Raw genomic sequence first — 144,179 nt, 5'->3', positions numbered from 1 at the left:
TGATCAGGCAGTCTGTTGCCCTCCCGAAGGCTGTATAGGCGTGTATATTAGGCATCTGGAGTATGGGCTCCGTTTTCCTCTTAATGAACGCGTCTCAGCCATAATCAAAGCCATGAATGTCGCCGTGGCACAACTGCACCCGTTGGCCATTAGGACGATTATTGGCTTCGTATGGTTTTGTCTCTTTAAGGGGGTGGCCCCAACGGTGAACCTTTTCCGCCGCTCCACCATCTTCTACTGTCTCTACCCAAGGCGTCATGGGGTGGTACAACGTGCGACACCGAGCCGGGTTACGTGACCGTCTCAAGCCGACATCCCGCAAAGACTGGAAGGGGCGGTGGGTATATGTCGAGATTCCGGAGGACTATCTATCGCCCGGTCCTTCCAGCGCCACGTCAATTTGCTTGTTTGTGAGAGTCAGGGGGAGCATGAAAGATATGTCTCCCGTAATACGATTAAGATGGACGCCAAGAAGGTTTATCTTAATGACGGCGAAGTGCGGCCAATGAGCATGTTCGAGGCTGAGAAGGATGGCACGCCGAAGGGATGGATGCCTCCGACGCAGATCGTCCTTCAAGATGAGCCGCTTTGCCACGTCAGCCTCATACCGGCCCTCAGCCAGGGTGAGTGGGGTCGGTATGAGGCCCTCCTTTGCTTTTATGCTTCGATATTTGAGCCTCGGTTTACTTCTTTCGCTTAAATCCTGCTTTGTTTCTTGCAGATCGATTCGGCCGGGATCTCTCTGTCTCCATCCTAAGCAAGTTGGGACTTGACCAGGACAGGGGAGTTGTTGAACTGCACCCTAAGGCCGCGCCGCGTGATCGCAAGCAAGCCCCACACGAACTCATGGAGCAGACGTTGAAAGCAATGGACGTGGGGGCGACTCAAGCAGAGATTGACGGTAACGTGCCACGCCGGAGACCAAAAACAACGTCTTCGGCGGCTACGACGTCAACTCCAACTCGATCTCCAATCCCCATAGTCCAAAAAGATAAGAAGGTCGTCAATGTTGACGAGGACCTCATCGTTCTGGAGGGTCCTCCTCCCTCTGGTAAGAGGAAAGAAACAACGCCTGCTGCTGCTGTTACCGAGGCAGGGAAAGAGATGGGGTCAGCCGGCCCTCAATCCAAGAAGGCTAGGACTGGTACGGATCTAACCCATGGCTCGGATTTAGCAGGTTCCTTATGCATTCCTGATGACAGGCTTTCTGATATGTCGATGAATGTTGACATGGACGCTTTGTCTGGGTTTTTTATAGATCAGCCGTCGCCAGCTGTTGTTCTCACCGAACGGCAATTGGAGAAGCAGCCTGTGCAGACGGGCGACAAAAATGTCGTCGCCGACTCCTCGTCCGAGAAGGCTTCCTTCGTTCAGCTCAGGGCGGACGGCATAAGGTTGGCCAAAAGGCTGGTGAAGTGGACTGAAGTTGCCGGCACTCATCTTATCGAGCAAGAAAAGCTCGTCGCTCAAACTGCCCCTACGCTCGAACGGCTTAGGCTTGAGCTTGCCGCTTCTAGGGAGGAGGCCGAGAAGACGAAGCAGGACTTCCTGGCCACCACGAAGGACTTCCTCACTGAGCGAAAGTTTAAGGAGGACGCTGAGAAGGTGGTCCTGGCCGAGAGAGCTAAGGTTGAGTCCGCGTTGGCTGATGCCGCTAAGCTGCGGGAGGAGAGAAACACGCTTGAGGGTGGTTATAAGGCCATGGTTGAGCAGAGGGAAAGATGGAAAACTCTGCATTTGGCCGAGGCGAAGGAACATAAGGGCACAAAGGCTATCCTTGCTCAGAGGGAGAAGGATATTGAGATGCTGAAAACCGTCATCATCCCTAAAATGTGTGCCCGGTACCGGGACCAAGCTGAAGATGCTACAAGGGATGCGATTAAGGCCCTCCTTCCTGAAGGAACTTTTCCGTGGCAAGATTTTGACAAACTTCTAGATGAGAAGGCGGCTGCTGAGGAGGCCAAGGCCGCGGCAGAGGCGAAGGCGGCGAAGGCTGCTCAGGAAGCAGCGGCCAAGGCGGCCCATGATGTTAAGGTGAAGGAGGCTAGAGAGGAGGCTGAGAGGGCAAGGGCACGCGAAGCTGCCTAGTCGTCCTCTGGGCTGCCCACCGACGGTGATGCTGCTGCTGCTGCCGGTGGCGAGCGGCGACAAGCATAGGGAGACAGGCGGTCGTCACCAAATTCACCTGGCCCTTCGGATAGCTTCAGCTGTTCGGGGGCCAACTTTTGAGCCTTTCCTCCCTGCCATCCTTTTGGCGCTTCATGTCTTAATGTTGTAATTTTTGTTGTTCCTTCTTTTTTGTTAAACTTTTGTAGGTTGAGCTTAGGCTATCCCTATGGGGACGGCCGTCGACTTTATTTTGTCTCACCTGTAAACATTTTCAATGAAGTTTGTTTATTTGCTTTCGGCTTGGCCGAGGCTTTGATCTCATCCTCTATTCAGTTGTCTTCTTACGTTTTTAAACATATTGAGCGCTTTTTCGTTTTACCTTCGGCTTGGCCGAGGCAATTAGATTGCGTATCTCAACTGTACTTAAACGTTTTTAGCATATTGGTCGTGTCCTCTGCTGCACCTGAACAAGCCGAGGTAGCAAGATTCACGTTTTCCAATTTTCTCAGCAACATGTCGACATGTCGGTCGCTTCCTCCTCCACTCTCGGTCATGCCGAGGCGGTCAGATTTGCGCTTCCCAACTTCTGTTGTAAACATGTTAGCATATCGGTCGTTTCCCCGTCACTCCCGGCTTTGGCCGAGGCAATCGAGGTTACGGCTCGACTGCATTCGTATCTATAGACATATTGATCGCTTCCTCTGCCACTCCCGGATTGGCCGGGCGATCAGATTGCGTTCTCAACTGTACTTATACGTTCTTAAGCATGTTGGTCGCTTTCGCGAGTATCAACTGCATTTGTAGTGACAGCCCGGCTTTGGCCGTGGCGTCTACTTTGGTACGACTACGGAGGGGACAAGCATTTCGATGGAAAACTTGGATCACTCTTCATAAGATATAATCACGCGTTGGGGTGCCCACAACGGTCTCGGACACCTCCGCCGCTATACGAAATACTTCCTAAGGTTGTCTGTGTTCCAATGGCTCATTAGAGGCACACCCTCCATGTCTGTCAGCCGGTATGTCCCCGGCCTCATTTCTTCAACCACCCTGTAGGGTCCTTCCCAGTTAGCCGTCATCTTACCATGGATATTTCCTTTGTTGGTTGCGGCCGACTTTCTCAGGACTAGATCTCCTACTCTCAAGTCCCTTTTGTGGACCCTACGGTTATAGGCTCTTCTCATTCGGTTTTGATATACTGCCAAGTTGAGTCGTGCCGTATCTCGACTTTCTTCGACCAGGTCTAGGGAGGCTCTCAGGCCTTCCTCATTTTCGACTGGGTTAAAGGTTTGCGTTCTGAATGTCGGCACCGCTGCTTCAATTGGCAGGACGGCCTCAGACCCATAGACTAGGTGGAATGGACTGTACCTTGTTGCTTCTTTCTCCGTGGTTCGAAGGGACCACAGGACGCCGGGTAGCTCATCAGCTCATCTTCCCTTTAGATCTTCAACCTTCTTCTTCAACCCGTTCAGTATTGTTTTATTAGCTGCCTCCGCCTGCCCGTTGCTCTGAGGGTGGCAGACGGAGAAGTATGCAAATTTGATATCGAGCTCTTCCAACCAATTAATCACCATGTCGCTGCAAAACTCTCGGCCGTGGTCAAATACAATGACTTGGGGCAACCCAAAACGAGTTATGATGTTCTCCCAAATCACCTTTCTTACGGCCGCCGTGGTCTTGGCAGGTACCGCGACAGCCTCGACCCATTTGGTGAAGTAGTCAACGGCGACAATCAGGTACTTCCTTCCTCCGGAGGCTGTCGGAAATGGTCCTAATAAATCCATCCCCCACTGTGCAAATGGTAGGGGATTAAGTACTGGTTGCAGGTCTCGGGAAGGTGCGTGTATTACCGGAGCATGCATCTGACAATTCTTGCACTTCTTGGTTTTTGCCCTGAAATCTTTCAGCATGGTAGGCCAGAAGTAGTCGGCTCGGAGAGCTTTGTGGGCTAGCGTTCTCGCCCCCATGTGATGTCCGTAGATGCCTTCGTGAATCTCAGTCAGTATAAGCTCCGCGTCGGCTGGGCCGACACATATCAAGAGTGGTCTTATTACGGACCTTCTGTACAATTCTCCTTCGAACACTAAGTACCTTGCAGCGATCCTTCTTATCTTCTGAGACAGACTGCGGTCCTCCCCAAACTCTTTTGTCAGCTTGTATTTCATTATCGGAGTCATCCACGTCGTCTCGGCTTCGATGTCGCCCACCATGCCGACGGTCTCAGTGATGCTTTTAGCATTTCTGATATCCACCAGCACGGTTCGACTGACATTTTTGATGCTTGAACTGGCAAGTTTTGAGAGAGTGTCGGCTCGGTTGTTCTCAGACCTGGGGATGCACTGTATTTGGAAAGATTTCAATTTTGAGGTGTCAGCTTTTACTCTCTCCAGGTACCTTACCATCCCATCGTCTTGAGTCTCATACTCTCCTCGGATTTGATTAGTCACTAAGAGCGAGTCTATTTTCAACACAATATGCTCCGCCCCGGCAGCTCTAGCTAACTCGACTCCAGTTATCACCGCCTCATATTCGGATTCGTTATTTAAGGCCGAGAAGGTAAACTTCAAGGCGTACTCAAACTCGTCTCCGTTAGGGCTGATGATAAGGATGTCGGCTCCTGAGCTGTTCGCCGTGGAGGATCCGCCGGTATACACTTCCCACACGCCGGGATGTGATTCTTCTTGATACGTGCACTCGGCCAGGAAGTCTGCAAGCGCTTGCCCCTTTATCGAAGGCCTCGGCTTGTATTAAATGCCAAAGCCGGAGAGCTCCACTGCCCATTTGATAAGTCTGCCGGATTTTTCGAATTTTTCTAATGCTTTCTCCAATGGCTGGTCGGTTAAGACCGTCACGGGATGTGCGTCGAAGTAGGGTTTCAGCTTCCTTGCGGCAACGACGACGGCGAGGGCTGCCTTTTCGATTAGTGGGTAATTTCTTTCAGCGGCCAGCAGTGTATGGCTGATAAAGTAAATTGGGTATTGCTGCTTATTTTCTTCCCTGACGATAACGGCACTGACCGTGGCCGAGGTAACTGCTAAGTATAGATATAGCGTCTCCCCCAGCGTCGGCCTGGACAGGGTCGGTAGTGTTAGAAGGTGGGCTTTCAGTTGCTTGAAAGCCGTGCTCTGCTCCTCCCCCCAGCTAAAGTTTTTATTCCCCTTCAGCACTTTGAAGAACGGAGTGCTCTTGTCGGCCGACCGAGAGATGAAGCGGGCGAGAGCCGCCATCCTTCCGGTCAGTGTCATAACCTCTTTTCGATTTTTCGGCTCTGGTAGGTCTAGTATTGCTTTGACTTTCTTCGGATTGGCATCAATTCCCCTGGCGCTGACAAGCACGCCGAGGAACTTGCCGGCCCGGACACCGAAGTTAAATTTCTTTGGGTTAAGCTTCATCTTATAATTCCTTAGTGAACAAAATGTCTCGCCCAAATCGGCCAAGTGCTCGCTGTCAGACTTGCTTTTTACAATAGCGTCGTCGACGTAAGCCTCGATGTTTCGCCCTTTTTGATTTTGGAACACTTTGTCCACCAACCTAGTGTAAGTTGCGCCAGCGTTCTTCAAACCGAACGGCATCATTTTATACATGAATGTGCCGTGACTGGTGATGAATGCGCATTTAGGCATATCTTCCTCGGCCATAAATACCTGATGATACCCTGAGAAGGCGTCTAGCAGGCTTAGCATAGTGTAGCCTGCCGTGGCGTCAATTAAACTATCTATTCAAGGCAAGGGATAGCAATCTTTAGGGCACGCTTTATTAAGATTGGTAAAATCAACACACATCCTCCACTCCCATGACAATTTCCTCACCATTACAACATTTGCTAGCCACTCAAGGTAAGTACAAGGCATGATAAAGTCCGCCGCTAATAATTTGTCTACTTCAGCTTTGATGGCCTCATCCTTCTCGGCCGAGGAGTTCCTCATCTTCTGCTTGACCGGCCGAAAGGTGGAGAGTACGTTCAGCTTGTGAACGATCACCTCCCGGCTCACGCCTGACATCTCGGCAGCTGAGTATGCGAAGACATCTTTGTTCTTCCTCAGCAGGTCTAGGAGATCAGCTCTGAATTTTGGCTCCAGGTCGACACCGACAGTTACGATGCGCTCTGGGTCAATTTCCACTTCCTCGGTCTCGACTCCTTCGACCATGCCGACATTAGTATTCATCGGTTCGCCCTCCTGCTGCAAGGATGGGCTCTTCCCTTTCTCCGATTTCTTCGCCACTTTGAGGGATTGTATGTTGCACCCCCTGACAGACACTTGGATATTGACTATTTCATCTCTCTCGTCCTTTGAGACGAGCTTTTGTGCTTCCCCCCGATCCGAGACGTACATCAATGTCAGGGCCCGAATGGACATCACTGCATCGGCCTCGCTCAAAGTGACCCGGCCTATGAGAACATTGTAGGCAGACGAACCATCGATAACCACGAACTCAGATAAAACATTTTTAGCCGCATCCGCTTGGCCGAACATTACCGGCGATCCCGATTGACCCCGGGGTACCAGTAGCCGCCCCGAGAAGTCTGTATAGTGGGTTAATGCAGGGGCTCAGGTCTCCAATTTTCAGACCGAGATTAAGAAAGCACTCCCGTGTAGGCGCCTGTGTCAATCAGGCACCTTTTGACCAGGTGGTTGGCTATATCCAGGTGGACTACAAGCGGGTCGCTGTGCGGGGCGACGACTCCCTCGTAGTCCTTCCTTTCAATGGTTATATCGGGGATGGTGGAAGCGGGGATCGCTGTTTTAGGCACAAAGTTGATTGCTTGGTATAACTCATTTAGGTGCCGTTTGTGCCCATTAGCTGACCCACCGTTCTCGTTTCCCCCGATGACAACCTGGATTACTCCCATCCGTTGGAAAACTGATTTTCTATTCGCCCCGTCGGCGCTTGTTCCTGGGCCTCCAGCTACATACTTGCTGAGGCTCCCCTTTCGGATTAGCTCTTCGATGGCGTTCCTTAGATGTCGACAGTTGTCAGTTTTGTGGCCGGTGTGGCCGTGGTACTCGCAAAACGGGCTTGTGTCACCGTCCCCCCTCGCCTTGGGGGGTCTTGCCCACTTCTGTCCATCATTCTTGCTTAGGGTAAAGACCTCGGTTGGAGAGGCGACCAGGGGGGTGAGACTACTGTACCGCTTCTGGTAGTATGGTCCCGAACTCCCCCCGACGCCCGCCGAGTGCTGTTTCCTATTAGGTCTCTCAGGCCGTGATCTATTCCCGTCACGGCGACCTTCATCTATGTTGTCCCGGCGGCTCTTCCTCTCTGGATGCCCAGCTTCACTGTGGCCTACCCAGGTTTTGTGATAGTCTTCCACCTTTACGGATCGGTCGGCCATCTTTCTGGCGGAGTCTAAGTTGAGGTCTTCGCACTTGATCAGCTTGTTTTTGAACTCGCCTTTCGGGAGGCCTTTCATCAGCGCGAAGGCCGCCAGTTCGGTGTTCAGATCACGGATCTGCTGAACCTTAGCGTCGAATCTCTTCACGTAGCTTCGGAGGGACTCGTCCTCCCCCTGTCAGATAGTTAGGAGATCTGATGTTTCCACGGCCCTTCTCTTGTTGCAAGCATACTGGGCTATGAAATTGTCTCTCACGTCGGCATAACAGTATACCGAGCCATTAGGTAGCCCCTTGTACCAACTCTGAGCCATCCTATGCAGGGTTGTTGGGAAGACTCGGCACCATACCTCATCAGGCTGCTCCCATACCGACATGTACGACTCGAAAGCCTCGGCATGGTCGGTTGGGTCGCTATCCCCTTTGTATGATAAGGGCGGCAGCTTCAGCTTAGTCGGCACAGGGATCTCGAGGACATAGGTACTGAGGGGCTGTCTGACCACGTGTCGAATGACACGCGGCGATCGGTAACTCGCAACCTTAGTCCGGCTTCTCCCCCTCTGGCGGGAAGGGCTTGTTGTCCGACTTTGGTGAGTCGGACTTCTTTCATTCCTTCGGGGCTGGCCTCGTTGTTGCCGCGGCGACGCCGTCCCTCCCGCGAGTGGGGAAGGACTCGGTGTGCCCACCGGCACCATGGGCTCTGCTGGCGTTTTAGCACGCCCAGCTCCTTATATCGCTCCGGACAAGTTGTTCGAAGTCACTCTATGGGCCCTGGTCACCTGTGGATGCGCTGCCGTCCCCGTCGTCGTGACAGGGGTAATCGGCGTACTACCCATCAGGTCCAGGAATAGCTTTAATTTGGCCGCATCGACCACATGTCCCATGACAGTGACTTGGTCGGTAGGCAGCGGTGTTTCTGGCTCTTTTGGCATCCCATACGCCGTGTCGGTGACTCGGCGGTGGGGATCGCCGATCTCGAATGCGGAACGTGTCATCCTGGAAGAATGCAGTTCCTTCACTCACAGTTTCTTGTTGCTTTGACATCTCCTTAGCTCGCTGAATGGGTTTTTTTTTTTGTAATGTAGGTGACTAGCTTTTAGTACGTATTTCCCACAGACGGCGCCAATTGTTCCGGGTGTAATTCCGGAGCAGGGTTGTGACCACTTGAGCTTGTAGAATGATGTCGTTGCTTGTCTCTTCCTTTCACTCTTTCCTGTAAAGATGAACAAACTGAGGGCTCGGCTTGGGGCCGAGCGTACTCACTCCGACGCTCAAGTCAGTAAACTTAGAGAGATAAGTTGTATGTTTAACTTGGCAAAGTATATTGTAGAGAGATAAGGGAGTTTATATCAGATTATCCAGTTGGTTTCTTAATGAGAGATGTGGAGTATTTATAGACTTTCATCTTTTGTCACGTAGTGGCCAAGTGGCCAAGTGGCGTAGCAGGTGGAAAGACTGTCTTACCCTCGGCCGAGGGACCCATGACAGGCCGGCAGGCCTAGTTGACTCCATGCCGAGGGGACTGGATGTGAGTACACGGATATGCCTCTCGGCCGGCTAGTTGCCGAGCCGAGACCCAAGTGACAGGCCGACAGGCTTTGTCGGTTAGGCTGTTAATATGTTGATTTGCTGCCTTTTAGCTTTGACCTTGGTCAATATGTTGACTTGGTCAGCGGGTGCAGAATATGCCCCATCAACAAGTTTTCATCTGGACCGTTTATAGAGAATGGAGCTCCATTTTTTTTAGGAAATGGAGAGAATCCGGACCATTGAATCACATAGGGTCTTAAGATACACAAATTTTCATTTAAGACGTGTATATCCATCTTAAATTTAAGGCGAGTCAAATATCATAGAATTATACCATTTGCATATATAAGACGAAAACAAAATACCTAAATTTTAGCAAATGACTTGTCTAATCAATGCAAGTTGTAGGATATATTCATCTTAAGAGAGAATAATTTTTCAAAATAAGGCTGACATATTGCCACTGGGCATCCTTAGACCTTAATTATTGCCAGAAAAGCACTAAGACAATAAGCAAATCCCAAAATTCATAATTAGAGCATCTTCAATGGTGACGGTAATTCACTACTAGCTTGATGAGACCCACCTTAACACGTTTTTCTATTTATTTATTGAATTCTTAATTTCTAAATAAAAAATAAAAACTTTATAAATGAGACAACTATTTTTCTATTGGTTATGTTATTCTTGTGGGTCAATTTAAGTAGGTAGTTTCATGGAACTACTAGCTTAAAATTATTTGAACAAAGCTAATCTATATGTACAACTTTAATGGTTAAGCTACTAGCTTACAATTTCTTAAAGTTGCAAGCAGGTCCTTTTGTCCAACCATTGAAGATGCTCCTAATAGTTTTGTGGCATTAGTGAACTAGGTAGTGGTTTTATCATTCTCCTTAAAATAGAAGAGCGGATATTTGGCTCTATTTTTCGTTTTTCATTTTGTAACCCATTATCTTTATATTTTGATAGATTATATTTTTGAGAGGTTAACATAAACCTTTTTAAATGATTTAATGTTTATGCGACGAATAAAGTACAAATTAATTAGATATAAAATGAGACAAAAAAATAGGACCAAGGATCCAGAATTCCAGACTCTTTCGGTGTATTAGGTAAGAAAAGTAGTTTACAGATTATCCACTTTATTGCCATTCAATTGGACAATTTGCCATGTTAGTAGTTCTTAACAGGTCTGGTTGTCTAGTTGTGCAGGGGTGGCGGCGGTGGGGGATAGGTGGTGGTTTGTTGGACGGAGTTGAATTGATTAATTTGTAACGATTAAAAATGACAAGGGTATAATGGTCATTCATCTCCACGATTGAGTAAATGATGTCCATGAATGAGCATAACCCTTTTTGTGAGTTTACTCTATGTCATTACTTATTTGTCCCCGTTAAAATTTTTCATCCTCTAACTGTAAATCCGGACTCCATCAACGGACAATTCAACTATATGATTAGTCTATCCAACCTGCTAAACGTTGTCGACAAATTATTAAATATCGTCGACAATTTGTAATGACTTTCCTAATCTACCCCTCACTCTAAATCTCCCATATATTAACATCTTTTTTTCAAGTACGACATTTCCGCCACCAAATTCAAAGAATTGACAACTCAAGTAATCTAAATTAGTTTAATTTTTTTTAAAAAAATTAATTAGTTAGTAGATTTAGGTGGTTTAGAATAGAATCGTTATTGTTAGAACGGATTAGCGATTATCGATTACCGCGCCAAAATTTAATCTAAGTCGGAACAAGAATTTTTTTCAAAAAAAAAAAAAACTCCGGACGAAATATTTTTCGTCCAGACGAAAAAATTCTTCGTCCAGACCTAGGTCCAGATGAAAAATATTCGTCCGGGATTTTTATTTTTTTTTCTCCCGGACGAAATTTTTTTTCGTCTTGACGAAGAAATTTTCCGTCTGGACGAAAAATTTCTTCATCCAGACCCTTTTTCGACATATTTTTTTTTAAAAAAAATATTAATTTCCGTCGTAAATTAGTTTCGGGCGCGGGGATCAATAATCGCTAATCCGTTCGTCAAATCATAAACTTTAAACGTAAATATATCTCTTGAATATCGTTACTAACTTGATCGTTGTTACCTTCAGTAGTCGATTTTAAAACCGTTTTAATCGAAAATTTCGTAAATTAAATTACGCTTTTTTTCCCGAAAAACCGTCTTTTTTTTTGTTTTAGAAAGATTTGAGAGAGAGATAGGGGGGGAGTTAATGAGGGGCAATATTGAAAAGATGTGTTAATAGTCGACGATAATTAGTAAAAGTGTCGACGATATTTAATACGACCTGTACAGAGACTATAACCAATACAAATGGGCCTAAACTTATAATCACCATGTGTGCAGTTCTAACTGTTGGGTTTAACGGAGTATATGATGTAACCTTTTCCATTTTTCTCACACGGGCTCAATTCCTAGCAGACTTATTTTGGTTCGATATAAGAGGTCGATATACAACTTGGGTTTGCATATTAACTAGTTTTAGTCCCGTGCAAAAAATGCACGGTTATACTATCAAAATTTTAGACAGACGATATAATTACAGAGAGTTGAATAGAGAGTCGTATTTTTAATGACTTGATAAATGAATTAATTTCTATGTTATTATGATAATCTAAGCCCATGTAAATTTGCATAGTATGATGTTTAAAACATTAGCTGTAACTAAAAGTATACAAAAAATGATTATATTATGTGTCAAGTCATATATAACATTTTAAATTTGAAATATAAATTACGTACTGTTCCGGGTGTAATTCCAGAGCAGATATTCGTTACCACTCGTAGCTTGTAGAATGTCGTCTTTGGTTGAATCCTTCTTTCCTTAATTGTTCCTCTCGGCCTCTCCTGCAACAATGAACGAACTGAGGGCTTGGCTTTGTGCCAAGCGTACTCACTCCGACGCTCAAGTCGAAAACTTAAGGGATAAGTTGTTACTTGGTTTGAATGTATATTGTAGAGAGATAAGGAAGATTATACCGGATGAATAGTATCTTTTAGGTTCGATTCGGATCCTTTCCTCAATGAAGGTTGAGGAGTATTTATAGACCTTCACCTTTTGTCACGTAGTGGCCAAGTGGCCAAGTGGCTAGCGGTGGAAAGATCGATCTACCCCTCGGTGAGGGACCTATGGCAGGCGGCGGCGGCCCCGTTGACTCACCGCCGAGGGATCTTGGATATGAGTACGCGGTATGTGCCCCGGTGCAAGTTGCCATGCCGAGACCAGTGACAGCCGATGGGTCGCATCGGCTAGGGTCGTCTAAGCCGTTGACTTGTTTGTGGATATCTTTGACCTTGCTCAATATGTTGACTTGGTCGTGGTGCGAGAATATGCCCCATCAATTTGCCCCCAGTGTAGTCTATGCCGTGGTATGGGCTCCGATGTACGTTTGAGCGTATATTCTGCGCAAGTAATTTGTAAAAAATTTTCTGCATCGGCTTCTTCTGCGGCGGCTTCTTTTACCTCGGCCTGGTCTTTCTTAGGCCGTACCATATCCCCCCTCCACATGGATGTGTAAAGGGCATCCGATGTGGAAAAGAAAGTGACGCTGGCCGAGACCAGGGTTGAGTGTGCCGGTTGTTTTTGATTGCCCTCGGCCGGCGCTACCTAGCTTGGTTGATCGAGTGGCCGGCGGAGAACAGATGCTTGGGAATTTGTTGAGGAAGGTGAATAGGCGGAGAGATATGAATGGGCGTGTTGAAGACGCTTGGTCACTGTTGCATTGATTGACGTCCAACTGTTGCAACGATTGACATCCCTTGGTTGCATGTCCGACACGTGTCCGCACGCCGATTGGTTGACGCTTCATGGGCATTCGTTTCGCGATTGGTCCTTCTTTATGGGCTTTTCCCTATAAATAGGGCAGTTATTCCGTGAAATTGGCCACCAATTTCATTCTCCAAAATTTTTCTTCTCTCTAAACTTTCAAGGGCTTCTTTGTCTTCTAATTTTTAGAGTTGTTACTCCGGCGAGTGTTTTTCTTCAAGGTAAACAAACAAATTTCTTCACTTTTTATTTTGTTAAATAATTATTGCTATTATGTCTTCTCGCCGACGGGACTAGCACTTCTCGCCGGGGGTTCCCCGTCGCGTCTTGATGGGGAGGGGATACTAGACGCCATCCCGATAAGGTTTGGGGGCCCTAGGTCTCCTTCTCCCGTAGTCGATCCACCAATTTTGGAGGAGTGGGAGGATGAGGATGACGATACTGATGAGGAAGAGAAGACTCCTTCTGATGATGAGAGGCTGTCTATCCCGGATCATGGCGAGGCCTGCACGACTGGTCTTGACCGTGCTTGGTCCCATAAGTTCGCCAGTTGTTCCGGCGAGACATTTTTCGGAGGCCATTTCTCCTTCGGTGAGGGGTACAAGATCGTTATCCCTAAGGAGGGTCAGGGCGGTCTGTTGCCCTCCACCGGTCACACCGGCGTGTACATCGTGCACCGGAGTATGGGCTGCGGTTTCCTCTGAATAAATACGTCATGGCCATCATCAAAGCTATGAACGTCGCCGTGGCCCAACCGCATCCGCCGCCATGAGGACGATAGTTGGCTTTGTGTGGCTCTGTCTTTTTAGGGGGGAGATCCCGACGGTCAACTTATTCCGCCGCCTTCATCATCTACTACGCCGTCAATCGCCGGTAAAGTGGGTTGGTATAGCGTGCGGGCGGAGCCGGCTTCGTCTCCGTGTCCAAACTTACTTCTTGCAAAGACGCAACGACGATGGGTGTATGTTCAAGTCTTGGGAGGACTACCCACTGCCTCGGTCTTTCCAGAGCCCTGTTTACTTGCGGTGTGAGAACCGGGAAGAGTATGAGGAGTGTATCTCCCGGGGTAAAGTTAAAATGGACGCTTCGATGGTCCCTCTTGCGAGGATGAGAAGCGGGCGTCTGTTGTTTGATGCTTTGAGAAGGGATGGCTGCCCCAGACTCGGATTATTCTTCGGATGAGTCTCTGCCATGTCGGCCTCATACCGGCCCTCGGCCCGGGGTGAGTGGGGTCGGTGTGAGGCCCATCTTTGCCTCATGCTTTTGTTTGAGCTTTGTTTTACTCCTTTTATGTGACCTTTGTTTGATTTCTTGCACCGGTTTGGCCAGGATCATGCGAGAGGACCTTGCGGAGGTTAGGGCTTGACAAGGACAGAAGGTCGTTGAACAAAGATCCTACGGGCCGACTTGCGTGATCGTAGACCGTCTCCCAACGAACTCATGGATAAGCAAATGAAGTCACCGGATCCGGCGGCGCCTGCAAGGGTTCTCGGAGGCGTGCCAAAGAGAACAAAGAAGGCGCGTCCGAGGTTGGCGGCGGCGTCCGTGCCGCCTCCCTCTTCGACCCCAGTGGTTCGGAGCTGTGGAGGTCATCGAAATCACTGATGGGGCGGTGACCGTTGCTAAGGCTCTTTCTCCTCCGAAGAAGAGAAAAGAGCCTCCGTCTCGCTTCCATCGTTGCGGTGAGAAGATCGACTCGGCCGCCCTCGAACGAAGAGGGTCCAGACTGGTACGGATCTAACTTGTGGTTCGGATTTAGCTGGTTCGTTGGACATCCCAGATGACCGGCTTTCTGATGTGTCAATGCATGGTGACATGGATGCTCTGTGTAAATTTTTTGTAGATCCTCCTTCGGCAGCCGCCGTTCTCACTGAACGGCAATTAGGGAAGCATCCTGAGAAGGCTATTGAGAAGGTGGGTGACAGAAATGTCATCGTTGACTCCTCAGCTCAGAAGATTCCTCCCTCCGAGCTTGTGGCAGAGGGTGTAAAATTATATAAGAGGCTGGCCAAGTGGACCCAACAAGCCGGCTCCCACATCCTGGAGCAGGAGAAGACCATGGCCCAAGCTGCGCCGCTGATCGCAAAGCTTAAACTTGATCTCTCTGCCGCAAAGGGGGAAGCCGGGAAGGCTAAACTGGATCTCTTTGCTGCCAAGAAGCGCGTGGAGGAAACTGAGAAGCTGCTAGGGGCCGAGAGGGCCAAAGTTGAGGAAGCTGATGCCGCCACTGCCAAGATGATGGAGGAGCGGGACAGGTACAAGGGCGCTTATGACGCCGTGGTGGCCAAGTGGGAAGAGTGGAAGGTTCTGTTCCACAACCAGGCGGAGGCGCTCAGGGACGCGCAGGCTACCCTTGCTCAAAAGGAGAAGGATATTGAAATGCTTCAAGATGATCTTCTCCCTAAAATGTGCGCCCAATTCCGGGACCAGGCCGAGGAGGCGACCAGGGAGGCAATCAAAAAGCTCGTTCCCGAGGGCTCCTTCCCGTGGGATAAATTTGACCAGCTTCTGGACGAGATGGCTGATGCTGCGGAGGCAGCGGCTGCGGAGAAGACGGAGGCGGCGAAGGCGGCTCAGATAGCTGAGGCCAAGGCGGCCTATGATGCAAAGGTGAAGGAGGCTGAGGGGCTAGAGGCACTTGAAAACGTCGAGCCCTCTTCTGAGCCGGCCATCGAAGATGTTCTTGCCATCGATGGAGGGCGGCAAGAATAGGCATAGGAGACGGGCGGTCGTCACCAGACTCACCCGGCGTCTCGGATAGCTTCAGCTGTTCGGGGGCCAATTATTGAGCCTTCTCTCCCTGCCATCTTTTGGCGCTTCAAATCACAAGTCTGTAACCTTTTATTTTTTTGTTTCCTCGCTTTTTGTAAAGCTTTGGTAGGTAGAGTTTAGGCTATCCTTATGGGGACGGCCGTCGTCTGTACTCTCCTTGCAATTATTTTCAATAAAGTTTTATTATCGGTCCTCGGCTTTGGCCGGGGCTTTGATCATCATTCTTCACTTGTCTTTTTGCGTCATTTAATTGAGTGCCTTCGTTTTTACCGTCGGCATGGCCGAGGCAGTTGGAATGCATATCTCAACTGTGTTTAACGTCTTTTTGATCATGACATATTGGTCGTCTCCTCTTTTACTCTCGGTCATTGTGTCCCCGTCGCTCTCGGCTAAGGCCGAGGTAATCGGGGTTATGGCTTGATAGCAATTCTTCTAGCGTATCGGTCATTGTGTCCCCGTCGCTCTCGGCTAAGGCCGAGGTAATCGGGGTTATGGCTCGATAGCAGTTCTTCTAGCGTATCGGTCATTGTGTTCCCGTCGCTCTCGGCTAAGGCCGAGGTAATCGGGGTTATGGCTCGATAGCAATTCTTCTAGCGTATCGGTCATTGTGTCCCCGTCGCTCTCGGCTAAGGCCGAGGTAATCGGGGTTATGGCTCGATAGCAATTCTTCTAGCGTATCGGTCATTGTGTCCCCGTCGCTCTCGGCTAAGGCCGAGGTAATCGGGGTTATGGCTCGATAGCAATTCTTCTAGCGTATCGGTCATTGTGTCCCCGTCGCTCTCGGCTAAGGCCAAGGTAATCGGGGTTATGGCTCGATAGCAATTCTTCTAGCGTATCGGTCATTGTGTCCCCGTCGCTCTCGGCTAAGGCCGAGGTAATCGGGGTTATGGCTCGATAGCAATTCTTCTAGCGTATCGGTCATTGTGTCCCCGTCGCTCTCGGCTAAGGCCGAGGTAATCGGGGTTATGGCTCGATAGCAATTCTTCTAGCGTATCGGTCATTGTGTCCCCGTCGCTCTCGGCTAAGGCCGAGGTAATCGGGGTTATGGCTCGATAGCAATTCTTCTCTTTGAGTGCCCGCTTTGGTGGCAATTGTGGAGGGGACACTTCGATGGAAAACTTGGGTGATTCATTTGTTTGTTATGATCGTGCGTTGGGGTGTCCACAATGGGTTTGGACACCTCATTTTATACAAAGTATTTTCTTAAGTTATCGGTGTTCCAATGGTTCATCAAAGGCACACCTCCCATGTCTGTCGGCCCGTATGTACCCGGCCTCATCTCTTCGACCACTTTGTAGGGACCCTCCCGATTGGCCGTCGATTTACCATGAATATTTCCTTTGTTGGTGGCGGCCGACTTCCTTAGGACTAGGTCTCCCACTTTTAAGTCCCTTTTGTGGACTCTTCTTGATTGTAGGCTCTTTTCATCCGGTTTTGATATACGGCTAAGTTGAGGCGTGTCTTTGTATCTCGGCTTTCTTCGACCAGTCTAGGGAGGCTTTCGGGCCTTCCTCGTTTTCAACCGTGTGTTAAAGGTAGCCGTTACGAATGTTGGCACCGTTGCTTCAATTGGTAGGACTCGCCGGAACCGTAGACTAGGTGGAAGGGGGTGTACCCCGTTGCTTCTTTCTCCGTGGTCCGAAGGGACCACAGGGACGCCGGTAGTTCATCGGCCCACCTTCCCTTAAGGTCTTCAACTATCTTCTTCAAACCGTTGAGGATTGTTTTGTTGGCCGCCTCCTCACTTTGCCGCCTGCTCGTGGGTGGCGGGGCGGAGGAGTACGCAAACTTAATGCCAAGCTCTTCTAACCATTCATTATCGGTGGCTCAAAAACTCTCGGCCGTGGTCAAATACCATAACTTGGGGTAATCCGGCGAGTTATAACATTTTCCCAGATTACCTTTCGACGACGGCCGCCGTGGTCTTCGCCAGTCTTGCTACGACTTCAAACCATTTGGTGAAGTAATCAACGGCGACGATCAAGAACTTCCTTCCTCCGGAGGCCGTTGGGAACGGCCCTAGCATGTCCATCCCCCACTGTGCGAAAGGAAGGGGACTAAGCACCGGTTGTAGGTCCCTGGAGGGAGCGTGTATCACCGGGCATGCATCGGACGGTTCGTGCACTTCTTGGTCTTTGTTCGGAATCTTGAAGCATGGTGGGCCGAGAAGTAGCCGGCTCGGAGAGCTTTGTGGGCTAGTGTTCTTGCCCCGTGTGGTGTCCACGATGCCTTCGTGAATCTCTGTCGATGCTCGATTCTGCGTCGGACCGGACCGACACACTTCAAGAGTGGTCTTATTACGGATCTTCCGTACGTTCCCCTCGAACACCAAGTACCTGGCGGCGATTCTCTTTATTTTGGCCGAGGGATTGCGGTCCTCCCAGGCAATTCACCCGTAAGTTTGTATTTTATTATCGGAGTCATCCATGTTGTCTCGGCCTCTATGTTGCCCACCATGCCGACGGTCTCGGTGATGCTCTTCGCATTCCTGATATCTACCAAAGACGGTTCGGTGACATTCTTGATGGTTGAGTGGCAAGTTTGGAGAGAGCTTCGGCCGGTTGTTCTCGGATGCGGGAACGCATTGGATTTGGAAAGATTTTAATTTCGCTATGTCGGCCTTTACTCTCTCTAGGTACCTTACCATTCCGTCGTCCCGAGCCTCAAACTCCCCTCCGATTTGGTTAGTAACCAACGGTGAGTCCGTCTTCAACACAATGTGTTCTGCTCCGTGACCCTAGCTAGCTCAACTCCGGTTATCACCGCCTCGTATTCGGATTCGTTGTTCGAGGCCGAGAAGGTGAATTTCAAGGCGTACTCAAACTCGTCCCCGTTTGGGCGATGATAAGGATGCCGGCTCTGAGCCGTTTGTCGTGGAGGAGCCGTCGGTGTAAACCTCCCATACGCCTGGGTTTGGCTCTTCTTGATATGTGCATTCGGCCAAGAAATCTGCAAGTGCTTGCCCCTTTATCGAAGGCCTTGGTTTGTCTTGAATGCCGAAGCCGGAGAGTTCCACCGCCCATTTGATGAGCTCGCGATTGTTCGAATTTTTCCAAAGCTTTCTCCAATGGTTGATCGGTTAGGACCGTCACGGGGTGTGCGTCGAAGTAGGGTTTTAACTTCCTCGTGGCAACGACGACGGCGAAGGCTGCTTTTTCAATAGTGGGTAATTTCTCTCGGCGGGCAACAGCGTATGGGTGACAAAGTAGATTGGGTGTTCTTTGTTTGTCTTCTTCCCTCGATGATCACGGCACGACCGACGCGCGAGGTAATCGCTTCTATGTATAGGTATAGCGTCTCCCCCCAAGATCGTCCCCGGACGAGTTGGGAGAGTCCGAAGATGAGCTTTCGATTGCTTGAAAGCCGTGCTCTGTTCCTCCCCCCAGCTGAAGTCTTTATTCCCTTTCAACACTTTGAAGAATGGGGTGCTCTTGTCGGTGACCGAGAGATGAAACGGGCGAGAGCCGCCATTCTCTGGTCAAGATCATAACCTCTTTTCGATTCCTTGGTTCCGGCAGGTCTAGGATTGCTTGGATTTTGTCCGGATTTGCATCGATGCCTCGGCACCGACAAGTACACCGAGGAATTTACCTGCCGACACCGTTGCATTTCATTGGGTTGAGCTTCATCTTGTATTTCCTTAGTGAACAAAATGTTTCGTGTAAATCGGCCAGGTGCTCGCTGTCGGACTTGCTTTTCACAATAGCATCGTCGACGTAGGCCTCAATGTTTCGCCCTTTTTGATTTTGTAACACTTTGTCCACCAGCCTTGTATACGTTGCGCCGGCGTTTTTCAAACCAAACGACATCATTTTGTACATGTATGTGCCGTTAGCGGTGATGAATGCGCATTTAGGCATGTCTTCCTCAGCCATGAATACCTGGTGATACCCCGAGAAGGCGTCTAGCAGGCTCAGCATGGTGTAGCCTGCCGTTGCGTCGATTAAGCTATCTATCCGAGGCAAAGGGTAACAATCTTTGGGGCATGCTTTATTAAGGTTGGTAAAGTCTACGCACATTCTCCATGCCCCCGATGATTTCCTCACCATCACAACATTGGCTAACCACTCAGGATAAGTGCAAGGCGAAATAAAGCCCGCCGTAAGTAGTTTATCTACCTCGGCCTTGATGGCCTCATCTTTCTCGGCGAGGAGTTCCTCATCCTCCGCTTGACAGGCGGCGGTGGGGAGTACGTTCAGCTTGTGAACAATCACCTCCCTGCTCACGCCTGGCATCTCGGCTGCTGAGTAGGCGAAGACATCTTTATTCTTCCTCAGCAGGTCCAGGAGGTCGGCTCTGAATTTTGGTTCCAGGTTGACACCGACAGTTATGGTGCGGCCCGGATCAATCTCTACCTCCTCGGTCTCTGCTTCTTCGACCATGCCGACGGTCCGGTCGTTTCCGGATCTGGGGGTGTACCGTATCTGGAAGGATTTTAATTTTGAAGCGCCAGCCCTCACCCTCTCTAGATACTTTATCGTCTCGTAGTCCCGAGCTTCGTACTCTCCTCTGATCTGGTTGGTTACTAAGAGTGAATCTGTTTTCACCACGACATGCTCCGCCCCGGCGGTTCTGGCTAGCTTGACTCCGGTTACCACTGCCTCGTACTTGGATTCGTTGTTTGAGGCCAAGGAGGTAAGCTTCAGGGTGTGCTCAAACACGTCTCCGTTCGGGCTAAAAATAACGATGCTGGCCTTCGAGCTATCCGCCGTGGAAGGGCCGTTAGTGTGTATCTCCCATACGCCGGGATCCTTCTCGTTCTTCGAGACGAGCTTATGTGTCTCCCCCTGGTCCGAGACGTATATCAATATCAGGGCCCGGATGGATATTACAGCGTCGACTTCGCTCAAAGTGACCCGACCTATGAGAACGTTGTAGGCAGACGTGCCGTCGATGACTACGAATTCAGACATAACACTCTTGGCTGCGCCTCCCTCGCCGAACCTCACCGGCAATCTGACTGACCCCAGGGGTACCAGACCGGCTCCAGAAAAGCTGTACAACGGGTTGGTGCAGGGGCTCAAGTCTTCAATCCTCAGACCGAGGCTGAGAAAGCATTCTCTGTACATAATGTTCGTGTAGGCGCCTGTGTCAATCAGGCACACTGTTTACCAAGTCGTTGGCTATGTCCGGGTGGATATAAGTGGGTCGTGAAGGGCGATGACTCCTCGTAGTCCTCCTTCCCAATGGTCATATCGGGGATGTTGGGAGCAGGGGTGGCTGTGTTGGGCACAAAGTTGATGGCCTGATATGGTTCATTCAAGTGCCGTTTGTGCCCATGAGCGGACCCACCGTTCTCGTTGCCCCGATGACAACATGGATTACTCCTATCCGTTCAAAGACGGACTTGCTATTTGACCCGCCGGCATCTGGTTTTTGGCCTCCGGCAACATATTTGCTGAGGCTCCCCTTCCGGATCGGCTCTTCAATGGCATTCTTCGGATGCTGCGGTCGTTGGTTAAGTGGCCGGTGTGGCCGTGGTACTCACGATCGGCTCGTGTCACCGTCACTCCTCGGCCTAGGGGTCTTTCCCACTTCTGACCCTCGTTCTTGCTCAAAGCGAAAACCTCGGCGACCGATACGACTAGGGGTGTGATCATCGTACCGTTTTCGTAGTACATTCCCGAGCTCCCCGCATCCGCCGAGTTCATTTCTGGCGGACTTGTCCGACCGTGACCTATTATTCTCACGGCGTCTTTCATCGGACCGTGACCCGTTGTTGTCACGGCGTCTTTCATCCGGGTTGTCCTCCCGGCGCTCTTCTTTTCTCGAGTGCTCGGCCTCGCTGGGCCTACCCGAGTCTTGTGATTGTCCTCTACCTTGATGGTCCAGTCGGCCATCTTCCCCGGCGGCATCCAAGCCCAGGCCTCCGCACTTGATGAGCTCATTTTTAAGTCTCCCCTTGGGAGGCCCTTCATCGTCGCAAGGCTGCCGGTTCGGGATTAATTTCTCGAATCTGCTGGACCTTTCCGTCGAACCTCTTCACATAGCTTCGTAGAGACTCGCCCCCCTCCTGCTTGATAGTTAGGAGGTCCGACGTCTCCACGGCCCTCCTCTTATTGCAAGAGTACTGGGCTAGAAAGGCGTCCCTTAGGTCGGCGTAATAGTATACCGAGCCGTCGGGAAGCCCCTTGTACCAACTTTGAGCCATCCCATGTAGAGTTGTTGGGAAAACTCGACCGGGACCTCATCGGGCTGCTCCCATACCGACATGTAAGACTCGAAAGCCTCAGCGTGGTCGGTTGGATCACTTTCCCCTTTGTATGATATGGGTGGCAACTTGAGCTTAGTTGGCACCTGGACTTCTAGGACGTGGCGCCGAGGGGTGTCGACCACGTGTCGAACGACACGCGGCGATCGGCTCCTCGCATTCCTAATCCGGCTCCTCTCCTCGTAGCGGGAAGGACTCCTTCTTCGACTTGGACTTCTTCTCCAACTCTGCTGAGTCGGACTCCTCTCCTCCTTTGGGGTAAGCCTCGTTCGTGCTGCGGGGACGCTGTCCTCCCATGAGTACGGGAAGGACTTAGGTCTACCACGCCCACTTTGGGCTCCCCCGACTTAACTTGGTCGGCTTCTCCTAGTGCTCCGTTCAAATTTCTCGAGTCACATTTCGGCCCTGGTCTCCCGGACGGTTTCCGCCGCTCTTGTCGGCGTGACAGTGTGAGCAGGCGTATTACTAATTAGGTCCAGGAGCATTTTCAGTTTTGCTACGTCAACCCCATGTCCCATGATGGTGACCTGGTTGGCTGGCAGCGGCGTGTCTGGTATTATTGGTATCCCGAACTCCGGTTGGATTACTCCGCCGGTGGAGGGCTGCACGACTCCAGAATTGTTGAAGGTATCATCTTGGTAGAGTGCGGTTTCGTCGGTCACGACTGCGTCTTGTTGTTTCGACATCTTCTTAGCTTTTTGGGTGGGTTTTTGTTGTTTTTTTTTTTTGTTTGGGAATGAATGTGACTAGCTTCTAGTAGCGATTTCCCCACGAGGCGCGCCAATTGTTCGGGTGTAATTCCGAGCGAGATATTCGTTACCACTCGTAGCTTGTAGAATGTCGTCTTTGGTTGAATCCTTCTTTCCTTAATTGTTCCTCTCGGCCTCTCCTGCAACAATGAACGAACTGAGGGCTTGGCTTTGTACCAAGCGTACTCACTCCGACGCTCAAGTCAGTAAACTTAAGGGATAAGTTGTTACTTGGCTGAATGTATATTGTAGAGAGATAAGGAAGATTATACCAGATGAATAGTGTCTTTTAGGTTCAGTTCTGGATCCTTTCCTCAATGAAGGTTGAGGAGTATTTATAGACCTTCACCTTTTGTCACGTAGTGGCCAAGTGGCTAGCGGTGGAAAGATTGATCTACCCCTCGGTGAGGACCTATGGCGGGCCGGCGGGCCCTGTTGACTCACCGCCGAGGGATCTTGGATATGAGTACGCGGGTATGTGCCCCCGCCGGCAAGTTGTCATCCGAGACCAGTGACAGCCGACCGATAGATGGGCTGCATCGGCTAGGCTGTCTAAGTCGTTGACTTGCTGTGGATATCTTTGACCTTGCTCAATATGTTGACTTGGTCAGCGGTGCAGAATATGCCCCATCACGTACATTAGATATTAATTAAGATATTGTACATATGCTGAACCCGCGACATTTCACATAACCTACATTTTAATATAATAAAGTGTAGATTAGCATTTCATTTTTTTTAGCCTCTATGTACGTTTTTTAGTCTTTAAGCTTCTTTTACGTTTTATATTTTTCCTTAAAAGATACTTTAATCTGTCAAAAAAGAAAAAATTGTATTGAGAGAAAATTAAATAAATCCAATGCAAGTTTGTGGTAGGGCCCACCTATAGAAAATGCAATTGTTTACCCTGATTTTAAGAAACCAATGAGAAGGCTAGAAATAACCTAACTTTTATACTAGATAGATATTTCGGTTGTACAACTTACTTTATAGGGTATATTTCTTTTACATGAAATCGTATTATTCTCCGTGAGGACCGTGACTCAACAGATTGTTTACATTTAATTAAAATATTTCTCATAAAATAGTAAAAGTACAAGCTTTAGTTAAGTCGGAGGGAGTACAAAATAAAACACAGTAAAAGCACCATAAATCCATGTAAAACAGCCAATGTAATTATATAAATATAAAATATACTGTACTTGATTTACGTAGCTATCGAGTTTTACACAAATTGTTCTATAAGACCTATATTTAGGTAAGACTAACCCAATAGCATAAGGTCCAACAAAATTACTTAATAAAAATATGAAATAATACTTTTATTTTAATAACCTAATATTTTAAATTAATATACTTATACATTTAAATATACTAGTTTTAAAGTTATCAAAATAAAATCAAAAACTTAATATCTCAATGTTTTTGTTTAGGCTTTTCTCTTATTGGGCCAGTCATATGCTATAAGACGGTCATATAAAAGAGTTGCTCATCGAATTACAAATTGATTTTTAACCTTTTTTATATAAACATTCAATCAAATCTTGATTAGTACTCAATCTTTCACTTGCCTATATCAATCTTATAGATGACATAACCGATACCGTATATTTACGATATTTCAGATATAACAATTTCAATTTTTTCCGCTTTTGGAAGGCAATTTTATCATTTCAAGGTGCTTACCTATACAAAAAACATGACTACTCACCCGTAGCACATTTTCATTATAAAAAGAAATTAAAGATTGTTACAAAAATGAAACGAGATTCATGCATTATTTAGTCAAAAACTGAAATTCTATAACCATATTCCCTCCCATTAAATAGCACTTGTACTCTAACAAGTTGTTTAACATAGTTGACAATTCTCCACTTGTCCATTCAACTAACATATTCTTACCCATTAAGCCATTAATATTAATATCCCTCAATAATACTCTTATTACCTATGTTACCCAAACTTGTTTAGAAGTATCCGATATAGATACGTGTTCAATTGTCGGACTCAGCTCTTTCTTTAAAAAATATGCATATTTTGGTCTAAAATTAAGTGTCCAATAATTGTCATACCTATATTCGAGTGTCGAATGTCAGACATGAGTACGCGAGAAAATTAGAAAAGTCAGAGTAATGTAGCTTATTAGGCTATGTTTGACAAGACATTTCAGGTACCTGATTTGACCAAGCAACCTAATTTGACTAATATTTCAGGTAGTTGTTTTATCTAGTGCTGTTTGGTAAAGTAATTTCAGGTACCTGAAATGAAAAGCTATTCCAGGTAGCTTTTTAAAGTTTCAGGTAGTTGAAATGTTCTAGTTTACACATTTACCCTTTATTTAAATTAATTTATTATAATTATTAATTTTCTTTTATGTCATTTTACAAAAAATCAGTTACATTTTCAGTTAGTTTTACCAAACACTTTACAATTAATCAACTGCCTTATCAGTTTCCAATTTTCAGCTAGCTTTTCAGGTACCTTTTTAATTTCAGTCATCTTATGAGGTTTCAGGTACCTTTTCAGGTTTCAGATACATTTTCAGTCAATTTTACCAAACAGAGCCTTAGTCCATTAATTATTAATCTTCTCTATATTAAACAAACTATCAAAACAAAATCATGTGTCTAACCATTCCCATCATTTCCCCATCATACATCACAAAATAACTCTACATTTCCTAAGTATATATCCTCATACATCCGACACGCAAATTCTTGTGTAAGACGGTCTGTCAATAAAATTAATTATTCTTATTTTTCTCAACATTAATTATTCTTATTTTTCTCAACATGGAACACTCTTTTTAATACAATGCCACAAGTATTCTTATTTTTTCTTCAATTTCAAACCACATGTTTGAAAACTTAAGGTGACCCAAATTACATACCTTCAAGATTTGGTATAGTCTTCTTATACACTTCATATTGATCTAACTATATGTTTGTGTCATTGAATCATGTTTTAATTAATTTTTTGATGGACAGAAATAAGAATTTGAAGATGATGAAAATAAGGAGGAATATTTCAATGGTATGGTTAAGTCTCTTAATAATCTTGGGTGGTGCAACAATGGCTTCAACACATCCACATCGTATATTAGTCGATACCGATGTCGATACAGACGATTTCTTTGCTTTGTTATACCTCTTGAAGCTCAACACATCCGAGTTTGACTTAAAGGTTTGACCATTTTTCATGCTTTAATTTACTTTTTTTTTTTTGTTTTTTTTTTTTTTTTTGAGTAAAGAGAGAGTACTTATAGATTTTTACAATATTTGGTTTTGTCCCATTTCGTGTCAAGTAGAAATGTAGGATGGTAAGACGACAGAGCTTAATCTCCCGAGTTTTAAAACATTGTTTTAACTCTGATTTGTTCGGACTCCATAATTTTTGTTGCAACATTAAGCTCGTATGTTATTATCATAATTTCATAACTGATTCATACATTATACGGAGTATATTGGGTTTAAGAATCCTACTTAATACTTATTATACTCACTCTATCCCAATCATTTATATGCTTAAAATTAAAATACTTCTCATAAAAAATAAAAAATAAAGATAAATAAATGATTGAGATGAATAAAATATATTTTTTTTATATAAATTTGTGAGGGGGAAAAATAGGTGACATTTCTCGTAGAATATATCAAAGGTCACCATGCACAAACAAACTATCACGTATTTTTTTAATAAAATTAGTGGTTAATAGAACCAAATTAAAACTTGCGGTCATAGCTAGATAAAGACGTGAATATAATATTCTGGGGCAAAAGTTATCTAGAATACAAAAATTATATTGCATCGTCGGCAAATTTAGTGTTGCATGAGTTAATGTACGGTCTGTTTAAAGTTCTGTTTCATTTTTTATGCGAAAAGTTACGTAAAATGATGTTAGTATGTTACAACTATTGAGATGAAAAGTTCAACGAAAACTAATAAAAGGAGGAAAAACATAAAATAAAAAAGATCGATACCTACAATATACTATACTCCGTAGATGAAAAGTTTTAACTTTTAACTGTCAAGAAACATAAAGTGTCACATTGTGAGGATTGTCCCACATCAATAAAAGAGGAGAAGAATTATCACTTTATAAGACAATGGCTATTAACTATTTCTTCTATCGCCAATTGATTTTAGTGTGGAACTCTTTTAGGTCTGAATTATGGACTCTTTCTCCTTCATTCGGGTGTGGCCCAGACCTTTTGTTGAATTTAACAGATAAACTTAGTGTGATAGGCCCTTCTCTAATCGGTTTTATACTCTAATAAATAAATACCTCATCAATTGTTCATTATATCTTTAAATTCATAACTAGTATAGTTCCCGTGCTATAGCACGGTATTTTTTAGATTTGTTTTATAAAGAAATTTTCTTATTAAATTAATTGTATAAATTAACTATACTTGGAGTTTAATGTTATAATGTACGAAGTACTAAATATAATCTTAGTAAGAGGTAGAAAACAAAAGTTTTAAGTTATTTTTGTCTGAAACTGTTTTTACTTTACTGTTAAAAATAACACTATAATGTTATATCGTTATAGGATATGACATAAAATAAAATTAAGTGATGTAAGATCTAATTAAAATGCGTATTACCTTATAACGAAAACAGGTAAAAACAGTATACTACGCATTTAAAAGATAGTTTACAAATAATTAACTAATATTTTTTATTTTTATTTTTTATTTGTAATAAAGAAAATACATAAAAATTTGTTACGTCATTTAGAAAACCATATTTAGAGTCTAACTGATGAAAAATAATACTCCCTCCCAGTCACTATAATGTTCTCTCTTTCCCAAAACGGATTATTCAAGTAATGTTCCCCTTTCTATTTTTAGAAACTTTTACTCTTATTTTATTCATTCCTCTCTCCTATCACCAAACCCCACACAACTCTTTTACTCCTATTTTATTACTTTCTTTTATGTTTTGGCCCCACAATTCTTTATTTAACTACTAATAATTCATCCCTCTCTTCTATCACCAACCTCACACAACTCTTTTACTCCTATTTTAATAATTTTCCTTAAGTATCGTGCCATTATCAAAGGGGAACATTATAATGACTGGGAGGGAGTACTATAAAAAGAAGATTGCGTAATTTTAGAGTGTAACTGATGAAGGATAACATTTATGAAAATGATTGTATACTAATAAATTAGGGATAATAATTGTTTCTTGTAAAAGAGGTAAATATAAATGTAATATTGTTACCATATATAATTTTGAGAGTTATTTTCTTAGCCGGGAAAATTATTAAGAGTTTTTATTCTCTTAATAGTAGAGGGATTACATATTTTTCCATTTTGTAAACACAATCACACCCTAATCTTTCTCGGAACAAGACACATATAACAACAATTTTAGCAGACACACATCACAATTAGAGCATATGCCAATCTGGTATTTAGACTTGTTATTATTCTACTCCGTATTTGAACCCATTTAGCATTGTTTCTATATTTAATAATAAATCTGTTATTGGACAAATGAACAACCATTTAACAGCTACGACGAGTCGACGACCAAGTTTGTGTTTCTTAGATAAAAAAATGACAAAACAATGCAAAATAAACTTAAAAAATAGTCAGAAGGATTTTGTCAAAAATCGAATCTTTTGAATTACGAGTAATTATTAATTATTTAACACGGTCCTCTAATATCTCTTCTACCGAGAACTCAAGCTTACCCATGTTAAATATTTAAAATCATTATTCGTACGACAAGCATACACTCGTTCATAAAAACGTGTATATAAATCAGCGTTAACCGGCCATCACCAAATACACCAATAAATTGGAGTCAAGATCTTCTCCATTTCCTAAAAAGAAATGAAGAGGCCATTTCCTATCAACGGATCGGATTGTATCTTGTTAATATCGAATGGTCAAGATTTATGCAACAAAATAAAGGTTTAATAGAGTATGGAGGAAAAAATATTATTAAATGAATTTGTGAGAGAATATGGAGAAAAAAATGGAGAGAAACTTAATTGAATAAATTGGCAGTAAAACGAGGTAGGTCAATTATATAAGTGAAACATAATGATGGCCAAAATTTTTTGTCTGCCACTGCCGAAATATGCCAAAATTAAAATTATTACAGCCTCACAATAGAATACATGTGTACAACTGCAATAATAAGCAATCTTTGATTAAAATTCAATCACCCGGTATTCATAAAAAAATCGAAAAGGCTACATTTACACGGGTAGTACACAGACTTGTAACAGCATGCCACGTGGAAAGGTGCGGGTTCCATACAAAATCTTTTTCAATTGAAATTTTTGGTACTAAAACTGAAATATTTTGAATTTTAAATTCAAATTTAAGAAGTTGGATAGTCATTTTTTTTATAGTCATTTTTTTTTCCGCCAATATTTTTGGTTATTCTATAAGACCAGTCTTAGAGTAAGACGGCTCAATTATGAATAAGCCCAAACTTTAAGGGTGTGTTTGGATTGAGTGATTTGGAGGGAAAAGAAAGGGAGGGAGAGTAGGGGATTTAAAATCCCTTGTTTGGATAAAGAAATGAGGTGGAGGAAATGGAGGGAGAGATTTGGAGGGATCCAATTTCCCTCCTCCAAACCTAATCAAAATCTCTCCACAATAGGCAAGATTTGGAGGGAAATTGTATCCAAACACCCACACTTCATTCCCCCTCCCCTTCCTTTCCCTTCCTTCCCATTCCCTCCTTCCCCCTCCCCTCCCTTTCCCTCCTTTTTTCCTATCCAAACACACCCTAAGGGTCCGTTTGGATACAATTTTAGGAGGGAAGGGGAGGGGAGGGGGAGTGAGGGGAGGTGAAGGGAGGGGAGAGAAGGGGAGGGCAAATGGGATGTGAGTGTTTGGATAACAAAAATTATGAAGGGAAATGGAAGGGGAGGAATGAGGGAGAGTCCAAATAATGTTTTCTTTCCAAATCTTGCCACCCTTGGAAAGATTATAGTTTGTTCTATAAGAGGGAAAATAAGTCCTCTCATTTCTCTCCCCTTCCATTTCCTTTCTCCCATATTTTTTATCCAAACAAAGGAAATTAAATCCCTCCCTTTCCCTCCCCTCCCCTTCTCTCCAATTCCTTCAATCCAAACGGACCCTAAGGGTAGCCATGTTAACACGGGGGAATTCAACTGAGACGCGGGATTTGTATGCATGTGACAAACATACCCTTAATGAATTAGTGGCCCAAGGTCAAATTTGCGGACACCTGTTAGATGTGTGAGATTAGGCAAATTCTTGTCTATGAGGGATCAAATCTACGAAGTGACTAATTACTCTTTATTTTTTTTTTAAAACAATTACACTTATACGAAGTAGGTGGGTTTGGTTATTTATGTGTTAGATTAGGCAAATTCCCGTCTTCGAGGGATCAAATGTGACCATGTTATAATAAAATGTATTCCCTTCATTTCATTTTTATTGTGTTACTCTCCTTTTTGAGAAGAATTTAATAAATAAGATAAAATTATTACTCTACCCTTTAATTAAGAATAAGAGTAACATTACAATTTTGATAGGGTGAATGATAGGTAAAAACTTTTTTATCAATATTTTCTGATAAAATTTTACCACCACTTTTTTTTTTTTGTTAAAAAGTGTTTTTTTTTTTAAAGTGACAACTTTAGTTAGAACATTTTATCATTAAGTGGTTAATTTCAATTAAAAATGTTGACATTTTCTGGTTTTAAGATAAGACCGTCGTCTTAAGGGAGACCTGCCCATTAATTTAATACGTCTCACAAGTCACAATCTGCTTTCATTTTCACTGTTATTTTATTCAGTTGTTTCAGTTGTTGGAGCTGTCTTAGATTAAAATGGTCTTAAATAAAAACTTGTGATTTATTTATAATTAGGTTCGCTTATTTGGGATTATATTATCCACTCTAGATCGAGTCGGGGTTACATATGTAATCAGCTAGAAGTATAATATTGAATTAAAAAAATGACTATATTGTACGAGTAGTTATTAACACTTGCAAAAATTGGTCGGGGTTGGTTTCCGAGTCAGGTTATAGGGGTCTCTAGTCGGACCAGGGTCAAAATACGATTCAAAAAAATGTATAGCATCTTTTGCACCATTTTTACGCGAAAAGCACTTTTTAAATTAATAATATTATATTCATATTTATCGAACGTATAATAAGGCATTTATAAAAAAATAAAAAACAATAATAATAATATTATTATTATTATTATTAATGAAATAAAAATTACGGTATATATAAAATAGATTTTTAAATATAATATAAAATTATTATATGTATTGTTTCAGATATAAAATAAAAATATTAATATTTTAATAATATTCTTGATTTTTTTTTACTCAAAGTCGAACAAGTCGGGTCAAAATCGGGTCGGTTTTTGGCCCTAAAAAACAAGTTATTTCGAGTTCGGGTCAATCAATTCACAGGTCATGATTAAGTGAGATAAAAGTTTTAGATGTTTTGTTGTAAAAATGTTTTACAATGACTAATTTATTAACTTTACTCTAACAATTTTTTTTTTTTTTTTTTTTTTTTTTTTTTTTTTGGTGACGAGGAGGTTGGATCCTCCCCGGATACAGGACCCCACCCTGCTAGGCGCCTGTACCATGTGAGTTCTTTCCCGCGGGGATTATTCCCTCTCCGGGCGTCAGGTCCCCAGGAAAGTGTTCATCTAGGGAATCGAACCCAGGACCTCGCAATTTCTCTTTAGGAGGCTTTGAGGTTACCCTGAAATTCCACTAGACTCACACATCTTGGGTAATGTTTGTTCCTAGAGTTAAGGTTTATTTTTCTTAATATAAACATGTATATCAATTATTTTTTTACATTTAATCAAATTAATTTTTTCAAAAAAAACAAAAAAAGATTAAATTTAGGAAGGAGGAGTTAAATGGGCAACTTGGCCAAATTAGAATCGTGTGTCAGTGTTACTTATTAACAAGTGTCCATTATCCTATGCGATGTCCCATTAAGGGTATGTTTGTCACATGCATACAAATCCCCAGGGCCGTCCCTGACATTTTGGGGGCTCTGTGCAAAATTGAAAAAATAGGCCCCTAACATAAATAGTTAAATACACATTTGTTAAATATTAATATATAAAATACCCCTTTCATAATAACAAGTAAATTAAAATTTAAAACAAATATTATCTAATAAACCCTAACATTAATGTATGATAAATTAAATTTTTCCTTCCTTGAGTAACATGTACGTAACTCCGTAAATAGTTAAATTTAATATTCCATTCCATAGTAACATGTAATTTATTAGTGTCATGATGGTTAGCTGAACAGTCTCTAAGTGAGCAGGGGCGGGTTCGATCCTCGGAAACAAATAACAAGTAAATTAAAATTTAAAACAAATATTATCTAATAAACCCTAACATTAATGTATGATAAATTAAATTTTTCCTTCCTTGAGTAACATGTACGTAACTCCGTAAATAGTTAAATTTAATATTCCATTCCATAGTAACATGTAATTTATTAGTGTCATGATGGTTAGCTGAACAGTCTCTAAGTGAGCAGGGGCGGGTTCGATCCTCGGAAACAACAAGTTGTTTAGTCCATTTGATTTTTGAAAAAAAAAAAAAGTTAAGCATGAAATGGATGGACTGCTGGTTCGATCACAGGATGTTCAGAGTGCAAGTATACAATACTACCGCTGAGACGCTTACAATCTACTGCTACCTGTACGCGGTTCTAAATATATATTAAAAGTACTAGGTAACCAGGCCTCATATTGGGCCCTTTAAAATTGGGGGCCCTGTACGGCCGCACAGGTTGAACACCCCCTGGGCCGGCCCTGCAAATCCCGCGTCCCAGTTGAATTCCCCCATGTTAACATGGCTACCGAAACTTTAATTCACCTCTCCCCTCTTTATTTCTCCTCTACTGCTTGCGTTCTCCCTGAACAACTCAAATCCAACCTCTAAGCCACCCATGCCCATAATCATGAATTTCTTGTCTTGACCCAGCATTCTGGCCCACACCTATGGAGTATGGACGACGATTTCCACCCCGACCCCAAACAACGACATTACTTAAACCAATAAGTTGTTAAACTAAAATCGTTAGTCGTAAAACTAAAAACCATATTTCACAAAAGTAAAGTAAAAACTTTAAGATTTCAACAGAAAAGAATAACAACTTTCCATCATAATTATATGAAGTTTTGAAACTAAAATTGTAAGTTTTGAAATTAAAACTTTCAGTTGCTAAACAAAATATATTTCCCAATGAAATACTATAGGTAAATCACAAGATATATATAAATGTTTTGAGCTAATTTAAAATGTAATTTTTAACATTAAATTTTCAAAGTTCTCAAAATAAAAAAGTGAGTATTTAAGATAAAATAATCAGTTATGGTTTAGAAGCATCAATTTTAATTTTAATTCTTGATCTTTCAAGATCAATTTACCAAACCTGATTGTACTTGGTGTTCATCGCCATTGCCAATGTTCATCTTCTATAGTGTGATTATATGTGGAAGGAGAAAGAAAGTGGACCGCTAATATTGATGACGATGGTTGTAAATGATGTTGGGGCGGTGTAGACATAGGTGATGGTGATGGTGGTGTTGGTGGTGCTCGTGTTGGTGGAGGTAGCGGTGCGATGAGGAGATATCAGTGGTAGGTATGTAGTGTTTATCACACTTTGGTGCTTTACATGGGAATAGAGAGTTTTCAATTAATTTGGGCTAACTTCTTCTATTGGACGATCCTATAGGAATAGAGGGTTTTCAATTTGGATTTGGATTCTCTCCATTTTCTTTCCAGTAGGTGGATTATACATCTGATGTACTACATCCAATTCTATAGTTTTTGAGCATTATAATAAAGTTTTTGAGTTTTGTTTTAAAGTTTTTGAGTTTCACTATGAATTTTTTGAGTTTATTCACTCCAACATTAAGCTCTAAAAATCTGCAATAAAACTAAAAAACATTACATATAAGTTTAGTTAAATTTGAGTTTTGACGGAAAAAATATTATAATCTAACTTATAAAGTTTAATATACTAAAAAAAAATACACATGCTCAAAAACAAATAAAATTTTAGGTCATAAACTCAAAAAAAATACATATATGCTCAAAAAGCCAAGAAGTTAGAGGTAGTACATCCGATGTATGTTCCTTTTTCTCTTTCCTTTCTCTCCATTTCCTCTCACAATTTATTTTAATAATAATTACCCCTTTTACTCCCATTTTTCCTTTACTTTATGCTTAAATTGAGAACCGTTAGATGTTGACAAGATGCGATCCAGACCATTAATAGGAACTTGCCTCTCCATTTCTTTTTAGGAAATGGAGAGAAATTGAGCTCTTTCAATTTATCACACTATGCTATAGGACGGTCCTATAGGAGAGTTGTTGTTTTTATATTAACAATTTATTTGCACTACTATCAATTCTTATTTCTTCTCCCACCAACATCACCCTCCACCACCAACTGGCCACCTTCACCCTCCACCGAACCAACTGACACATCCCCACCGCCGTCATGTCGTCGGCCAGCAGCTCCTACGTCAGCGACATCATCAACCACCACAGACGGCGCCAATGACATCACCGCCAAAAATCGAGATCTAAAGCCAGATCTACAAAAATCGAGGATGAATGGTTGATTTCATAATTATTTATTGGCTTGTTTGACAACAAGCATTTCATTTGCAAATCAGTATGTATTTGGCACCTATAGATTATCCAACCAAATACAGATTTTTCATAAAATGAATCCATTTCAAATGACATCTACAGAGCACGTATTCAAAATCTCTCATCTACCTAATCTATTCTTTGTCCTCTACGTTCTTTGTAAATACTCGTTTTTTTGTTGTTGTTTTATCTTCATTCTTTTATTTGCTTATCTCCACCATTTTTTTTCTCAATTCAATACTTCAATGGACATTTTTATGGCACATTCTACCAAATTACCGTACTCCTATCGATTTTGATCTATAAGAAATGGAGTAATATGTTATTTTTCTTGTGTGTGATGGTGGCTGGTGGTGGTATGTGGTGTTGGAAGGTGGGCGGCGTGGTGTTGGTGTCAGTGGTATCTAGTGGTTTGGTGGTGGTAGTTGGTGGTTGTATTAAAGGAACGACTTGAACCTGAAGATTTAGGTCTTATGAATAACGAAGGCGATATTATGCTAAGTCGATAAACACATTCAACTATTCAAGCAATCATAATATGTAATGATATTAATTTTATCAACATGATATGAACGATGATGTGATATAATACAAATTTTATTGATTTGATCCGGACGATAATGTGAAATAATACAAAATAGACTTTTTTTACCCATAAAATTTAATATTAAACGTATAAACTTTACATGGTATATTCAATTTATAATTAATTAAATTAATTTTGTATATTTAACTAAATATAAGCTGGGTTGACTAAAAAAATGTAGACTTAGTTATAGTCATCTTATTTAACTACAATTATCTTGTTAGCTATACTTAAACTACTTAAAGTTAACTTGAAATATCTAAAATAGAAGTAAAGATAGTGAAGATATAAAATGGAAATAATAACATGGAAAAAAATTGGTATAATTTGTCTTATTAATAACATGAAAATCTTTATAACCATTTTAAATATAAAATATTCCTTTAATTTAAAGTTGTAAGTACAAAAAAATAACAACCTCAAAAAAATAATAACACAGATAAGACTTTTATGATCCTGAACGATACTACCATTGATCATATACGACCTTGTACAATCTTATGTGATCCTACCCAATCTTACCACCAGAACGATCCTACAACTTGTATCGTGTTCCATTTTTTGGATCGTAGGATCGTACAATCTTACGATCTGGATAGCGTTTTAACCAACATTAAACTTAACTGTACTTGAACTTACTAAAATTAACTTAATTAAGTTGATCAACTGTACTTAATTAAGTTGATCAATAAGAACGGACATGAACCAGATCGAAAATACCAAAACGGGACGTGTCGGAAAATTTCAGGTTCAAGACCGTACTGGAAACCGAAATCCTTAAAACCTTGGACCAAAATTAAAAATTTTTGTTCCGTTTCGATCGATTCCCGTCTAGTCCAATTAACTTAATTAAACTTTATTAAATATTACATTACTAGAGTTAACTTAATTACATTAAAGTTATTTAAAACTAACTCAACTGACGTTCATTTGTTTGAAATTAACTTCATTAAACTTCATTAAATATTATTTATCTAAAGTTGGAAATGGAATTAGACTGACGAGTATGGCGTAGTTGCTCTTAGTAGTAACTATAGTTTGATTAAGTATATACCCTAGAAACCCTTAAAAAAACTCAACCCTAAAATAAACCAATCCTAAAAACACTAAAACCTTAAAAACCCCAACCCTAAAATACTCCCTCCTATTCTACATAACCTTCCTTATTTCCTTTTTCATCTATTCACAATATCTTCCCTCTTTCCTTATTAGTAAAGTTTTATACTTATTTTAATCAACTCACCCCACAACAATACCCCACAATACTCATACTTTATCTTATTTTAATCACCTTACCCCACAACAATACTTATTTTAATCACCTCATCCCCACAATACCTTCCCTCTTTCCAATTATCTCACCCCACCACAATATTTTAACTTATTTAATTCAAACACCCTTAATTTTCGTGCCACCCATGAATAGGGAAGATTATCGGGAATAGGAGGGAGTAAATCAAACATAGAAACACTGAAACAAACCCTAAAACCAACCAATCCTAAAATAAACCAAACCTAAAAACACCCAATCCTAAAATAAACCAAACATAGAAACACATGGCGGACTACTACGGGCAAAAGGACGATATATGGATTGCTGAATGGCGGATTCCAATTGGAGGAGAGGCGGTGGCGCAGATTAATGACGTGGCAGACACTGTCCAATAATACAATTTTTATGTACATAATACGAGAGACGAATTTACGATACTAATTTAATCAATGTGATAAGGAACAGTGATGTGTATGATACTAATTAAACATGAGTATTCATACATTAATATAAGTGTAAGTGTATGATTTAAGTTAATATAACTTACATCTTATATATTACTTATTACATATCCTTTTAAATTAGAGTTGTAAGTACAAAGAAACAACAGCCTCACAAAATTAGAACACAAATAAATAAGACTTTGGATCATAGGATCGTACAATTTTACGATCTAGATCGCGTTTTAACAACATTGAACTTGGTTGTTCTTAAATTTACTAAAGTTAACTTAACTAAGTTGATTGATAAGAGAAGTAGTAGCATGAGTTAGACTGAATTGAATTGAATGAACCTGAACTGAGCTCAACTGAATGAAGCTGAACTGAGCTAAACCGAAATAGGCTGAAATTATATCCAAAAACACAGAATCTTAATAAAGTTGAACGGAACTGAACTCAATGAAGTTGAACTAAAGTAATAGTTAATTTGTGTAGAGATGAGTTTGTAATTAACTTAATCAAACTCTTCGAACCTAAGTTCAGCTCATTTCGGTTCAGTTCAGTCCAACTTCATTTAGTTGAGCTCAGTTCAGGTTCATTCAGTTCTATTCAGTCTAACTCCTGCTACTACTTCTCGTATTGGTCAACTTAATTCATTTCAACTTAGTCTAACATATTGATCGTACATAATCGTATAAGATCGATGGTAGGATCGTAAAAGTCCAAAGTTAGGCTCAATTAAGTTTATTTATGTGAAGTTATGTTTAATTAGTGTTATACAGATAATTGTTTGTTATCATATTGATTAAATTAGTATCATATATTATTCTCTTGTATCATACCCATAAAAATTGTACCACTACATAGTGCCCGCCATGTCATTAATCCACGCCACCGCCTTTCCTCCATTAGAAGTCCACCACGTCATTAATCCACACCTCCACCTTTCGCCCAATAGTATTAACCTTAGTTAATTTAAGCATAGCTAGATATAATTACCAATTCACACCTTCCCATTTCACCCATTAATAGACCACCACATCATCAATCCACACCATCTCATTTCAATCATTAGTAGTAGGCCATATCATCAGTCCACACCTCCCCTTCCACCCATTTGATAACAATATTATTTTAATTAGTTTTATTATGTTTAATGAAAAGTAGTTTTAATATTCGGTTTGAATTACATATATTTATATTTTATTTTTTTTATCAAAATCTTACTTGTCTAATTCATTCATTTACCGCTTATGATACATTTTTGTATAATATTTTTTAAAGTTGTGGAAATTTGTCAGCTAAATTATGAAATACATTCATTGTTCCGGTTACTACTTTCAATATAATTGTAACACCCCCATACTCCAAGTGCCTTACCAGGACCACTCAGGTAGAAGGATGCTACCATCTCGGTTACCCGAGGCAATGATAATCATAAGACAATAAAGAAACGTACTTTAAAAGTAAATATAGTTTAAGTGATTACATGATCAAAACCAAAACTGATAAACTGAAATACAACATTCTCAGACGGTTTACTGCTAAGACTATCAAAGCTATAAAGCATCATCTAACACAGCGGAAGACTTCTAACTGCCACGTGATGACTCATCCCAGCTATCCCATACGCGTCATATCATACCTGCTCAATAACTGCTCACCACCCCGAATGGATCACACCAGCTTTTAAAAACATTTAAACGGGGTCGATACTATTTACACAAGTTATATATCAACGATCAAAGAACCAACACAACCACGGCTCAAGCAATCATACACAATCCGGCACTCCACTCCATCTCCGTCACCGATCCCACCGGACCACCACGCCATGGGGGACCGCAGCCGTTCCCACCTAAGCCCCGCTCATCATACCGAGCGATAACCCTGTCCCATTAATGTGCATATCCCCTTCCGTGGCGGGTTCCATGAAGGTCGAAACTAGGGCGTGAAGCCACTCCCGGAAGTGACTCCACTCAGCCGTGAACGCATCTGAGAACCACATACAAACAATCACAATCACAATATCAACAACCGTCTGAATCAACCAATTACACTAATTACAGCACAATCACCACACATTATGTAAGTAATACTGAGTAGGGAAACCCTACCTGGAAAGCAACACAATCATCAGAAGATCTAACAACTGTCTCAAAACCTCTCCTCTACAAATCCTTCTCCTATCACATAATCACATAATCACAATCTAACCTTAACAAATCATAAAAACCTCCAATTCCCAAAATTAGGGTTTAACGAAACTTAAAGAAACACTATAAAATTGGTATGTAGATCTTACCCTCGACGCAAGGATCACAAAGGTATAAAGAACAATAAAATCCGACCTCTCAAGCTCCGGGATTTGCCAATAATGCGGATGAAGCGAACTACGTAGTTTCAATCTCCTTTTTGACTGAATTAGGTTTATAAAAGTGTTTACTAAAGATGACGACATATTATATATACTAATCCGCGTTATTAACAAAACCCGTCAAAACATAACCCGTCAACCGAGCTACTCGATCGAGTAGCTGAGGTACTCGATCGAGTGCCCCCTTACTCGATCGAGTATCAAGGTTACTCGATCGAGTACCCAACAGGTCAGAAACTATTTTAAAACCGCAACACACCCTTACTCGACAGAGTAAGGCCTACTCGATAGAGTACCCATAGACTCATAAAACCGTAATATTACAGTCTTCCCTCCTTAAAAAGAACTTCGTCCCCGAAGTTCAACCCATACATAAAACAAACCTACCAACTTGACTAAGACACAACTACATAGCTAAGAGCTCAAGAACTCGACCAAACATAAAACATGAACTCTTAACACCCACTCCACCAACTATGTTTACTTCCTTAACATGACTCACGATATCGTATCCACCACCTATATATCTCTCATGACACCAACTCCATACATAACCAACTACCTTCCTCTAACGCTGCTAGCTCCACAATATCATCCACTATCAAATCCAAAATCGAGACACTCATAGACATCAAACGGAATGTTACATTCTACCACCCTTAAAAGGAACTTCGTCCTCGAAGTTTACTTACACTCATAAAATCATCATCCAACTGTCAACACTGGTGAAATATTCTCACACTCCTAAACATCGAACTACTACAAGTACGGTCATAACCTTTAATAAAATCACCCATAACACGAATCAATCTTTTATTCTACATCCAGACTCAAACTTGTAGTTATATTTCCATATGCACAACTATAAAAATCTCTTTTATCGCATCCTACTCCTCTTAAGACAAATGTTATGTCCTCGTAGCTCACTAATACTATATCCTTAGTTATATCTTCTCATTATTCTCATCACCATCACATGTCATAGGTAACCACCTATACTCTGAACACTCGCCATGCAGATATCCAAGGCTCTCTTACTTAAACAATTCTCATACTTCAATTCACTCGTCACACCACCTAACCTATACCTCAAAATCTTTAGCTTAACCCAAAACTTCAACTTTTCCCCATTACCGCAACATGACATACCTCTCTATATAAACTATATAAAAATCCCATCGTCAAAAGCATAACTCACGATCCACACTTGTTACGTACACTCACACTAGCTCCTCAAGTTCTTTTCTTTCATTACCACAAAACTCATACATAACTTAACATGACACCAAATCTCAATACCCTGCACTGACTATCTCAACCAAAGATTATGACCCACCTGCATCTTTCAGGTCATTATCACATATGTTTTACGAATCACTTGCCATTACCATGTCTACTAAAGCCTTATCTAGAACAAGATCAAAATTACTGTAACAACCTCTCACAACCGTGTCCCATCAACAGAATATCACTATACCATGACAACAACGAAAACATATACAACTCTATTTTATATCACACTCTACCCTCATTCCCAAACTGAAACTGGTAAGAAACATAAACAAACAAAACGACGGTCAATCTGTCCAAACTGAAACTCACAGGAAACAACAACAAACAAAACAACAATCTATGTATAACTGATATATACTTTCGAAACTCGAATCATAATCATCCCGCCTACTCCACCACAACCGGTGACGGCATTGCAACACCGCCACCAACAGCCACACCGTAGTGCGAAAATACCCGCATCACAACACTAAACACCGTGCCCGGATCACCACCCGAAGCCCCACAACCACATCGATAGTCATCACAACATACACGATCCCATAAACACCGACTCGAATAACTTCTCGACAAAGAAAAACTTACTCAAATCCACTTTACTAAATCACAAATGACATATTTTATGAATTAAACAGATAATAACCTCATGAATATCATCCCCTTACCATATCACCGAATAACATATATCATGAATGCATACAAGTATAACCAGTCACGCCAGATCACTCCAATTATTGCCTTTTTGAATATCATTCAATTAGATTAGCGTACCCAACATGCATTACAGAACATTCAAATACAACTTTATAATAATCACACCATACAACATTTGTATATATCACAGACCCGTAATCACATCCAACCAGTCAATCCTGATCACGTAAGTTACCACTCAACATAGATTATCTGTCGCCCGAGTTTAACTCATATGCCCCTCATAACATATTCCCCCATTCGCACAACCATCACTTCCTGCCAAATATAACCATACCATTACTATTCAACTATTAACATCCGCCTCATCTAGCCACATCTTATACCCTCTCACAATCATACACAACAATCAGGTCCCTACCAAATCAACCTCTTTAGAATTGCTACCTTTCTAATATACCATCACTCTTAACCATTAGTCACAAACCATAATACTACCACTGTTCGGACATCAAACCTCTTACACTCATCTCTAAACATCACGGTTTCTTTCCTATCTTTGGTTAACATTCCAAATAACGGACATCAATCCACCAACAAAATTTACCTCAACATTCTTTTCAACACTATCCTTGACCGTAGCGTCATCTAACTCTCCACCAATATCTCATATCGTGCAGCTACTCTATCAACCTCTTACTCCCTTAATTTCTCAAAGCCCGTGAATAATCATGTTGTCCCGAGACTCCTATATAACCACTAACTTACTTACTCTTGATAGTATCATACATCTCGACAATTCCTCACTTTTATGTCACATAACTCCGGTCAACATCTTTCTAGTTTTACTCCCCTCATTCTTTTCTTTTACTCTCGGCAAAATTAATTAACCATAAAACTCCTTATTACTTCTTCCTAACTCTTTAGTGTTCCGGTTACTTTCTCATTGCTCCAAGACTCACATCTCATTATTTTATATCGATATCTTCTCACTCTTTCTTACCATGGATTTTCTCTTATTATGGTATCACTCACACTTGTCACTAATCTATCCATAAAATCAATGTTCACTGTTTAAACAATTGCATCTCCTTTGTACCTCTCTAGAAATCAAAATTCCTTTCATACTGTTAAATGCCCAAAGAAATCACATGTAGTTTCACCTCTTGATAAACTAAATCTCCCAAACTTACTCACTGTGTACAAATCTACCTCGCGACATGTCTCCATAAAATTCATTGTATACCACTCTTCTCAACCCCTTTAAAACGAACTTTCACTACATATATCCTTAACCCACACGACTCCTAACTATCTCCCTCCATAATTCTTTACACATCTCAAGCTGCCACTATCCACCTCCTTACTTTCAATCTTTTTATTCTCACGTTTCTTAGACTCACATCATTCCTTGCCCACATTCACTTACTCTTACATTATTTAACACACACTCATATCACTCATCTCATCTCAGAAAACATGCTCTATGTCTCAATTAAGCCATAACGATCTTTCTTGTCTTTTTCCACTATCTATCACAACCACATATAACTCATGTCCTCCCACCGAACTCATACTCACCACAGGTGCCACTCACTACACCACAAGATTGGGTAACTTACGCGTCAAGACCAACGTACATGTAAAACAATGCATAAAGAAGCAAAATATCACCTTTGAATTAAACATAATATGCAACAAAGTTAAAAGATAAGCATATGACCCAAAATAGGGGTCACTAGATCGAGTACAGGCCACTCGATCGAGTAAGTGACTTACTCGATCGAGTAGGTGAAGATCAGAAGCACGTAAAACAAATTACCAGGGCCACTCGATCGAGTAAGTGACGTACTCGATCGAGTCCCCCCCCCCCCCTACTCAATCGAGTCCCCCCCTACTCGATCGAGTACCAAGGCTACTCGATCGAGTACCTACGTATTTCTCAGCACTGTCCAGTTTTCGTAAAACAGTCATAACTCACTCATTTCTTGGTCGTTTTGGGCGTGTGACCTATCGTTAGAATCGTAAAAGGACAAGCTATTCCCTCCAATCGGAATAACATAAAAATCATTTATGCATCTCAAGTTATAACAGTTTAAAGACAACCTCTTTATAATCGAAAAACACAACTATTGATTTTTACTTCCCAAACGACTTAAACAACCACAAGGTAGACAAAACGACTCAGTACTCATAAAACCAGTATTGCTAATCATATGTTACTATGTTCAAAGCCAAGCAGCAACATTTATCATGCACATAGATTATTTAATTTGTCAATCACGATTTACCCACATGCTCTTATTTTATAACTTCACGTACACAATAACATAATATACGACATGAAATCCCCTATTCACATGTTACTAACATAGCAAAAGTAGAAAATCCACTTCCATCACATAAACATGTCCTCCACATGAATTTCATATTCTCATGCAATTCCTTAACTCATCTTTTCAACCAATTCAAAACAACATTATAAACCAACCGTCTTGCAATTCATGTATTCAATCAATGACAATTATAATCATATCATCATTATCCTTCACTACACATCTCACATCCTCCACATGTATACATCCATTGATTCATACAACACCTTACTATATAGATACACAACACACAAAGTATGCACATAGCGATCCCGACTCATATCCCATGTGACCGGTTCAAAATTGTAGGGCGAGTTCGCGACTTTAGGACGTCTCCCAAGTCTTTGCATTAGCTCCTACAACTTCTACCCCGGGTTCATTTTAATTAGACTCCCTAGGTTCATTAGATTCATTGGTTACAGGTTTCAGGATCGTCGCTCTGATACCATTTGTAACACTCCCATACTCCAAGTGCCTTACCAGGACCACTCAGGTAGAAGGATGCTACCATCTCGGTTACCCGAGGTAATGATAATCATAAGACAATAAAGAAACGTACTTTAAAAGTAAATATAGTTTAAGTGATTACATGATCAAAACCAAAACTGATAAACTGAAATACAACATTCTCAGACGGTCTACTGCTAAGACTATCAAAGCTATAAAGCATCATCTAACACAGCGGAAGACTTCTAACTGCCACGTGATGACTCATCCCAGCTATCCCATACGCGTCATATCATACACCGCTCAATAACTCGCTCACCACCCCCCGAATGGATCACCACAGTTTAAAAACATTTAAACGGGTCGATCTATTTACACAAGTTATATATCAACAGTACAACAACCAACACAGCTCAAGCAATCATACACAATCCGGCACTCCACTCCATCTCCGTCACCGACTGTCCACTGGACCAGCCCTGCCAGTGGGGGACCGTAGCCGTTCCCACCTAAGCCCCGTTCATCATACCGAGCGATAACCCTGTCCCATTAATGTGCACATCCCCTTCCGTGGCGGGTTCCACGAAGGGCTAAACTAGGGCGTGAAGCCACTCCCGCAAGTGACTCCACCTAGCCGAGAACGCATCTCGAGAACCACAGACAAACAATCACAATCACAATATCAACAACCGTCTGAATCAACCAATTACACTAATTACAGCACAATCACCACACATTATGTAAGTAATACTGAGTAGGGAAACCCTACCTGGAAAGCAACACAATCATCAGACGATCTAGCAGCTGTCTCAAAACCTCTCCTCTACAAATCCTTCTCCTATCACATAATCACATAATCACAATCTAACCTTAACAAATCATAAAAACCCCCAATTCCCAAAATTAGGGTTTAACGAAACTTAAAGAAACACTATAAAATTGGTATGTAGATCTTACCCTCGACGCAAGGATCACAAAGGTATAAAGAACAATAAAATCCGACCTCTCAAGCTCCGGGATTTGCCAATAATGCGGATGAAGCGAACTACGTAGTTTCAATCTCCTTTTTGACTGAATTAGGTTTATAAGTGTGTTTACTAAAGATGACGACATATTATATATACTAATCCGCGTTATTAACAAAACCCGTCAAAACATAACCCGTCAACCGAGCTACTCGATCGAGTAGCTGAGGTACTCGATCGAGTGCCCCCTTACTCGGTCGAGTATCAAGGTTACTCGATCGAGTACCCAACAGGTCAGAAACTATTTTAAAACCGCAACACATCCTTACTCGACAGAGTAAGGCCTACTCGATAGAGTACCCATAGACTCATAAAACCGTAGTATTACAATAATCGTTGTTATTGTTACGTTAAATTAAGTTAAGCCAAATTAATCTTAGTTAGTTATTTTTAATTTAGTCACAATAAGATAAGATCAACCAAGTTATGTTAAGTTTAATAAAATTTAATTATATTCAAGTTAATTTAATATTATTGATAACTATTGAGTAGGACGAAGGGACTATACTTATAAATGGCTAAATAACAAATAATTTAAATAAAATTAATATTATAATATAAAATTTATACATAAAAAGTTATGTAAACGAGGCAAAACGAGCTTCCGAGCCGAGCCAAGCCTTGCTGAGCTGGGGCTCGGCTCGTATTTAGCTATGCTCCCTTTGACCGAGCCGATTCCAAGGGTTTGTCGAGCCGACGTAGATCATTTACAACCCTAATTAAAATGGTCTGATTTAGGGCTGAGCAAAATATCCGATTATTCAAACCAAATCGATATCGAATTCGAATTCGACACGAACACGTTTATATGTGACACGAACACAAGCTTGATCTGTTTACTAGGTTTACATAAAACCATGTATCGGTATCGTATGACGGGATTATTCGAGACACATAATTAACTCATTCAAGTCACTCCAATTGTATAATGAAGTTGTTTTCGATTAAGTTAACTTTAGTTATATACTATATACTATATTATAAATTCTATATCTTATACTATATTTGTATATTGCCTATGTGTATTTTTGTTTTCTTCCAATTCCGCAAATTTTTCTCCACATAATTTCAGAAGTGTGAATAAAATTAAAATACGAAGAGATTATTAAATATTTAATTAAGTTAAGTTTAAATAAGGTAATTTGATTAAATATATGTCACTAACTAAATTAAATTTTATGAAAGAATTTTGAGAAAGCAAAAAATAATAGAGCCAAAAATAAAACTTGTGTTAATTTAATTCAAATAAAGTTAAAAATTAAGTTTAACTAAAATTTACTTAGATGACTCCTCAAAAAAAAATTATTTAAATGAAGTTTTATTTTGTTAAACTTTATTGAACTTAAATTAAGTAAAATTTACCCAATTTAACTTTGAATAAAGTTAAAAATTAAAATGTAAATGAGTTTTCTTCTTTATTGCTACACAAACAATGAAACTGGAATTTAATGTACATTGTTATAGAGACTATTGTCGCTACTACCATCTCGCATTAAGATGATATTGCAATCAGTTGATCACCACATTGCCGATAAGATGTTTGTAAGTAAGGCACCACCACAAATTTCCACAAGACGGGACTACAACATGTCCACCGGCACCACCATCTCATACTACATATTTTTAAACGAATACAATGAAAAGAAAGAATGGTACTCGTATGATATGGAACGTTGATTATTTGACAACCAGTGATTGCCAGCATTCCTCATCTGTTTCATCTTCCATTGATTTTTTTTTTTGCACAATTATATCTTCAATTGATTATTAACTTTGGTTAAATCGTACAAATCAAATCTAGTTATACTCGTATGATTTAATCACTCCAACTGCCAATTACCACACCACCAAACTCCAACTCAAACCAAAACTCAGATTTACCATCTCCTTTCCGACACCTCCATCATTCTCCGACGTCTTTTTCCATCGCCCTTTCTTTGTAACATTGTCGCGTCTGTTGGGCCGCAGTGAACTTCTCCGACATCATTTTCACGGCTGCCGTACTCGTCAGAAGTGGTGGTTGTATGCCTTCCGGGGCGATGATGCTTATATGGGTTCGTTAATGGTGATGGCTGTTAGTGCAAGTTGGGGCGGTGGGATGGTGATGGTGGTGTGGATGATGGTGACATTAGGCCGGTGTTGTATTTATGTATGGCGGAGTTCAAAGGGTGAAATTGTAAATAAGTTTATTTTTCAGAAAATATAGGCCAAAATAGGAAAATAAAAAGATTGATAAAATTATTAAATTAGTATAATATTTTTGACATAAAGAAATTTATGGAAATAATGAAATGCTTCCCTCTAACTTTGCATCCTAACCAAAATTTTCTCTCCAATATACTAAAATTTCCCCTCCTAGTTTCCCTCCAAACAAAAAATGGAATCTTTTTTAACCTTTCCACATGTCGCGCTGAGATTGGCCTGTGTACAAAGGCCTTGTACACGTATGAGCAAGATTATCGATTCAGATGATTAAGATAATCCCCATTCCCCACATACCAATATGAATACCGACAGTCTAAATTAAAAGGTCAAAATAATTTAATATGAAGGTGGCTCTGATACCACTTGTTAGATTTAATTCAAATAGAGACTATAAACTTCATACTAAATTACTCGGTAAATTTATAGAGCGGAAGCACACCTGATTACATGACGAATGGTTGGGATGATGAACCACCTGAAGGGACGATCTTTGGGATTAGGTCTCCTAGTAGACACACATACCGTATGGATCTCTCTACTGATGTGATGCAGGGAGATTAAGTTATTGTGTGCTACCAGGGACCATAACCCAGCTGACTTATATATATAGTCCCCTTAGTCTAATGCGCCCATCATGCATTAGTAACCTAATGGGTATCTACACAATTAAGATATCCGGCCCATACTTTATAAGACGTAATTAATATGCCCATATTATATTATCCAGATGGATCACTATATTGGGCTAAACTTAAACGATAACAAACAAATACAATCTGTATAATAGTGTGTCCACATAAATAGTATTGGACCCAATATTCTTACATGCATGAGTTAATGTACGTCTGTTTAACGTTCTGTTCATTTTTTTGTGCTAAAAGTTACGTAACAACTACTCCCTCTTATTCTCTATGTTCTTCCACTCTTGTTTGTGGGTAAAATTTAGTGGTATGATGATAGGTGAATGTAAATGAAAGTAGGAGGGAGAATGTGAGATCATAAGTGATTATAACCACAAATAATATACAAATAAGGAAAGTGGAAGATCTTTGTGAATTTGTCATTTTAGAAATTGTGGAAAATCTTAGAGTATAGGAGGGAGTAATTTTTTTCACATTAAGAGCAAGCAGTAGCTAGAAATTAATAAAAAGGAAAAAAAAACATAAAATAAAAGACATCTACCTTATGGATGAAATCATATTTCATTTTTATACGAGAAATGCGGTTCGAATTCTCTCCATTACCTATCCATTATGTATCAATCAACCGGATTGCTTATGGGACAAAATAAAGGGTTTAGATTAGTTTTGAGCACTTCAATCTCCACCTCAATTTTTATACTCAGTACAATATTTGATAAATCTAAACCGTTAATTAACACAAATTAATTCTAGTTATATTAGAATTAACCGCATTCTGCTAATGTTATCCGTCAAACCTGCTACTGAAATCTGTTAACCGTATTCTGCTAACGTTATTCGTTCATAAATCTGCTTCTACTGTTTGTTAAACATGGCCTACAACATATAAAAAATCTCGAATATTATATTATTGAGATTTGAGAGACACCCTCAAATGAGTGTAAGACTACTATTGTCTACTTCTATTATATAGGTAATGAGAATTTGAACATATAATCTAATATGATCTATAATCACGATACCTCATTCTTATGACCTAAATTCATATCCAGTGAGTATCAAAATCGTTATTGTAAGTCCTTTTACACCAAAAAACGATACTTCTTTCTTAACCATTAGGCTAAAATCTCTCGATAGGTATTTAAATTTATAAATTACATATTTTTTTCAAACACAATCAGTCAATCACACACTAATCTTTCTCAAAACAAGACACAAATAGCAACAATTTTAGCAGAGAGCCCTAACATGACAACTAGAACATATGCCAATCTGGTCTTTGGACTTGTTATTATTCTATTTGAACTCATTTAGCATTGTTTCTATATTTAATAATAAATCTGTTATTGGATAAATGAACAACCATCTAACAGCTACAACGAGTCGACGACGAAGTTTGTGTTTTTTTTTTGATTAAAAAGGGGGGATTAACCCGGAGACCTACAGCGAGTAGAGTCCCAAAAAGAAACAAAAAACAAAGTACAGCTACAAGCGGCCATACAACATCAGACCAAATACAAAAGCATTCGACCATAAAAAATTTATCCCCTCCACGACCTTAGCGTTTTCCAATTGTTCATCCAATCTTCTAGCGAGTATGGCATTTTATCTTTCCAAGCTTTACTCCACATCCCTACCCGTAAGACCACTTTGTCCGTCATACATAACCAATTTGGCGCTTTGTTTTCAAAAATGCATTCATTCCTCACCTCCCAAATAAGGGTCACAATAGCAACGAACATAGCCTCCCAAATCCGTCTTTCAAAACCAGCAAAAGGGGAGTCATTCCACCATATAAAAGCGTCCTCAATCTCCATGGGGCAAATCCAATTTACACTCCATTCATCACAACAATCCATCCATAGCTTCCAAGAATATCGACAATGTAAGAATAGATGATTAGGGGTTTCCAAAACATCTCGGCAAAAAACACACGTCATCTCATCCCAAGAAAGTGTCTTCCACTTCAAAATCCGATCTTTTGTATTTACTCTCTTCCACAAAATAGCCCATAGAATAATTTCATAACGCGGTGGGGCTAGATTTTTCCAAATTAGCGTAAACCATTGTTTCCGCTCCACATCTTCATATTTTAGATTATAAAAGGCATTGACAAAAGATTTAGCTGTAAACCCGTCTGCCTTGCCAAATTCCCAGTACACACGATCCACATCATTTGGAAGCGGCGTAAAGTCCTCAATTAATGACATCAAATGATCAACCAGGCTCAGTTCCCATTGAAATAAACGACGAAGTTTGTGTTATATAAAAAATGACAAAACAATGCAAAATAAACTAAAAAAATAGTCAGAAGGATTTTGTCAAAAGTCGAATCTTTTGAATTACGAGTAATTATTAATTATTTAACACGATTCTCTAATATCTCCTCCAGTGAGAACTCGGGCTTACCCATGTTAAATATTTAAAATCAATGGATTATTCGTACGAATGTGATTCTACGTTGATAACTCCGATAAGTTTCATTTTCTAATCAACTTTGACACAGATATAAGCTCACATTGTCTTTTGGAGTATAAAACGAGCTATTCTAATAAGTAACACCGAAATATGCGCAACAAAATCTAATGAACTTTGACCTATATCAGCGGCTAATAAACTTCTCAAAAAGTTTCATATAAATGTAAAGATTAAGAGTATTTCTAGGGCTAGACATCGGATCGGGTTATTATGGGTTGGCTCGGGCTGACCATGGGTCAGGCTTAACTACTTTGACCCAAGAGTGACCCATGTGAGGTGCCCGGTAGAGTCCGGCTCTCTTAAGTCTATGGCCCGAGTTTGGCTCAAATAGACAAATACTCCACTTTATAAGCTTTTTTACGGGCCCGGACAAGCCGGATTGGCCTTAAGTGGACCCAATTATGCCGCACTGGACCTATGTGCTGGTGGGCCATGTTTTGCCCTTCCTCGAGTCGGACTGGCCCGAACTTAAGTCCAACTTTAATTATTACGCTCTACTTTCTTTATCCCTTTTCCCGTTTTACTCCTTAAACTACGAATACTAACTGCGTCACTGACAGTATCCGTTATAAGGTTACAAACGATTTGACGGATTCAATTTTTTTTTTTTTTTTTGGCAAAGGCACTGAAACTGTCTTAGTAATTGCAATGCATAGTCGCATAGACCCAACAATCGTGAGATCCTACTATCCTATAGTACAATTCACCTCCTTGGACAATATGACATATTCTGTAGTACTATAACAGGGAGTGACAATCAACTCAAATGCATGGACACATGCTGGTCATGCTATAAATCAACTTTACGATTTATTTTTCATGATGGGTCGTGACGATATTCCGATTGGTGTTGGAGGAGAAGGCGGTATTTCACAAAATGGCACTATTTTCCCTAATGTTGGTGGATATCTTCCTATTATTGAACAGGTATTACACCTTCCAACTTTCTTCCGTATTTTTGTTACTGTCACTCTAAAATATACACTGTCACTCGTTTTAATTAATACACTCGCAAAATGAATGATAAACAGACAAAGTACTGTATATTTTAGAGTGGCATTATCGTTACCCTTAATTTACGTGCTTAAAATTTTACCTGATTTACTTTCAGGGAATGACAACAGCAGGATATTGCAGATACAAGCAGGCTATACCAGTTGGTACAGGAGGTCAATTAGATATCGACTCTAATTATGGCCTTCGTAAATCCTTTCTTCCTCAGGTAACTCGTAAATTAAACGTTGTTCCAACAACGTTGTCTAATGCTACAAAGATTCTCGCCTAAATGTGTGGAGTGAAATTAAACAGTCAGCCTTATTTTCTGTTGAAGAAAAAAAATGTTTTTTTCTGTTCCTGACTGATCGACAGTGAATCAGTGATAAATGTGTCGAGAATTGCATTAACTGACTGGCATTAAGCATACAGTCCGGATTAATTTTTGTGATGGATTCAGGGAAGAAGGCGCTATGTACCGCTCCGTCAACCAACTGCTCAACAAGTAATGATCGACGTTATAAAAGCCGGTCCAACGAATGTTTTCTTAATGGGAGCGCACACAAATTTTGCTCTATTCCTTATGAGCAACCCTCACCTAAAGAAAAATGTGCAACATATTTACATAAGCGGCGGTGGTGTAAGATCACGGAATCCAACAGGGTGCTGCCCAAAAAACGGGACTTCACCTTGCACGCCTGAGCAATGTGGTAATCGCGGTAATATCTTTACTGATTATACCAGTAACCCGTATGCTGAATTCAATATGTTCGGAGACCCTTTTGCTGCATATCAGGTAAAACATCATCTCATTCTGCAAACAAGCATAAACTGTCTCGGGTTTTAAAAGACTGTTCACTAATCACTACTGATGTCTGCGAGTTTTCAGGTTATTCATTCAGGAATCCCGGTTACTCTTGTCCCTTTGGATGCAACAAACACGATTCCAATAACGGAAGAGTTTTTCGTGGCCCTGGAGACCCATCAGAAAACATATGAGGCTCAATACGTTTTCAAGTCTCTGAAGTTGGCTCGCGATACTTGGTTCAATGAACATTTTTTTACAGTAATGTCCCACTGGTTTCTGGTTTACAAACTTTGTACTTTGTACAAAGATAGAAGTTGTTAAGACTAACTTTGTACTCGGTTTCGCAGAGCTATTTTATGTGGGACTCTTTCATGGCTGGCGTAGCAGTTTCAATAATGAGCGGAGAAAATGAGTTCGCGGAAATGGAGTACATGAACATAACTGTGCGCACTTCAAACGAGCCTTACGGAATATCAGGTGGTTCGAATCCATTCTTTGACGGTCGTGTTGTTCCAAAGTTTCACCTCGGGAAGGGCGGAGTGCACTCTGGCCATGTCCAGAGGTCACTCCGGGATCCATTCTGTCTCGTCAACAATGGAAAAGGAAAATGCAGGGTAAGTTGATTCCCTCCCACAGGAAAATCCGTCACTGATTGCACTGGCAGTCGTCAAACTGTTATGCTTATTTTGTTACCGACTGTTGAATGGATGTTCTGTTTGCAGGATGGTTACACAGAAGAGGTAAAAGGTCCAGACGGAGTGCGAGTTCTTGTCGCCACAAGAGCTAAACCAAATAAGGATCCTAATAGCATTCTCGACAGAGAATATTTTGAGAGCTTCCTGCACGTAAGATTCTGATTTAAAAACTGCGATGGCATTACAGGGTATTGCTAAAACTCGATATGGCCAACGATCCAATTTCAGATCCAAGACGACATAGCATCAGCTACTACTTGCTGTCTTTCACTTAAAACATAAGTTGATATACCATGTTGCAGGTTCTGGACCGTCCTCAACAGTCCGGGAAATTCAATTTTAGCACACAATTTCCGCACTATAAAGAAGTTCTGTACAAACCAGATTTCGGAACAAAACTGCTGGGAAAACCTATCATCTTTGACATGGACATGAGCCCCGGAGACTTTCTCGCTCTTCTGTATCTCCTTAAACTACCTGTAGAAGTCGTTAACCTTCGGGTATATCTCAATCTATACCATCTTCCTTGTAAATACTTCATTCTAGCTAAATGTTACTCAGTATGACATCAAACAATAGATTAGTCATAGGTCGTCTTTTTGTAGGCCATATTTGTGACTCCGACTGGATGGGCAAATCCTGCGACAATTGATATTGTGTATGACTTGTTGCATATGATGGGCCGAGACGACATTCCAGTGGGAATGGGCGATCTTTTTGCTGTGAATCAGTCAGATCCCGTCTTTTCTGCAGTCGGGGACTGCAAGTATATAAAGTCTATCCCACATGGTAGCGGTGGATTTCTCGACTCTGATACACTTTATGGACTTGCAAGGGACCTCCCTCGTAGCCCAAGACGGTACACTTATAACCTCATTGATCTGTTATTAAACTTTTCTGCAACACTCAACACTAAGACGCGACTCTGAAATTTTATCTCAGGTACACAGCTGAAAACTCCGTCAAATTTGGAGCACCTCGTGACACTGATCATCCTGAACTACGACAACCTCTAGCGCTCGAGATATGGAAAAACGTCACTAAGACGATACCTTCTGGAACAAAGATTACAGTACTAACCAATGGACCGCTAACCACCCTGTCAAATATACTTGCTACTGACAAACTTGCAAGATTCAAAATTCAGGTTTGCTATCTCATAATATGTTCCAGTTAGTTCAGATGTTACGAATTGTCGAATTGCAGTAATTAACAGTACCTTTCATTGCAGGAAGTATTTGTGGTGGGAGGAAACCTGTTTACTGTGCCATCAAACGAAAATGCCGAGCTCAACATGTTTCTAGACCCTTTGGCTGCAAAGGCTGTAATGGACTCCAAACTTCGAATTACGCTAATCCCTTGGGAAGCTCAACGGACTGTTAGCTCGTTTCCTTTGATTCTCAAAAGCCTGTCTCTTGTGAAGAAGACGCCAGAATTGGTCTTCGCCTATCGCTTAATTTCCACATTGGAAAAGCTTCGAACACACATTAGATATCGCCATGTGGTAAGCCAAGCCCTCACCACAATAACAGCAATATTAATCTATCAAGTAGCAACGACTTTTGTTTCCGCTCCATTGACTACTAACCAGAATCAGATTATATGATGCAGGAAATATTTGCAGGAGAGATACTTGGCGCGGTACTAATGGCGAATGGTCAATCATCAATAAAATCCGGTATACAAGTGAAGCCTATCACAGTGGTGGTAACCGGCAGTGAAAATACAGATGGACGAATAGTAACTGACCACAAATATGGAAGATCCGTCAACATCATCGAAAAAGTAGATATTGCTGCATACTACGACTTATTTGCGAGTCGACTCGGTGATGAGAAACAGTCTGCTGTAATATCAAGTTTTACTGAGCAGGCTAGAGTATGGAGGGGAAAGTAAAAAAAAAATTGAGCAATGTAAAGGTCCATTTACAGACCGTATTGACTTCGATTTTTGAAATACAATTGATCTTTTCAAACCCTCTCTGGTATCTGTTTAAGGTATCTGGAAATCTGGAATACATAGCTGTGGATTGACAGTCCGATTTCATAAACAGTTTTAGGCTAATAATTGACAATATTAGTGAAACATTCATTAACCAAAATCGGATCCATCATCGACATGCCTCCTAAAATGACTACAAGGCAAGGCCAACATTGGCAAGAGTTTTTACCCTAAAAAACAAGGAGTCGGGAGTCTACCTTTTTCGTTAACTTGCTTTTTCGTGTAGTCGCTAATTCATATGCGAAACTCAAGCAAGCATTTAAAAGGTGCTTGGAGGCAGTGCTATCCACAATCAAAAAATAAAATTGGAAAGGGAGAAACCATGATCGTCAAAATAATCAGTTGTTGAGACAAAGTGGTTACAGTTACTTACGTATGCATTATCAGTAAGAAATACAGCGGAAATGAGGAGACTAACAGACCTTGCAACTCCTTCGACAGTAACCTGGAAGAGCGGTGGTGCCCACCATATATTCTGGGTTTTTAGTGCACTCACCAAGTGCTGCCCATCTCTCACAGTTCTGATTATGATCATTGCAGCCATCTTCAAGAATTTTGTCGAAGGTATCGACATGAATCCACTTGGTTGCTGACCATTTCTCACCCTCAATCACAGGACACCCTCCATGGAGGCTTAACTGGTCTGGAACGGCACTCGGGTAGAGACTGAAAAACAAAAGAGCATCTCCTTTCCTGGGTTTCACTGCTTACATTTCATAAAATTAGGTCATATAAATTCACGACTAACGATAACTCAAAAGTCAAAACGCATTATGTCATACCTGAGATCCCTTTCTTTGCACAGTCGGAAAAATCATGATTTGTTTCAACTGCTGCTTTTTGGCGTTCAGAAAGCTGCACAAATACACAAATTAATTCTAAGAAAAAATGCAAAGGTCTTTTTCATCATTTCGTCTAGTAGTAGATGGACGTCCCTCTTTGTTTATGGGTCATTTGAAAAGGCTGCGTATATTAACGCTATTTTCCCCACTTTGAGCAAACGAAGAGACTGTTACTTGCGACAAACTAAATTTATAAAATTCCCCTTCAGATTAAGGCAAGAAACATAAGGAAAATTACAGGTCCAATTAAAAGATGAATATAATGGTATGCCGCATTAAACAACGTAAAACATCCTTTACAGAATGTCAGGAGCTGATTTTTCACATCCTCATAGCGAGTTTTCATGTGTGAAGGCTGGTTTTAAAAATTTCAAGTTTAAGATACTAACTAAACCGTAAAACCCCATTGCGTCTTTCACAAAGACTCTACTGCCAGATCTTTGCTTTGAGCATGAAAAATGAACTAACCTCTGCATTAGGAAAAACCGTCTCACCACCTTTCTCAACATTAGATAGATACATAAGAACTGTTGCATAGCGGTGGCCACCACGTGCAATGTTAATCTTGTCAACAAAAAAATCAAAATGGGCCTCATACTTTTGTCCTTCCTCATATCTCAGAACTTGAATGTCTTCTCCATTATCTGTGGATAAGGTAACACTAAAGTGATTAACTTCCGAATATATTGTGCACTCCGAATTTATAGACTAATTGACCACCAAAAAAAAAAAAGAACAGGCAATTTATTATTATAAACTTTGAAGATTTGCATAAAAGGCCACTAAACCTCTGATATGACAGCCTACTTAACTAAAGAACAAAATGGATCAGACTTATGAAAGCCAGACACATTCACATTACACCGACTTTAATTTTTTTTGTCGTATAACCCTTCAACTGAATGGAGGGATTGGGATTTGGGAGGGGAATGGAGGGTAAGGAAACGAAAGGATCCATTTCTTCTCTTCGCACTAAATCAATATCCTACTCGCATAGGCTTGTTTCGAAGAAGGGTAATTGGAGCAAGATAAATCCAATGATTACCCGTGAAGGACACAATAATTACCAAATCCTCCTATGGTAGTGTATTATCACAAGCGGGGCTAATAGTTTCCGCACCTTTATTACTCTATTAATAATTGTCCCCATTTCAAGCAAGTCTAAAGCAAAAATCTGGAACGAAAACATCATAACCTCATTTACCCATCCCTTCCTATTCATCCTCCTTTCTCATAAATTTGAATACAAATAAGTTACGAGTAAGTAAAAATTCGCGCTTGCAAGAATGTTTTGGCTAGGTTTACATATAACACTATGGTATTTTGCATCAAGTGAGCAAAGAGAGTGAAGGAGAACCTATCGGTAGGAAGGTCCAAGTTGCTATTTTTTCTTCAATCAGTTTCACAATTGCATCCTGAAAATTTAATCATAAAATGAAACACAATCGATAACATTGGCAAAAGCAAATTATGACTCACATTAACCAATGAATGTAAATGAGTCAATTGGTACATACACACATTTGCAGACACTAGTCCTATTGTGACAGTGTCACCGATACGCTTCGAATTTGTGCCATTTCAAGGTAAGTATAATGACGTTTGCGAGTAAACAAGGTGCTGCCCGAGCTTACGATTCATAGCATGATATCAAAACATGTGATCGCTCTTATTCTTATCTCGCACCTTTTGCCATAGATAAATGGACACCCTTTGACTTATCAAAAATCCCAAAACTGCAATTGTATTACCTTAGTGCCTCAATGCATCCCGCCCTATAGTGGGGTATGGGGTCTAGTATACGCTGTCTTCCACGTGATCAATAATGAAAAATCGGGTTGTAAAATGCATCGACACTCGTCTAACACACAACACAAAATGCATAGACAACTTAGTGCCCCATTATGCAATGAATAGAAATGCACCCTCAATACAAAAACGATTCCCTTATTCAGCTCAACATCGGTAATCCAAAAATCGGGACTCTTCTAATTCAATCCTCAAAACAATCACATTTACATACACACAAAGACATAGTAAAAAGAAGAAAAAAAAAAACAGACCTTAGCCTTATTGATGAAGGCACCAGAGCTAGTCCTGACTTCACTGACTTGGCTCTTCCCTGACTCATCATCAGCCACAGCTGACCTCTTCAATTCCGTTTTCGCCTACTCGAAAACCCATATAATTAACATAAGAATTCTTAAATAACATCTCAATTTCATCCAAAACCTCATGTGTGATTCAATCAATATTTACCCCAAACTATCTCGGGTCATCTGAAGTCTAATTTCATTAACATTCTGAATTTCTGATCCTTATTAAATATTACTAGTCTAAAAAAATGATCTTTAGTCACATACAAAATTTAGCAGCTAAAATTACTATGAAAAAACTGTAAAAAAAGTGAATCAAATTATGATAATCATAAATTCATAATCAATAATCATTTATTTACCTTTGATTAAAATACCCGTCATAACAGAATAAATTGTAATCAATATTGGACTTACAAGTGATATAAGATGATCACATTCCTCATTAGTTAAAAACCCTTCATACACAAATGCTCTGAATACAAGATCAAAAAACACAAATAAATTAATCTATGTTTTAGCTCAAACAATGTTAGATAAACAAGAAACAGTTAAATAAGATCTAGGAAAGTGAAAAACTGACCTGGGTTTCCATGAAATTTGCTTAACTTTAGAGGGATTTAATTTGAATTGGGTGTTATTTGAGCTAAGAGATCCATGGATCACTGTTGAGAATGAAAATAATAAGAACAGAAAATGTAAGAAGACTTTGTTCATACTGACTGTACACAGAAACAGGTGTTAGTTGTTGTTGTTGTAGTTGTGTTTCAGGGAAAATATGTTTGGACTTTGGAGGGATTTCATGTAAATTTTGGTAATATTACAATATACTCGTAACACGTTTTTTTTCCGAAAACAATGTTTAAAATCAAAAAATTAACAAAGTCGCGTCCAAAATGGATTAAAAGCTGAAATTTATTATCCAAAAATGGATTCATGTCACTCAGAAGCTAGACTTGTGTTTAAGACGCGTCCTCCCTAAGCAATAAACGACTACAACTTATAGGATTTGAACTTTTCTGAACTAAAACACCTCATTTTCAAGATTTAGGCCATGTTTTTTAGACTGAAACAGTTTTGAACTGAAATGAACCGAACTTATAGGATCTGAACTTTTCTGAATTTATAGGATCTGAACTGAATTGAACTTATAGGATCTAAACTTTTCTGAACTTATAGGATCTGAACTGAATTGAACTTATAAGATCTGAATTGAACTTATAGGATATGAACTGAAATTACAGGATCCTAATTTCGACATCTCATTACTAGTCTAAAAAACATCATTTGTCTCCAATTCAGCTTATTTCCCCACCAAATTCAACCATATAACAATTCTTGCCATTTACCTTAAATTCAACTTGATTCCGTTTGGAGGTGTGTCCAAATACCATGGACACGACTCAAAATACCATGGACACGTGCCCAAATAAAAGATGAAAGTTAGACACGGCTTTACAAGTGTCCGACACATTTTGACGTGTGTCCGACGAGTGTCGTGTTTGACACGGGTGTCCGACACGAAAACGCTAATTAGGAGGAGTGTCCGTGCAACCTAGCATACCCCAACCTAACTCCTAGGTCAGTAGCTTAGTTAAGTAGGGAGTAGTAGCTTATCCAACCAGGTAACCAACTAATCCCAACACCAACCACACATTCCCAATATTCCATCCCTCCGTTACAATCCCAACCAAGTACATTTACACAAAAAACAATGACAAACACATCATCACAAGACATCATCAACAAAACGGAGAGGAAGAAGCCGTCATGGATACAAACGAATTCGACTTACCCGATGAAGTAATCCGGGTACTTCCATCCGACCCGTTTGCCCAACTTGATGTCGCCCGTAAGATCACTTCCATTGCTCTCTCCACGCGCGTCTCTATCCTTGAATCCGAGTTGTCTTCTCTACGCGCCGAGGTCAACGAAAGGGATGACGTCATCGTTGACCTTCAGTCTCAAATTCAGTCACTTGATGCTGGTCTCTCTGAGGCTACTGATCGCCTCAATCATGCTCTTAATGAAAAGGTCTTTTTTTTCTTTTTTTTAAAAAGATTTGATTTTGTAGACGTAGCGTAGCGGAATCAGGATTTGTAGTTACGGGGCGGAAATGTTTAAGGAAATTGTTAATGTAATAAGGTAAACTCGAAAAAAAAATCGAAAATTTAGTTCTAAATTGTTTATTGGATGACCGTTTTGCTAGCCCTCTAGCTCCGCCACTGATTGTAGTTAGTGGCGAAAATGCTTCGAAACTGTTAGTGAAATAACGTAAACTATTAAAATAAGTCGACAATTACTGAATACTGAAATAAGGTAAACTAGGGAAAAAAAACCCGAAAATTTAGACTAAAAGTTCTGAATTGTTTATTGGATGGCCGTTCGGCTAGCCCTCTAGTTCCGCCACTGATTGTAGTTAGGGGTGAAAATGCTTCGGGAAACTGTTTGTGAAATAAGGTAAACTAGAAAAATAATCGAAAATTTAGACAAAATGTTCTAAATTGTTTATTGGATGGCCGCATTGCTACTCTGCTAGGCTCTAGTTCTGCCACTTGATTGTAGTAAGGGGCGAAAATGTTTGTGGAAACTTTTAGTTGAATAAGGTAAACTAGAAAAAAATCGAAAATTTAGACAAGAAGTTCTGAATTGTGTATTGGATGGCCGCATTGGTACTCTACTAGGCTCTAGTTCCGCCACTGTTTGTAGTTAGGGGCGGAGATGTTTTGGGAACAATTGATGAAATGAAAAAGGTAAACTAAAAAGTAAAGGTAGAGAATTTTAGACAAAAAGTTTGAATTTTTATATAGGGTGACGGCCACTGCTACTTTCCTAGTTCCGCCACTGGTTGTAGTTGATTAGTTTTATGGTGTGGAAATGTGATTTGGTGGTTGGTTGTGGAATTGCAGGAGAATTTGGTGAAGGAGAATAGTGATTTGTCCAATACTGTTGCTAAGCTTCGTCGTGATGTCGCCAAGGTACTTTACAGAATGTTGTGGTAGTAGTCGTATTTTTGTTAGAGGTTTTAGATGTTTTTCTCTAGTTTTGTGTAACTTTGTGTGATTGTTCTTTTAGTTTGTTACATTTGTAAAGGGTTCTGGTAGAGTTGCTTGACCAATGGAGTTAATCTGTTTTGTGCTGTGAATTATGATTGGATAAAGTGATATGACTCACTCAACTGTCTGATTCCAAAGAACTGGTGGCAATATTTTGTGCCAAAACTCTCACACATGGGGTAATGTATGCTACCTACAACAATCGCGAATAAAAGGTCGAAGTTATTGATTAGAATGTAAGAAAATAATGTAATGTAATGTAATGTCAATGCACTTTATAAACCAAGTAGTCTGAGTCTGGATGACCTATGGACTGTGCTCTCTGCTGGATTGTTGTGTCGACTCTTTGAGATCGACACTTGGAGAGTTGGAGGGCTAATTCAAGATTTGGAAGGATCTGGTCCTGGGGGAAGCTCCTTTTTCTACATGACTTCACTAATAATGTCAAGTGCTCGACAGTTTTTTTGCCTACTTTAGTACTTTGAGATCCATCCTAGTTCACTAAAACACTTTACGAGATATATCACATGTCTATGTAAAAATCGTAAACAATATTTAATCTTAGTCTAGTATGTTTGTGGCTCTGTGCACATTTCTTCAGAGAACTATGTCTCATTAGGAACTCACTCGAGCAAGGCTGGCAAGTGCTTTATTAGTTCTCTATTATTCTGATGAGCTGCAAATTTGTTTACATGTAGATGCACTATATGAAATGCACGATGAAAATATATTTCTAGAAGTTTAACTGTTGCAGGTTCAATTATTAGATCCATACAGAAGTTAATCTCTGTTTTTCGATTGTGACATTTGCGTATCCAGCTAGAAGTGTTTAGAAAGACGCTTATGCAGTCATTGCAGGAAGAAGAAGACAACCCTGTAAGGATAACATTTCACATTTGCGATTTTGTCCCATATTATTTCTTTTCCTGCTCCATAGGTGTTGACCATGTCTTGTACTTATGCAGGCACGAGCTCAGGAAACTAAGCAGCTCCCTTCACAATTAAGTCTTCCCGCTCAGCCACTAAGTGGAGGTGTGCAAATGTAGAAATTTATTTTTAGTCTATGTGAGACGGATCTCATCGTTTTCTCTCAGCCCACCCCCTCCCCCTCATTATTGGTTTTAGACTTTTAGGTATTGCAAAATCTTTAGTCTCCATTGTATGATACGCCCTCCTCAAAAGACTTTAATATTCAGTTTATGATATTTTCTTTTTCTTTACAGATGATCATAATCTCGTACCACCACCTGTGCATTCTTCTACCCAGAGCGAGAATTTAGAACATGGAAACTTGCCAGAGGATCGTGATACAGATTGTAGGTTTGCTTTCCACATTTTTTTTTTTTTGCATTGATCAGCCACAGAGTATAATATAATATATGATTGTATATGTTACTCCGTATATGAGCCAGGACTAATAAATGACACATGAGCCTGGCCTTCCTATACCATTTGAGAGATAGGGGAAGGGTCAACAAAGGGGGCTGTGCTGTTTCGGGTGCACAGTCAGCTGAACTACCTTAGTTTCAGCAGTGAAAATTTCCATGCCTTTTCAACGTATTTTGGTCTGACTGTTTATCATAAATTCGTAATGCTTTATGACATGGGCATGCATTATAATTTACAAGAGCAGAGTGCAATTAAATTACAGAGTATATTTTATAATACCGCTTCCCATTATTGTCCGCATTTGACTTTGGTTGTAAGATGATGTCGAATTGTCGACTTTGAACTGTTTGAAGGATATTTTCTCACCATTTGCAACGTCTAGAAAATATAATACAATAATATTGTTTTGATGGATCGAACATACAAATATTACATTGCATTTCTACAAAAGTTTGGGAAATTATTGATCAGAGCTAACAAGACAACCAAAGTCAAATGGGGACACTATTTTCGGATGGAGGTAGCACTGTAGCAGTATCTTGTATACTTTGAAATCCATTTTTATTTTTCTATGGTTTCTTACTCTAAATTGTACAGCTTCAAGGCCTCGGATATCACAGGGGCTCTTATTAGCATCGCAGACTAGCACTCCTCGTTTCACACCTCCCGGCTCTCCTCCTATCATGTCTGGATCCACATCACCAACGAGAACATCTAAGCCAGCTTCACCAAGGCGACATTCTGTTTCTTTTTCAACAACTCGAGGGATGTTTGATTCCTTGCCATCAAGCACTCACAGTTCCTTTTCAAGCACTGGCGCTGGAAGCGGTATGTTCTGCACTAAGCATGTCCGAATTGTGTATTCATCTCTTCTAGTGTGTCTAAATAGAAAAGGAAAAAATAGATCGATTGTTTTTGTTCAGAAGCATTGGCCTTAATACGTGAAATCCCCTTTTGCACTAAAACTCCACGCAGGTTCAGTAATTTTTCTGGTGTAAGCATTGATTGGTTACTCAATTTTATATAAGTGATTTTCTGCAGTAATCAGAAAATATTCTTCAGAAAGTAATGGGTTAAATATTGCAATTTTTGGTATGAATAAAGCAGATTTCCTCTCACTTTTACATTAGCTTTGGGATTATGTGAGAAATCCTATACATAACTCATATCACATGTATTAGATCACGGCTATGCCTAATGGATGATTGTCTGTATTCTGTAGGACGACCTCGAGTTGATGGAAAAGAATTCTTTCGTCAAGTCAGGTATCTATTTTTTTTTATATGTTAAGCTTTGTGTGTGGACGATTCTGTATCTTAGGTTTCCGACGTTGCTTCAAAGACTCACAGTGTGCTTGGTTCAACCTATTTTTTCCATTAGTGTTGGTGTTTGTATGATGGGCTTCTTTTGCCTTTTTAGAACGGGAGAACAGCATCTTTGTGTTTTTGAGAGCGGTTCCATCGTTTTCTTCTTCTCACTTTCTTCTGACCTTGGGGTCACACAAACTGTTGAGAGTAGTAGATGAGTGAGATTGAGGACAAGAAGGATGAATATCCAAAGTTTTGTATGCTCATCTGTGGTTCCATATCTTAATATTTAATCATTCTTCAATCTGGATACATCTTATACCTCATCAGTTGTTTCTATGCTATTGACAACTAGTTTGATCGTCTTCGTGCTGTCTTTTCAAAGACACTGGTGTTTGAAAGTGCGATGTTTGATTATTTTCCTTGGATGACTAGATGACTTGGTTTCGAATTTGAGGTTTTTATGATGTACCCTAATGTGGCTGTGTGTGTGTGTGTGTGGTTTTTTTTCCTCTAAATTCTAAGTCTAACATGTACCATCGGTTTTTTCGTATACGGTATACCTAATGAAATATTCCTCAAATAACCTAAATACTTTAACTCACCTCTCTTAGATGTTGTTATGTTTAGGCACTTTGAATTAATTACTCATCCAATTCGTGGAACCATGAAGATAATCATTGTTTACTCGTCAATAAGTTTTTTTTTTCCTTGACAAAACCCCAAGTCCTCAACTATAAAACCTGAATTTTTGTTCTGCTTGTCAGTAAGTTTACTGATATTTTAGACGATTCTGAAAAATACAAGGTATATGATAGAATATGAAAAATCAAAGGGATACAACATAAAAAAAATCCTTTTTAATTTTTTATCGTTCCTATCAAGTGCATAGATGAGTAGATGACTCCTATTCTACGCCTGCCTTTTAAAAAAAACTTTGATTCTGAAGCTAAAGCTCCATCGCTGCACGACATGATGTCTTCCATTATACTCTGTATAATCTATAGCTTAAAGCGGAAGATATTCACTGAAACCTTTTTCTGTATTATCTCAGGAGTCGTCTGTCATATGAGCAATTTGGCGCATTTTTGGCAAATGTCAAGGAGCTGAATTCGCACAAGCAAACAAAAGAAGTATGCTCTTCATCTCTAAATCTTCTACCCAAAATTAACTACGAATTTTTTCATGATTAATAAAAAACAAGCGTAATTTGTTACTGTATAAGCCACCTCAGGAAAAGTAGATGTCTTGAGAAACCCTTTTTGTCGGTCTTACAGATGTATCCGGCTGCCAAAAAAAAAAAAAAGATGTATCCTTCCCTCTTTAGGTGGGATTAGAATACGAACACACGGGTCACACTCCTTCACTGCTGAAAATTCTAGAGGAAGACACGCCCCGTCCCTTATAATCATATAATATAACCTAGATAAGGTGAAATTGGTGAATTAACCTAACTTACTTTCACCTTAATCCAAACAAATTCATTTATAGTTGCGGTATTTCATATACTTTGTTTTGTTTCAGGGTATTTTAAGTTTTAACTACTATTATCATACCTTGTGTAATGCCATATTGTTTTGTTTCGGGGTATTAACAACCATCATCATACCTTATGTAATGGCATATTGTGTTGTCTTAGGAAACCCTTCGGAAGGCTGATGAAATTTTTGGACCCGACAACAAGGACCTGTATACAACCTTTGAAGGACTTCTCAGTCGGAATGTCCATTGAAAATATTACTTTGATGTTGAAACTCAAGAAGTATATACCAATTCATTTGAGGCTCTTAAGAGGTATATCTTCATACATGTAAAAGTTTTCTTTACCCATATATATATACTGTACATTACAGCATTAAATAGTCCTTCTGTTATGGAATTCATCAACTGATGTATCTACAAGACGGCCATGCCCGAAAGTCTCAACTTGTTCATCGACTGTTTTATCTCAACTGTTTCTTCCTTGGATACGATTAGCAGTCGATACTTCTGCAACTCAAGCCATATCAGTATATGAGGATAATGCAACTTGAAAACCTTCATTTATAGAGCTCTGTATAAGACAATCCTAATACACTTGTGAGTTGTGCTGCAAGAGGTGAACCACCCATTCACACCCAATTTGTTGCAGCATAATCACAAGTGTGCTCAAATTAAATTGGCCTTACCCTAAGAATCATTCATGTCAGTCTCGAAAGAGGAGCCAAGTATAAACATCGTTTCCGTTAGTATTTGACATTGGCTAAGGAACAGACTTTTATAGTCCTTGGCTAGAAGTTATTTGTATTATATTTGCACATTTCATAATATCATTGTTCGTGCCTTGCTGGGGTTCATCATGCATTCATGCCCCCCGCCCGCTGCCAGAAATACCATAAATAGTACTGTGCTCTATACTAGTAGACTCGGATTTCACAAGTTAGTTTCGGTTAGCTCCCTCGGTTGTATCCTTGCTTCATGACTGAAGGTCGAATAGTACTTGGCAAATTCATTGAGAAGTCTAAAGTATTATCAAGAATGTGAAATTAGATTCATTGTTTCGATGAAGTGATAACTGATAATTAAACATTGCTTCCGTGAAGCCAACAAGGTTTGCTGACTTTATGGCTTCTATTGGACATTCATATCCAACTCTTTCGAAGTGGTTTGAAAGTCGGTGGCTTCAACTTACCTCACTCATTCGAAAAGATGAGATAGGTTGGACCTACCCTAAAAGATCAATTTAATTTTCTTACCTTGGGTTTTCATTTTAAACTCATTATGTCTTGTACTCTTGTTAATGTCTTGTATGTTTGCCTGTCCCGCTATCCGATTTTTAGTAGTCTACACAATTCAGGTTTTCCTGCTTATGAAAAATCCTTGTGTCCTTCATTAGGACCCATACTCATGTGAGCGACTTGGTGATCGACCTAGTATGTGTGATTTCCAAGCTACCACGTATGCCTGTAAGTTTACCTAACCCACACCTAGTAGTTACAACTTACGAGGTCCCTCATTATTAAAACGGAAAAAAGAATCACCACTTTCTATTAAAAATTATGTGAGTTGAATTTCTAATGATGTAGAGTTAAAAATAATTAGAGCTTAGTTATCTTCCAAAAATGACATTCTATCAAAATGTAAGGACAATAAAACTTAAAAACTAAATAAAGCTGGTGTAATTTAGTTTATATATAGATTTTGAAACATTTTAATTTTAATTCATTTTTAATTGACTAAAGAGTCCTCATCATTTGCACAAAATCTTCATAGTTTACTCGGCCATCGCCATCGGAGTCGGCTTCCTTGATCATCAATTGTGCTTCTTCTTCCGTTAGTTTCTCTCCCAGACTAATCATCACGTTCCTTAGCTGATTATAAAATCATTATTATTAGAATATTGAATTAGATATAAATTCTATTTATGCAATAACAATATAAAATGAATTCCAATGCATTTTAAATTAACCGTCGTATTTTGCTCAATCAAAATTAAAGGAACTTAAAACCGAATATAAAAATTTATGAAATTACTAGAATTTTACGGAAGAAACAGATCCAAATTATATACATTTACCCTGTTCCTACTTTTTTTTTCTCGAGATGCAAGACCAGTATAATATATGGGATAAGAGATTCGAATCCATGAAAACCTCAATCTTCGCCTCTTACGGTGCTCAATTATGACTAAGATGGTAAGAATGAGTAAATTTATCTATTTCTCATGATGAAATCTTAAATATGTTTCGATAAATGGCTTTCTTATCATGTGCCCTTAGGGCACACGTTAGAAAAGCTGTATTACTTATTATAATCGATGTTGGCATTGACACGGCTTACAAACTTGTTGGAAGTTGGAATATAATTCATTTTATCATATACGGTCTATATAACGATCTTAAATGAAATATGTATAACATAAATGAATGATGTAAAAGATGTTAAAATAGGTAGTTAATTATTCGGTACCTGGGTAGCACAAATGTAACCATTTTGGTCCTTGTCAAAGACTTTGAATGCTTCTTTAAACTCATCCTCAGCTTCACTTTCCTACATGATGAGAACATACACGATATTTAAGTATGTATGTAACAATGTCTTAATCGTAACCCGTCGCACATGACACTCATTCGTCAACCCTAAACACAAACATATCTCACGTGTTTTACTTGTGTGAAATTGACATTGACCCGGTTTGGTCCTGTCTATCACGGTATAGTTTTATTGATACGATATCACTATATTGACAATTAATTCTATTCAATTCAAAAAGTTTCATAAATATGGCTTTCGCAATAATAATAAAGTATAATTGTAAACATTTGTATTATCTTACAAAATAGTTTTATTTTAAAAATCTAATACTCTCTTCATACCACACCAATGGTAACATTGAGAATCTTGGCACTATTCATGGTCACAGAAAATCTTCGATATTATTCTTAATCTATAAGACAAAATATAGTCATGTGAGATCTTATTTGATTTATTGTCATGAATGCTATAAGAATATCAAATTTTTATAATTTTTAATAATGTGTAACTAAAGATATTCACGTTGCAAAACGTGTCTCGACAAGTGTGAAAAAGTCAATGTTATCATTAGTGTGGTATGAAGGGAGTATTTTATAATAATAATAATAAACTAATACTCCTTCCATACCAGACCAATGGTAACACTTACCTAATACGGTCGTACCACACCAATGGTAACATTCCTTATTTGGCCCACAACATTACCAAATTATTCTTATACCCATTTGATATTTACATAGAATGTCACTACATACCCCCACCTACCAACTCACAATTAAACCCACAATTACATACCCCACCTATTTTCTTCCCTCTTTAACCATTCTTTTACCCTCTTTTCTTAAAAACCCCATTTTTTACCACGTTGCCATTTGTATAGTACGGAGGGAGTATTATTATTATTCTAAGGTATTACGTTGCTAAACTAAAATCTAAATTCTAAAGATAAATCAATACATAATAGAAGAATTTCATTTCATTATTTAAAATGATGATGGTTCTTTTATCAATTATAAATCTTTTTTTTATTTTTGTGAGAGATATTTAAAAAAAAATACGAGTAATTAAGAAGGATTAAGCCAATTGTAAAAGATGATATCTTATTAAAAAAAATTGAAAAGACTATTTTTCGATATATTGATACAGGCTTATTAATAAACCTTTTAAATTTCCGTATGATACGAACTTGTTTCCGTACGATGGCATAAATAATTCAAATAATTTGATTAAACCACTATTCCACAATCCACATCACGATTCATATACCCAATTGGCCAATAGGATAATGACGCATGCCATTAAACCACCAGAGATGTGATGAAACGTCAATGTGTGGCATGTGATTACTTGTAATTTAAAAATATATTGATCGATTTACATTACTCCTATCATTTTTGTGTTTTTGTATACCTCAATTGGAGTATTTAATTAACGTTATTGTCTATTGATTAAGAAATTTTTTTTGCAAACATTCTAATGAGTGAACTAATAATACACGAAGATAAACTAGAAAGAAACACGCATAATTCTAACTAAAAATTTTAAATTTTCATTAATCGTGTATTGAATTCGAACCCATGCTTGCGTAACTTACTTTTTTTTTTTTTTTTTTTTCTCCTGGGTGTTAGATGAGCGGTGAGCCGCAATGACATTACAATATCAGGAGTTGAGGGATTCACAAATATGATCTATTATCCATTATGATATATTTATACCTACTTCTTCAACATTAACAACCACTAGACTGAGACTTCTTCTTCGATAAAAATGTAAAACCGAGTGTTGAAGCATGTTATTATGATTCAAAGTAAATAAATAGCACCCGATTAATGGGAAGGTTTCAACATGCATGGCGCGTTAGTTTATGGGCGAGAAAATATTCCATGGAAATGTTGACTTTGCATTTCCAAGTAATACATACGGAGTAACATTTTGTCAAACAAACAACTCAACTCTTAACTCTTCAGAAATTTATTTCACACATTATTTCCAATTAATTGTTGGTATTATTGTAGAACAATAACAACCCTAAGAGGTTGTTCTTACTTAACCAGATCGAGGTTTTGGGTTAATGTCGAACTGCACATACCTTAGAAGATTGTGACACGAGTGTCAAAAGCTCGGCAACGTCAATGGTGCAATTACTCCAATCTGAATCAACATCTTTCATAAGGTCTTGCACTTCCTCTTCCGTCGGATTTTGATCTAACGACCGAATTACTACCTCTAATTCTTCCACCGTTATGCAACCAACTGTTACATACATTATTCAAAAATGCGCATGTTACACATTATTACGTTAAACATTGTTGCATTTCAGAACTCGAACTACCAAACACGAGTAGCTGATTTGGGTTGAGGTCTTAAAACACGACAAAATATATTTTTATGGATTAGCTATAATGTATGACATTTCCATGGTAATATTTTAAACATTGTTGCATTTCAATATTTATGACTTTATCAGCTAAGTTAGTTAATATTTGTAATTAACAACATTGGTGATATTAAGAAAGAAGAAATTGCAACGATAATAAGAATACGAAATAATAAATGGAATATAGTTAGTTACCGTTTCTTGATTTGTCTAATAAGCAAAATGGTTCACGAAACTTGACGATCTTTTTATCATCACTCACTTCTCCCATGGCTTTGTGTAAGATAGAAATGAATGAAAAAACAAGAAATGAAAGAAGGGAGAAGAGTTGGGTTGAGTTGAGTATAGCTCAAGCTTAGCTGTCGTTGTATTTATAGGTGTAAAAATTAGTTGGCGAATAACGTGAGACATAATAATAAAATAAAATAAAAATAAAATAAAAGAAGCAGTCAAACTCTAGGTTGTAGTAGGGCTTCGACTTCGAGCAGGGTATATGCCTGACCGTCGTATTCGTATACATGGAGACGTACGATATTCATTTTCTATTTCACATATCTCGTGACCTTTTTAGCTTAAATATTGACAAGGCATTCAAACTACTTTTTATACTTTATACACCCATTCTGTTATGAGATGGCATTACAATGAACATTTTGGTCCGGTTATCTATGGAGTCAGGTTGGTCAATTCAAGTCCGGGTCAAATTTAGGTCTTTTGTTCGGGTATCGGTTCGAGTTATTCAACTCAGTCATTCGAATTAGATCGATTTTTTCAGGTCTACTATATATATCTATCACATTTCGGGCTCCCATCGATAATCAACATAACAATCAATGACGATAAACCCCCAAAATGGTTTACTGTTTAATACTCCTTATTTTCAAGGTTTTTCATAGAATTTAGTTTTATTGGTCGTATAGATAAGAGTAGTTCCTCAATGGTTTGTCGCTTGTTTCTTTCATGTATATAAGATACTCCGTATTTGTTATCCCCAAAACAATCTTTAGAAACAGTATAAGATAATTTTTTTTCTCACAATGAATCAAACAAAGGAGCCTAAAAATTGCATGAAGATAGCGAGTGATACGAGGCCTGTCGATTTGTCAAATCATGGCTTGAGATCCTTAGTTGACAAAAGAATCGTTTTCTTTTTATTTATTTTAAATTTTATTTTCAATTATACATATCCTAGGTGTTGTATGGCATTTTATTAATAAATTATTTTTTTCTTTCAGAAAAATAAAATAAAATAAAACCCTTAAGAAAAATGAATATATAACTAAGATGGAGGGAGTATCAAATTGTCCCTTATTATAAAAGGCTAATTTTTTGATTTTTCGGCGACGACGTTTGGTAAATATTAATGCTAGTAAATTAAGCATTTTATCATAAAAATAGCAATGTCAATAAATTCTTTGTGACAATCATTTTATGATATAAAATATAAATATTATCCGATAAATAAGAATTATAGATGATTACTTTTAATAAAAATAGTACTTCCTCTGTCCCGGTCATTTGTTGTCCTTTTCCATTTTGGGTTGTCTCAGTCATTTGTTGTCCTTTCTATTTTAAGAATGAATTTGATGAGTAATTTGATCATTCACACTCAATTTATTCCACTTGTCATTTCCTAATTGACCCCTTCTCCTTTCCTTGGTCTTTGTGCCAAAACCAAAGGACAACAAATGATCGGGACGGAGGGAGTAATATTTTTTCGGTCACAAAAGAGACCAATAGGTAGCTAATTAGTTATTGAAGCATAATAGTAAGTCGATAGACTCTTAATTAGTGTGGTGTTTGGGTTTCAAGCATTAATAAGACCTGTTCTTGACAACTATTCAACACACTAACTAATCGTAATCAAAACACTACTCCATTATATACGCGCATCATCGATCTGAGTCAATTCAATCTTAATTTCTAAAAAGATGTTTTATCCTTTAGCATGCAGCAGCTGTGCAGTTTAATTACATAAGATTTGTTGTCTTAAAGTGCATCATCACAACAGCTGTAGTAGTTTGTTTATTAGGGGACACACTTTGCAATGTAAGATAGTTGGACAGGGATTTGGAGATGTGTGTTCAATGTACTCTCTTCTGTACTTCCCACATTTGATCTTACACATATAACCCCCAATTATATGCATGTCATTAATCATTGAGCAGTTGAGTAGTTCTTAGAACATGTAAAATACTTGTCAAGAGAGGATCGGAAAAGTTTGTATAAGATCGTTGTATGTATATAATGGATTCATTTTAGATATACATGTCTTTTGATGTATGATGTAATAATCTGCTGATTTTTATGTATACAACGTTTTTCACAAGACTAACTTCTACACATGTACTCTAAGGTAGGATCGAATATGAATCTGATATCGGCAAGGCATTAAAAATTGATTAACCGATGTTTGACATAAGACTAATTATGTATTGGAATTTGGAAACACGTCAATGTCAAATTTATCATAGGAAATTTTAAAAACGTTTCCGAAAGTATTCTAACTGTTTACCATAATTTCTTATAATATATTTTATGGAAAAAGAAAAAAAAAAAGCTTTTTAAAATACATCTTGTAAACGCAAAAACAAGTGATGACGGATGAGTATGAATTTTCTCCGTTTATCTTTATGAACATTTTTAAATCATTATTCTTTCTTCAATTCACTACGTTTGAACAAATATGACTATTGAGAGAAAATGGAAAGACATGAAAATGTTAAAACAAGATATGGAGAGAATCCAATTGGTAAGTGAATAAGTGATTCATTGAAGTTTTATTTGAACACTATAGCCAAATTGTATCAACAAAATTACATCAATTTAGGAATCATATGGGTATATATGTTTTAAGCTTAAGACGAGTAGTTAGAAAATACAAAAGCAGCATGCATCGGGAAAAACAACAAGTTTGTCTTATATGCACAACCGCAATGATACTTCCCGTTTAAAGTTAAGACGGACATGGGAGACTTACTTGGTCTATAGTGTTATTGATAGATTACTTGGGAAAAAATAAAATTTGCATTTTTTTTTTTTTTTTTTTTTTTGCAAGCAAGGGAAATGACTTCCTTTCAAACCTTATTGGATCCACCTAGTCAGAACTATGACGAGTGTCATTACACCAGAGATCATAAGGAGAGTCCGGCGAGCCCAAACCTCGGGAATACGCGACAGCACGGAAAGCCGGCACCCCGTTTAACAGACCCAAGGGGCCACCGTGCAATACCTCAGTGCTCCCGTCTAGGGCGTCGAACCCGGGACCTCAAGGATGAGGTGTTAGTACCTTACGGTACCCCCGGGACACCACTAGACCCAAGTGCATTCTTGTCTTAGAAAAGGGAGTCAAAGTGACTCCTGTAAACAAACAGCAAATAAAATTCCCAAACAGTGACAATCTTGAATTATTCATCACCTCATGCAAGTTAAATTGACTCTCTTAAGTCTCAACCAGTCAGTCTTCTGTGTAAAACTCACCATCTCCAAGTCTGACGAGTTTTTACCAATTCCACCACACATTCCTGCATAAGACTTCCAAACATTGACATTCTTGATCATATACTGTCACCTCTCCTGAGTATTCGTGATCGTATAATCGTATATTTACAAGTATCCACATTCTCAAAATGTTCGGATGATACAATTTAAATCTTCTGCAATTAAGATATTAAAAACTTAATCGACCAAAAATACAAATACAACGGTGTTATACAAGACCAAGTGTTTCCACCAAATAACCTACTCTTGCTGTTTATTCTCTCATCTTCATGCTATTTTCTCTCCTCCATATAACCCTCCTTAATTCCCTCTCATGTAAATGTTTAACAAATCCGGCAAATGAACAACACTTGTGATACAATATAGATAGAAATTACTTTAAGATGCAGGAGTTTGAATAAATTCCTTAAAAATTTTCACAATATATATGCGTAGTTGAGGCTTGGTATATACGGAGTACTAGACAAATCTCGCAATGAGATACAGTCTTCCTTCCTATTTGAACAGCACCACAAGATGCGTGCTGACGACATCGCAATATAATATCTTACAAAAACATACTTACATTACAAGGAGAAAAGAGTTCTAATGTGGAGAAATAAATAAAAGAAAATTGGAAAAAAAAACCTGTTCTATGAAACACAATGGCTATGAATCAGTGGCGCGAATCAGACGCGGTTATAACCCACTGAGTTGCTGAACAACTTGCGAATGAATATTACTTGAAGTCCACTAGCTAGTATCAGCATCATGTACTCAGCTAGCGTATAAAATATGACACGTTTCCTTGTACTCTCGTTTGCTGCACAAAGACATGCACATTTCAATCACCTTCCTCTATGAAGAATATCCAAAGGTATACTTTTCTTCCAGATTTATAGAGTAATATTTTCTGTATTATATCATATTCAGCACAATTTTTTGCACTACTAAATGTCGCTAAATTCAATCACTCCAGATCTGAGTGAAAGCAACAAATCATCAAACGAAAATGAGACATCAAACATGTACAAAATGTTTCACAGTTAACATGTGATTAGAATTATTCATGAATTTCAAATCATCTACTACTAAACATAATACTCCGTGACCATGAATGTCATCAAAAGAAAGAAATATGAATGAGCAGCAAGTCCAGCAACAGAAAATCGCAATCACAATAACAAGTCAAAGCACACAATACTAGGGAATAGGGATAAGTTGTCCATCTGGCAGTTAAACAAAGCAGGAAGTGTATTGAACACTTATTACAGTAAACCATGAATTTTACGATGCAGCTGAACTTACTGTGACGATGTCGAGCATCGCGTGCTTTCAAGTATTTTTGTTCTGATGTTACCGCCTCCAGTGCCTCTCTTAGCTCAGCAATTTTGACATTGATTGGGTCCAAGTGCTCTGCATTGCAACATAATAATAATAATGTACTAAGCATGCAAAGGTTTACACGTTCATGACCAGTTCAGCCAGATTATGTTTCTATGAATGAAACAATATCTAATTCATAAAGTTAAGCTCTGACCATCTTTAGCAATATTATGCTCGTTGGGAATGTGGCCAACATGAATGTGAAAAGAGACCGTCTCTGGTGTCGAGTGAGGATTGTGGAAGCAGAACTTATACATTCCACTTCTAGGAGCTTTGAATTCAAACTTTTCTCCAGCTGTTCCTTTCAAAGTGTGAACAACATTACCAGCAGGAGATGTAGCCTGTAATGACAAACCCAGAGCAGCAATAGAATAAGATTAATCCGAAAAACCACATAAAGTTATGAATACTTCAATGGATTTTCACAAACACGGAACTTTGTCTTACTGAGTGCTTCTTCTTCACAAAAACATTCAGAGCTCATATGTTAATCACGAATTTGCATGGTAACTATGAAGGAAAAATAAACAGGGAAAACACAATGGAAACACTAGACCCATGGCACAAGCAAAACATTTTTGTTCCATATGTTAGCCCATGTTTTGCAGACAGTTTGAAGTATATGAAACGTGTAGAAGTTCAGGTGTAAAATTTATCTTCAAGAGTCGTCAACATGGTTTTAGCTTAAAATGAAGCATCTACCAGCCAGTAACTGCCCAGCAGTGCAAAGTGTACACTTCCATAAAAGGGAAAAAGAGACACGTGCCAGTAGAATTGGTAAAACAGTACAAATTGTTGACACTTGACACAGCTGGCAACTTTACCCGATGACTAACAAAGCTTCACTACAGAATCAAAACTTCACAAGTTCTACTGTACCCCCAGTTCCATTTAATTGAAGGGGACAACAGGTGGTAACAAAAGTAAACATAAGATCATCAAATACCAACTTCAATTTCCTAAGGTACCCAAACCAGATAAACTATCCTTTTGTCACCATCCAAATTATAATCCAACCTCGAACAATAATCATCATAGAAGTAATGAAGCCTTTACGTTGAACGCATGTAACAGATGGGTTTGTTGGAACTTAATATTCTGACATCACGTACGCAGTTACGCACTACCAGATCTACCAGTATGCATCAGCCATCAGGGCAGTCATATTTAGTTTCGAGCAAGGTTTGATGCTCATGTTCAGGTCGTTCGCACATATGCACCCTTGGGTATTTACTATTATGTATATAATTATATATGGCGCCATATATACATTTCTTTACATCCTTGTTGTTAGTCGTGCATGTTTGATTCATTGTCATGTTGATCAGTAAGCCTTGACATTACTTCTTTTTCATAAATTTCATTTTTTGCTCGAAAGATTTTAGTGAGCTATTTGTGCTAACCATTTGTTTTCAATAACACTTGTATGTCCTATCAAAATTACCCTCTAAAGGGAGTAAGTCTCCTCTAAAATGATTTCAGAATAACTTATTGTAAAAGCACAAGAGCATACGGATCGGAGGGGAGAGTTACATTGAAAATGTGATCACAAATACTCAAGAGAGCGAATTTAGTACGATTTATTAAAATTTTTTGCAACATAAACAGCATAATACTTTACACTATATACTGGAGATGGCAATATAAACGGCTTATAAACCATCAAGCAACAATAATTAGGAGAGTAGCTTACGTGTCAAGATATATGTTAAACCAAATAATTTTACCCGAAACCCATTTTCTAATATCTCACTTAAAATGCCAAAAAAAAAGACACAACTAACCCTTGTTATGCTAGTCCTACACTACTTCCTATTCCCAAAACAAACTTTATGAAAGAAAGGTAAAGCAAATTCCTAACCCTAACAAATGGAGTTATAGAGGCAAACATTAGATTCACAAAAGTGAAAATGAAATACTAAGGGGCCGTTTGGTTTAAAAGGTCGGAATGGATTGAAATGGAATGAGATACCACGAGGGGATGGATTTAGAACCCCATACCTATTATTTATTGTTTGGTTCACTCTATAATTGTATGGAGGAGGAATGGAGTTAGAAACCTGAGTGGAAAGGTGGGTATGGGATTCCAAGGGGTTGGGTGGAATTAGAATCCATCAAAATTCTAACTCCATTCCAAAATGCCTCAACCAAACACTAGAATCAACTACTCGCCTATCCAAACAGGTGTATTAATTCTTAGAGAGAGAATCTTGAGAGAGAAACACTCTCAAATTCTTAGAAAAAGAGATCTGGAAATTTTTTTTCCATCTCCTCAGAGCTCTTCATGTGTCCTCTTTTTTCCCTATCTTCATAACCATCGTCTTCCCTTTTCTTTCCACATGGTTGATGGTTGTGATGATTGGTAATCTTTGTTTAGTCCTTTTTATTGAATATTTTCAGTTTTCTTTCTTGAATTATTTCTTCTTATAAATGACTAGACTTTGATTTACTCTCCATCTTAGCCTAGGAGGGTTTATCATAGTCATATGTCTTGCTTAAAGAAGGATTAATTCAAGAATTTAAGAGCATATTTTATTTGTTGATGATAGAAATGTGGTTGGAAATTTTATTTTTTTTTGGATTTCTTCCGAAATCTGAAAATCATTTCTTCTAAATCTGAAGTTTCTTCATTATAGTTTGGGGTCTCTTTATTTCCCTTTAAAATTATTTGCATATTTTAAGCACATCACCTTGTTCCCTCTTTCCTGTCGGAACTAGTCCCCTTCTTCACCTTGGAATCCCCTTTGTTTTTAGGGAACTATCTCTGCCTTTGATCCCGTAACATCAGACTTTTTGGGGGTTTAGCTGTGCTACTTATCTGCCGTGAGCTCGTTTCTTTCCCAGCTCTTTCCGAGTTTGTTTTGTTTTGTGGTCCGTGAGTTTGCGGTGTCAATGTGTTGCTTTGGTCTGTTCTCATGTCTTTTGCATTTTGGTGCATCATCCTGGGGGACCAGTTTTTAGGGGAGAAATTGTTACCTTTTCTTATGTTTTTTTAGTTTATCATTCTTTTATTCTTTGTTAGGGCTTTGGGTGACTTCTTCTTGTTTGAGAGGTTCCTTTTCATTGTTCTTTTATTATGTTTGATTCCTGTATGTTGAAAATCATTGGATTTTCTTGCACCTTTCTCATCCGAAAGGGTGTTATAGGTTGATTTTTATCAATCTAGTTTCCTTACCTTATCAAAAAAAAAAAAAGAAAGAAAGAAAAATAGAATCACTCAAATCCATTTCATTCCATTCCAACACCCTCAACCAAACACCCCCTAAGTAGGAAAATTGGGTACACACTACCGACAAAATTCAAACTTTTTTTTTTATAAATTACTACTTACAATAAGAAAATATTACTATAATTTACTACCTAATGAGCACGTTCTCCGTACGAATCATTGCACAATTAAATTCCGGCAAAAAATAAAATACCAATATACCCTCAGATTTTCACCTTTCACTTTTTCAACTTTCACATTCATAAACCCCATTTAATTACAATTTCAAAGAATTTAAACACCAACGTTCAGTAACTTCCTCGCCTAAAACTCCTATACTTCTATCCGAAAACATGGTCATCAATCGTCTTTGCAACCATTGAGTTGGAAACACTAGAAAAACCTTGTTTTCTATCAAAAACGCTCGTCAATTTTGTAATCAGAATAATCAAATTCCTCAAACTAATAACCTAGAACCGATTGCCAAACTAAAATCAACTAAAGCCCTGAAATCCATTCACCCAAATTAAAATACGTAAAAACTTTACAAGAGTTGTGAACACTAAATCATCAGATCTTATGTCCCTGCAAGCCTGCAACGAACTAAAAAACTACTGATCACATGACCTAGCATTGCTATTAAAATCCAACAGCAGTTAAATGATCATATGACTATATGAGTAAAATCAACCACTACTACTTAACTCTTAACAAACCCACTCAGAAGAAATCGAGAATGGCCAAAGTACACAATTTTTGTTTAGTGATGCTGATTGGTCCAACCATCACAAAAATGCAGCTCAGATATGACTTATGAGCTAAAGGAAATGCATGCTCTCAACACAAGGTTGTTGGATACGTCTAAAGCGGGGCTCTCTACATCCCACAGGCCACAACGAAACCTGAATTCCCTTTTTCGGTACGGAATGGGAAGCTAAAAGATGGGGCAGCACCCAAACAGCCTGCCTAAAGCCCTAAACAAAGGAGACCCGATCACTTTGCTCCATCGGTACACCTCACTTTGAATTTGGCTTTTATCACGGAAAAGAAACAAGACAAACTACTTGATCAAATATTTAGCTGGAGAGACTTCGCCCTTTTATCTTTACAATCACAAAGCATGACCAAGAATGACGGCTAAGCATAAAAGTGATTGCAAGTTTGCAACTTTACAAGTTTACAACTTCTCTGACAACCTCCACATCAACTACCATTTGAATAACAAACACGCCCGCATGTATAATTTACGACGAAGTTAGTCCCGATTCCAAATTACGAATTAAACTATAATTGTGAAGCTAAAGTTCCAAATTTCCAATTTTTCAAGCTCAACACCATCCCCTACAATTTTGAATGAACAATTTGATCAACATGATTCAACATTCACTATTACTAATCGAAAGAACAACAAATTGATCTTCATAACAAAATAACACTCAATTCACTAATAACTAAACCCCTAAATCATCAATAAAAGCCTAATAAAACACAAATTAAAATCAAATACTCAAAATTATTCAAAACTACGACCTAAACTTCAACTACGTAAAGCACAAATTCACTGTACTCAATCAAATAACGAAAAACGAGGCAATCGATTGAAAAAATGGCGAAAACCTAAGGAATTGCGAAAACATACGGTGAAATCAATGCCAGGGTGATCTGAACTCCAGAAAATATCGTGATCAACAACAACAAAGTTTCCGGAAACGGTATCGCCTTCGTAAAGCACGTATTCGTATACACATTCGAGATCGTTAACGGTGACGGAAAGAGCAGTGAGCTTTGAAACGAAACAGCTTAACAAAATTCCGAAAATGAAGCAAACATGTGGTGTTCGATTTCTCTCTCTTACTTCCGCCATTTTTGCCGGCGAAACTCCGGTGGCCGAAGCTTTGGTAATGGGAGAACTAGGAAGGGACTATAGTGAGAGGTGCAGCAATAGAGGGAGGATTTAATAGGCCTGGTTAAGGACTTAAGGGACTAATGGTAAAGTGGCATTTAGTTCCGGTTATCTTAGGTAGAATAGGTTGGGTTTATTTTTCGTGTGATGTTATCAGGACTTCGACCCGACCCGTTTTTAAAGGGTCAAGACCAAAAAAATTTTGACGACTCGTTTGACTTGAACCCGAAATGACCCGTTACTTTAGGATCGAGATCCGATCTGAACGGGTCGACCCGTTGGATCAAAGGTAAATTAATTAAAATATTAATATCCCTAATATTTATATATTATATTTGAAAAAATAGTTAAAAAAATTAATTTTTATGACTTAATTTACAAACATAATTAAAAAGTCAATTTTATATAACTTTTATAATATTTAATAATAAAATAATTATTTTAATAATTATGTCATGACTCAATATAATTAATGTAAACCTAAAATATGTTTCATTAAAAAAAATTGATAAAATCGTTAAAAAGGCGTTAGAAATTATTTCTTGACCCGTAGTCGACCCTAACCCGACCCATGACCCGTATGATCTGACCCGTGTTCTGACTCGACCAGTATAACCCGACTCGGCCCGTTCGACAAATCTAATACACGGTATACCAGATTCAGATTATGAAAATCAATTAAACTGTAAAAGTAATCAAGAAAATTGAGTAATATCGTGAAATTTATATATTAATTTTTTTTTAATCACAAAACTAATAATTTAATTTTATAAACTTCTCAACTTATTTTAATGATTTTTTCTTCCCACGAATCTAATAATCTCAGTCTATATTTTTTGTATTATAAAGAGCAAGTAATATGCATTAAATCATTCTCTAACAAAGTTTAGCAATCTGTATTCAGATTTTTGTTTTATTTTAATTAAAAACTATTTTAATTTGATGAAAAGTTATATTTTAATGAAAAACTAATAGTTTATTGTTCATTTGTTTTCTTACTTTTAGTAAATAAAGTTTGGAGTGAAATTGTTTCCTTATTTAAGAAAATGGAGTTTGGAGAAAAACTTTCTAAGATTTCTTATATAAGGTAAAGAATATGACTAAAAATAGATAGTAGAATGTGTCTTAGACGGAAAAATTTTAGCTTTGTTAATCTTTTAGTATAGAGAATTAAATTAATTAACAAGTTTAGATCCCGCGCAATGCATGTGCGGTATATATAGGGTTGTTATTTTTAGCGTGTTTTAGTTATAGGTTAAATCGACACGCTATTAATGTTCATATTTCACGCCAAGGTATTTTGATTGGAGGAAAAAAAGAGTAAATGTGTATTTTAATGATTTTTTTAACTCGAAACTAATGATGTCTATTTATAAATTTTCTCAAAAAAAAAAGTCATCATATAAGCTAATAATAATAGCTTATAGTTTTTTTTTCTACAGGCAATTATGCGCCCAAATCATAAATAATAGCTCCAATTGAAAAAATTAGCAATATATATATATAATTTATGGGTTTATATCAAATTTATTTTATTTCAATCAATCAATCAATAGATATATTTGAGAGTTTAATGATAAAATTATACTTTGATGAAAAGAAAATATATTAAAAAGATAATGGTTTAATGGAAAAAAAATCAATATTATTTGTTTCCTTAATTAATGAAGTGCTTTTGGAGGAAAAATATTTCATAATCCTTATTCTTTCAGTATAAGGGGATGAGTTAAATATAGCAATGATTCAGGTTATATTTTTTACTTTATATTTTTAAAGATTGCAGATTTGGCCCATGAATTAATTAGTTAATTATAGACAATTTTTCACGTTATATTTTTTACATTATATTTTTTGAGGTTGCAGATTTGGCCCACATGTGTTTAGTAGAATACCAAATTAAAGGCCCAATTAAAAGTTAATATAATTTAGGTGGAAAAAACGTAGAATCCCCTATTTATTTAGTAAATAGGGGATTATAAATATCCACCAAACCCTCCTTCTAGGGTTTCTTGTTTAGCATATTCTAAGGAGTGTGAAAGATTAATCTTCTCGTCGCGTCGGTAACATAAGCGACTCGTGTTACCGATAGAGAGTAATAACAGGTAAAGATGTGGAGACACAAATCAATACAAGTACTGCCTGAAGAGCTTCTTGTTGAAATATTATCAAGGTTGCCCTTCAAATCATTAACAACATGTAAGTGTGTTTCAATTCTATGGCGAAAATTGAGTAATTCTCTAACCTTCAAAACCTTCATACGCACACATAGCTCGGCCGCTAGCAATAGTAATAATCCCAGTAATGAACATCATTCTTTGTTTCAACGCGAGTATCCACATGCACCAGAATTATGGCTTGACTGGCACTTGCTCAGCATCGACATGTACGACAATCCTCGTAAATTAGGTCGTTGCGTATACTTACCTATTTGTTTCCGTAACTTCACCAATTCAACCAATATATGCAACGGTCTAGTTTGTTTCTTTAAAGAATGGACTCTTCCCTATGCCTCGCCGACTTTAGTCTACAGTGTTACAACCCATGACTTTGTTACTTTGCCTACAAGCAACAAACCTTTCCCATGGAAGCATAATTTGTGTTGTTTCTTAGGGTTTGAGCCTGTAAAAGGAGAGTATGTTGTATTGAGAACGATTACAAACGAGTCGTTGGTTAGTTCATATCAAGTAATTAGTATTGGATCAAAGTCATGGAAGGAAATAGATGTTCCATATATACTTAGTCGTGGACGCCCTTGTCGAAACACAAGCGGTATATGTGTTAATGGAGTAATATATTGGATCCACGATAATCATATGTCTAGGAAAACTGACTATTTTAAAATTCTTTATATAGCTGCCTTTGATTTAGGTCGAAAAGAATTCCGAGTTTTCAATATGGATGAATTGGTAGGTTGCTTTTACGAAGACCATCATTCATACTACCTTACATCCTTGAAAGGCTTCCCGACCTTGTTTTTTTGGAAATCGTTTTTTTGACGAGGAAGTACTGCAATTGACATTATCAGATCACCACGCGAATGCAAACTGTGCTTCTTGGGGTAGAACTTGGATTCCCATGTCCTCTGTTACTAGTGATTGGTTTCGGCCGAGTATTAGCATTTATGTAGGAAGTAGCATTTTCGTACGTAGTGCAAGTGAGGTCGATTCATGTTACTTCTGCTATAATTACGAGGATGGCACTAGCTGGGTTACGACAGTCGACAGCTTAAGAGCTGTGGATTTCTGAGAGAAAAATTAGAATTTTTTGGATTATGACAGTCGACAGGTTACGACAGTCGACAGCGTCCACGTCATCACTTGTATTTTTTTTTTTGTGTTTTGTTTTTATATAAAGCCGCTAGGATACTTAGCGGTTTTAATCGTTCTTATTTTTCAAAACATACTTAGCCTCTATTATAATGATGTTGAAATTTTCCATGATAAACTTTTGAATGGAACATGAGTAAAACTAGCAATTTGCTGCAAGAAACTGTAGTACTTAAATACCAAGTTGCATCATGTATTCCATAAAGCTAGATGATATTGTTCAATTTGAATCATGTGCTTCACCCTGAAAGGAACACTGCAGTCTGCAACAGCAAAGTCGTCTGTCGAATCTGTGTCTCGCCTCTTTCATAAAATGTTCTGCTAGTACGCTGAAGATTGACAGTAGGCAGTAAGTTAATGAATGATGCTGTTACTTGATTGCAGACCGTATAATTGTAAACTAGCAATTTGCTGCAAGAATTTGCTGAACAAATCAATGGACTAAATTACAATACTCCGACACCATGACGGCGATATATACATACCCATCACTATCAGTAGGCTTGTCTAAGATCTGAGGAGAAGAAGCGGCGTAATTAGGGAACCAAGAAGTCGATCGAGACAGTTACTGCCTGCAAATCAAAAATACTTCATAAACTAGGTAAAACGGATACAGAGGAACATCAGACTGATTAAGACTAGGCCCGGCAAACAGCAACCCAAATAACCCGGCCCGCACCCGAATTCAGGACCCAAATATGACGGAAATCCGAATTGACCCGAACTTATTCGAACCCGAAATGACCCGACCGTTTTTTTGGTATTCACAATTATAATCTCTAACAGGTGGAAATGGTTGGATCATAATAAGTCGGATAATATGCGGCTTGGGTCATATGAAGGTTTTAAAAAAAAAGACTTTTTTTTTGTTTTTTTTGACACATGGACAAAGAAACGAAATTACATACTAATGGCTCGTTTAGCTAGTCTATGAGCCATTTTATTGCAACTTCTAGGAACATTACAAAATGAAAGACAATGAAAATAACAATCCGCATTTAAGATGTCGCTTACAATGACTTTAGTATCTATGTTAACCATAATGAAATCCAAGATTTGAGCGACGGCTTGCAGACAATCCGAGTAGATACACACATGCAGAAGGTTACTTCTCCTAGACAATTAAAGAGCTTCCACAATGGATAAGGCTTCAGCTTGGGAAGCAGTGGCGCATAGCGATTTGGTCTCATATTAGTGTAAATGACAGCTCGTACTATTCTTAACCGCCCAACCCAAACCAGTAGCAAGGTCCGTTCTCCAAGTAGCATCCATAAAAATAAGAGAATGTACCTCACATAAAACAGGACCAATAAGTGGAAAAACATTTCCATAGTGAAGAGCATGCAAATTAGCTTCACCATCATCCGAAATAAGAGCGCTATTCCGCTTTTTCCCATTATTTGTCCTCTCTTTTTCAACGACAATATTCAAACTCAGTTCATGCTCATGTAAGCCAATCGAGCCACAAGAGACAAAGGCTCATGACCAAACACTTGCTCATTGTGAATAACCCAAATGATCCAAAAAGTGCATATAAATGAAATAACCTAGTTAATACTATTCTCCTTCTTTGATAATATACTAAGCCAATTAATAATCCAGTCTTAAATACTGATATTAGAGCCACTATTAGCATTAATAACAAGGATATTCGCGCCCCACAATCTTGACGTATACTCGCAATCACAGAAAAGGTGTTTAAGGGATTCCACACATTGCTTATCACATAGCCGACAAATCGAGCAGTCACCAATACCTCTCTTCTCAAATTCACGCCCAACGGATAAAGTCTGGGTAAGAATTCTCCAAAGCATAATAATCCGTTTCTTTAGACCAGACCAGTTATTAAGTTACTATCAAAGCTGAAAAGGTGGAGAAGAGTGGCAACGTCACAATACGCATTAATTTGTCGAAAATTTATCATAATTTATCATATGTTATGCAATTTTTAGGTTACACTATCATGAATTGACAAAATTGATCCAACACAAATAGCCCAACCAAAATAACCCGACTCATATTCAACCCAAGTTTGACTCGTAACTCAAATTAACCCACCAAATAAGACCAACCTGAATGTTACTTGTTATATACGGATCTTTATTCCTAAATAATTCGATAATAATTAACCCAAAAACTTCATTAACCCGAAATATCCAACCCACATCATACCCGACCCGATTGACCTGTTTATCGACCATGGTTATTTGATCGCTTGTGGAGTTACTGCACAAATACGTGTTTCATCGAATCACATGAAGCCACGTCATTACATCGACCTAATACAGTACAAATAAAATACAACCTTGTCTCCCTCCTCCAAAAAAACCAACAAAGCTTTCATCAATGGCGGAATCAAGAGAGAGAAAATTAGCGCCACAATGTTACTTGATTTTGGGGATTTTATTAAGCTGTTACGTATCAAAGCTCGCTGCTCTCTCCGTCACTGTTAATGATCTTGAATGTGTATACGAATATGTGCTTTACGAAGGCGATACCGTTTCCGGTAACTTTGTTGTTGTTGATCATGATATTTTTTGGGGTTCCGATCACCCTGGGATTGATTTCACGGTATGATTTCGCAATTTCGCAGCTATTTAGGGTTTTATTTTTAGTAAGATTTGAGTTTGTGGTGTTTATATCTATGATTTAGGTTTAGGAAATTGGATTTATTTGAATTAGATGATTGAATTTGTTGTTTTTGATCGGTAATTGCATCAATTTGTTAATTAGATAGATATTGCTGCTTGTAGTTTGCATCTTTCTAGAGTTTCAAGCTTGAATACTTGATTGTAGATTGGTGCAAGTTAGTTGTTTGATTGATAGTTGATGTGAAGTGGAAAATGTGGGAATATAGGAAGGAGGCTCCGTCTAGTTACGATTTGTTTTAGCTAATACTTACTCCGTTCCATTGAATTGAATAAGTTTGTCAAAATTCCCCTTTGGAAAAAAATGGAGTGTTGTGGTTGTTGGGGACGTTGCAAAGCGGCAATTAGAATGCTGCATTGTGGTTGTATTGATACAATGATAAGGTTTTTCGGCCCATATTTGATGTTTTATTCCAGAGTCGATGGTATCCAATGTCGATGAACCAACAAATATAAATTGGTTAGCTTGTTTGCTTAGAATTGAATTGAATACATGTCTAGTTTAGCACAATGTAATTGGCTCACAAGTGTGTGAGATTAGAATTAAATTCTAGGCTTGTATAGAGTTGAATTTATTCGAATACATAAACTACGATCTCATTATTTAGCTGGCAAGTGGTGGTAACAAGCCCCGGTGAATAGGGGAGGACGTAGGAGAGACATGTGGCTCTGGTGTTGGGGTGTTGGTAGGGTGGAGGCGGATGAGATGGTGGGCGAGGTTACTTGGGTTTCTTTTTTGGGTGGAGCAGAGAATGCTGAAGCGGGCATATTTTTGTATCATGGTGTGAAGAGGTCGATTTAGTGCTGTTGCCTGCCAGAATGCCATCAAGCGTAAAGGAGGTAGTGATGGTGATGTCGAAACTGGGAGCTTTGGGTGTTTTATTTCTGGCGGTCTTCCTCCTTTTTCTTGTTTGGCGTTTTGGTATGGTTGCAAGAGTGAAGATGTTGGTGTTTTGAAGGTGGAAATTGTTTTGTGATGCATGTCAGTCTTCTCACCATAGCTGCAGGATGTAGGAAGGTGTGGGTGAACATGTTAAGTTATATTTTCTAGGTTAATTTTTTAAAGGAAAGGGTGTGGGCAGGCTTAAAGGGTGATGTGAAGCGATATTTAGCTATAGGTGAATCTTTGTGGAAGTATCACCTTAATTTTAATCCAAGTATCTCACCTATTAGTATTTTCTATAAAACATACCCCGTATTAATTGTCAAGCTTAATTGTGTTAAATTTGGTAAAAAAATATATACATGTTCGTTTAACGCACTTCTCAACCTATCTAGTCAATCTTAGTGAGAATTACACCAAACATACTCAATGCTGTTAATCAATACTCCATACACTGCAATGCCCATTTCCTTGGTTAGCAAACCCCAGAGGCAATTTCTATTTGAACTGAGCAACTAGCAAGTACGTTGTAGGGAGCTCTTTCATTGAAGCAATTTCTACAAGACCTGTTTTTCCCTTTCATGGTTTATGAATTATGACATGTTGTGTTGGTTAGCCCCAAATCATTTTGACGTCATCCTGGGATTAAGGTTGCAGGATGGTTTTAGCAATGTTTTTAAATAACTAGAACTAGAACCAAGTTCATGGGATATAGGATTGGTGATTTGGCGAAACTCTTTGGATCTCAACGCATGTGAGTGTTTTTCATCTGGAGATAGTGATCTTGAAAAAGTTTTTGCCGGTCACACTTTATAGGATGAAAAAATGGAAGTTCTATCCAATGGAAAATCCGTGATACTCCCTCCGTCCCGGTCATTTGTTTACCTTTGGTTTTGGCACAAGGAGAGGGGAGGGACCATATGTGGGTGGTGTTATTGAGTGATAAGTGGACAATAGTTACTCTTAGGTTGTGTAGATGATCAAATTACCCTTCAAAAATATTCTCAACATGGCAAGGTAAACAAATGAATAAGTCACCCATAAATTGAATAGGTAAACAAATAACCAGGATGGAGGGAGTATTTCTTAGGGTGTGTTATACACCAGCCTATGTCTTCTTGTGGGACAGTGTCAGGATTGGTAGGAAGCTGCAAGTCTGAAAGCATCCAGCAACTTACTAGGTGGAACATTATCTTTTGTACATTAGGTGAGTGGTTAGTTTCATCTTCAAGAATATTCGGATCTTCTGCCATAGTGGTACAGAAGATGGTTGGTTAGTTAACAACTTCTGTAAAAATATCAGGCGGTGGTAGCTAGTGTATTCTTTTGAACTAGATCGCTAAAGATTCCTAATAAATGCATGTTTGACTCTCCTAGACCTGGTAGTGCATATATGATGTCAGAATAATATGTTTTAATAAATCCATCTGCTTAGTTCATTTTAGTATACAACGCTTCATTAGTTCCAGAGTGATCATTATTTCAGATTAGAGTATAGCTTTCAAAATGACAGTATTAGAGTGTATTATTTGGTTGAGTATAATGTGTAAAATGAGGTTGGTTTGCCGTTTGTGGCTATCTGAAGTTTACTTTTGTTTTACCCGTGATCTCCATCAACTAAGTGGACAGTATAATAAAAAGCTAAGTGGATGGTTCAGTAAACTTTGTGATTTTTAAATTACCCTTTGGCAGTCATTGAGTGGAGTTGCTAGCTGTGTCAACTGTTAACAATTTGTACTCTGTGGCCAATATTCTAGAAAACATCAATGTTTTCTTATATGGAATTCTGGAAGATATACTCTGAACTGCTGTTATGCTGTATTACTGACACGTAGATGCTTCGTTTGAAGCAAAACAACAGGGGAAGATTGTAAAAAATAAATTTTACATCTGAACTATTATTTGTTTCGTATACATGCGACTGTCTATGAGACACATGGATAAAAATGTTGTGCTTGTTACCTGCAGTCTCAGGTGTTCCTTTTGTTTTCTTGACATTTCATTATAGTTCTGAATCAAAATTGTCATTACCATATTATCTCCCAATGTTTTTTCGAAGAAGTTGTAAGTCGGCCGAAAGTCGTCGTCTGTGAAACTGTGAAAATTGGTCAGCAGTCATCAGTTCATATTCCTCTGACGTGGAGTTTGCTAATACAGGCTACATCTCCGGCTGGAAATGTTGTTCACACTGTGAAAGGAACATCTGGGGAAAAATTCGAATTCAAAGCTCCTAAAAGCGGAATGTATAAATTCTGCTTCCACAATCCTCAGTCGACACCAGAGACAGTCTCTTTCCACATTCATATCGGCCACATTCCCAACGAGCATGATCTTGCTAAAGATGGTCAGAGCTTAATTTTATGAATTAAATATTATTAGTTTCTTAATATGGCTGAACCGGTCACGAGCAGTGTAAAGCCTTGCTTGATACATTATTATCATGTTGCAATGCAGAGCACTTGGACCCAATCAATGTTAAAATTGCTGAGCTACGAGAAGCACTGGAGTCAGTAACATCGGAACAAAAATACTTGAAAGCACGTGATACTCGACATCGTCATAGTAAGTTCAGCTTCACTGTAAAACTGGCGGTTTACTGTGATAACTGTTAGCTATTGCTACTTTTGGATGTTCTTCATAAGACTTATATCACTTAATGTGTTCATGTTTGTCATGTACAGCAAACGAGAGTACAAGAAAGCGCGTCATTTTTTATACGCTGGCCGAGTACATGACACTGTTACTTGCTAGTGGACTTCAGGCGGTATACATTCGCAAGTTGTTCAGCAAGTCGGTGGGTTATAACAGGGTTTGATTCGAGCCACTGATTTCGCTTTCATAGCTTCTTACTAAATGTAGACTGAGAGATGAGTATCATAGGATCTTTTTTTTTTCTCGTTTTCCGTTTATTTATTTTGCCACATTTGACCATGTTTCTGTAAGATATACTGCTGTAAAGCCGCCACCCTTAGAGGGGAGCTACTTAGTTACCATATTTACCTTGGACCAAGGAATTTCGGTTGCAGAAAGTAAAATCATTCAATACTCTATCAACTGCACAGATATTATGGGAAATTCGAAAATTAACTTTTTCTTTGAATCTTCATTTTATTAACCAGTTTGCGCATTTGACATTCTTCTTTTGTTTTTCGAGTCAAGTTTTTATTGATTAAACAGAAGCATCACCTTTTCTATCAATTATCAGAGTTGATGCATCAGACATTCCGACTCCAGCACCACCTTTTTTATCACCATTTGTGTAGCAGTCTCCAGCCGGTACTCAAGCCGCCTTTGCTTCTGCTATATCCGGATCCCACGTCTCCTTTACTTGCTTAACCGCAGCTCTTTCGACTCGCCCCTCATGATCCCGTGTTATTTTGGATTAAATTGCACATGGTTTGGTTTGGTAGATTGGGACTCCAATTATAATGATTTGGGTTTTAAAGCTCAGTTGGGATTTTTTTTTTGTTAGATGAGGCGCTAGGCCAGGAACAATATTCGGGGGAGGGGATTTGAACCCTTGACTTATTGTCACAATATCTCCGTTTTAACCATTATATGTTAAGAGGTAAGGCCTCTTCGGAGCTCAATTGAGTTATGCAATTTCTCTTGTGGTCGGAGTCAAGATGTTCCATTGTTCATTATAAATATCTAATGTTTGCCCGTAAGGGTGAAGTCTAGTGGTTAAAATTTGGGTGATTTTCAGGAGACTCAGGTTCAAGCCTCCCCAAGAGCAAAATCTTGTGAAACATTTTTGGCCTGAGTCCATGCCTTATAGACTTCGAGTATGTCACCCTTGGATGACTTACCTGATATGCGTGGTTTGCAGAGTATCACGTTCACCCGAGGGTTTACCCAGTGGGAATCGAAGGTAGCAGTTGCGGGTTCCCTCGTCACCAAAAAAAAAATGTAATGTTTCGGTTGGGTCAGATCAGTTTATGCTCCTCATAATTCTTATGACCGGTATAAGTGTATAATTACAAAATTTGTTTTGGAGCCATAGTGATAATAGTACCACATAAATTGTCAAAAAAAGGGATAAAAAATAAATTAATTTTAGACATGACTAATCTTCAACAATAATAAATATATATTTATCTAATATAATTGGTAATTAGTTAATGACAATAAAAGTGATTAAACAAGAATTAACTAACACAAAAACACAGAAAAATCGGTGAAATTTCAACTTGGATCAAATCTAAACACAGAATAATCGGTGAAATTTCAACTTGGATCAAATTTATTTTTATCTTCTTTTATCAACCAAATACTTTCATTATCCTCCAATGATCTCTAGTTTGATGTATATCCTCTCAAAGTGATCCCATGAGATACAGACTAACAGACACTACTTCAACACAAAAGCGATTTGGCTTAAAATATCTACACAAAACATCTTTTACAAAATATTATTTTAGATTAGATAGATAAAAAAGTATTCCGTAATATTTAAAATTGAAGAAAATAGGTCAATATTTGATCTTAAAAACGGTAAAAAATCAAATCTGTCGAAAATAGTAAAATGCAGACATTAATAAACATAATTTTAAATTTAATTTTTGTTAAAATCAATCTTGACGACGATTCAAACATAGGAAAACTTATCCAAACCAAAGACAAGTAAAGAATGTTATCCAAAATAAACTCTTTAATTTAAAAAAAGTAGATCTCGAAATATCCTCCCAAATATCCCGTAAATCAATCTCCATCCAAAACCATAAATAGGCCATAAAAGTGTGCCATACCTAAATTATCAATCATCCAAAATTCATAATATTTCTCTCCTATACATACATAAACTTTGATCATCTTTCTTTTCTTGTGTTATTATTCTTCACAATTTTGTAAGGCAGAAGAAAAAATGTTGGCTGTTTTTGACAAATCTGTAGCACAATGTCCTGAGGACTTGAAAACTTCAAGCCCAGATGATGTTTATGCTTTAAAAGATGGTATTTTGGCCAAATATTTTGGGTCTCTTCATGAAAATGCTATGACCATTAATCTTGGTTCTCCTGGTTTTGTTGGTTACTCTAATGATAAGCAGAATCCCCTTATTCCAAGGTTACTTCTTTATTTCTCGGTTTTTATTACGGTTTTTCTAATTTATGCCCTTCTGTCTTTATTTTGTTATGTTTGTGTAATGGACCATCTAAAAACCCTATGACTATTAAAAGATGCAATGTTGGTTTCCTATAGATTATGATTTGTGATTTGATATTGTTATTCAAAATTAAGCCATGATTTTAATATAATATTGTCCGAGTTTGACTCTGATTATTGACAAAGGTTAACATTGATCATTGGTTTTTCTTCATGTATATGTAAACCATAATCTAATTTTTAATGTATAAAATCGTTTTATCCAAGTGTTATTTTAAAATCGTATTACAAGAATTGGTAACATTTAACAAATGTTGACAATTAAAGTCAATTAGGACAGTATAATTAGATCTTTGGGTAATTTTTGTTTCATGGTTCAATTAGGACAGTATAATTAGATCTTTGGGTAATTTTTGTTCCATGGTTCTTCCATCCTTAGTTTTTGAATGATCTCGAACTCATGTTATCCGATCCCAAATCATTTGGAGGCATGGTCGCTACCTGACAGGGCCTTTGATTGTTTTTGAATGATATCGAATTCAAAAACCTGTTGCCTAAGCGGCAGAGCCAGGATTTTAAGTCAGCGGGGTGGAGCGGAGGGTAATATTTTAAGGGGACCTTGAAAAAATTCAAAAAATTTTAAATAAAAATTTCGAAATTTTCAAACGTTAATTGGGGCGACCGCCGCTGCTACCCCCCTCGCTCCACCACTTGTGCCCTAATCTAAAAAAATTCAGTTAATGGTTTAACTGCATGATCTATGCTCTATTTTCTTTACTAATACCAGCATTTCTCTGAGCTGATCTCTATTTTTCCAAACAGATTGATTGCAGTTGTCGACAACATCGTCTGTCTGTTCCTGGGCCATCTCGAGAATCTTGCGACTCTGAAACAGCAGTATAGAATGAGTAAGTCAGACAATGAAGTGAATATTATCATTGAAGCCTATAGGACTCTGAGGGACAGAGGTCCGTATCCTATAGAGCAGGTCATAAGAGATCTCCAGGGAAAGTTTGCATTCATTCTATATGATCTCGCTTCTAAGACATCCATTTTTGCTACTGTGAGTATCACTCTATTAATTTATAACTTCTGTTCCAACTTTCGACTTTGGTCCGTATCCTACGACAACTTTGACCATTAAGTTCCCAAATATATATAGCGATTAGAATGTAAAATTTGTCATCTTTTATTTATCAGATAGACTATTCCGTATATTTCTATTCAGTTTCAGAAAAATTGTACTGGTGACTGGTGAGTCGTAAATATTGTTGTGATAGAAATTAGGGAAAATGCACGTGGTGTTCTTGAAGTTTCGATTTGCCCGAAATACCCAATTTTTTGTTATGGAAAATTTTAAGAGTCTATAACTCGTATCTACGAGTTCAGAAAGTGATAATTTTTTTTTTTCATATCGGTCATCTTTCCGAGAGCTACGATTTGAAAAAAAACAAAGTCGTATTTGAATCCCGTGGCTAGGAGTTTTTGTACGTCCGTGTTTTTTTACCGAACAAACTTTGAGTGACCATATCTCATGGACACGAATTCCAAACTCGACAATTTTTTTTTTCAAGTCGTAGTTCTCGAAAAGATAATCAATTTGGAAAAAATAATCGTCACTTTTTGAGCTCATAAACACTAGTTATAGCCTCTTAAAGTTTTTCGGGCAAAACATGAAAGTTCAAGGACACCGCGTACATTTTCCCGAGAAATTATCGGTCAAAGTTGATGTTGTTTGGTTACTAAAGTCGAATAGGGAAAATATAAACGGGATGAGTTTTTAGTTTGTCATGTCTCTAAGCGAATGCACAAATTCTGGGATGCAGGATGCTGATGGCAGTGTCCCATTCTTCTGGGGAGCTGACTCTGATGGCCATCTTGTTGTATCGGATGACGTTGAAATCGTCAAGAAAGGATGTGGCAAATCTTTTGCACCATTTCCAAAAGGTACATAATTTGATTATCGACTCTCATTTTTTTCAGTCTAGATTTCTGTATAACAAGAAATAAATCACTGATCCTTTATACTCTACTTATATTGCTAGGTTGCTTCTACACAAGCTCGGGAGGTTTGAGGAGTTATGAACATCCAGGAAACGCGTTAAAGCCAGTACCTAGAGTGGATAGTTCTGGTGAAGTCTGTGGTGCAAATTTCAAAGTCGACTCCAAAGCTAAGAAGGAACCACTTGGCATGCCTAGGGTCGACAGTGCTGCAGATTGGTCTTCCAACTACTGATGACTGCATTTACCGTCTCTATTGACCATGTAGTTGTATTAACAACCCCATCCGTCGTCTTTTGAGTAGTCTGAATTTACTAATTTTAGTATCCTGAATTCTCTAGGTTCTGAATTGGGAGAGTTTTCTTCCAATGCATCAAAAACTTGCCTTTCTATGATAAGGAAATAAATTTATGCGTATACCGTTGCTAGATTTGAATTATTGCATCTTCATCTTTAGACAAAAATAAATGCCGACAATATTCATAACTGCTGCATATGTTCTAATAACGGCTTCGAGTTTTCGACTACTTAGACCAGTTTCAGCAAACTTAAGTGAGCGATATACCTATCTCAGTCATACAAGTGCATGAAAAGCGTAGAAACGCATAGAAAACATACGAACTATAGAAACAGATCCAATCTTCTTGACATTCATGTGATTAATTCCTGCCTTGAATCAGTCCTTTGCATCAGCGATTCCACCTGGAGTTATCTGAAATACGTGCTTCTGTCAAGGAAAAAGTCAGAATAATATTTGACGGAATAAAACTCGACACTGCTGTGATTATATATGAAGACATGAAAATGTTGACAGCATGGGAAGGATATAGCTTCACCCTCTGGCAGATTGGGAGCATCAAACACCTTACAGATACGCTGTTCACCTTTGCCCTTCCTGAACATCAGCCTAATAGTCGAGGCATGAGCAAGTACATGACCACCAGCTGGTTTCTTTGGGTCTGACACGAATACTCCTCCAGCTGGATCAGAAATTACTGCAACCATGTTTGAACACGTGAGCACGATAGTATGGTTTCGACTTACATTCTTAATTATGGCATTTAAAAAAAACCTAGTACCTTGATTAGTGAGATAAACTGCCACATTGAATTCCTCAGCTATCTTAATCAGACGTGACAGCATCTGAGCGAGTTTTTGCTGCAAAAGCAATTTAGTTTTGAGTCGTGAATCCAGAAATTAAATTGAGTATAGAGAACAAATAAATGTGACTAAATTGGCGTTGACTGAATTTACCTGGCGCTCTGCCAGCTTACCTCTTCCAGAGAAATCAACTCGAAAGAGTGCAATTATAGAATCTACGATCTAGACATATCAATGAGAACGAAGTCATTAATTTCAGGTGTTCGGCAGTATAGAACAATAGAAAACTAGCATCAGCAGTAACTCACCAGCAGTCGAAAGGGTTCCTCGGCCATTTTTGCTGCCAGGCCGAGAAGAAGGTTGTGCTGATGCTCATAAGTATATGCACGAGCATAGATGATCTGAAAGGAGGAGGCAATAGTCAGTGAAATGATCTCGAGATATTGCTTAAATCTTAAGAGTAAGAGACAGTTCCCATTTACATTGTCCAGAACAGCTGCAGCATCCATACCAAACCTTTCAGCAATAGGCACTATGCGGTCAGGTCGGCTGGTAGTAAAAAGGTAAAGGAGAAACACAGCTAAATGCACATCATGTACAAAAATGTTTTCTGCCGTAAAACCAAGCAAAATACGTATATAGGGTGTGGATACAAGGTTCCTTCAGTATCTATGTAGGCGACCTTTCCATTTCCTCCTTTCATGCTCGTTGGGAGCTGCAAATCAGGATTATTACGTAGCATAAGTAAAATGATTGAACAGTGTACAGATCTAATATGTGCATCTGGATTTCCACTTAAGTCATACAAGCTACAGCGCATAAGACATTCATGCTTTCGAATCCCTTATCAGAGAATTAGAAGTCACTCTGAAATATTATTCACCAAAGTACTATATAGAATAACTACCACAAGCACGTACTACTCCGTAATTGATCATCATACTAAACTATATGCACTGAGTTTGATGCTGGGTATTACGATACAGCAGAAATAACATGTCAGCTGGCAAAGTCAGAAGGCTTACCTGAGTGGTGACGCATAAAGTATGAGCTAGCTGTGTTTTCCCAGATCTGAGCCAATTATGATGATGCACGGTGTTAGAAGTGCAAATAAATTAGCCATGAGACTCGTATAGTTGTATTACATGTCAAAGCAAAAACTTGTATTTTGCTAATGTCGAACACAAGCATGGAAAAAATGCAGCAAGCAGAGCTTTGGTTATGAACTGAGCAAAGATCTGTGATGTCCACAACACTCACAGAAAAGATCAGATAAAAAAAACGATGATTCAGTAGATAAATCTTATAGTTTCTCACCGAAACTCTCCAAATGTCTCAGTTATTGCTGAAGTTTCAATTCCACCTTTAATTCCAGAAAACAACCATTCATCAAAATTTTGCTTTCAGAAGTGTAGTTGTATACTTGTATTTATCACACTAAAATTTCCCAAACGGAATTTACCTGCCAAAAGCTCATCCAATGCCTGGCTTCCAGTGGTAATGCGGACGACTGATTTTCTCTGTTACAAATGACGATTAAAGTGGTTGTTAGTGTGACAATTGAGAAAACATAGTTGTACAGTTATAGTTTAACTCATGCTTTTGGAATCAGAATGTTAGAGGAAGTAGAAAACAGTATCTGACCTTGAGTAATGCATCGCTTCCAGTAATGTAACCGTAATTCTGATATAAAGTAGATCAGTGTAAGCATAATTAGTTCAACACTATGAGAGTCAGTGACAGCAAATATTAATTGAAATCCGTAACAGTTGGCTACTAACCACTATTTTCTCAACTGCTTCACAGATTTTGTCAACTTTGGCCTCAGATAGTCCTTTGATTCCAGTAAGACTCTAAACAATTAAACATGCGATTGTAAGAGACACAAAACATACTGAGGAAACACAGAAAAAAAAAAACTCAAGTATAATGATAGTTAGAACGCTGCATAACCTTCTTTGTGTGCATCAACAGGCCATTGCATGTGTAAATGCCAGCATCTTGAAGCTTCTTGACATCACCGGCATTGATTCCGTGAGTGATCACTTAAAATGTTGCAATGATTAAAAGGTGGAGAGTTAGTTAGATGACAATACCAGAAGTTTCATAAATAATTATATGGAGCATACATTTTAATCGCAATCCAATAAACACACAGAGAATTATAAACTTTGAAGTTCGGAGTTCCAAACGCAAACAGGCAAGCTTTAGACACAACGATTAAATAGATTGGGACACAAAATGACTTAATAAAATGCTGAACTACTAAAGGCAGAAGCAGAAGCTACAAATTTCCATATATTGGAAAATTTTGGAGCCAGTCATGAGTCATTGCTCTTTAATTAAACTCAGTGCGATTATGCTTATGCAGTTGCAATACAGAAAAACGGAACTCTAGAATTTCAAATTCTAAATATCAAACTCTCAATATCAGACCGCAACTTATTCATAAGCGACAAAATATAGATCATGAACATTAATCACCTATAGCACAAAAAGAAATGCAGGACAGCTTCAAAATTTGAAGCTGAGTTTCGTTCTTGTAAATTTGTAACAATATGCAGTCAGATTAAATCGATTTCACCTGTCAAGTGCTAATAATACGCGGAATGACTTGATGACATTCAAGAGACGAAATGCACATGGATAAAACTAGCAGATCGAACCTCTTTAAAACACAATCAATCGACTGAGATAACTTCAATTTTAAAGAAAATAATAACGCCTAAAACAAATAAACGAATTCCTACGTATCTGCGAACAGAATTCAGAGTAGGAATTTGCGATATTACTGAATTTATCTCAGAAACTTGAGTATATCACAAAACTTACAGCACGAGACATTATAGCAAAAAAACAATTAAGTATTCCGTAACATTTACTCAACATAAAACTTCCTTAAATTACATTTATACACAATAACGATACAAAAGAATAAACGTCAGATGAATTTGTGGATTAAAATTCGCGGTATTGAACTTAAATAACAAAATCAAACAAATTAAGCAACTAAACAACAGAATTCAAGCTCTAAGAATATCAATAACATGAAAATCAAGCTTTTCAAGCTATGAGAAAATCAGTAATTTCAAAATTTAGCAAATACGCGACTAAGCAACAGAAATTCAAGCTCAAAAATATCAGAAACTTCAAATTAAGCGATACGATGTGAGATTAAGAAAAATACGCTTATCGATCGTCTCGAACAAGTCCTCCTCGTCTTCAAGTTCCTCTCTCTGAACTAGCTGCATTTGCTGGCTCTGTTCTTCAGATCTGCGATAAAACACACAAAAATCATTCATTTGATCAGTTACGGATACGACAAAACGTGATGAAAATTTTCCGATAAAAACGCGGTGATTATTTCGAAGAAACACAAAAAAAAATCAGGTAAAATTGCTTGAAAAGCTTAGTAAGTTGGAATAATTGTTGGAAAAGACGGCGATTAAATTAAATAAGAGTGATACGTACTTGAGTGCGTACATTTCCGGCATTATAGTAGTAGAAGAAGAATGTCGAAAAAATGGCGTGAGCGATATGATGTGGTGTTAATTTGTGTGTGTGTGGGCGTCTGTTTTAGAGAGAGATTTTGATGAGAGAGAGTGAAAATTATCGATATTGTGAGCTGAGTTTCTTGTTGGAGGGGGTTTTATAAAGTTGCTCCGTTAGGCGGGGAACAAAATGTTAACGGGAAATAATTCCGCGTTTTCTCGATTTCTCACGGGTGCCCGTAGGGGGCCAGGGTCGGGTGAGCATCAATCTAAACTCGGACTTAATTGAACTGGAACGGGTTGAAGACCGAAAAAAATATGAAGGTGGACCAAAAACTGAATCTGAAAATTTCGGTCTTGGACTGGCCAATTTCGTATTTATCGGCCTGGTTCTGTCTTGGACCAAAATGTTAAATTTTCGTTTTTAAGTCTTCGTTGTATATGATAATTAAAATTCAACTTCATTAAATCTAATAAACTAGTTGATTAACGTATCTTTAGCATAAATAACCACCCATATTAAGGGGTTGTTTGGTTCATGGAGGAATTAATTTCATGTGGGAAGTAGAAATTCACATGAATTGAGTTCCTACATGTAATTCATGGGAAATACCCAAAACTTGTTTGGTTGCCATCAAGGAATTGACACTTCCCATGAAATAAATTCCTGTATGTTGTTTGGTTGGATAACCCAATTCCTATGAATTTTTGTTGTAAATACTATTTTACCCTTTTACTAAAATAGAAAGGGAGGTACAACCAAAATAGTTTTGCCAAGTAATGGAATTCTTCTAAGGTGTCAAACTGATGCGACATCAACTGATGCGAACCCGACCGGGAACCCGAGCGAAGCATATGGAGCTTACTCGAAACACGTAAAATAGATTCTTGTAATTCTTGTAACACAAATTCTCATTTGTGACGGCGATATCCGTCACAAGCTTGTGACGGATACCATTTTCTCTCACAAATGACCCATGAGAGGTGAGTGAGGAAGCACATGGGGTGCCCCATCTTGTCCCCTCTCCACTTTTTGTGAGAGGTCACAAGTTTGTGACGAAAATAGCCCGTCACAAGCAAGAATAGTTGTTCTTGTAATTCTATAAATTCATTTGGACAATTTGATCCGAGGAATTACATTCTGAAAAGCATTACTCGAAACACGTAGAGATATCCAAAATGTAATACAGTAAAAATAAAAAACAGTCGAATGCTTAAAACATGTAAAATACTTTATGATGTGGCCCTGCCTACTATTCAGAGATAACTCGATACATACTCCATCTACATCACATTCTTCCTCCCATATTCCATTTTGCTCCATATTATATTCACTCAAGTTGTACGTATGGTTTGCTGTTTCCTCTTTAACAATTATCAAACTTTAACAATTATAAATTGGTTAATTGATTACCAATATTCCATGATTTTTAATTTTTTTATGTACCATAGATTATAGTAGCAAAAGAAAATAATTGAGATAGCAAGAGAGAGGAGGAAAAAAACCTGTTGAAGTGAAGATGAAGATTGCACAGGAGGAAAAAAAGGATGTGTGAAGAAGATGACGGTAAATAGAGAAAGTAGAAAATGAAATGGGTGTGTTTTTAATAGGGGTAGAATAGTAAACATCACTAGTAAAAAAACGCAGGAATTGGGAATGACCTAGGGGGGGCTTGGTCAGCCACTTCCCACATGATACAGGAATTAGAGTTCCTATGGAACTCTAGATTCCTCCATTTTTAAAAAAAATGGGTAACCAAACAAGAGCCTTAAATCATAATTCATGGGATTTTGGAATTCCTGTGTTTTTATGAGGCAACCAAACAACCCCTAAGTTTATAACTAGTTCTTGTGCACGTGAAAATGTGAAATTCACGGGGCGTTTATGTGTAGGTGTATGTTTGACTATATTGTCACGGTGACCTTGTTGTTTATTTTTTGTATATAAAACAACTAAATGACGAACCCTTTTCATAAGATATACTCCCTATATCTCGGTCAATAGTTTATACGGAGTACTTTCTTTTTTTTGGGTGTTTAAATAACTTTCTTTTTTTAAGAAATAAATCAACCCATGTGGGTGGAGACTATTACATTTCCTCCCCATCTCAATTTGCTTTTGATTATTTTAATAATTGTAAACTCACTAGTGTAAAACCCGCGCGAAAACGCATTTTTTTAGATAAAGGTAATAGAGACTTTGTGTCTTTGTCTATCAAATTTATGGTATTCAACTCCGTTTTGAAAAGTGGCTAAACAATAATTTATGTAAAGATTTTGTCCCCATATTTAGCGCAAAAATATTATCGTATAAAATTAATTAGTATGCAAATATTGTAGTAAATATAGATAGTATATATGATCAAATAAGAAGAAAACATTTTATAGTAGTATATCACTTAGACGGGAAAATTCTAGAGTCTTTTGCCAAAATAACCGTTTAACTCAAACTATTTTCTAATGACCATCTTATAAATTTAATTACCAAAATGACCATTTAAGTCATAAAGTTTCCAAAAAAAAGGCAAACTAAATAAATGTAATATGAACTTCCCTAATTGAATTTAATATATTGGGATATTTTCAATTGTACCCTTCTTTTTTGGAGAAAAAAATTTGACTGGCAATAACTCTTAGCTACGACTTCGGAAAGTGGTAAATCTTTTTTCCATATTGTACATACGTCTTCACGAGATCTCCGTTTTGGGAAAAAACCGTTCTTTTTCTGAATTCGTAGTCGGAATTATGATCGGTCAAAGTGTTTTGATGGAATAAACTTTGATTGACTAAAACTCCCGGGTAAAATTTTCGAAAACGCATCTAACAATATTTCGGTGAACGAGAAGCAAATTTACATCATCATCAAGAAGGAAAAATGCATATAACAATACTTTGAGGTAAATTTCTATACCAATCATACGAACTATTATTAAAAGAATATGAGTTAAAAAATATGAGCACATAAGATTACGAGCTATTAAAATAAGAATACGAGCTTAAAAGGATCATGAACTTAAAAATACGAGTACATAAAAATACGAGCTATTAAGATAAGAATACGAGCTAATGTAAAAAGAATACGAGTTTAAAAGGATCACGAGCTTAAAAATACGAGCACATAAGAATACGGGCTACTCCCTCCGTACCACACCAAAGGTAACGTAGGGAAAAATGGAGTATTTAAGAAAAAGTGGAAAAAGTAAGGGTAAAAAGGGAAAAAATAGGTGGGGTATGTAATTGTGGGTTTAATTGTGGGTTGGTAGGTGGGGTATGTATAATGACATTTTGTGTAAATATCAAATGGGTATAAGGATAACTTGGTAATGTGGTGGGCCAAATAAGGAATGTTACCTTTGGTGTGGTACGTCCATTTATAGTAAGTGTTATCTTTGGTCTGCTACGGAGGGAGTATTAAGATAAGAATATGAGCGAATATAAAAAGAATACGAGCTTAAAAGGATCACGAGTTTTAAAATACGAGCACATATGAGTTGTTAAGACAAGAATACGAGCTAATATAAAAAGAATACCGCCTAATATAAAAAGAATACGATTTTCAACTATTTTCATGCATTAGAAATTTTGGATTAAAAAATTCCTTCAAGATGATGCTCACGACTCACGAGTCACGTCATATGATTTGTTCCGCATAGTCAATTAATTAAAATAATTTAAGGGAGAAGATGATTCATTAACTGGATGATGGAGAAAGATGAAGAGGAGTTAGAAAAATATGGAAGCAAGGGAGAGAAGGGGGATTGGATTGAAATAAGATTTTTTTAAAAAAATATTTGTAAAAAGACTAAAATAACCTTGGATGTATCATAGTATTGTACATCCAGTTGTATAGTCTTGAAATTGTCTATTCTCTAACATCTTCCACATTTTCTAAAATGGCAAATTCTCTAAGATCTTTCACTTTCTTATTAGTCTATAATTTGTGATTCTTAGGATTTGTAACCCCACATTTCCTCTCTTACTTTCCATTTCCTCCATTTTCCACCACAAATTTCATTCTTTTTAAAAACTACCCAAAAGCATTGTGAAATATCATAGTGAATAGGAGGGAGTAATATTGTAGAATAGTGAATTTCACGGGTTTTGGTTATGGATTTGAGGAAGTCATATCTCATGGATTTGCTATATGAGGTGGGAAAGAAAACTGAATGTTTCGCAAACAAAAACAAGAAGTAATTTTGCACTGTATCCGCTTTTTACACGTCAATTACTATTACGTTATTATATTTTCCCTCCAATTATTTGCACTACAACGAAAACGCGGCATCGTGACGGAACAAATAAGTCGTCAGAAAACACGGGAAACTGACGGATTTCTGACGGAATTTCCGTCAGTACAGGTTCCTGACGGACATTTCGTCAGCTATAATTGGCGCGTTGACTAAGTCAATGACGCTAAAAAACATATGATGGAAATTCCGTCAGTATTATGCAATTACTGACGGAATCCCGTTAGATGACTCTCACACACAGCAGTGCAGAACAACTGTTAAATAATTGGGACATCTGACGGAATTTCCGCCAATAAAAGCAAAAAACTGACGGAATTTCCGTCAGATGTATTAGATATTTTGAATCCAGTGTGCATCACAACTGTCACAATAATTGACCCTCTGACGGAAATTCCGTCAGTAATCACAAACTACTGACGGAACGAATTTCCGTCAGAGGGTCAATTATTGTGACGTGTATAGTTGGGTGCATTATTTTTTGAGTCAGTGGGCCTCTGCCGGAATGTCCGTCAGTAATTTGGAAATACTGACGGAATTTCCGTCAGGAATTCTAAATAACTGACGGAAAATTCGTCAGATGTGTCTTTTATCTGAAATTCGCAACAATCCCCTCGACACTTTACCATTTCACTTCCCCCAAATCGATTAAAAATCCCAACCCTTAACCTTTTTAAAACACGACACCACCACCACCCTCCTCCATTTCCGGCGCCACCACCAACACAACCAAGCCGTCGCCGTCAGGCCCGTCACTATAAGGTAATTATCTTTGTCTTTTCTTCCTCTCTCTTTTTCCTTTTCCTTTTCTTATTTTTAATTTTTTTTCCACAACCGCCCCTGCCGCCGCCACCACCCTTTTCCTTTTCCTTTTCTTGTTTTTAATTTTGGATTTTATTCGTCAGTTTCCCGCGTTTTCGTTGTAGTGTTGGACTTGTAACATTTACTTTTGAAACGACCATTACGAGTTGTGAAAAAGAGGCGAGTCTCACCCAAAAAAAGGATTCATTATATCCACAAAAACAAGACCAAGGTAGAAATATTGCAATTTCATGACAAGGCAAATAAGAAAATGTTGCAATTTATATGTTTCCTCTACTCTTATGAACGGTCGCGTACCCGAACGTTACATTAAAATAGCATTCACAAATCTTAAAAATGGTGCAATTTCAAAGAATCGGAGAAAGTAACATTTTGTTAAACTTATTTTTCATATTTCGTATTAAATCACTGACATAATTTTTTTTAGATTTTAGAACTAAGTCGACATTATTCTTTGTTTATTTTGTCGGATTATAAAATCAAATTGACATCTTTCTTAATTTTAATGGGATAACTATAAGTGACAATCGTATAATTTCAAACTCCCAAACATTTATTCATATAATTTATAAGCATGATTTAAGAATACTCTTCAAAACTACAAATTTTAATTTTTAATGTATATATGAATATAATTTGAAATCGTATTTATATGTCTGTAGAATAAAAAAGCCCCGTGAATTTTCTCGGGTCATAACCTAGTAACAATATGATTTTTGAAGTCACGATAACCATTAGCAAGATTTTAAATTACAAGTTGATTAAAAGTATCAACTCTCCATTAACTAGTCACTAGTTTTTTTGTCTGTGCGTTGCATGGATACTAAAATAAGTTATAATTATACTGTCTTGCACTACTTATTTTAGTTGTAAAGCTTTCATGGTGCATCTAATGTTTGATATACTGTCATTTTAGATTTTTGTCGGTTACTAACTTAACGACATGTCTATATGGAGAAGTAGTAGAGAACAACAAAATGTCTTGACCATCAAGACCTTGTTGGGTTGCGAAATGAGAGGGGAACAAAAGCATGCAAAATTCCTTGTTTGGTTAGCAAATAAGGTATGAGATAAATGGTGAAGGAATGGATGGATTCAAATAGTACACTTGAGACGATATAATAAAGCAACGTGTGTAGCTAGAATCATTCTCATCATGAAAAGAAAAATAACTCGATTAAAAGTTAGTGATATAATATGGCCGGGTATTGATATTCGCAGTACGTTTTTTACCCATTGCAGTACTACTTTCTCATATTGCCCCTTTAATTTGTTCCTATGTGTATTGTACATTTGTGCTACATGGGAAAAAAAAAAACTCAAACAAGGTACTGCAATTTCTAGGCTTCCACCACCCCTTACTACCTACCTACCAACTATGCTGACCCCGACAACCGCCTCTGAACGACCACCTCTACCGCCTCTTCCACCACCACATCATACTTGTTATGAATTCAAATTAAGCATTATAATTGAAGAAATTTTGGTTGATTTAAGATCTAGTTGATGGAAATTGAGAGAATTTGTTTGGTGAATGTTTTTACTCAAGGGTAACAAAATGAAAAATAGTGTACAAAATAAAAAAATGTATTGCGAAAATAAATTGCATATAATATTAACGTGACATATATTCCCTTCAATCCATTCCAATGTTCCCACTTTCTATATTCGTACAATCCAATCAATTGTTCCCCTTTCTTCGTAAATTAGGTGACATATTTAACTACCGCTTTCTATTTCTCGTATATACAAATATGTCTTTGTAACTACCTTATTTAAACTCCACATTATGGCCTCTTTTATAAACACTCCTAATTAATTTCAAGAATACCCTCACGAAAACAATATAAAGTCATTCCACATTAAAATTTATGCCCTGACCCAAGGGAACATTAGATTGGAGAAAGGAGTATAACATTTGATTGTTTAGTTTTGTGTGTAACAAAGAAAAAAAATTGAGTTTATATACATTATCTTTCAAATGTTTTTAACCTATATTTATATTACATGTTGAGTTTTTATTTTCATATAATACACTTTTAAAATAAAAGTTATCAATTTAACTTCTCCAATCAATACCTCAATCAATCAACCTTTTTCCATATCCAAACCATTTTTACCCAACTAACCAGCCTAACCCATCAGAATCAGTCTTATCATTGAAGAACTAACTTAGCCCCCAGTGTATAAATACCTTTTATCTATCTCCTAAATCACACTCGTAAACGTCAGAGAGTAATCGTATCTGTTGAGACTACACTCTTCCCCTTCCCCAAAGCCCGCCTCCACCCCTCGTAAAAAATAAAAACATCCACTATAAAATCAGCCCTCGCCCTATTAGATCCATGTGCCACCCGTAAAGAATAGATTGAAGATACAAAAAAAAAGGAATACGGAATACAAACTATCTTTATATAATATAACTATGACTAATACCACTTTTTATAATACATTCAGGGCTTGTTTGGTTGGAGTTATTGGAATGGGTTAGAATGGATTTGGTCCATTCCGATGTTTAGTTTGGTTATCTTGGAATGGGGTTATAATCAATTAGAATCTAACTCCATTCCAATTCGTTGAAATCTCATACCCACCTGATTTTCACCAAGGTTATAAGCTCCATTCCTTTAGTATACAATCTTTTGGGTCGTTTGGTTTAAGATGAAGAAATGGAATGGAGTATGATACCATAGAATGATAGAGCTATGAGATCTAGAATCTATTGCTTTCTAAAATTATTTGGTTCAAGGGGTTGAAATGAAGTTAGAATCCATGGATATCTAACTCCATTTCATAATACACCAACCAAATACTGGAATAGACCAACTCTATTTCATTCCCTTTCAGAAGACCTAACCAAACACCCCTTAAAAAGAACCAAACAACCATAAAAAGGTAGGGGATTCGGAATCAATACCTCTATGATATCACACTCTATCCTATTCCATTCCGACCTTTTGAACTAAACAATCCCTCATGAAATTTGTTTTATATTCAAATTTATAAACCTTAATATCACACTTGTACACTAATCACCCTCCAATCCAATCCAATCCAATCCGATGTACTCATTTACTTTTTAGAGGTCAAAATTTGACTGTTAATTCATTAAAAAATATAAATTTTTGAACTAATATATTTAGTTTTCTATAAAATATCTTTCATAAAATTATATTTTTGTTAAAAATAACTCTATGTATAAAGGAGGAAAAATATGGTCAAAGTGTCGCTCCAAGACTACCCAAAAATAAATGGGTACATAGGATTAGGTTGGAGAGAGTAAATACCAAAGTGTGAATCAATAAAACAGTAGTAAAAAAGAACATCAAAGCGTCTTGCTTGTGACGCGATTATGGGCTAATCCCGTCACAAGTTGAAGACCTCTCACAAAAAGGGAGAGGGGACAAGATGGGGCGGCACTCCCATGTGCTTCCCCGCTCACCTCTCATGGGTATTTTGTGAGAAGAAACGGTATCCGTCACAAGCTTGTAACGGATATTGCCGTCTTCAATGAGATTTTGTTAAAGAACATTGATATAGTATGTCCACATCATCAAAAAATAATTTAAGAAAGTTTCATAAATAATATTTTCCACATAAAAAATAAAGTGGAAAATCTTTTAATTATTATAATATTTATATTTCCTATTTTATATTCATGATAAATTTCTAATTTTTATATAAAAACTTTGACATTTCATTTGGCAAAAAAATGTTGTTATAAAAATTATGAAGATAATATAATTATATTCGTGGTAAAAAATGCTTTCATTAGAGTATAGATTTCATATGATTTGCACATACGGGTATTAAAGATGGTGTACTTCTTTTAATATGTTATATGTCCCATATTGAAAAACAATGTTAGTGTGATGATTATAATACGTATAAATCATAGAATTGTCCCACATCGAAAGATTAACATAAGATGGGTGATCCTATGATTATAAATAGGAGTCATCATTGAAACCTATATACCAACCAAAAACCTTTTGAGTCTCTTAAGTATTGTTTTGGAGAGCTCTTAAGAGTTTATATCATTATTTTCACAGTATGATATATACATATTTTTTCTACATTATGTATTATATTCAAGTGATATTTTTAATCTTTATATAAAAACTTATACATCTCATTTGCCAAAAAAAGTATTATAAAAAAAAACGTATGAATATTAATAAATAGTACTCCCTCCATTTAATCCCAAATACAACATTTTCATTTACACACTTGCCAAGTCACAAATTAACGTAATATCTTTAAGTTTACATTATAAAAAATTTAAAAGTTTGATATTCTCATTGTACTTTATAGGTGAATCAAATAAGATCCTACATGACCATATTTTGTCTTACATATTGCAACGAATCGTAAAGATTTTATTGTGTAAAAAAGAAATGTTGTATTTGGTCTTGAGTCGAGGGAGTATAGTATTTGCTCATTATTATTAACCCGGGTTAGATGTCGAACTATGTGCGAAAAAGGCGGTGTGTTTCTAAGTATGTTATTTGTCCCACATTGAAAAATATGTCGGTTTGGTGAATATATTACGTATAAATAATAGAATTGTCCCACATCAAAAGTTTAGCATAAGGTGGTTGATCATATGATTATAAATAGAAGGCATCCTTAGAACCTAAATACCTACCCAAAACCTTCTGAGTCTCTTAAGCATTGTCTTGGAGAGCTCTTAAGAGTTTATATCATTATCTCCACGATATGATATATATATTTTTTAGATTATGTCCAAGTGATGTTTATAATTTTTATAAAAAAACTTATACATCTCATTTAGCAAAAAAGCAATATATTTTTTTTTTGAAAATTAAATAATTAGATTCGTGGTAAATAAATGTTAGCATTAGAATATAGTATCATCAAAAAATAATTTAGGAAAGTTTCATAAATAATATTTTCCACATAAAAAATAAAGTGGAGAATCTTTTAATTATTATAATATCTATATTTCCTATTTTATATTCATGATAAGTTTCTAATTTTTATATAAAAACTTTGACATTTCATTTGGCAAAAAAATGTTGTTATAAAAATTATGAAGATAATATAATTATATTCGTGGTAAAAAAATGCTTTCATTAGAGTATAGATTTCATATGATTTGCACATACGAGTATTAAAGATGGTGTACTTCTTTTAATATGTTATATGTCCCACATTGAAAAACAATGTTAGTGTGGTGATTATAATACGTATAAATTATAAAATTGTCCCAGATCGAAAGATTAACATAAGATGAGTGATCCTATGATTATAAATAGGAGTCATCATTGAAACCTATATACCAACCAAAAACATTTTGAGTCTCTTAAGTATTGTTTTGGAGAGCTCTTAAGAGTTTATATCATTATTTTCACAGTATGATATATACATATTTTTTCTACATTATGTATTATATTCAAGTGATGTTTTTAATATTTATATAAAAACTTATACATCTCATTTGCCAAAAAAAGTATTATAAAAAAACGTACGAATATTAATAAATAGTACTCTCTCCATTTAATTCCAAATACAACATTTTCATTTACACACTTGCCAAGTCACAAATTAACGTAATATCTTTAAGTTTACATTATAAAAAATTTAAAAATTTGATATTCTCATTGTACTTTATAGGTGAATCAAATAAGATCCCACATGACCATATTTTGTCTTACATATTGCAAGGAATCAAATAATATTTTCTCATTATTAAATCGGGTTGGATATCGAAATAGGTGCAAAAAAGATGGTGTACTTTTTCGTGTTATTTGTCTCACATTGAAAAATAATGTAGGTGTGGTAAATATACTACATATAAATTGTTGAATTGTCCCACATCAGAAAATTATCATAACGTGGGGTGATCTTAAAAATTAATTTAGGAAAGTATCATAAATAATATTTTTTGATGTAAAAAATAAAGTGAAGAATCTATTAATTATTATAATTTATTTCCTATATTATATTCAAGTGATGTTTCTAATTTTTATATAAAAAATTTTACATTTCATTTGGCAAAAAAATATCATTAAGAAAATTATGAAAATAACATAATTTGATTCGTGGTAAAAATGATATCATTAGCGTATAGATTTCATATAATTTGTACATATATAAAATTGTGTACTTCTTAGTATGTTATATGTTCCACATTGAAAAATAATGTAGGATTATATAAAAATAATAGAATTGTCCACATCGAAAGATTAACATAAGATGTAGTGGTCTTATGGGGCATCCTTGGAACTTAGGTATCAACCTAACATCTTTTGCGTCTCTTAAATAAGATGTTTTGACTTTTGATCATATCTAAATAAATGATTAGACATAAGATGTAAATATTAAGACCTTATCAACAATGTTTTTTACTAAGTTAATTATCCCGTTGCAACGCACGGGCATCCAAACTAGTATATATAACTAAAAGAGACTTTTTTTTTTTTAAGAATTTTCCTATTAGACTTAGGAGATTATTAATTTTTCTATTAGAAGTAGAAAATAATTAATTCTTTACAATTTTCTTAATGGAATTAAATTTTCCTATTAGAAGTAGAAAATAATTAATTATTTACAATTTTCTCATTGGAATTAAGAAACTACTCTTTAATATCTGTAAAACTTATTATTTGCATAATACAGAGTACTGCAATTTATTTATGTAAAAAGCAAAATAAACACTCAAATATGATCCTACATATGTTGTTATTTCTAATGTCAAGCTTAATTACGCATAATACGAAGTGTTTTTTTGCTACTGATATATGTAATCCTCCTACCAATTTTAAAGTTATATACCTCCCAATACAATTCAACATTCGTTGTTACTTTTTCATCATATGAGATATATAAATATAATTGCTCCAATTTATATAAAACAATGAAAAAATTAAATATCTATGATCAAATTCAAGCTTAGATTTTTTTTTTTTTTTAATTCATGGGAACTTCTACTCCTTCCTATTTTCATATCGGCAACCAAGCAACCTTCAACTTATTGTACAACCAACTAAAAATGTACATATCCGTTTTATATAAGACCGTATTATAATGTTTGTCTCATATAACCCTCAAAACTAATTTGCTACTATTTTCAATATGAATATTATGACCGAGTACTTTTTTTGGGTGGAATGATACTCATTACATCTCGTGATTTATATGTTTTTATTAAATTCACGATAGTGACAGAAGATACTATACATGAATATTATTACAACTTTATAAGCCTCGTATAAAAAATCTATAAATATTATGAAATATTTAAACAAATAATGTAATCTGCGCGATAAAGCTTTCTCCGAAACGCAATTTTGCAATCACAACCATTCACGTCAAGTTATTACCTATACTCGGACCTTAGTGCGTATATCCAAATATTTTTGGGTGGTCTTGAAGTGCACTTTGACTGTATTTTTCTTCCTTTAGAGTTTTTTTAATCAAAAATATAATTTTATGATATTAGATAACAAAACTAAATATGTTTGTAGATACCTCATTTCTGCACCTCCCGCAAACCACCCGGTGATGATTGGGCCGCATGTTTGGTACGCGGAACGATTTGTGACAATTCGTAAGATTATCGTCAAGTGATTGCTCAAATATTAATGTCTACCTCTTAGTTGTCATCTACGTCCCGATACGGTCGTTTTGACAGTAATTAGAGTACATTCGGAGTCCGGGCCTAAAACCGTCTCCATTTTCTGATAACCGCTAAAACCCGAGTCAGAATGTTCTGAAATGTTCCGGATATTTCTATTCCATATTTCATAAATTTTATCTTTTAGTAAGCAATTTTCCGTAATATTCACATAAGATATTAAGGAAAACCGGATTATTTCCGTCCTACCATAACTCAAACACGGAAATCTTTCTTCTGCAGGAGGAAACCACTTGGGAACAGACGCAGCAGGTGCTGCGCCTCTTCCAAGAGACGCAGTGGCTGCTGCGCCTCTTCCCAGGCCCTTTTCTGCATATTTCTCATATCTTTTTCATATCTTTCCGAGATCCACTTCCAAAGAGTCTCCGAAACCCTAATTCACGTGATTAGTATAAATAGGAGCCTTCGCTCCTCATATTTCTCACGCGAGTGTCCGCCCTTCTCTTCTCCCTTTGCATTCTAGACTTTGTTCTTACTTTTTGGCGTCTACGTGCTTGAACACTCGACCACGTAAGCTCGGATCCTTCTGAATTCTGAGTACCAGCCTCCCCGTTTGCATGACCGACCAATTTGACCAACTCCACTCAATCAACTTAATTAATTAATCGTTTTCCTCTTACGAGGGCACTTTCTTTGCATTCGCGTCGAGCATCACTATTCGATATCTTAGTCCTTCTCGTTTCGTCAACATGTAAGTCTGAGGGTGTAAATCTCTCTTTTATTTATTGTATTATCACAATTGTAAAGTTTATGTCGAAAATACTGTTAAAACCGATTTTTAAAACCATGCTTTAAAACCTCTCTTTTACGGATTTCCAGTAGATAACCGTCGAGAAAGGACGCAGCAACTGCTGCGCCTCTTCGAAGGAGCGCAGTTCCTGCTGCGCCTCTTCGTGAGGCTGCCGCAGTTCCTGCTTCCTTTCTTCTTCGTTCGTCCTCTGTTGTTCGTCAAGTTCTTTATTTGTTTCGTTTGTTTGTTAATTCTTCACCATGATAGCATATAATTCACATGTATATTTAATCATCATCACTAACATGTATATTTAATCATCACAAATCCGACTTAAATCCCTTATAATCCGATATTTGCGGGTTTTTCGTCATTAAATTCAATTCCGGGTTGTAGAGATTCAATTCATCCATATTGGGTTTCTGGAATTCGTCTTTGATATAGTTACATCTGCTTATTCACATGTTCATCGCATATTCGTCATTAAACCATCGTATCTAACCTAATTAATTGAATTAATTTATTTGACTCATTAATATTTTTCACTTCTGTCATTATTCCATCTTGTAATTAATCCGTTTGCATCCGTCTCATTCATGTTTTATCGTTTCTATGACCCATTCATATGTTAAATAACCTGCTAATCACTTCCATCCGAGTAAATAATACCAATTGATCACTAAATCACCAATTAACATTAACGGCTTGCAATTGCGGCTTCACAGCCAGAACTGAGCCAAGGAACAGACGCAGCGTCTGCTGCGCCTATTCCAAAGGACACTGCTCTGCTGCGCCTGTTCCTGGCTGAGTTCTGTCCCTGAACTCCGTTTCTGCCTTGACCTAGTTTAATTAGTTTACGTATTAACTAGCTATTATTCGTAATATCACGCTAAATTTCTGTTCGTAATTGTATTCTTATTCTTTTTCTCAAATTATCCGTTTTAAAGGTATTTTCGACATAAATCGCCTATTCCGATGTAATTATTGTAATTTTTATTATTATAATTTATAATTATTGTATTTCTTCTATTGCTTGTATGTTTTCACATGTAAATGAGCATTAAATCCTACTTCGACCCAATTGTATGCTAATTACGTGTTCACCGACTTAGCCTAATTCTCACATGTTAGGATTAAAACTTGGATGTTGCATTGCATGCATATAGCCGACGATATATCGAGTACGAATAACTTCCCTAATCATTAGTAGAGGCCGCTATCGAGGCGGGCGGGATTAGGTGTTCGATCAAAAGAGCTTCCTAATACGTACCCTCACCCCTTACTCCAGATATCTGTGAACACCCGTGTTCATTGGCATCCACGAGAGTCATTCTAGACATTGAATGCTAAGGGCAACGATTGCTTAGTGTTCATGTCTTTACTTTGTGTCTTGACATGACACGAGGTACTCGAATGGTTTCAATTTCCCATAAAAATTGGTGGCGACTCCATACAAAAATGCAAACGCTTGTTTCCCAAGCGCCCCCGTGGCCCCCCGCTGTCCACAGTTTGGCGACTCCGCTGGGGATAATACACTTACGTGTAGCCGAGGGTGAAACTTGAACAAGGTTAGGGAATAGTTTGTACAAGGCAATTGTCGGTTTTCATAACTCGGTCTTCCTAGATCGTTTTATTCGGCCTTCCTAGGCCCAACCCAACCCATTCGACCAATCGTCCCGTCTAAACGGTCCTAATTCTTATTTGGGCCTAAGGATGAATAGCGATTGACGTCATCCATACCATGATGCTTACTCTTGTTTGTATCAAGGGCCTTCACTACTTGAGGAAATGGACTAGGAATCGGCCTTACTCTTGTTTGGCACGAGCCTCTCCACAGACTTCGGGTTTGATGGTTCGGTATGGCAACCCACCCTTTAAACCAAAACCTTTTCTAAATGCACTCAGCATCCCGTTATAATGCTTGTATAAATGTGTATACCTTACATGATCACCGTTTCTAAACAAAACCATGACGATTTTCCAAAAAAATCAAAACCCATTTTCAAAGCAAAAAAATTTCGAAATAGGCTTTTATTTAGCGCAAAATCCGGTCAAAACTCTGTCCATTTGTCGTGTCAAAATTCGAGCCACAAACCCATTTCAAAACCTCACTTCGAGTCCACTCCTACAACTACACCATAGTTGACTAGGACACACATTTTCAAAGAACTTGTCTTTCTTCAAAACTCACTCAACACAAGGGGCACACACCCACTTCACGAGTCAAAACTTTTCCTCTTTTAGCAAGCATGTTAGAATGGTCGATCGTGTTTTGATTCGTCGCCGATCTCTTATCCAGTTTTCAAGATGCCCGGATCAAGTGATGAAACAAACTTCAACCAACTTCAAAATAGTAATGATCGAATCCTAGCCGCGCTAGCCCAAATGCAAGCTACCCAAGAACAAACCTATGACCGCCTTGAGCTCATCGAAGGCCGTATCTATGCCATAGAGGGAAGGTTGCCTCCTCATGAAAGTGAAGTACTACGTAACTCCGATGATGAATCTAGGGATGAGAATCCTCTCATGGGGATGACTGTAGCTGAGAAAAGACTCCAATACTTAGAGGAGCAATTGATGTACCTTAAGGGGGATGACATTTATAGGGAGAACAATCGCAAGTATGAGGCCGTCAATTCCAAATTGCCAACTAACTTTAGTATGACGGATATCCCTAAGTTCAAGGGACACGAGAACCCTTTGAACCACATCCGTGCCTTCAAGTATTACATGTCTATCAAAGGCATCAAACCCGAGATGTTCTTAAGGATCTTTCCTTCATCTCTTGATACCATCCCAAGACAATGGTTCTACTCTTTAGATCACAAGAAGGTCGCTACTTGGGAGGATGCCGCAATCGAGTTCTCCAAGCAATATGCGGATAATGCCGAAATCCAAGTCAACATGCGTACTCTAGAGGTGGATAGACATGTGCCACTAATCTTCTCTCAAAATGCCACTATGCAAGGAGTGTGGATAGACTCTACTATCTCCCCTACCATTTCCGAAATCCAAGTCAACATGCGTACTCTACTATCTCCCCTACCATTTCCGACTTCATCACATGGGCAAGGAGTGTGGATAGACAAGTTTGGGAACTAGAAAACATGGTAACAACTTTACGCAATCCCAACGCAATACCCGAAGAACATGTGCCACTAATCTTCTCTCAAAATGCCACTATGCAAGAAATAATCACCGTGGTTGATAAACTAGTCGATCAAATCATACGACTAGAAGATGATATCATGAGAATGAGGGAACTAGCTGCAATCAATGGGGTTTGGGCTGATGATGATGAGGACGAGTATCTCATTCAAAACTCCCTAGTCAAGGAAATAGTCCAAAATGGTGAAGACCAAGATGTGGACCACCTAACTCGTTCGGGTCGTCCATATCAAAACACTACTCAAAACGGTCCAACCAACGTTGTCACACCAAATGACAACGAAGATGACTCCACTGACCATTTGCTTAAGCGATTCTGCGAAAAACAAAGGCGATCTTTCACCGGCAATTAATAGCAAGCTCATTCCCACATCGCCAAGCTTTACTGCAAGCTTTGGCCAAACTAAATGTAGCACATAACTCCACTCCTGAAGATGTAGTCAACTTGTTCTTCCAAGAATCACCAAAGCTAAGTAATCCTATTACTTTCTCGGACGAAGATTTGCCACCTTTTGGCGCTAGTCACAACCTTGCTCTATACATCACTGTCATTTGTCTAAAGAAGAATGTGCCAATGACCTTGGTGGATGATGGCTCTGCAGTCAACGTCATACTCCTCAAAACGGCATACAAGCTAGGCATGAAAGAGTCGGATTGGACCCCTACCAATCAAGGTGTGCGTGCATATGACGGTACACGACGAAAAGTAGTAGGACTTGCTAACTTAACCATAGCCACATGGCCAATTGAACGAAAGGTTAACTTCCAAATAGTGGACATCGAGGCTTCCTTCAACATACTTCTGGGAAGGCCATGGATTCACGCTTCCAAAGCGGTAACATCCACCCTTCATCTAAAGATCAAGATCCCACTAAATGGCAAAGTAGTGACGATCACTTCATCACCCATCAAGGCAATAATCGAAAAACAATCGAACAATCAAGTCCTTGCAGATCCTATTTACGAACTTGGGGGCTTCCAAAGTGTAAGTGTCATAGAAAGTGAGTTGGTACCCTTATACTATAATTCCTACTCCAACTTGGTGGTCAACCACATACTTAAAACCCAGGGATACTTCCCTGGAATGCCTTTGAACCCTATTCGGAAGAATACCTTCGCACCATACAAGGAAGGCAACTCAACAAGGATACCACTTGAACTAGGGTACAAACCCACAAAAGAGGAGGTTATCGAAATGCTCGCCCAAGTCCAAAACCGCAAGCACGTAGGAGTCCAAATGAGGCCCTATCTCCCTACTTTAAATGGGTACTTTGTTCAAGAAGGAAGTTAGAACTCTTTCACGGATTTCCCGAACCTTGGCATTATCTCGAGAGAAAGTTAGCCGGAATCGAGATCTTTCACGATTGCTACTTCATCCCTCCAGAAACGGTTCCTACCGTCAAAACCCGTCAAGCACCTTGCTTAGACGAACAAGCTGTTAGCCTATTGTTTGGAGAAGATCGATTCGTTAGGGCCGCGCAGGATGAGATCATTACCTTGATACTTCAAGACGATCGCTTCAACCCCACCGCGTTGATCACAGAAACCGACGCGAAACAGCAGAAAGGATGGAGAAAATCTATCAAATGGACCAACAATCAAGGAAGACTCTTCAAGCTCACCACTGGAGAAGGAGAGATGTTCAAAGGAGAACCAGAAGACGATGAGTTCGAGTCGGAGTCGGAGTCAGAGTCGGAGTCTAGAGAAGTCATTAGAGAGTCTACTCCTGTCATCATCCCCACTCCCTTCGTTTCTCCTAGCTTAGTCTCGAGTAGTCACAGTAGTTTGGGAAATGCCCCAACCATCTTTGTCCTTTGCCGCCACTGACCATGGATCAGTTGGCTTCTTTTCAACTTTACTCAAATTTTAATATGAATAAATCAGGTTCTGCTTACTCTTTGTGTTATCTTGAGTGCAATTCTGTTTACGATGATACTGAGGATGACCAAGACCCAGACTCAATCGAAATGCCTCCCTACGTAGCCAAAGAAATACTACAGGAAGGGGAAGGGGGACCAGTAATAGAGGACACCGAACCCATCAACGTAGGAACCGAACTAGAACCCCAAGAACTTAGGATAGGGACTACCTTGAGCTCTACCGAAAGGGCCGATTTCATAGACCTCCTAAATGAATTCAAAGACTTTTTCGCTTGGTCCTACAAAGATATGCCAGGGATCGACAGGGATATCGCTGAACATAGGATTCCGATTAAGCCAGGTTTCAAACCTGTGAAACAGAAGCTTAGACGAATGAGAACGGAATGGGCTCTAAAGATTAAGGAAGAAGTTGACAAGCAATTCAAAGCCGGGTTCATCAAAGTTTCCGAGTATTCTGACTGGGTAGCTAACATAGTACCCGTACCCAAAAAGGATGGGAGAATCCGCGTTTGTGTTGACTTTAGGGACTTAAACAAAGCAAGTCCAAAAGATGACTTCCCTCTACCTCACATCGACATATTGGTAGACAATACTGCGGACCACGCATTACTATCCTTCATGGATGGGTACGCGGGTTATAACCAAATCAAGATGGCCATGGAAGATATGCATAAAACCGCATTCGTCACTCAATGGGGAACCTATTGCTATACGGTAATGCCGTTCGGATTGATCAACGCCGGAGCTACATACCAACGCACCGCAACTACACTCCTACATGACATGATGCACAAAGAAGTTGAGGTATATGTAGACGACATGATTGTCAAATCCAAGGAAAGAGAAGGGCATATTGCGAACCTTCGCAAGTTCTTCGCAAGGCTACGAAAGTACAACATGAGACTCAATCCTCAGAAATGCACATTCGGGGTAACATCTGGCAAACTCCTGGGATACGTCGTTAGTCAAAGAGGTATAGAAATAGATCCTTCCAAAATCAAAGCTCTGATCGAAATGCCACAACCTCAAACAGAAAAAGAGGTCAGAGGATTCCTAGGAAAGGTACAATATATAAGTCGATTCATATCGAAACTTACGATGATTTGTGAGCCTATCTTTAAGAAACTCAAGAAAACAGACCACACCATGTGGGATGACGATTGTCAAAAGGCATTCGACCGGATCAAGGAGATATTGGCTAAACCACCAGTGCTCATGCCACCACAACGAGATCAACCTCTTGGTTTATATCTCACAGTAACCGAAACGGCCATGGGTGCCATGCTGGCTCAAACCGTACGAAGTGAAGAAAGAGCTATCTACTACCTTAGTACGAAGTTCTTGGAATACGAGTGCAAATACTCACAACTCGAAAAGACATGCCTCGCTCTTGTGTGGGCAACGAAGAAGCTACGCCACTACATGCTTAGCTACTCCGTCAAAATATACTCCAAAATGGATCCAGTCAAATACCTCTTCGAGAAACCCGTCCTCAATGGACGTCTAGCAAGATGGACCTTGATGCTCTCGAACCACCTCAAATACGTGCCACTGAAAGTTATAAAAGGCCGCGCCGTCGCCGAATTCTTCGCAGAAAATCCTATCGATGACGCACAAACAATAGATACTTGGTCCTTTCCAGACGAGGATATACTCCAAACTGATGCAGACTCCTGGGACCTATACTTTGATGGAGCATCAAACTTAAGAGGATTCGGAATAGGAGTGTTGCTCATTTCTCCTGAAGGCGAGCATACACCAATTGCTGTCAAACTCGACTTCGAGGTGACAAACAATGCTGCAGAATACGAAGCTTGTCTCATTGGACTACAAGCGGCAGTAAGCTTGGGCATTAAAAACCTCCGAGTACATGGGGATTCATCACTAATCATTAACCAAGTTACAGGATCTTGGAAAATCCGAAGCGAAAGCCTCGCACCTTATCAGGCTAGAATAGACCAAGTTGCTCAATTCTTTGATCACGTAACCTACCTACACCTACCTCGGGAAGAAAATCAATTTGCAGACGCTCTTGCGAAACTTGCATCATTGATAAATATGCCAGATCACATGGTGGAAATACCTTTGTGCATCGAACGACGGTCAGAGCCGGCTTATGTCCACCAAATCACCGATGAAGAGGAAATCGCGCAGGAACCCCGGTTCCAAGCAATCCTGAATTTTAAGCTTAATGGTACATATCCACCAGATATGGACAAGAGGGGACAACGCGCTATACGCCTACTAGCTTCCCAATACATTCTCATGCAGGGAGAATTATACAAAAGAACACCTCTTGGTGTAGTCCTACGTTGCCTCGATCATTCACAGGCACGAAAGGTGATGGAAGAAGTCCACGACGGAGAATGCGGTCCTCACATGAGTGGGCCCATGATGGCAAAGAAAATCACACGTTTGGGATATTATTGGACCACAATGGAATCCGATTGCATCAAATACGTAAGACATTGCCACAATTGCCAAATCTTCGGGAATGTACAACATGTCCCTCCTTCATTGCTCTGTACAATGACATCCCCTTGGCCATTTTCTGCATGGGGAATTGACATAATCGGGAAGATAACCCCAGCCAGAACAGGAGGTCACTGTTTCATTCTAGTAGCAATCGACTATTTTACCAAATGGGTAGAAGCGGCTTCTTACACTGGTCTTACGGCTAAAAATGTGGCAAAATTCATACAAAACAACATCATCTGTCGATATGGTTGCCCACATGAGATCATTAGCGATAACGGATCACATTTCCAAGCTGAAACCGAGCAATTGCTAGCCAAATACAAGATTAAGCATCACCACTCTTCGCTCTATAGACCACAAACTAACGGCGCGGTAGAGGCGGCAAACAAGAACGTTGTCACGATTCTCAAGAAAATGATTGACAACTATAGAGATTGGCCAAGCAAGATACCCTTTGCTTTATGGGGGTATCGTACATCTGTCAGGACGCCCACTGGGGCTACTCCTTTCTATTTGACCTACGGCATGGAAGCTGTACAACCAGTCGAGCTAGAAATACCATCCTTGCGTATTTTACTAGAAAGTCAAATCCCAGAAGCCGATTGGAAGAGGGATAGATATGAAGAACTCATCCTCCTGGATGAACGTAGGCTACGCGCCTTGCATAATGTCCAAACATATCAAGCACGTATCAAACGAGCTTTCAACAAAAGGGTTATGCCAAGAAACATCAAAGGAGACTTAGTGCTTAAATCGGTTAGAGCTCTTTTACCTGTCGACCCACGGGGAAAATTCAAACCTAATTGGGCCGGACCATTTCTAGTCAAATCCATACTCCCAGGGGGTGTGGTTAGGATCACAGACCTAGATGGGAATGAGTTTTCAAACCCAACAAACCTTGACCAACTGAAACGACACTATGCCTAGAATAGGAATGAAAACGCGCCTCGCGTAACCCCACGTGTCGCTCTTATGACACTAAATAAACGGCCCCTGGCCAAGCTGAAATAAGCTAATGTCACTGTGCTCTTGCATTTTGACAAATTCGTCATCCTCATATCATCAAATAAACTAAATTCGCACCTTCAGAGTAAGCAAAAGCTCATGCTTCTTTTCTAAGTTCATTACAAGCTCTTGCTTCGAACAATTATTCTTTTACATTTACTCGAACTACGCGCAAGGGTTTGATTTCGCTTCTTAAGTGAATACGTAGGCAATCCTTCACGGGATTCAACCCATTATCTCTAAAATGTAAATAGAAGGACATTTGCATCGCATTTGAAATTTGACAAGAATAATAAATAGAAAATCACAACGGTTTCATAACCACTTAACCTTTTTATTTCATTCATTTTCTAATAATAATACGCTACATAATAAAAATAGAATAGGCTAGGATTCTAAAAATCCCACCTTTTTATTACAACAATAATAAAAATAATAATCAAATAATAAAGACTCGGGCTATTCCTCCATCTTCCCCTTGCCCTTGTCATTCTTGTCATACTTTTTGTCACGACCTCGAGCCGGACGCTCTTGCGCCACTTCAGACCTAATCACCAACGATCTTTCTCGAGGCCTACCTTTTCCATTCTTGCCAATCACCATCTCTGCGACAGGAGTAGTCTTTGGTTTCTTCGAAGGATGAACAACTTGAAACCCGGCTTCTTCTTCTCCCTCTGTCAGATGCTTCTCTTTCTCTTTCTCTCCCTCGCGCACCTTGTAGTCGATGGGCTCGCGCTTCCTCAACTTCTCGCGCTCTTCCGGAGTTGTAGCCTTTCTCCACCTCAGATAAGAATCCGACACCCATAAAGCATTGGCGGAGAAATTCAAGAACCACATGTTTCTTTGGGCCCATTTGATAGCCCACTCTCTTCGGCTCTCTGTAGTAAGCGCCATAGCAGTCTGCGGGACGGTATCGAGCCTCAGGATCGTCTGTTTCAGCCCAACTTGTCTCATCAGCCTTTCCGGAAAGATGCATACCATAAACTCCAATCCGGGAATGCGCACCGACCTAGTGGGATCCAAAGAAGACACTCCAATGACGGACTTGAGGTGCCACCACGGAACGACCCACCTAATCAAGGGACCATCATCACTCTTCAGCTTGTTCTTCCAATAATCACAGACCCGGGTGAAGTCCACCATGTACAACCGCGTCCTCATCGCAATCGAACGGGCATGATAGGAAAGCGCATGAACTGGGGGCTCGATAAATCGGAGCCGCTCCATAAGCCAAACCTACTAAAAGCAGGTATTAGACATCGAAAAAAAAAATGAAAAAAAAAAAAAACGAAAAAATAGAGGTGTCTTTTACCTGCAAAATGACGAGACTCCCCAAGAACGGCAGATCACGGTTGGATTTCCTATTATCCAAACCCAATATGATCTCTCCAAAGCATAAGCAAGCTGGGCTCCTGCGCAGCTCCATCTGCTCAACAAGACCAAGAAGACGGGGATCACCTCTCAAGTCTTCATCAACGTGCCCTTGGAAGACATACACATGCAACAAGCAAAAGCCAAATGCTCTTCGCCTGGCAACATGAGAAACAGTAGGGTCGGTCCTGTTGATAAATTGATCTATGAAGTCCAACATTCTCACACCTTTTGAGGTAACTAGACGGTTCACCTCAAGTCTAGTCAATCCGAGCAAATCTCTAAATTTGCTTTTGTACCCTTGAGAAGTAGAAGGAATGGCAGACAAATGTTCGGGGTCCCATCCACCAATAGCAGCAATTTCTTCAGGAAAGGGGCAAATATCACCTCCAGGGAACACAAAAACGTGGTAGTTCGGGTCCCAGTAGTCAAGGCAAGCATCCAAGAACGGTTTCACAACCTTGATGAGTTTCAAACTCAACAACGATCCAAAATTATAGGAGCCCATATCATGCTTCTCTACATTTGAAAACTTGTTGGTCCATTCCTTCAAGCGGATCTCCAAAGTATTCATGATGAGAAAATTTATTTTGAATAATTTTATGTAATTAGACGAAGAATAGACGGAAGATTTGCGTGAATAAAAGCTCCATCGACGCTTCTATTTATACTAATTGCTGTTTCCAAAAATCCGTCAGAACGGAACATCCTGGGAACAGGCGCAGCACCTGCTGCGCCTCTTCAAAAGGACGCAGCTCATGCTGCGCCTCTTCCTGAGCTTCACTTCTGTGATTTTCCGCGTTGGATCTTTCCTAATTCCATAACGAATAATTTCCTATTCCTACAGGTTATTATTTTGGTAAATACGGGAAGATTACCATGTTTCAGGTTTCCTAATTTCGCAGGCACGCATTTCGAGGCGACATTGACATTTCTGCCATTATATCACACTTGTATATTTTCATTTTAGGAAATAAATTTCATTTTCATTTTAGGAAATAAATTTCATTTTCATTTTAGGAAATAATTTTCATTTTAATTTCAACTTGTATATATTGATTTCTATTCTTTAATTTCATTTATAAACTTATAGATTTCTATTTTTTTCTTTATTTAGGGGGTAACCCTCCCTACCGTCCGGTCATTTCCGGCAAAATTTGGCATTTTTTTGCATTTTTTGCGTTCTTTTGAGTCTCTCATTTTGCGCTAATTAAGGCCATATGTATGTAAAAATGTACGCTTTGCGTGTTTTTCTATGTAAATTTCGGCAGCATGACGGCGCAAACCGTCATCTACCAAACCTGTTCGAAACTAACCTGCATATACAAACAACACAACCCAGCAGCAAAGGCACTCAGGCCGTCATATGTATACCAAACGAAGGAAATGTACAACAAACTGGGGGCTCGAGCCCCAAACAAAGTCCAAAAAAAAATGTTCAAAATCAATGTCCAAATGTACAAATGTGCAAAATACGACAAAAGTTACACAAAATTACTGCTGCGCGCCCTCCAACTCTGCAACTCTCGCCACAAGAGCGGCGATCTCGGCATCCCGAACCTCGAGCTCCCTCAACACGCGAGCTGTCTCCTCCCGAGACTGGGTCAACTCTTGCTCCAGCCCGCGGTCACCCTGTAAACAACAAATTGGCTCATGTCAATCGATTCAAGCAGAATTAGAAAATAAAAAAAAAATCAAAAAGGATAGGCGTAAGGTTCATACCTGACGACCTCGACCGCCGACAAGTGCCTCGACGGCAGTAGCTCGCAGCCGGTTGGCCACCCTCCACAACGCCACAAACCGAGACGGCGCAACCTGCATTTTCAAAAAGAAGTCCTCAAAAATTGAACAAACTCAATCAAATGTGTTCTTACACAAAGGTTATACAAGTTAGAGGCTCACCCTCCGAATCAGATGCTGCCAGTCGTCCAGGCCAGCATCCGTCACAGCTACGTCAAAGTCACGCAGCTCGGAGATCGTCGTCCTCCCGGTCGCGTCAGTGTACTCGAGGGTCTCGGGGTACTCTGGGGGCTCGATGCCCGCCGCCTCGACCTCCTACAAAGACAAATGGTTCTCATCAATCGATGATCTTTCATCATGATTCTCAAAAATCAAATCAAAAGGAAAAATAAAAGATACTCACCACTACCGCCGACGCCAACTTCCCGTAAAGGAACGCCGAGTAGTCCTCGCCAGAAGAAGAAGGACGTCGCCACGGCACCGGCCAAGTCTGCCTCCTCTCGGCCTCGAAGGCTCTCTAAACATCGTCCCGGGAGGATCGACGGAACCGTCAACACGTCCCGCGAGCACCGACGAGCCAAGCGCTCGCCAAGTACCACACAGACCCATCGACGTCCTCAACGGCGATCGGCTCGGGCTCCTAGGCCGAAGGACCTCAGCCACGAAAGGAGGCGCTCCAGCGTACTCCGCCCAAGGTCTGGGCACCCACTGAGACAAGATAAAAAGGATCATTCCTACGATCAATTAAAATCAAAAAATAAGAAGCACGAGCAAATATAAGTGGGATACTCACGCTGCTCAGCTGAAGAGCGTTCACGTCCCGCCGGTAGACGTTGTGAGAAGAACGCTTGCTCTTCGTGCGACACATCACCCAATCTCTCACCACGGGATAGGCCCTCTCCAACGGCTCCGTCCTCTTAGGCGCGAGACTCGGGAAGTAAGAGTACATCCACGCCTGTAAAGCAAAATAATCAATGATGGTCTTTCGTGATTTGATAAAGAAAAGGAATTTACTTTGGTCTAAAGGAAGGTTCATACCTCCAACAAAGAGTCCAGTCCGACAAAGACCAGGAGAAGTCCCCTTCTCCATCAACTCCGGACGAACCATGTCCCTCATAAAGCGGATGAGGACCGCAAAACCAGCAGTGACCCAGTCCCAACGCCCTAGGGAACTCAGGTCAGAAAGGAAGGGAAGAAGCTTCGTCGACAGCCTCTCGCCCTTGTCTCCGAGGTAAATTGAAGACAGAAACCACCAGAGCCACAGACGAGCCCTCTGCTCAGCTGTGCAGGGAGGAGGAGCCGTCTCCCTCCCGTCAATCGTCACTAGCGTCGGGGTCTTCCCCGCAAAGTAGTCTCGAACATAGGAACTGGGTATCAAACCCGGCACTGTAACAGCCTTCGACGATAAGTTCCAGCCGATAAATCTCCTCGCCTCGGCCGAGTCCACCTTCATGGCAGTCTCCGGCCACACCACCTCCTCGGTCCCGCACGGCAGACCAGAAATCATGCCGTAATCCTCCAAAGTGACTCCCACCTCGCCAAAAGGCATGTGAAATGTGGAAGTCGTATCCCAGAATCGGTCCAAGAAAGCGCGGACCAGGCTAAGGTTAGCCCGCAACTTCCTCTTCGCGATATCCCTCCAGACCTGAACCAAAGGACCGAACGCTCCGCGCTCGATCATGGCCCTCTCCTCCGCCGACAGCCTCTCGTAGTGCTCAATCGCTGTCGTGTAACCCGAGAACGACCTGATGGTCCCGGCCTCCTATTGTGATTTGAAACAAAGCTATCTTTAGTTTTGAATGAAATTCGAAAGAAATTTGGACAAAAAAATGAAAGGGGATGAGTAGTGAGTAGTGAATTCCTATTTACCAAACTCTTCACCGTTATGTAGGACAGGTGACCCTCTGCAGCCCACACCAGGTGCCTACCTTCCCAAGTCTTAGCCCACGCAGGAGCCCCTCTCAGCTGACGACCTCCTCATCCGACATTGGCCCGTCTCGGGGCCTCCTCCTCCTCCTCCTCCTCGTGAGCCTCGTCCCCAGCAGCCATCACCGCAGCGGTGAAGGCCTGCTCCAAAGCCTCCTCGACAGTGGCAGCGTCGATCTCCATGGGAGCTCTTCCAGAAGTAGAAGCCTCATCACCTGTAACATTAAAGCAAATTTAGGCCGCGTCACATGACGACAAGCCTTGGTTAAGGGATTTTCGAGCCTTCGGAAGCCCTGAAACCGTTCTTTTTTCGCCATCCTTAGCCATGTTTCCACCTACCCAATCGCTCATGTGGTAATTTGGGTCAAGTCAAGTCCAGTTCGAAGCCTAGTTCCGGGTTCAAGTCGAAATTTCGGCAGCATTTCGCTATAATGACGATTATGCCCTAGAAAAGTGTCTTGAAAAAGCTGTCACAAACCAAAATTCCGAGATGGTAGAAAGTTTACCCATACTTCAAGGATCCCAAATATCAAGTTTCACCGCAAATGGGCATTCCTAAGGCTATTTTCGAAGCAATTTACGGTTCAGTTGTAAAACCGTCTCAAATTTCGCTCAAAGGCTCAAAACTTGATGAAAATTCGAAGCAAATACATGGTTATGTTCCTAACACTACCTACTATCCATTTCTAGTGTCAATTTGACAAGGCAAATGCGTTTGGGGGAAAAGCCCCAAATTTTCGATCGAATGGGTCATAAACCCTAGATTTTTCGGCTCAAAATCGGACAAATGTAGAAGATTAATGCAAGATTGAGACACATACCTCGATTAGTCATGATTAATGCAAGCTTTTGAATCAAACCTTGGCGGAAATGGTGAATATTTGAGAGAGAAATGTTGGATTTATGTTTCGAGCAAATGAATACAAAGCCTCCTGATTTTCGCGTTTTTACGCAGAAAAATCAATTTGGGGAATAGACGCAGCAGGCGCTGCGCCTCTTCCAAGCGACGCAGCTCTTGCTGCGCCTCTTCCTTTTGTTCCCTCCATACGGATTTTCAAAAATTTGTTATGAATTCGTTATTTGTGGGCCCATCTTTGGTGCGCCTCTTCCCCGATGTTATTTTCATTCTTTTGGTCCGTTTGGCGATTTTCTTTCGTTCCGGCCCACGTTTCCAAGCCCGCAGCAGACTGTTGCGTATTATTTATTCCGTCCAAGACCTTTTGCTTATCTCAACGAGCATTCATTCCTTCACGGAATTCGACACACCTTCATTATGTCTACAGTGAGAGTAAGCGGATATACTTTCCCTCTCATGACAAAAAGAATAAATTCTCAATTGTGTCTCTAGCGAGAGTAAGCGGATGTACTGTCTCTCTCAAGACGTAAGGATTGACAATCTACCTAAGCAGATTTCCTCTTAGCAGTTCCCGCCTGTGTCCTGCTACTCGCAATTATTTCCCAAAGACTACCCAAAGCAGTTTTCCTCTCAGCAGTTCCCGCCTGTGTCCTGCTACTCACAATATTTCTTGTTTCCCCGCGGGGTGCGACAAAGGTGTCGTTCTCCAGAAGTTCCCAAACCAAAGCCTTCTTTCTTAGGTTCGTAAACCCGAAATTAGGATTTTTTAACTATAGGATCCCAATCCTTTTAGGTTCATCATAAGCCTTCAAATTCCCAAACCAATAGAGTTCCTATACCCAAGCTTTAGCTACCCTTAAGTTGAACTTACTTTAGGCCTCATTCCCGCCGATGCTTTCCTTTAGGGTCCCATACCCTAGCACCAATCCTTATATATCCTTTAGGTCTTACCCTTAGCTCTTACGCACCTCCGGAAGCATCTCGAGAAAGAAGTCTCAGGTATGGTCTCTTCTTATGGCTGGCGAGCTTCCTTACGTAGTCTAATGGACTTTAAACGACCCTCCCCGATAGTCGACGAACTCTAAAATGTTCCCGACGACAAGTCCTTGGCTCGGACCCCTTGAGCCGCCTCGCGTCGCCATAGTCGTCAGGTTGTAATCTTCGATTGAACTGATGGCTATACTTTGACTTTCGCCTTGTCCAAGCCTCGGTCAAAGTGGGGCTCAGAGATACCTCATTTCGCACCTCCCGCAAACCACCCGGTGATGATTGGGCCGCATGTTTGGTACGCGGAACGATTTGTGACAATTCGTAAGATTATCGTCAAGTGATTGCTCAAATATTAATGTCTACCTCTTAGTTGTCGTCTACGTCCCGATACGGTCGTTTTGACAGTAATTAGAGTACATTCGGAGTCCGGGCCTAAAACCGTCTCCATTTTCTGATAACCGCTAAAACCCGAGTCAGAATGTTCTGGAATGTTCCAGATATTTCTATTCCATATTTCATAAATTTTATCTTTTAGTAAGCAATTTTCCGTAATATTCACATAAGATATTAAGGAAAACCGGATTATTTCCGTCCTACCATAAATCAAACACGGAAATCTTTCTTCTGCAGGAGGAAACCACTTGGGAACAGACGCAGCAGTGTCTTTGCCTCTTCCAAGAGACGCAGTGGGCTGCGCGCCTCTTCCCGTGCCCTTTTCTGCGTATTTCTCATATCTTTTTCATATCTTTCCGAGATTCACTTCCAAAGAGTCTCCGAAACCCTAATTCACGTGATTAGTATAAATAGGAGCCTTCGCTCCTCATATTTCTCACGCGAGTGTCCGCCCTTCTCTTCTCCCTTTGCATTCTAGACTTTGTTCTTACTTTTTGGCGTCTACGTGCTTGAACATTCGACCACGTAAGCTCGGATCCTTCTGAGTACCAGCCTCTCCGTTTGCATGACCGACCAATTTGACCAACTCCACTCAATCAACTTAATTAATTAATCGTTTTCCTCTTACGAGGGCACTTTCTTTGCATTCGCGTCGAGCATCACTAATCGATATCTTAGTCCTTCTCGTTTCGTCAACATGTAAGCCTGAGGGTGTAAATCTCTCTTTTATTTATTGTATTTATTTATTGTATTATCACAATTGTAAGGTTTATGTCGAAAATACCGTTAAAACCGATTTTTAAAACGATGCTTTAAAACCTCTCTTTTACGGATTTCCAGTAGATAACCGTCGAGAAAGTTGCTGCACCTCTTCGTGAGGCTGCCGCAGTTCCTGCTTCCTTTCTTCTTCGTTCGTCCTCTGTTGTTCGTCAAGTTCTTTATTTGTTTCGTTTGTTTGTTAATTCTTCACCATGATAGCATATAATTCACATGTATATTTAATCATCGTCACTAACATGTATATTTAATCATCACAAATCCGACTTAAATCCCTTATAATCCGGTATTTGCGGGTTTTTCGTCATTAAATTCAATTCCGGGTTGTAGAGATTCAATTCATCCATATTGGGTTTCTGGAATTCGTCTTTGATATAGTTACATCTGCTTATTCACATGTTCATCGCATATTCGTCATTAAACCATCGTATCTAACCTAATTAATTGAATTAATTTGTTTGACTCATTAATATTTTTCACTTCTGTCATTATTCCATCTTGTAATTAATCCGTTTGCATCCGTCTCATTCATGTTTTATCGTTTCTATGACCCATTCATATGTTAAATAACCTGCTAATCACTTCCATCCGAGTAAATAATACCAATTGATCACTAAATCACCAATTAACATTAACGGCTTGCAATTGCGGCTTCACAGCCAGAACTGAGCCAAGGAACAGACGCAGCGTCTGCTGCGCCTATTCCAAAGGACGCAGCTCTGCTGCGCCTGTTCCTGGCTGAGTTCTGTCCCTGAACTCCGTTTCTGTCTTGACCTAGTTTAATTAGTTTACGTATTAACTAGATATTATTCGTAATATCACGCTAATTTCTGTTCGTAATTGCATTCTTATTCTTTTTCTCAAATTATCCGTTTTAAAGGTATTTTCGACATAAATCGCCTATTCCGATATAATTATTGTAATTTTTATTATTATAATTTATAATTATTGTATTTCTTCTATTGCTTGTATGTTTTCACATGTAAATGAGCATTAAATCCTACTTCGACCCAATTGTATGCTAATTACGTGTTCACCGACTTAGGCTAATTCTCACATGTTAGGATTAAAACTTGGATGTTGCATTGCATGCATATAGCTGACGATATATCGAGTACGAATAACTTCCCTAATCATTAGTAGAGGCCGCTATCGAGGTGGGCGGGATTAGGTGTTCGATCAAAAGAGCTTCCTAATACGTACCCTCACCCCTTACTCCAGATATCTGTGAACACCCGTGTTCATTGGCATCCACGAGAGTCATTCTAGACATAGAATGCTAAGGGCAACTATTGCTTAGTGTTCATGTCTTTACTTTGTGTCTTGACATGACACGAGGTACTCGAACGGTTCCAATTTCCCATAAAAATTGGTGGAGACTCCATACAAAAATGCAAACGCTTGTTTCCCAAGCGCCCACGTGGCCCCCCGCTGTCCACAATGTTAGTTTTATCTTTTAAAGTTTTATATTTTTAAATGAATTAACGGTCAACGTTTTTCAAAGTTTGACTTTCAAAAATCAAATACGTACATTGGATTAGACTTTATAGTGAAAAGATTAATTTATTAGTGTACAAGTGTGATAAACTGGTAATACCTAAAGTTTAGTTTACAACAAGTTTTATGGTATAAATGTACAAATCATAGTTTTTCAACAAGTGTCTGCTATTTTAATTAGGTCAAATTTTAAACTACTCCCGCCGATCCAGATAAATGGTAACACTTACCTAAAAAGCTAAAACGGGCGATCCACACCAATAGTAACATACCTTACTTGGCCTAAAAATGACTAAGTTACTGTAGATACCTAGTATCTGCTGAGATTCCTACAAACACCCAATGATTATCGGACTACGACATGTTTTGGGATCACAACGTTTGATTGACAGTTTGTTTACAACTTTACGTCGGAAAACTTAAAACGATTTCGAAAACAAAACATTTCAAAACATTTCAAAAATACCTGGAGTGTTTAATGCACGATGACGGGGTCGCAATGACACTAACTAGAGTCAAAACCGACACCGGACCAAAAACGGACTCGAAAATTCAAATCCTGACTCCAACAACGAGTCAAACCGAGTCAAACACAATAACCAAAACATTTCAAACCTTCTACCTTAAGTTTTCCCGGATTCATGAATGGTCAAGTACCAAACATGTGACTACAAAACCTAGGATAGAACAAATCATGATTGCGTTTGTTGTGAAAGCGACAACACAACTCGAAGACCCGCGGCATGGCTCGCGCCTCTTTGAGCAGCCCAGGTGGCCACGTCGTTCAAAACTCACACAACCACTCATTCTCCTATAAATACCCCTCAAATGTCGCCCATTTGAGAGTTACGCGAGTGTTCGCCCCCTCTTTTCTCCCTTAAAATTCTCGACTCGACTTCTTAAGTCACAATCCGACGCGTGTTTACGACCTACCGATCGTAAATACAAGCCTTACACATTTTTTGGTACCGTCATCGTGCATTAAATCACTTGACCGACCACTTAGACCACTACACCATCACTAAACATCTAAAACACTCTTTTTACTTACCAAAACGGTTTTAAACCGAGTTTTTTCCGATCAAACAAGTCGTTACACTTACGTCGATCACTCGCAATAACCGAACATGTAAGTATGAGGGTGTAAAAAATCCTCTTTTATTATGTTTTCGTTTGTTTCATGACTATAACATGCTAAAACATGCATAACATGAACCAAAACATGGAATAAACGAGCCAAAACTGATTTTTGGTCTGAGGCAGAAGCCCCTTAGGTCGCCAACTGGCTCGCGCCTAAATGGGGTACCCAGACCAGAGATCAACCGTGTTTGTTCTCGTCATTTCCCTTAATCCATTTTTCATATTTGTAATCGGTTTTTACCATTTCAAGTATTTTCGAAACCTTTTTGTTTTATTTCACATGTTTTAACCATAAAGCATTTTTCACCCTTGGTTCTTCATACCATGACGGTTAAATCCGTGTTTCGATGATAATATTTGGTTAATGACATTTAAAAGGTATTTTAAAGCCTTTTATTTCATTTCTTTACATTTTCAAACAAATATATTAGTCACCAACACAAAGTCATCCTGGTTCTACATACCATGCCGGATTTCAACCCGGGTACGATGATGAGTATCGACTAATGACATTCAAATGGACTTAAAACAATTGTCCATAATCATTTTCAAAACTATTCATGTCAAGTTTGTCAAATCAAACCCGACACCGAATATTATCAAAACAATGATGATTATTCGAGTCGAGTTCTTCAAATCAACAAATGCGGTCTAAAACGACCCCTTTCAAATCAAACCGAGTTCCAATACCCATTTTCAATACGTTTTATAACGTTTTCTAAAAAGTCAGAACACGGCATACTAACCCGCGCCTAAACAGGCTCTTCATTTCTCATTTCCAAAACCAGGGGGAGGCCCCTTGTATCGCCAGCTGGCTCGCGCCTCATATAGCTGTCTGATACAGGGCATGTTCCCTTCCAGCATTAGTCTAGGACGATCCCGACTCCGGTTAACCCGGATACAGGACGGATCAGATGACTATTCTGATTATTCAAAACCATACTTGCAAAATGCCTTATTAAGACAAATGGATCACGTTATGCACCCTAAACCTAATACGGTAAATGGATGTTTAATTTCCGTCTTGCATGCAAATCAATCGTTAATCCAACCCGACATCTTATACTTGATACTTGGATTAAATCAGCCGACTTAGAAAGCTCACATGTTAGGTTTAAATAATTGGATGCGCATTTATGCATTTAAACCGTTTTATCAACTTTTGCATTCAACCAACCAAGATCGATCAGTAGAGGCCGCTAAACGCGGGCGGGATTGGGTGTCTGATTAAAGGGCTACCCAATACGTACCTTCACCTCTTACTCAGAAACTTTGGATAGTGGACGACCTTATCCAGGGCGTACGAGAGTCATTCTAGAGATAGGATGCTAAAGAGGGACGATTTCCTTATCTTTAGTACCTATGTCAAACGCTGCTTTGTGCTTCGATTTGACCGAGGTATAAAGTCGATTTCGAACGGGTTCCAGGCATCCCACAAATGCTTGGTGGCGACTCCGAACATCTCTAATCATTTCGAGACCCTTACCGAGACGAAACCGACCGATCCAAAACGGTCCGGTCGAAGGCATTTTTACGCCGCCGAGCGTGGCTTTCAAAAAGACCGCTGCCGTTGTCCACAGATCGACTGGGCATACGCAGGTGGGCCATGTCCACAGTTACCCATACACTCCACTATCTATTTACATGTTTGCCATCAAATGGCTCACTCACCCACTCACTCAATGTTTAATTACACAATATATTATTCTTGTGGCCTTATTCAAAGCTTCCAGTTTTACTCCTCACTTTTCACCTTTTCTTAAATAACTTTTTTTCTTTATGTTACCATTTGTCTAGATCGGAGGGAGTATTATATTAAAATTTATAAATTTTAATATTAAACAAACTCTATGAGTTTTATAAGGTTGGAATGGTATAGGATAGAGCTTAGTATCATGGTGGTATTGATTTCAAATGTCATACTTTTTTATGGTTGTTTGGGTCATTTTAAAGGGATGTTTAGTTGGGCTTTCTGGAATGGAACGAAATTGCTCCATTCCAGTCTTTGGTTTGGTTTGCTTGATGTGTCATATAATGGAGCCATATTCCTAATGAATTCTAACTCAATTCCAACCGCTAGAATACCATACCCACTTTACTCTATTGATATCATTCCTCATTCATTTCCTTTACAAGTTTAGAATGAACCAAATAGTTTTAAGAAGGAATAGATTTGGATCCCTATACCCTTAGGGTATCATACTCTGTTACATTACATTTCTTCATCATGAACCAAACGACCCATAAGATTGTATACTAAAGGAATGAAGTTTGAAATCTTGGTGAAGATAAAGTGGGTATGATATTTCAAAGAATTGGAATGAAGTTATATAAATATTGAAATGAAACAAATCCATTCCAATCCATTTCAATAACTCTCACCGTATACCCCCTCCCCCCCCCCCCCGATTGTGTGAAACAAAATGATATTAATCATAATTAATTAATTATATTACATAAACATAGTTTGTATTCCACATTTTTTTTTATGAGTGAACATGAATTTTATGGGGCGATGATTGATTTATGGTGGGTGTTTTTTTATTTTCCTGAGAGACAAAGGCGGGTTTTGAGGGAAAGGGGGAAAAGTGTCTCGACGGGCAAAACTACTCTCTGATGTTTACGAGTGTGATTTAGGAGATAGGAAAATATATTCATATGAGAGGCTGGGGTTGTTCAGGGATAGGATTAGGGTTGATTCTGATGGGTTTGGTTGGTTAGTTGGGTGGAAAGCAAGGTTGGATATGGAAAAAGGTGGGTAACGTGAGATATTGATTGGAGAAGATAAACAGATAAATTTTATTTAAAAAGTGTATTATGAAAATAAGAACTCGACAAATAATATAAATATAGGCTAAAAACCTTTAAAATATCATGTATATAAACACAATTTTGTTTCTTTGTTACACAAAACTAAACAATCAAATGTTATACTTCCTTCAATCTAATCCAACTCCCATAGGTCGAGACGTAAATTTTAATATGGAATGACTTTATAGTGTTATTTGTGGTGGTATTTTTGAAAATATTTAAGGGTCGGTATAAAAAGATGTCATAATGTGGAGTTTTAGTTGCAATGGTTTCATTGTAAATACAAGAAATAGAAGAGGGTAATTATGTCAACTATTTTACCAAGTACGGAAAGGAAACATTGGATTAGATTGTACGAAAATGGAATGTGAGAACATTGGATAAAAATGGAGGGATTATATGTCACGTTAATATTATATTATTATATTTTAATTGAGGTTTTTTTAATAAATTTTTTTTATGATATTGATTGTAATACTCCCAACTCCATTATATCGGTTCGGGTGTATTGTTTGGAAACCTCTGTTCCTTCACCATTTCTCTCATACCTCATTTTGCTAACTAAACGAGGAATTTTGCATTGCTTTTATTCCTCTCTCATTTTCTAACCCAACAAGGTCTTGGTGATCAAGACATATTTTTGTTCTCTACTACTTATCAATATAGACATGACGTTAAGTTTATAACTGAGTGAAATCTAAAAGAATAGTATATCAAACGTTAAAACGCACGATTAATGTTTTACAACTAAAACAAGTAGTACAATACACTATAGTTGCAAATTATTTTAGTATCCGTGCAAAGCACGGGTATGAAAACTAGTACCATACTATTGGGGTGCTTCTTAAAATACTCTGAATTATGTTTTAACTACCAATATACCCAACTTTTACAGCCTTTCTCTTTTATTGAAACATGCGGAAGGGCTACCTGCTAAACAAGTTGCTTCTTCTTTTTAACCTTCTCTTTCTTCTCCAAAATACCATAACGCCATTGATGTTCTCCGAAACGCCATTGATATTCTCGCTTCTCCGCTTATCTTCTCCAACACACATTAAATCATCTAGGTGCTAGATAATAGAATTTGAGATATATGGAGATGAATATCGTTGTATTATTTCACTATGTAAATTATATTGCATATGTGCCCTTATATACACGATACAAGAATCTCCTATTTCCGGAAGGGAATAATAATCAACAGCTAGAAAACTATACAAGGCAATAAGCATAATATTTGCCTTATTTCAAATATACAGAGCAACGGCTCTTTTGTAGCAAGAGTGGCGTAATACCCCCCTCAAGTTGGTGCGTGAAGACTCAAAACGCCCAACTTGGATAGCAAATCGTCAAAGGGTATTCGGCCAAGTGCTTTAGTAAAGGGTATCCGACCAAGTGCTTTAGTAAACATGGGTTTGAATTGGATATGACTGAGTAGATACATTTTAATTTCACATATGGTTTCTCGAGATTGGTGTTGTGTTAATTCTGTATGATGACGGAGGGATTTAGTGGATGGAAGGTAGAGCGTCTTTAATCTTGTTTAAATTGCCTTTTGTAATTAAATCTTGCTTACATGGGGGCTAGGTGGCATACCTATTGCAAAGTCACAAAAACAAGAATGTTTGTTCGGCTTATATTCAGTTTGAGAAGGAAAAAGCGGATAGAGTTGGAGAGAAGAAGGGAGAAAGGTTCTCTTTTTGATTGTTCAGATTGGAGAGAGGGAAGGAAGGAGGGAGAGGTTGTCTTGGGCATGGCTCAGTTTGAAAGGGGGAAAGGTGGAGAGGGTTGGGAGTGTAACTGTGTTTGGTTTTGTTTATATTGAGAGAGAGTGAGTGACATAGGGAGAGGACAAGTGCCATTTCATTACATAGAACAAGCTACATATCCTTATTTTTTTTTAAAAAATGTTTTTTTTCTTACCAAGCTAAGACTTATTATATGGTTGATGAGGACGAACCTATCTAGAAAAAAAAGCAATAGGATGCGCTGATTACCACTTTAAACTATATTCCAAATTTCCAATACCCACAACTACTTTATTTATCTTATTAGTTTTGTTACTTTGTAAGACAGAAAACGAATGTCTTTTGGGGGTGGTTTTACAATTAGAAAAACCCTAAAAAGTTTTCAAGAATGGCAAACCAATTGAACAATGTGAAGTTTTTTGGAACTTTTTGAAACCTCAACATATTTGAGATGACGAATATATTAATGATAAGTTAGTCTTGGCTGAAAATTACTGATTTGAAACTTGATAGGCTAAGGATTATCCCAACGCTTCCGGGATTATTTATAATGTTGCTAACGAATGTACTAACAATTGAAATGAAACATAAGCAGGTTTAGCATCTACTATGATGATTGTTGCTATTTATTCATGTGCAGGATGACAACTTCTTTGATGCAAAATACGGGGTTTACTTAAAACGGGGTTTACTTAAACGGTTGAAACTGTCAATCTTATAGTGAATGACGCTTGTGAGATTGTGTTGTAATTATTCCATTGCATTATATTTTTTTAGGTAGGCTATAACACTTCATTTTTCCATGAATGCGTAAGTTATACCGCGGTAAAACTGTGGGTTCTACATTGTTCTATTTATAGTCTCTAGAGAAATTCAATTTTGCAAGGCATTCTGATGCTTTAGCTACTCCGCATATTAAAAACGGAGTACTTTTTTTTTTTAATTAATTCCAACAAGTTTGTAAGGATCGGATTATGTAAGTCGAATTATATTGCTTAGTGTGTTTTGGAAAGAGAATTTGTTTTCGAATGTCACAATACTATTTAGACAAATGGGGGCATCTTGCTCGGTAAGGAGCTTTTTCTAGGCAAGATTGCTAATTGTGTTGATCATTCGTGGTTATCTTGTTCTTTATTTCAATTGGCAACGATACCTTTTGAAAAGAAAAACTAGTTTCGTGGCCCGTGAATTTCACGGGATATTTTGTTTTTAGTGTTTCTAGTAATTGAGACTTTATAAAATATCAAATCACACAGTAAGATTACCTCATGAATATTCTTGATAGATCGTGTACTAAAAATACGGGCATTGACATGTTAACATAAAGATCAAAGTCGATAAATTAAAGAATGCTATTTTTTCCAAGGTAAAATGATGAAAAAAAATCAACAAATACCAAAATAAAAAATACAGTTGAAAAAAAAAACTAAAAAACTATTACTCATTCACGTTGATGTCGTCAATCTTACACTTAGTTTTTATATATAGTTCTTTAAGCAATCCTAATATTTTACTTCTCCATATAGTCTTCTTTCTCCAATGAATCGTCCCTATAAAAGAGTAACTTAGTAATTAGTGCGAATTAACCAACAAAACAGTGGAATTTGTTTTATACAATATTATCGTTATTAACTTAAACTTCCTCTTAAATAGAGAAAGAAAGAGGGAATAGGAATGAACTATGAAGTCTTAGAGATGTAAGTAGGTTAACCTTTGAATAGATCAACACCATAAATCTTGGTAGACCTTAAATGAGAACAAAACAAATACATACGATGAAGTTGAAAAATGTGATCAAAATTTCATATCAATGGAACTTGCACTAAAAAAGAAATAAAGTAGTTAATCTAAAACCTTAATACATTTACCTTAATTGGAATAGAATCATAGGAAGATTAGTGGCACATTTAGTTCTACTAACAATATGGATGAGAAAAATTTTGGTTTATAAATTTTGCCTTCCAACAAAAATATATAAACAATTGATGATGCGTTTATGACTTTTGAGCATCATTTTTTCATTATTATCAAATTTAATATAAGTATAAATATGAATCAAGGTTCATGACTTTTGAGTTTTGAGCATCATTTTTTTATTATTATGAAATTTAATATAAACATAAATAAGGAGTAAGGAGAAATGGAATGTATAAGGTTTGCTTGATTACTAATAATTATAATTTTTTTTAGAGAAAATTGTTGATTACAGCCTTTTAAAAATCACTTTTTGAAAATTACAGCCTTATATAATTTTTTTTGAAAATTACATCCAAAATATTACTTTTCTTCTAAAATTGCACCAACTTGAGGTTTTTGGTGATTTTTGATGATGTTTTTATGATGTATCCTTTATTATTTGAGAGCCTACTTACCCAGATTTCTTACCTCTCCTTGGCACAAACCAATTAATCACCCCAAACATCATAAAAACATCATCAAAATTCACCGAAAAACTCAAGTTGGTGCAATTTTAGAAGAAAAGTAATATTTTGGATGTAATTTTCAAAAAAAATTATATAAGGCTGTAATTTTCAAAAAGTGATTTTTAAAAGGCTGTAATCAACAATATTCTCTTTTTTTTACAAAATCTACTTTATACAAGAGTGGTTTAAGATATTATCGTATGTAATTAAATATGACATATAAATTATGGTAGATAGTTTGGCTTGTCTTTTAAATAGATTTATAGATTATAGATTTTTTATTTAGATTATAGAGTTATAGATTTTTCTCAGTATAATGAAGTCTAATATAGACATAAATATGGTGTAAGGAGAAATGGAATGTGAAAGGTTTGCTTTATTATTATTATTATTATTATTATTATTTTTTTTTTTATTTTTTTTTATAATAAGATGCGCGCAGCTTTTATTATTATTATTATTATTATTATTATTATTATTATTATTATTATTATTATTATTATTATTACTATTATTATTATTATTATTATTATTATTATTATTATTATTATTATTATTATTATTATTATTATTATTATTATTATTATTATTATTATTATTATTATTATTATTATTATTATTATTATTATTATTATTATTATTATTATTATTATTATTATTATTATTATTATTATTATTATTATTATTATTATTATTATTATTATTATTATTATTATTATTATTATTATTATTATTATTATTATTATTATTATTATTATTATTATTATTATTATTATTATTATTATTATTATTATTATTTTATACAATCTACTGTGCATGAGAATGGTTTAGAAATTATCTTCCGAAATTAAAATATGACATGCAGAATAATAATGGTAGATAGTATCGCTTGATTTTTAATTATCTTATGGAATTAAAGTTAAATAAATAAGTAGATTAATAACCAAATTTATGAGAGGAAAATAAAGAGTTCATATTAGTTTTTTAGTGATTGCAACTACTATTTTTTTTTTAATTTTTTTGGTACTTATAAGCATGTGACAATTTTGGAGATAATTAACTTTCTAATACATAGTTTTGCCTTTTTATAATATTGTATAAAACTCAATAATTAAGTAATTAATATAGATGAATTAGTATTAACCTCTATAAAAATGCCATGTGAATTAAAATTGTGGACAGCGGGCCGCCCACGGGGGCTCTTGGTGAAGGTCGAAAAACAAGCGTTTGCATTTTGTAAGGAGTCGCCACCAATTTTTATGGGAAATTGGAACCGTTCGAATACCTCGTGCCATGTCAAGACACAAAGTAGTGACATGAACACTAAGCAATCGTTACCCTTAGCATTCTATGTCTAGAATGACTCTCGTGGATGCCAATGAACACGGGTGCTCACGGAGATCTGGAGTAAGGGGTGAGGGTACGTATTAGGAAGCTCTTTTGATCGAACACCTAATCCCGCCCGCCTCGATAGCGGCCTCTACTAATGATTAGGGAAGTTATTCGTACTTGATATATCGTCGGCTATATGCATGCAATGCAACATCCAAGTCTTAATCCTAACATGTGAAATTTAGACTAAGTCGGTTGACACGTAATTTAGCATACAATTGGGTCGAAGTAGGATTTAATGTTGATTTACATGTGAAAACATACAAACAATAAAAGAAATACAATAACTATGAATTGCAATAATGAAAATTACATTAATTACAACGGATAGGCGATTTATGTCGAAAATACCTTTAAAACGGATAGATTGAGAAAAAAGAATAAAAGAACAAAAGAAAGAATTAAATAAATCAACGAACAGGAATTAGCGTGATATTATGGATAATAGTTGATTAAACGTAGACTAATTAAACTAGGTCAAGGCAGAAACGGAGTTCAGGACGAACTCAACCAGAACAAAGCGCAAGCAGAGCTGCGTCCTTTGGAATAGGCGCAGCAGACGCTGCGTCTGTTCCCTGGCTCAGTTCTGGCTGTGAAGCCGTAATTGCAAGCCGTTAATGTCGATTGGTGATTTAAAGGATTAATTGATGATATTTACTCGGATGAAAGTGATTACCAGGTTAATTGCATGTGAATGATGGTCATAAAAGCGATAAACATGAATGATACGGATGTAAACGAATTAATTACATGAGATTATGATGAAAACATTAATGAGTCCTCTGTTGAAATAAGTCAATTAGGCTAAATACGACGGATATACAACGAATATGCGAATAAGCAGATGAAAACTATATCAATGACGAATTCCAGAAACTCAATATGAACAAATTGAATCTCTAAAATCCGGGTTTGAATTTAATGACGAAAACCCGCAAATATGAATTACAAGGGATTTAAGTCGGATTTATGACGGTTAAGACATGCTAATGAATGATGAATCATATGATACAATATACATGTGAATTATCAGTGACGATTATATCAAAGAATTAACGGACAAACAAATAACAAATAAAAAGAAGCGAATTACAGAGGACGAGGAAGAAGATAAGAAGCGAGAATCTGCGCGGCCTCACGAAGAGGCGCGGCAGAACTGCGCTCCTTCAAGAGGCGCAACGATTCTTTGCGTCTTTTCTCGACGTCTGTCTACTGGAAATCCGCAAAAGCAGAGTTTTAAAGCACGGTTTTAGAAATCGGTTTTAATGGTGTTTTCGAGATAAATCTTACAATGGTGATACGATAAATAAAATACAATAAATAAATAAGGATTATACACCCTCAGACTTACATGTTGACGAAACGAGATGAACTAAGATATCGATTAGTGAATGCTCGACGCGAATGCAAAAAGAGTGCCCTCGTAAGAGGAAAACGATTGATTAATTAAGTTGATTATTGGTGTAGTTGGTCAAATTGGTCGGTCATGCAACGGAGAGGCTGGTACCCGGAAAGATCCGAGCTTACGTGGTTGAAAGTTCAAGCACGTAGGCGCCAATTAGTAAGAACAAAGTCTAGAATGCAAAGGGAGAAGAGAAGGGCGGACACTCGCGTGAGAAATATGAGGAACGAAAGCTCCTATTTATACTAATCACACGACGGAATTAGGGTTTCGGAGACTCTTTGGAAGTGAATCTCGGAAAGATATGAAAAAGATACGTAAGACATGCAAAGAAGGGCACGGGAAAAGGCGCAGCGCCATTGCGCGTCTCTTGGAAGAGGCGCGACTGCTTGCGTCTATTCCCAGGAGGTTCCCAGGAGGTTTCCTCCTGCTGAAGAAAGATTTCCGCGTTTGAGTTATGGTAGGACGGAAATAATTCGATTATCTTATGAATATTACGGGATATTATTTGCCAAAAGATAAAATTTATGAAATATGGAATAGAAATATCCGGAACATTCCAGAATATTCCGACTCGGGATTTAACAGTTATCAGAAAATGGAGACGGTTTTTGACCCGGACTCCGAATGTACTCTAATTACTGCCAAAACGACCGTATCGGGACGTAGATGACAACTAAGAGGTCGACATTTAATATTTGAGCAATCACTTGACGATAATCTTACGAACTGTCACAAATCGTTCCGCGTATCAAACATGCGGCCCAATCATCACCGGGTGGTTTACGGGAGGTGCAGAAACGAGGTATCTACAGAGCCCCCACTTTGACTGAGGCTTGGACAAGGCGAAAGTCAAAGTATAGCCATCAGGTCAATCGAAGATTACAACCTGACGACTATGGCGACACGAGGCGGTTCAAGGGGTCTGAACCAAGGACCTGTCGTCGGGAACATTTTAGAGTCTGTCGACTATCGGGGAGGGTCGTTTAAAGTCCATTAGACTACGTAAGGAAGCTCACCAGCCATAAGAAGAGACCATACCTGAGATACCCCTGGGTGAAACGGAACTGAAGACGCTTCGGCAAAACTCTTTGGTCTGAAGATAACTTGGTGTCTGAAGGCATTAGGGGTCACAGGGAACCTGAAGAAACTTCTTAACACTTCTGAAGGCTATCTCTGAAGGCTACCTCTCTCTGAAGGACTAAAAGGGGTTATCGAAGAGGGGTTATCGAAAGATTAAGATAAGTTTCGAAAGATATGAATGCTTTGATTTGGGAACTTCGGAGAACGGCACCGGTCGAACTCCGCGGGAAACAAGAAATATTGAAAGCGGCAGGACGTCGGTAGAAAACTGGCCGGGGAAATCAAGCTGCGTCGGTCTCAAGCGAACTCTGGCAAAACTTGAGATTGAATCTGCTTGCGTCGGTCTCAAGCGAACTCTTGTTGGGAGATATATTGACGACTAGGAACATCTTGATCGTCGTGAGAGAAATCTTGAGTGAGCAGTACTGCAAAATACTGCTGCGCTGGGGACAAATGTTTTGACGACTAGGAACATCTTGATCGTCGTGGAAGAAATCTTGAGTGAGCAGTACTGCAAAATACTACTGCGCTGGATAAAATGGATTTGGACAATACTGCAAAATACTGCCGCTGGCTGATGAAACGTGGGCCGAAACGAAAGAAAATCATCGAAACGGACCAAAAGAATATAACAGCGTCAAGGAAGAGGCGCACCAAAGATGGGCCCACAAATAAAGAACTTATAACGAATTTTTGAAAATCCGTATGGAGGGAACACAAGGAAGAGGCGCAGCAAGAGCTGCGTCTCTTGGAAGAGGCGCAGCGCCTGCTGCGTCTTTTCCCCGATTTGGCCTTTTCTGCGTAAAAACGCGAAATCAGAGGGGTTTGTGTTCATTATTTCGAAACACAATTCTTGCAACTTCTCTCTCAAATCTTCACCATTTCCGCCAAGGTTTGATTCAAAAGCTTGCTTTAAACATGACTAATCGAGGTATGTGTTCCAATCTTGCATTAATCATCTACATTTGTTGAATTTTGAGCCGCGAAATTTAGGGTTTTCGACCCTTTTGATCGAAAATTTGGGGCTTTTTCCCCCAAATGGATTTGCCTTGCCAAATTGATGCTAGAAATGGATAGTAGGTGATGTTAGGAACATAACCATGTATTTGTTTCGAATTTTCATCGAGTTTTGAGCCTTTGAGCGAATTTTGAGACGGTTTTACAGCTAAACCGTAAATTGCTTCGAAAATAGCCTTAGGATCGCCCATTTGCGATGAAATTTGATATTTAGAATCCTTGGATGATGGGTAAACTTTCTACCATCTCGGAATTTTGGTTTGTGACAACTTTTTCAGGACACCTTTCTAGGGCATAATCGCCGTTATAGCGAAATGCTGCCGAATTTCCGACTCGAACCCGGAGCTAGGCTTTGAACTGGACTTGACTCGACCAATTTTTCACATGATTAATCGGGTTGGCGGGAACGTGGCCAAGGATGGCACGGGAGGAGCAGTTTTAGAGCTTTGAAGGCTCGAAAATCCCTTAACAAAGGCTTGTCGTCGTATGACGCGGCCTGAATTTACTTTAATGTTGCAGGTGATGAGGCTTCTACTTCTGGGAGAGCTCCCATGGAGATAGACGCCGCTGTTGTTGAGGAGGCTTTAGAGCAGGCCTTCACCGCTGCGGTGATGGCTGCTGGAGACGAGACTCATGAGGAGGAGGCCGTCGAGGAGGAGGAGGCCCCGAGATGGGCCAACGTCGGGGGAGGAGGCCGTCAGCTGAGAGGAGCTCCTGCGTGGGCTGAGACTTAGGAGAGTAGGCACCTTGTGTGGGCTGCAGAGGGTCACCTGTCCTACAGGACGGTGAAGAGCTTGGTAAATAAGAATACACTACTCATTACCTATTCTCTTTCATTCTTTTTATCCAAACTTCTTTCAAATTTCATTCAAAACTAAAGATAGCTTTGTTTCAAATCATAATAGGAGGCCGGGAACATCAGGTCGTTCTCGGGTTCCACGACAGCGATGGAGCACTACGAGCAGCTGTCGGCGGAGGAGAGGGCCATGATCGAGCGTAGAGCGTTCGGTCCTCTGGTTCAGGTCCGGAGGGATATCGTGAAGAGGAAGTTGCGGGCTAACCTTAGCCTGGTCCGCGCTTTCTTGGATCGATTCTGGGATACGACTTCCACGTTTCACCTACCTTTTGGTGAGGTGGGCGTCACTTTGGAGGATTACGGCATGATTTACGTCCGCCGTGTGGGGCCGAGGAGATGGTGTGGCCGGAGACCGCTATGAGGGCGGATTCGGCCGAGGCGAGGAGATTGATCGGCCGGAACTTGTCGCCGAAGGTCTGTTGCGATCTTGGGTTTGGTACCCAGTACCTACGTCCGAGACTACTTTGCGGGAAGACCCGTGCCGGTGACGATCGATGGGAGGGAGACAGCTCCTCCTCCTTGTCACAACCGCGAGAGGGGCTCGTCTGTGGCTTTGGTGGTTCCTGTCTTCGATTTACCTCGGAGACAAGGGCGAGAGGCTATCGACGAAGCTCCTTCCCTTTCTTTCTGACCTGAGTTCCCTAGGGCGCTGGGACTGGGTCACTGCTGGTTTTGCGGTCCTCATCCGCTTTATGAGGGCCATGGTTCGTCCGGAGTT

General features: G+C 38.6%; 9 protein-coding genes across 10 annotated transcripts; 4 read left to right on the top strand and 5 right to left on the bottom strand.

Annotated features, from left to right (window-relative positions):
• The first annotated feature begins 25,100 nt into the window (after positions 1–25,100).
• On the top strand, positions 25,101–54,412 carry LOC141642336 (nucleoside hydrolase 3-like). Its single transcript, XM_074451117.1, has 13 exons — positions 25,101–25,392; positions 25,478–25,673; positions 50,689–50,868; positions 51,053–51,163; positions 51,395–51,730; positions 51,824–52,000; positions 52,090–52,356; positions 52,465–52,587; positions 52,740–52,937; positions 53,043–53,296; positions 53,380–53,584; positions 53,669–53,941; positions 54,049–54,412. Exons 2-13 carry the CDS (start codon positions 25,494–25,496, stop codon positions 54,331–54,333), a joined length of 2,589 nt encoding a protein of 862 aa, XP_074307218.1. The 5' UTR covers positions 25,101–25,392; positions 25,478–25,493; the 3' UTR covers positions 54,334–54,412.
• Positions 54,413–54,743: 331 nt separating this feature from the next.
• LOC141642337 (putative prolyl 4-hydroxylase 4) lies at positions 54,744–58,223 on the bottom strand. The gene is made up of 7 exons (XM_074451118.1): positions 57,960–58,223; positions 57,794–57,851; positions 57,344–57,448; positions 56,638–56,695; positions 55,749–55,924; positions 55,221–55,293; positions 54,744–55,141 (listed from the first exon to the last, which is right to left on the bottom strand). The coding sequence occupies exons 1-7, from the start codon at positions 58,091–58,093 to the stop codon at positions 54,852–54,854; spliced, it is 894 nt and encodes a 297-aa protein (XP_074307219.1). The 5' UTR covers positions 58,094–58,223; the 3' UTR covers positions 54,744–54,851.
• Positions 58,224–59,008: 785 nt separating this feature from the next.
• On the top strand, positions 59,009–65,080 carry LOC141642326 (uncharacterized protein At4g15545). Its single transcript, XM_074451107.1, has 9 exons — positions 59,009–59,410; positions 60,286–60,354; positions 61,252–61,308; positions 61,398–61,464; positions 61,656–61,748; positions 62,419–62,649; positions 63,044–63,086; positions 64,183–64,261; positions 64,768–65,080. The coding sequence occupies exons 1-9, from the start codon at positions 59,147–59,149 to the stop codon at positions 64,858–64,860; spliced, it is 996 nt and encodes a 331-aa protein (XP_074307208.1). The 5' UTR covers positions 59,009–59,146; the 3' UTR covers positions 64,861–65,080.
• A 1,117-nt stretch (positions 65,081–66,197) lies between these two features.
• On the bottom strand, positions 66,198–69,869 carry LOC141628510 (uncharacterized). The gene is made up of 4 exons (XM_074441645.1): positions 69,715–69,869; positions 69,232–69,395; positions 67,077–67,157; positions 66,198–66,478 (listed from the first exon to the last, which is right to left on the bottom strand). Exons 1-4 carry the CDS (start codon positions 69,788–69,790, stop codon positions 66,344–66,346), a joined length of 456 nt encoding a protein of 151 aa, XP_074297746.1. The 5' UTR covers positions 69,791–69,869; the 3' UTR covers positions 66,198–66,343.
• Positions 69,870–73,360: 3,491 nt separating this feature from the next.
• On the bottom strand, positions 73,361–79,609 carry LOC141642335 (transmembrane emp24 domain-containing protein p24beta3-like). Its single transcript, XM_074451116.1, has 4 exons — positions 79,233–79,609; positions 74,540–74,726; positions 74,308–74,415; positions 73,361–73,822 (listed from the first exon to the last, which is right to left on the bottom strand). Exons 1-4 carry the CDS (start codon positions 79,455–79,457, stop codon positions 73,689–73,691), a joined length of 654 nt encoding a protein of 217 aa, XP_074307217.1. The 5' UTR covers positions 79,458–79,609; the 3' UTR covers positions 73,361–73,688.
• Positions 79,610–85,090: 5,481 nt separating this feature from the next.
• Positions 85,091–89,363, top strand: LOC141642325 (transmembrane emp24 domain-containing protein p24beta3-like). The gene is made up of 4 exons (XM_074451105.1): positions 85,091–85,393; positions 88,511–88,697; positions 88,808–88,915; positions 89,035–89,363. The coding sequence occupies exons 1-4, from the start codon at positions 85,169–85,171 to the stop codon at positions 89,166–89,168; spliced, it is 654 nt and encodes a 217-aa protein (XP_074307206.1). The 5' UTR covers positions 85,091–85,168; the 3' UTR covers positions 89,169–89,363.
• A 1,601-nt stretch (positions 89,364–90,964) lies between these two features.
• On the top strand, positions 90,965–93,883 carry LOC141642334 (stem-specific protein TSJT1-like). The gene is made up of 4 exons (XM_074451115.1): positions 90,965–91,417; positions 92,279–92,519; positions 93,283–93,403; positions 93,502–93,883. The coding sequence occupies exons 1-4, from the start codon at positions 91,218–91,220 to the stop codon at positions 93,690–93,692; spliced, it is 753 nt and encodes a 250-aa protein (XP_074307216.1). The 5' UTR covers positions 90,965–91,217; the 3' UTR covers positions 93,693–93,883.
• Positions 93,884–93,909: 26 nt separating this feature from the next.
• LOC141642333 (meiotic recombination protein DMC1 homolog) lies at positions 93,910–98,194 on the bottom strand. Of its 2 annotated transcripts, none has more exons than XM_074451114.1 (15): positions 98,030–98,194; positions 97,746–97,831; positions 96,512–96,603; positions 96,340–96,411; positions 96,203–96,241; positions 96,021–96,078; positions 95,876–95,921; positions 95,584–95,629; positions 95,212–95,273; positions 95,041–95,107; positions 94,867–94,959; positions 94,712–94,780; positions 94,537–94,615; positions 94,294–94,452; positions 93,910–94,184 (listed from the first exon to the last, which is right to left on the bottom strand). In XM_074451114.1, the coding sequence occupies exons 1-15, from the start codon at positions 98,050–98,052 to the stop codon at positions 94,147–94,149; spliced, it is 1,029 nt and encodes a 342-aa protein (XP_074307215.1). In that variant the 5' UTR covers positions 98,053–98,194; the 3' UTR covers positions 93,910–94,146. The 2 variants fall into 2 exon arrangements, with proteins under 2 accessions (XP_074307215.1, XP_074307213.1); XM_074451112.1 differs by having other exon boundaries at positions 93,910–94,178; positions 94,286–94,452; positions 98,030–98,193.
• A 24,710-nt stretch (positions 98,195–122,904) lies between these two features.
• LOC141634538 (uncharacterized) lies at positions 122,905–134,595 on the bottom strand. The gene is made up of 4 exons (XM_074446677.1): positions 134,524–134,595; positions 123,313–123,465; positions 123,133–123,225; positions 122,905–123,042 (listed from the first exon to the last, which is right to left on the bottom strand). Exons 1-4 carry the CDS (start codon positions 134,593–134,595, stop codon positions 122,905–122,907), a joined length of 456 nt encoding a protein of 151 aa, XP_074302778.1.
• Positions 134,596–144,179: the final 9,584 nt, after the last annotated feature.

This window comes from Silene latifolia, chromosome 2 (genome assembly GCF_048544455.1).
Source record: "Silene latifolia isolate original U9 population chromosome 2, ASM4854445v1, whole genome shotgun sequence".
NCBI lineage: Eukaryota > Viridiplantae > Streptophyta > Magnoliopsida > Caryophyllales > Caryophyllaceae > Silene > Silene latifolia.
Note: the sequence above shows the minus strand (reverse complement) of the source record. Positions and strands in the feature narration are given on the sequence as shown.

What these genes read in the sequence shown, in the direction of transcription:
- LOC141642336 (XM_074451117.1), top strand. Translation starts at nt 25,494, where the DNA reads ATGATGAAAATAAGGAGGAATATTTCAATGGTATGGTTAAGTCTCTTA. An exon ending in GTAAATCCTTTCTTCCTCAG is followed by an intron (nt 51,164 to 51,394) that starts GTAACTCGTAAA and finishes TGATGGATTCAG; the next exon opens with GGAAGAAGGCGCTATGTACC. An exon ending in ACATTAGATATCGCCATGTG is followed by an intron (nt 53,942 to 54,048) that starts GTAAGCCAAGCC and finishes TATATGATGCAG; the next exon opens with GAAATATTTGCAGGAGAGAT.
- LOC141642337 (XM_074451118.1), bottom strand. Translation starts at nt 58,093, where the DNA reads ATGAACAAAGTCTTCTTACATTTTCTGTTCTTATTATTTTCATTCTCA. An exon ending in CAAATTTCATGGAAACCCAG is followed by an intron (nt 57,852 to 57,959) that starts GTCAGTTTTTCA and finishes TCTTGTATTCAG; the next exon opens with AGCATTTGTGTATGAAGGGT. An exon ending in TTGGACCTTCCTACCGATAG is followed by an intron (nt 55,925 to 56,637) that starts GTTCTCCTTCAC and finishes CCTTATCCACAG; the next exon opens with ATAATGGAGAAGACATTCAA.
- LOC141642326 (XM_074451107.1), top strand. Translation starts at nt 59,147, where the DNA reads ATGGATACAAACGAATTCGACTTACCCGATGAAGTAATCCGGGTACTT. An exon ending in AGGAAGAAGAAGACAACCCT is followed by an intron (nt 61,309 to 61,397) that starts GTAAGGATAACA and finishes GTACTTATGCAG; the next exon opens with GCACGAGCTCAGGAAACTAA. An exon ending in AAGCACTGGCGCTGGAAGCG is followed by an intron (nt 62,650 to 63,043) that starts GTATGTTCTGCA and finishes TGTATTCTGTAG; the next exon opens with GACGACCTCGAGTTGATGGA.
- LOC141628510 (XM_074441645.1), bottom strand. Translation starts at nt 69,790, where the DNA reads ATGGGAGAAGTGAGTGATGATAAAAAGATCGTCAAGTTTCGTGAACCA. An exon ending in ATTAGACAAATCAAGAAACG is followed by an intron (nt 69,396 to 69,714) that starts GTAACTAACTAT and finishes TGTATGTAACAG; the next exon opens with TTGGTTGCATAACGGTGGAA. An exon ending in TCGTGTCACAATCTTCTAAG is followed by an intron (nt 67,158 to 69,231) that starts GTATGTGCAGTT and finishes CTCATCATGTAG; the next exon opens with GAAAGTGAAGCTGAGGATGA.
- LOC141642335 (XM_074451116.1), bottom strand. Translation starts at nt 79,457, where the DNA reads ATGGCGGAAGTAAGAGAGAGAAATCGAACACCACATGTTTGCTTCATT. An exon ending in ACCCTGGCATTGATTTCACC is followed by an intron (nt 74,727 to 79,232) that starts GTATGTTTTCGC and finishes TTGTCATTACAG; the next exon opens with GCTACATCTCCTGCTGGTAA. An exon ending in GCATAATATTGCTAAAGATG is followed by an intron (nt 74,416 to 74,539) that starts GTCAGAGCTTAA and finishes GTTGCAATGCAG; the next exon opens with AGCACTTGGACCCAATCAAT.
- LOC141642325 (XM_074451105.1), top strand. Translation starts at nt 85,169, where the DNA reads ATGGCGGAATCAAGAGAGAGAAAATTAGCGCCACAATGTTACTTGATT. An exon ending in GCATGATCTTGCTAAAGATG is followed by an intron (nt 88,698 to 88,807) that starts GTCAGAGCTTAA and finishes GTTGCAATGCAG; the next exon opens with AGCACTTGGACCCAATCAAT. An exon ending in TGATACTCGACATCGTCATA is followed by an intron (nt 88,916 to 89,034) that starts GTAAGTTCAGCT and finishes TGTCATGTACAG; the next exon opens with CAAACGAGAGTACAAGAAAG.
- LOC141642334 (XM_074451115.1), top strand. Translation starts at nt 91,218, where the DNA reads ATGTTGGCTGTTTTTGACAAATCTGTAGCACAATGTCCTGAGGACTTG. An exon ending in CAGAATCCCCTTATTCCAAG is followed by an intron (nt 91,418 to 92,278) that starts GTTACTTCTTTA and finishes TTTTCCAAACAG; the next exon opens with ATTGATTGCAGTTGTCGACA. An exon ending in AGACATCCATTTTTGCTACT is followed by an intron (nt 92,520 to 93,282) that starts GTGAGTATCACT and finishes TCTGGGATGCAG; the next exon opens with GATGCTGATGGCAGTGTCCC.
- LOC141642333 (XM_074451112.1), bottom strand. Translation starts at nt 98,052, where the DNA reads ATGCCGGAAATGTACGCACTCAA. An exon ending in GAGACATTTGGAGAGTTTCG is followed by an intron (nt 95,630 to 95,875) that starts GTGAGAAACTAT and finishes TAATTGGCTCAG; the next exon opens with ATCTGGGAAAACACAGCTAG. An exon ending in AGGAACCCTTTCGACTGCTG is followed by an intron (nt 94,781 to 94,866) that starts GTGAGTTACTGC and finishes TGATATGTCTAG; the next exon opens with ATCGTAGATTCTATAATTGC.
- LOC141634538 (XM_074446677.1), bottom strand. Translation starts at nt 134,595, where the DNA reads ATGTGTGTTGGAGAAGATAAGCGGAGAAGCGAGAATATCAATGGCGTT. An exon ending in AGAACATCAATGGCGTTATG is followed by an intron (nt 123,466 to 134,523) that starts GTATTTTGGAGA and finishes TTGTCTTTGTAG; the next exon opens with GAGGTCGAGGCGGCGGGCAT. An exon ending in GGCAGCATCTGATTCGGAGG is followed by an intron (nt 123,226 to 123,312) that starts GTGAGCCTCTAA and finishes TTGAAAATGCAG; the next exon opens with GTTGCGCCGTCTCGGTTTGT.